The sequence below is a fragment of the Equus asinus genome, chromosome 14 (assembly GCF_041296235.1).
Source record: "Equus asinus isolate D_3611 breed Donkey chromosome 14, EquAss-T2T_v2, whole genome shotgun sequence".
Classification (NCBI taxonomy): Eukaryota; Metazoa; Chordata; class Mammalia; order Perissodactyla; family Equidae; genus Equus; species Equus asinus.
In genome coordinates this window covers 25,826,445-25,953,119 of record NC_091803.1, presented here as the reverse complement: position 1 = coordinate 25,953,119, position 126,675 = coordinate 25,826,445, and the positions used below count along the sequence as shown (strand labels likewise).

The 126,675-nt window shown below is 51.5% G+C and overlaps 4 protein-coding genes and 1 long non-coding RNA gene across 21 annotated transcripts; 1 reads left to right on the top strand and 4 right to left on the bottom strand.

The window, feature by feature from the left end:
- Window positions 1–16,857: 16,857 nt before the first annotated feature.
- On the top strand, window positions 16,858–65,018 carry SBK1 (SH3 domain binding kinase 1). Of its 4 annotated transcripts, none has more exons than XM_070484649.1 (4): window positions 16,858–17,691; window positions 58,703–58,935; window positions 60,373–60,575; window positions 61,360–65,018. In XM_070484649.1, exons 2-4 carry the CDS (start codon window positions 58,710–58,712, stop codon window positions 62,182–62,184), a joined length of 1,254 nt encoding a protein of 417 aa, XP_070340750.1. In that variant the 5' UTR covers window positions 16,858–17,691; window positions 58,703–58,709; the 3' UTR covers window positions 62,185–65,018. The 4 variants fall into 4 exon arrangements, with proteins under 4 accessions (XP_070340750.1, XP_044603150.1, XP_070340751.1 ...); XM_044747215.2 differs by lacking the exon at window positions 16,858–17,691 and adding an exon at window positions 30,459–42,097; XM_070484650.1 differs by lacking the exon at window positions 16,858–17,691 and adding an exon at window positions 42,150–43,134.
- Window positions 65,019–72,790: 7,772 nt separating this feature from the next.
- Window positions 72,791–91,405, bottom strand: LOC123277034 (uncharacterized). 2 transcript variants are annotated; one of them, XR_011494209.1, is made up of 4 exons: window positions 91,282–91,405; window positions 90,931–91,015; window positions 82,368–82,453; window positions 72,791–73,742 (listed from the first exon to the last, which is right to left on the bottom strand). It is a non-coding gene; the product is annotated as an uncharacterized lncRNA (long non-coding RNA). The 2 variants fall into 2 exon arrangements; XR_011494208.1 differs by lacking the exon at window positions 72,791–73,742 and having other exon boundaries at window positions 78,191–82,453.
- Window positions 91,406–95,353: 3,948 nt separating this feature from the next.
- On the bottom strand, window positions 95,354–101,165 carry LAT (linker for activation of T cells). 3 transcript variants are annotated; one of them, XM_070484648.1, is made up of 13 exons: window positions 100,898–101,165; window positions 100,275–100,377; window positions 100,050–100,077; window positions 99,906–99,940; window positions 99,561–99,648; window positions 99,365–99,429; window positions 99,245–99,274; window positions 99,099–99,162; window positions 98,926–99,026; window positions 97,212–97,274; window positions 96,948–97,010; window positions 96,773–96,856; window positions 95,354–96,620 (listed from the first exon to the last, which is right to left on the bottom strand). In XM_070484648.1, the coding sequence occupies exons 1-12, from the start codon at window positions 101,117–101,119 to the stop codon at window positions 96,780–96,782; spliced, it is 939 nt and encodes a 312-aa protein (XP_070340749.1). In that variant the 5' UTR covers window positions 101,120–101,165; the 3' UTR covers window positions 95,354–96,620; window positions 96,773–96,779. The 3 variants fall into 3 exon arrangements, 2 of the variants coding, with proteins under 2 accessions (XP_070340749.1, XP_070340748.1); XM_070484647.1 differs by lacking the exon at window positions 100,898–101,165 and adding an exon at window positions 100,673–100,725; XR_006513310.2 differs by lacking the exons at window positions 95,354–96,620; window positions 100,898–101,165 and adding an exon at window positions 100,673–100,725 and having other exon boundaries at window positions 96,948–97,274.
- Window positions 101,166–101,271: 106 nt separating this feature from the next.
- On the bottom strand, window positions 101,272–109,627 carry SPNS1 (SPNS lysolipid transporter 1, lysophospholipid). 11 transcript variants are annotated; one of them, XM_070484640.1, is made up of 13 exons: window positions 109,020–109,627; window positions 108,489–108,780; window positions 108,329–108,394; window positions 106,514–106,650; window positions 105,224–105,375; window positions 105,059–105,125; window positions 104,122–104,267; window positions 103,659–103,814; window positions 103,142–103,331; window positions 102,736–102,801; window positions 102,366–102,464; window positions 101,864–102,035; window positions 101,272–101,596 (listed from the first exon to the last, which is right to left on the bottom strand). In XM_070484640.1, exons 2-13 carry the CDS (start codon window positions 108,727–108,729, stop codon window positions 101,502–101,504), a joined length of 1,587 nt encoding a protein of 528 aa, XP_070340741.1. In that variant the 5' UTR covers window positions 108,730–108,780; window positions 109,020–109,627; the 3' UTR covers window positions 101,272–101,501. The 11 variants fall into 11 exon arrangements, with proteins under 11 accessions (XP_070340741.1, XP_070340740.1, XP_070340744.1 ...); XM_070484639.1 differs by having other exon boundaries at window positions 109,000–109,618; XM_070484643.1 differs by having other exon boundaries at window positions 108,489–108,693; window positions 109,000–109,547.
- A 5,246-nt stretch (window positions 109,628–114,873) lies between these two features.
- Window positions 114,874–124,339, bottom strand: NFATC2IP (nuclear factor of activated T cells 2 interacting protein). Its single transcript, XM_014838023.3, has 8 exons — window positions 123,867–124,339; window positions 123,135–123,201; window positions 121,012–121,129; window positions 120,225–120,305; window positions 119,945–120,131; window positions 118,497–118,641; window positions 118,259–118,368; window positions 114,874–117,047 (listed from the first exon to the last, which is right to left on the bottom strand). Exons 1-8 carry the CDS (start codon window positions 124,245–124,247, stop codon window positions 116,889–116,891), a joined length of 1,248 nt encoding a protein of 415 aa, XP_014693509.1. The 5' UTR covers window positions 124,248–124,339; the 3' UTR covers window positions 114,874–116,888.
- Window positions 124,340–126,675: the final 2,336 nt, after the last annotated feature.

Genomic DNA, 126,675 nt, shown 5'->3' with positions numbered 1-126,675 from the left:
TGCAGTGATCCTGGTAATGACCCTGTCTCCACCCCCAGTCGTCACTGTGACGAATGAAACCAGCCCACATCTTTCCAATACTGCTGGGGGCGGTACCACCCTCAGTGGAGAAACGCTGCTCCAAAGCAATAGGGATCCAGCTTTACTGAAGATTTCATAGGGATATGGAAGAGGAGACTTACATCACACATCCCACAGCAAACGATCTAAAACCTTCATTCACGCTTTCTGCTTTTTTCCACAATCCTTCATCAGCTGAACTGCTACTACATCATTTTTTCCTTAGCCCCTCATAATGCCTGGCTGTCTAGTTCGTCTCTTCTCCCTCCAGAATTTTCTTCCAAATCTCGTTTCTCTTTCTGCAGTTATACAGGGAGGCACCACAACATTGCCCTGGATGCTACCCCATATTTGCATATCCACCTTCGTCGTGAGTGCTCAGCAAAGCAAAGGGCCCTCACGTTACAGATCCCACCATCCTTAGAGGGTGATTAGCCACCATTGCTGGTTATCAGAACACACTTTGAAATCTCACCCCGAGTGCCATATCACCTGTGTTTGCTCTGGAGTATTTTGATGAATGAAGTTGCCTCCGTCTTGTTACACAGGAAGAATATAGATGATGCAGGGGACACCTATTTTCGTTTTCCTATCCTTTCTTCTGATAACCGCATTTTGCTATGAAGGATCACCTCTCTTCCACACTCAGTGCTTGAAGTTTGGGCGGGCTGACCCCACTCCTCAGTGTCATGGGTCAGCATGTGACCCAAGATAATATGCTTTTCATTCCTTTACTATCAAAACTAATGCTTTAAAAAATAATCGCATGCATATATGTATATAAATGTGCAGGAGTGTCTATAGGATAAATTCACAAAAGTAGAATTGCTGGGTCAAAGGGTCATGCCTTTGTATTTTTGATGGATTGTGCCAAATCGCCCTCTGTAGGAGCTGTGCATCCTACCAGCTATACAGAGAGGATCAGTTTCCACACAGACTAGCCAACAGGAGATATTGTCAAAATTCTGGATTTTTGCCAATCTGGGAGATGATATCACAATTTTGGGGGAAGTATCTGTTTGTGTACTTTGCCCCTCCTTGCTTATTGAGTTTTTGAGCTCTCTTGTCTATTTCTAGGAGTTCTTTATGTAATAGGGAGGTTAACTATTTGTGTGTTGACTTGCAAATACTTTTCCCAGATTGTGATTTGTCTGGGTATTTTAGATTTTTTTTTTCTTTGAGGAAGATTAGCCCTGAGCTAACATCTGCCACCAATCCTCTTTTTGCTGAGGAAGACTGGCCCTGAGCTAACATCCGTGCCCATCTTCCTCTACTTTATATGTGGGACGCCTACCACAGCATGGCTTGCCAAGCGGTGCCATGTCCGCACCCGGATCCAAACCGGCGAACGCCAGGCTGCCGAAGCAGAATGTGCAAACTTAACCACTGCGCCACCAGGCCTGCCCCCGTCATTTGTCTTTTGACTTTGCTTATGGCCTTACTTTTCCATGAAGTTTTTAATTTATTTTTTATAGTTGAATTAATCAATCTTTTATGGTTTCTGGATTTTGAGTCATACTTAACAAGGATGTGCGTACGCCAATGTTCAAAGGAATTTGCCCATGCTTTCTTCAAGTACTTTTATAGCTTTAAAAAAAACAATAACAGGTAAATCTTTGATCTACCTAGAGTTTATTTTGGTGTATAGTGGGAGGTATAAATCCAAGCTGTTCTTTGAGAGAGAAAAAGCCAAACCCAAACCGGGCACAGACTAAAGTGACTTAGTTTCCAGAAAGAGGCCGGACCAATTGCCAGGACCTGATGCATGGGACAAAAGAAGCGCCCAGAATGTGTGTGCTGTACATGGTGACAGATAAAATCTAGACTATTGGTGGTGAACATGATGCCATCTATACAGAAACTGAAATATAATAACGTACACCTGAAATTTACACAATGTTAAGAGCCAATGTGACGTCAATAAAATAATAAATAAATAAATAAAAGAAGTGCCCGGAACTAGCCAAGTTTAGACTCCAGGACAACTGAAGCCAATACCACGTCCCAGTAGGGTGACGGCAAGATGCAGAATCAGATGGCAAGCCCAAGTTCTCAGCCAGCAGAGGGACAAGGAAACCAGGAGAAGGGCCTGGCAAGCTGCTTCCATGCTCCAAACAAAGCCCGGCCACGGCCTGACCTCTGGGACATCCTATGGCTCCAGGCCTCCCAAGCCTCATGGTTGTCATTACCTTGACCCCTGCTAACCTGATACGTGGAGACAGGCAGGAGAGAGTCCTTGCCCTCGACGAGTTCTCATTCTTAAGGGAGAGTCACTGGTAGTCACCGCTAACCCTAAAAAAAACCAAAAGCGGAATAAAGGTCAAGGCACACGGAGCAATAAATTCTGACCAGCTGGGCTTCCTGTAGAAGGCGATGGTCTTTGAGCTGAGTCTGAAAGAATTGGTGAGCTCTGAACAGATGGAGGGGCTTTTTTTTATTGCAATAGCATTAATTGTGTAGATCGTCTTATGGAGAAGTGACATCTTTATGCTGCTGACTTTTCTTTCAAGAATAAATTTGCCGTTCCATTAGTTCAGTCTTCTTTTACATCATTGAGCAGCGTTTTAAAGTTTCCTTCATATAAATTTTATGCATTTCTTATGAAGTCTATTCTTAGGTAGTTTACCTTTTGTGTTGCTATTGTAAATGGGGTCACCACTTCCATTCTAAGTGGTGGTCGTTGGTACAAATAAGGAAGCTATTGATTTCCTTAGTTTAACTTGGACCCAGCCAACTAAGTGAATATTTTTATTGTTTGTTTTTCAACGGGTTCACTGGGTTTTCCAGATATAAAACTGTATCATCTGCAAATCATGTTAATTTTACCTCCCCTTTTTCATTTTCTAGAGATGACTGAATATTAAGGAGGACATTCCTCCTAATTTCGAGCTCTGCATGTTCAGTGAGGAGGATGAGGAGGGAAATTCGCATCTCCTGTAGACTTCATGGTCTTTACATAAGTCCTATCCTTTGCTGCCCCCTCTCCCTTTACATAGGAGGCTCTACCACTTTTCAAGTCCGAGGTCCAATGTCGCTCCCTCTGGGAAGCTCTCTTTGACCTCTCGTCTCAAGTCTGGTTGGCCTGTACTTCTCCACCATGAAGGTCACCCCAGTCCATTTCCCCCAATTGTGGGCGTCCGTGACTAGTCTGGGCCTTGACCAGGCTGGACATCTAAGAGGGAAGGAAGTGTGCTTATTTGGGGAGCACTTGTTTTCAGCCTGCCCGACATCCATCTCCCCTCAGTTTCCTTTGGAGGTTTTTCTCCTCTCATTAAATACAGTTAATAGGGATTGAAACCAAAGGTTTTCTCTCCTCTAGATTCCTCAAAAAATTAAAAATAGAGCTACCATACAATCCAGCGATCCCACTACTGGGTATTTATCCAAAGAGCTTGAAGTCAGCAATCCCAAAAGTCCTATGTACCCCAATGTTCACTGCAGCATTATTTACAATAGCCAAGACGTGGAAGCAACCTAAGTGCCCATCAACAGACGAATGGATAAAGAAGATGTGGTACAGATATACAATGGAATATTACTCAGCTGCAAAACAGAACAAAATCATTCCATTTGCAACAACATGGATGGACCTTGAGGGAATTACGTTAAGTGAAATAAGCCAGCGAGAGAAGGATAATCTGTATATGACTCCACTTATATGAGGAATTTAAAAATGTGGACTAAGAACAGTTTAGTGGACACCAGGGGAAAGGTGGGGTGGGGGTGGGCACAAAGGGTGAAGTGGTGCACCTACAACACAAATGACAAACATTAATGTACAACTGAAATTTCACAAGATTGTAACCTATCATTAACTCAACAACAAAAAAAAAGGTTTTCTCTCCTCTAGCCAACGGGAGGGGTGTATGGCCAAAACTAAGCCAGGTGGACCCCTCCCCTCAGGAATTTGAATATTGAGACAAAGAGATTGAAATGCAGATTGGGCAGGTACAGTGTCCACTCTATGTGACGAGTCCCCCTTCCTAGCTTCTGGAGCTACAGATCTCCAAGCCTCCTTGGAGGCTATTAACTCCACGAGCAGCTCATTTTCTTGCAAGAAATTCACCTTTGCTTAGGTTGGCCACAGCTGATGTTAGGGTGGCCTCCACTGCTGTAACAGACAACCTAAAATCTCAGTAGCTTAACACAGTAGAAGCTTATTTCTTGTTCATGTCGCAGTCTCAGTGAGATGGCGGCGGTGGGAGGGGGTAGGCTCTGCTCCACACAGTCATTCAGGGTCCCATGCCTTTTCCATCTTGGAACTCAACCCTCTTTTAGGTCCTTGGAGCCCTTTGTTAGGTCTTCCGCATCTGCTGGCATATAGAAAAAGAGAGAACGTGGAGGTTTCTGCTGGAGGTACTTTAGGAGAAACGCCTGGAAGTATCATAAATCACTTCCACCCCAAATCCGTTGGCCAGAACTTAGACATATGGCCCCAGCCAATTGCAAGGGAGACCAAGAAATGTAGTCTAGCTGTGGGCCAGAATGGAAAAAGAAACAGGTTTGCCACCATTGCTTGCCACCAACTAAAGTATATCTTGACTGATACACTCACCATTGTATTTCCAGCCCCTGACACAGAGTGTGCACTCAATACATTTTTATTGAATGAGCAGACAAATGAATCATATGTTATATTATTTAGTCTTCACATACCCTCCTCAGGCTCAGAATAGTTAAGTAACTTGTTGAAGGTCACCCAGATAGTAAGTGGCAGAGCCTAGGACTCAAAGCCAGGGTTCCTTCCATTGTCCCATGCTGCCACCCAAAAGTTCCATCTGTGTACTGATCCCTGAGCTGTACAGGGAAAGTGAAACTAATAAGAGCCAGTCCCTGGCCTGGAGGAGTTCACATGAAACAGAAAAGTTGAGGAGCAGCCCAAGTTTGCCAAGATTTAAAGACCAGCTCAGGACAACAACAGATGAGCTGGCACATACTTCAGTGCCAAATGCACTGCACAGACAAACGTGGAGAGCAGAGCGATGTACTTTGGGCTGAACCCAATGGTCTTGGAAATCCTCAGAGACCAAGCAGAGCTCAGACATCAAGGGAAGCTATGAGCACAAAAATTCTCCCAGGGACGCTTGTCAATCAGTGCAGTGCATCTGACAGTACGCAGTTTAGGTTGTAGTTCTCAGCCTAGCTGCTTACATGACTCACATTAAATGTCATGGATTGAAATTCTCAGTCCTTTTTTGTTTGTGTGAGAGAAAAGCAACTCAAATTGGCTTTAAGAAAACAGGAATATTTTCTGATTCATGTATATTAAAAGTCTAGGTGTAGGTGGCCTTCAGGCACAATCTGATCCAGGGGCTCCTACCATGTCCTCAGGACTTGATCTCTCTATCTCTTAGCTTTTGCTTTGCTCTTGGCCAGGTTCTCTCCTAGTGGTGTACTCTAGGACTATCATCTTCTCAGGAATAACTTTAAAGGAAAGAAAGATTTTCTTCCTGAATTGTTCTGGAAAGAGTCCTAGGACTTATAAGGTTGGCTTGGCTTGGGCCATCACTTTTGAGCTGAGTGGAACCTGATTTGAAGCGGATGGTACACATGCCTCACACACCAACCATATCTGCACTCTGTCACCCCTCTATTTCAAGGCCTTGTTGACTTCAGTTGAGGGAGGAGCAGAAAGGAAGGACTAGCAAAGGGACTTCGTCTCACAGACAGGGAGACCTCAGCCTGGCCCCTCCCCTTGGAGCAGTCAGGAATCTGCCCAACATAGCATGACTCGCCCTGTAGATGACCTCTAGTGGACAGGTCTGGATATCCCTTAGCACTCAGTGAATGAGGCCTTTGCTCCCCAGAAAGGGGCCAAAGAGATGCGGTGGGTCCCACGGCTGACAATAGTTGGTGGACTAGCTCCATCCTCCAGCCTGCTTGAAGGACCAGGATTTTCTGCTCAGTACCCCTGAGCAGCATGTACTTACCCACATGACTGACTCACTTTGAAAAACAGAGCCTGGCATAGGGTCCACCAGGATAGAACTGGTGGCTGGGCCTGGACTGACCAGGATGGAGGGTGGTTAGGAACTGTTTTGAATCCACATAGTCCAGAATTCAAGACCCTGTCACTGTCCAGGCACAGTTTGTGACAATAAAGGGAAACCTACTTGTGCTATTTTAAATAAAGCAATAGTATATGCATTGGTAATGCTTTCAGCAGCAAGTAACAAAGACTTGAAAATGCAGATTTATTTTTCTCGCTTACTAGTAAATAAGTCATATTGTGTTGACTCAGTTGCTCAATGGTGATGTGGCATCTCTGTGATTCTCTCAGCCTGGACTTCACAGTGGCAAGATGGCTGCTGCAGCTCCAGGCATTGTGCCCACATTCTAAGTAGGAAGCAGAGGAAAAGAGATGGTGCCAGTCACACCTGGGCCTCTTTTTTGGATAAAGTAAAAGCCTTCCTGTAAACCTTGAGCAGCCTCTGCTCCCATCTTATTGATCAGCACTGAGAAATGCAGCCTCCCTAAGCTGTAAGAGAGGCTGGGAAAGGAAACAATTAGCTTTTCTAGACTGGACAGTGGCGGTAGCAAGAGAGAAGGAACTGAGGAATGCCAAACAGGGTCTACCACAGGAAAGTTTATTGTAAATATGGCAGGATAATATTTTTGGGACATTAACCTATGTTCTTTTCAATTTCCTGATATTTCATTTTTCTTCCCTGCTGTCAAACCAAAATCTGTGCTTGTCATTTCAAGAGAGGAATGTGAGAGGGTGGAAAGCAGAAAAAAGCCATGAGTTTGGCTTTTGCGTCCCAACAGCTTAAGTCCTTATTGGAGAAACATAAACACAAAAAACAGGACTTGCTGCCTTCAGCTCAGGTGCAGCTGAAGTGCAGGGAAAAAGAGAGACGTGGAGGAGAGGTTCTGAGAAAAAGGGAGCGTCTGGGAAGTCTCTATAGACGAGGCCCTCAACCTTACTTCTTGTGGGGGAAGCAGTGAGGCTTCAGAGAGGTTTGAGAAGCCAAGGGCAGATGGGAAGAATGCTTCAGAGTTCCCTGGTTCCCAGCGGACACGGGAGCAGCAGAACCATCCCTAAGCCTTGAGGATGGTCCAGAAGAAGCCAAAAGAGCTGCATAGACAGAAATAAGGCGGCCTGTGTTAGCTGAAGGCCAGGAGCAGATGGCTGAGGGCTGATGCCTTGGGCACACCTGCATGGACAGAGGACTTCAGGACTGACACAGTCCACCATAGCTGGGCACTTCGAAAGCCACCCAGGAACTAGACACATTCACACAGTATGGGGGAAGTACCATCCCGGCTTGCAATAGAAATTACGCTGAGTTATGGAAAAAGTAAAGAAAGCTCTTCACGCACTGTTGAGTATGCGGGCTGAGGTCACAGTCTGTGGCAGAGACGGCTAGTTGCCTCCCCCAACATTCATTCTCCCCTTGCTTCTTAGGAATAAGCCCTTGCTTTTAGCTGGGCACTTTTCCCAGCCTCCCTTGCAGTGAGATATGACCATGTGACTAAGCGGTAGCCAATAAGATGTAAGCAAAACTGCTCCGTGGCACTTCCAGGAAGTTGCATTAAAAGGGTGGGACCCGCTCTTTGTCCCTTCTTCCTTGTTGCTGCCTGGAATAAGGCAGCTCCGGTAGCCATCCTGGTCCAAGAGATGACCTTGGAAATAGAAGGTGGGAGAGAAAGTGGAGCCTGAATCTCCTTGACATGGCTGTGCCATCTTGGACCGACGCCTCCAGACTTGTTTGACATGAATGGGAAACGCACTGTATTAGTCTGCTCAGGCAGCCACAACAGAGTGCCACAGCCCAGGTGGCTAAAATGACAGAAATGTAGTTTCTCACAATTTGGGAAGCTTGAAATCAGAGATCAAGGTGTCAGCAGGCCTCTCTCCTTGGCTTATAAATAGCTGCCTTCTCTGTCCTCACATGGTCTTCCCTCTGCGTGTCTCTGGTCCTAATCTCCTCTTCCTATAAGAACCCCAGTCCTATTGGATTAGGCACCACCCTAATGACCTCATTTTACCTTAAATTGCCTGTTTAAAGACACCATCTCCAAATACAGTGATATTCTGAGGTCCTGGGGTTAGGACCTAAATGTACGAATTGGGGAAGGGGGCTACCACTCCATAACCTACACTTGCCAGCAGGAGCCAGGCCCACCTTGCAGTGCAGCTCTGGGTAAATAAGCTCCCTGGCCTCTCCGAGCCTCAGTTTCCTCTTTTGCGAAGCAAGGGGCTTAACATGCTGATGGCTGCTATTGTGCATTTTGCTTCTCAAAGCTCCCTCTGGGGCTGCTTTTCAGCTAAATTTAGAGCCAATCTGTCCCCATCGTGGGCTTGGTGGAGCTGGAGAAGGGTGTGGGTGGACTCACAAAGTGATGGCTGCGGGCCGGCAGCCTCTCCTCTCCTGGCCTCCCTCTCCCGCTGTGAGGCTTGGGACTGGCTCAGGCCCTCCACTGACCACTGACTGTCCTCCCAGGATGCACTTGGACCAATTGTGGACAAGGCCTGTTCCCTTGGCCTGCATCTGTGCCCAGCCTGCTCTGGGCCTCAAAGAAGGAGAAAGAGTTATATTTGAGAAAAGTCAGTGCTAGGAACCTTCATTTTCCGGATGGAGAAACTGAGGCAAATCCCCATGCTTACACATGGGCCTTGAATCCCACCCCCTCCCACCTTCTTGACCACTTTTCTCTTCTACATTTTCAACCATTTTCAGCTGGATCCATCCCATTAACTTTTTAAAGAGTAAATAATTCACTGGTTTAGGGAAAAAAACCTAAAAACTAAAATAAAGTTACATTTGTCATCCCTATTCCCCATTTCCCCCACACCCCAACCCCTTTATGGTAATCACGTTTTAATTTTTCCCCAGTGTTTTTTTATGCAAATACAAAATATATTTTCATATTTCCCATTTCCCCCATGTCTTACACAGAAGATGACACTCGAAATATACTCTTCCTCCTGTTGCTTTTTTTCACTTAACAGTGTATCCTAGCAATCTTTCCATTACATGCATAGAAACTTTCTTCACTTGTTTATAGCAGCAAAATACTCCATTTTATGCATGTACCATAGTTTATTTAGTCACTGCCCTATTGATGGCCTCTTGGGCTACTTCCAGTCTTGTGAGAAAAAAGTCAACAGCAACAATCACCAACACGCACACACACACACACACACACGCACACACACATTTTCATCCATGTCAAGTAGCTCTATAGCATAAATTCCCAGAAGTGAGACTGCTGAGTCAAAGGACAGACACATTTGTAATTTCAATAGATAATGATAAATTGCCAATCCTAAGAACTGTACGAATTTGCACAACCTGTCAGAAACATACACAAGGGCCTATGTCTCTTCTGCCCCACAAGAGTCAAAAGAAAAATGACAAACTAGGGAAAAATATTTGCAACTCATATCACAAGTGAAGGACTCTTCTGCCTAATATATAGAATTCTTAAAATCAATAAGAAAAAGACCAATGAACCAATTGAAAAGTGGGTAAAAAGCATAAAAAAGACAGTCTCTAAAGAAAAACTTCCCCTAGCCCTATGAAAAGATGCCACGTTCACTCATAATAAGAGAACAGCACATCAAAGCATACTGAGAGGCTGTTTTCCACACATCAAAGAATGGCAAAGAAAATTCAAAAGTTCGATGTTTCATCAATATTTATACATTTTCAAAGTTCTCCCCTCTTAAAAACATAATAAATAACTCCCCTTTACCCTCTTCAGGCACTGCTTTATTTCTCTTCTCTTCTCCACAAGCAAACTTCTGGAAACAACTATCTAATGTCTCTGCCTCCATTTCCCACCTATTCAAAACACACTGCCAAGGCAGGGGTTCTCAGCTGGGGCGATTTCACCATCCAGGGGACATCTCTCATCTGATGGAAGGGCTGCTGGACACAGGAGAGGATTCTACTCCTTTTGTATGGGACCCCAAGGACAGACTTTGGGCTAGTGGGTGGAAGGCACAGAGAGCCCTTCCCACTGCCAGCAGCCATCTTGGGAAGCAGTGAGTTCCCCATCCCTGTCCTTCGCCTGGAATGCTTTCCCCCCAAGTATTAACATAACTTGCCACTCACCTCCTTCAGGTCTGTGTCACTCAAGTGTCACTTTATCAGTGAGGCTATCTGCAACCACCTTATCTAAAATTGCAAACCTCCCACTCTCTCTCTCTCCCTTGCTCCACTTCCATAGCATTTATCATTATATATTTTATTAATTTGTCTTGTTTATTATCTGCTCTCACCACTAGAATTTAAGCTCCATAAGGGCAGGGGTATTGATCTGTTTTGTTCATTCCTGAATCCCTTGTGTCTAAAACAGTGCCTGGCACATAGTAGGCGCTCAGCAAATACCTGTTGCCCAAATTCCTCCCAACTACCGTCAGAGGAGAGCGTTATCTTTATCCCCATTTCACAGCTGCAAAACTGAGGGACATAACGATGAAATAACTGGCCTGAGCAGCTTCCCTAGGTCTCCAATTCCAGGCCTTCTGTGTTCAGGCCCTGGGCCCTGAACTCCGCACTACACTGAAGTTACAAAATGCTTATTGCAGCATTGTCTGTAACAGGAGAAGCCTGGAAACAACCTAATTTCCCATCAGTAGAGGAGCAGTTAAATAAATTACAATACGAGCCATTCTGTAATAGCCTATCAAAGCAACCTATAAACGAATTAAGCAGATCTATATGTGCTTTCTTTGGAATAATCTCCAAGATATTGTTGAGTGAAAACAGCAAGATGAAGAATAGTGCATTGTATGTACTCTTATCTATAAAAAATAAACACAATAATCTAACATAGGTTGGATGTGCAGGAAACGTTCTGAATGGATCCTCTAGAAACTGTTGACAAGGGAAAGGGGAGCCTGGGGTCTCTAGTGGGAAGAAGCCTTTGCATTCCATTTTGTGTCGTTGGGATTTTAAATCATGTGTATGATTAACTTTTTTCCAGCAACGTAAATTTTCTGCATAATTTAAAATTCAAAGAAATCTACAGGGCTCTTATAAAAATTAGCAGTCCCCTAACCCCACCCCTCCGTACTCCAGGTCTCTTCCTCAAGGCAAGGAATTCAACTCTTTTAGCTTTTCCTATTGTTTGCCATTCTCTTTCTAAGCCAGGGTTTCGCAAACTTTAAGGAGCACGTGAATCACACGGATTCTTGTTAAAACACAGGGTCTGATTCAGCAGGTCAGGGGCCGCTTCCAAGATTCTGCATTTCTAATAAGCTCCCCAGGTAATGCTGATGCCGCTGGTCCACGGGTCATTCTTTAAGTGGCAAGATTCTAAATAACGTGCTAATACAACTATTTCTAGATTTTTCTGTTTTCGGTCTTACTTCCTAACGTGGAAAATGGAAATTTAGTTCTCGTGTACCCTTGCCCCCATCTCCCAAATGCATACATCTGTCTTAATCCTCCCAGTATAGTTATATTCTCTTTTTGGTTAAAATAATTTTTAGTATTTATATTATTCTGCCTTTGTAGATAATATTCACAGCTCAGCCGTATCTTACACCATAATTATATTTCCTTTCCTATTGTTTTCCCTGGAGTTAATAATTGCTTCATTTTCTCTTCATTTCACCTTCATTAACACATTCTCAAACCCTCCTAATGAAACTGGAAATTTCTTCCTGGTAGATTCATGCACATCGTAGAATCTACGTCTTAGCGCCTGTGTCCTCATGGTCCAGCGTAGACGGGCTGCTCCATACACTTCCTCAGTTAAAAAGACTGAAAACTGGACTAATAAACAGAGCTCATGGTAGGAAGCAGAACAGAGTGTTTAGAGCCCTAGCTATGAGTTAGGCCTTCGTGACTGCTAACCGTATCCTATTCTCCCTTCTTCCTTTTAGTCATACCCGCCCCCCTCCCGCCCTAGTTTTTAGCAATGTATACGGCCTGCAGAGAGAGACTGAATTTCCCAGTCTCCCTTGCAGCTAGGGGCCTGACTACTTGCTGACAGAATACTCGTGGAAGTGAGGAATGCCATTTCTGCATCATTCCATCTTTCCTCCTTCTCAAGGACTACAAAAACATGAATATGATGCTTATAAACCAGCTTCAACCAAGAGGACCACCTACCTCTGGACCGTTAGCTGAAGAGAAAGAAAATTCCACCTTGTGATAAAGAAAACTTGGACTAAAATTGATTTAAGACATAACTTTTTCCACGTGACATAATTCACAAGCTCCTTCTGGGAAGACACTGGCATTCCTGACAAAACGCTTAAGCAACACTCTGATAAACTTTAATTCAAGTAAGATTCTTCCAGGAAGCGAGCTTCCAATCCACGCAGCTGTCAGTCACTCAGGGTGCTAAGGATCTGGAATCAGACTTTTTCTTTTCCCGTGTCTGGCCGAACAAGGAATCTCTAACCATTCTCTTTCCTATAAAAAGGGAAGAGCTCTTCGAACTGACTTGGTCATAAGCCTCTTTCCTCATGGCAAACCTGAGATGAAACTTTGGGATATGCTCCTCATTAACCTGTCAGAAGATTTGTTTGAGCCACTGTCGTGTGAGGCCTCTTTGTTGCAGCAGCTTAGCTGCACCCTAATTAATAGAGAGAGACGGGCCATCTCCCACCCAACTCACTGGGCTGAGAATCCCCCACAGGTAGGACTGTTTCTCTCTGGGCCTGTCTGGGCCCCACATGCACTACACAGCACGTGGCCTGGAGTGTGCAGCCAGTGATGACTGAACTTGAAGTGGAAATGAGAGCTGGCTGTGTTCGTATGTGCATCCCCCTCAGACTATGAGAAATGTGGGTTCTATCCCAGAGGACCATTCAGGTCTTTAGTGAAGGACTTTGAAAAACACCAGCCATGCTCAGGCGTGCCAAAGGGGACACCTTTGGACACTTTGGCTTACATGGTTTTCCCTACAATCCCACAAGGTAGGAATTTAGAGTAAACCTGGGCAGCTTTTCCTGCCTACCATCCATGAGGGTAAAGAGGAATTGAGAAATGAATTAAAACAAGGGAGGGGCCCGGTGCAGACCAAGAATAGCAACATGCCAAGAACTCCGCCTTCTGCACATCTGAATCCAAAATGGAAAATAAGAGGGTGTGGGGAAATGTCCACAGAGGTCTGGGTGGCTAGGACAGGTGAGGCCTGGCAGTTACCATTCTCCACGTTCTGGTTCCTGGGTTCCAGAGAGCCACGGCATTAGGCTAGGAACCCAGCAGACAGCCCCTGTGGATGGTCCAAGCATTTCCAGCCAGGCAGGCATGGGCCCTGGGTCCATCGGGAAAGGCTGGGTTCTCGGGGAAGCAGGCAGTGCCTCTCCAAAGTGGAGACATCTCAAGCCTCTTCCTTTTCTGGGGGCTCATTGCATTCTGGAAACATTAAAAAATGTGAAGAACAGCATTATGAAGATCGTGGTGTATCTTAAATGTTTACTCTTCCCCTAAGTAACACTTTGAACACATACACACAAGTACAATGCAATATAGTTATTCCCTTCACAAGATAATGATGGGATTCATAAAAGCCATTGACCCAGGGGTACCCCCTGGGAGGTCTAGAGGGAGGATGTGGTTGGAGATGGAACACGCTCTTAATGTCCCATGAATGGTCTGGGTCTCAATCCCATCAGAGAAATTGTCATGCCTGAATGTGTAACTGCACATTCAGAATGAATGTGATCAGAATGTTTACACTTAAGGCTCTTCAAGCATGTGAGGCCTGGGCCAGATTCTCCTCTTGCCCGAGACAGGTCTGTGAGCCGGGCCTGAGCCCAGGAGGATGATGGAGCTGACCCTGAGTGCTAGGCAAGGGAAGGCTCGCCCAGGCCCCAAAACACCAGGGCCAAGGGCTGCAGGCCTGACTCCAGCCACCAAAAGATGGTGGGGCTGGCCCTGCTGGTGCGTTTCTGGCCCCTAGGTCTGGCACAGGGGACAGAAGGGGCCAGGAGGGGCCACCATCTCTCTTGGAGACGGGGCAAATGGCTCAGATTTAAGGGCTCAGACCCTCCTAGACACTTGCAGCAGAGTTTGGAGCTGCCTGGCAACTCTAGTCTTCTCTCCTCTGGCTGGAGACAGAAGAGGGTCGGGCTGGGAGAGGGGAAGGTAGTCTCAGGCCGCTGCAAACTGGGTCTGAGCCTCCACTCCCACTGCCAGCCCAGCCACCCAAGCAGGAGACAGACAGGGCTTCACAGCCACTGAGAATTAAAACCTATTGATTTTCCCCATTAGCTAGAGAACGCCATCAGAGTGCATTAAAACCAGGCAGAGCACCAGCATCATGAATAATTAACATCGGCAAATGACAACACCACAGGCCCCAGGGAGGGGGGAAGGGGCACCTGGAGGCCTGGGGCTCCCTGACCTCTTCTGACTCCCACCCTGGGGAGCCATAGTCTGAGCTGCCCTTCCCTCCCCTCCTCCTCCCTGAATCTCTACTCTTCCTCTTGTCCCCTCTCATTTCCCGTCCTTTCCTCAAAGAGACACTGAGTCTCCAAGGCAAGCAACCCCAGCTGACACGGGAGCAGGGAGGCCAGAACGCTGAGCTGAGAGTCAAGAGCACCTGGCTCAGGGCCAACCCCATGGTGGGTTCATGCCCTCTGCTTTGGCTGCCTGGGTTCCTGGGTTTGATCCCAGGCACAGACCTACACCACTCATCAGCCATGCTGTAGAGGCAACCCACATACAAAATAGAGGAAGATTGGCATGGATGTTAGCTCAGGGCAAATCTTCCTCTAGCCAAAAAAAAAAAAAAAAAAAAAAAAGAGCACTCAACTCTGGCCATGTATCACTGGTGGTCTCAGAGGAGTCAGCCCCTTTCGGGGCTCATTCCCTCCTCTGTGCAGGGTAGGGCTCAAATTCACTGGCCTCCAGCTAAGCCTCTAGCTCTGTGGTTCCAGAGAGGAACACAGCAGGTCCATAGCCCCCATCAGAACCTGGGACCCCTAGGTCATTCCTCCCAGCCCAGCCTACGGGGTGCCTTTGTACGAATCAGAAAAAAAGTTACCCATTTTGGATAGAACCAATTCAAAAGAGGCTCCCTTCTGGGTGGACCAATTAGATGCAAGCATGCCCTCTGAAGAGAACAATTAGAAAAAGGCAACCCTTTAGGTGGACTAATTTTAGAAAGGCACTTTTCAGGCTGACCAATAAGAAAAAGGCAACATTTTGGGTGAACCAATTAGAAAGAGGCGACACCAACCCCCAGGTTCTTGCAGTTCTTAAGGTGCAAGGCTTGGCAGAGCAGAGGTGGGGCTGGATATCAACCCCTACTCACCATCTGCCAAGATGCCCTGTGCAGTGCGAGCAGCCTAAACAACTGTACATGGGAGCCGTGTCCCTGGCCCCTACATTTTCTTGGCCAAGGAGGCCCAGATCTGTCTTTCCAACCAGAATAATTCAGTTCAACAAATTTAGATGTTTCCTTCCAAGTTTCTCTGTCCTCCACCCACCTCCTCAGCCCCTCAGCTGACCCAAATTCCCACTTCCATCCTCCCCCGACTCATCCTTCCCCGTGAGAGCCCTGGAAGGAGCAACTCCCGCACCTCTGACCAGGTCGCCTCCATCTTCTTCCTGCCTTGCAGGGCACCATCTATCCTTTCATGCCTCTGGGCCTTTGTATATACTCTGTTCTCTCTGCTGGTGATGCCCCACCTCTTGAGCCCCCTGGAAAACTCTATGCTTTCTCTAAGACTCATCTTAAAGACTTTCTCCTCTGCTCCTCACTCCCTTCCTCAAATGTGCCAGTTCTTGCCTCTGGGCCTTTGCACCTGCCAATCCCTCTTCCTAGACCATCCCCCCCAGATCTTCTGACTGGCTCCCCCTCCTCCTGCTAGCCACAGCTCACTGTCACCTCCTTGGGAGTTCTTTCCTGAACATCCTATCAAACCACCTCCCCATCAGCCTCTCTCACATCTCGCTGTTTTATTTTTTCATAGCACTTTTCACAATCTGAATTCATTTTTCCTTTATTTGTTGATGCTTCCAGGGTCACTGTGAATAGTCGTGCATGTTGTAAATTGCAGAGGAGGTAAGTGGGGCTGAAACTATAAGCTAGTGCTCAGAGCTGCAGCTGCCTGGAGGGAGCACCTTTTCCTAATTCACACACTGGCACCATGAGAGCAGTGCAACAGCCCTGTTGGCCTCCCACCATGACCTGCAAGCCCACCGAGACAGGAATATCATCTGCCCTCTCCACTGCTGTGTGCCCAGTGCCCAGCACAGTGCCTGACATGTAGCAGGTGCTCAAAACACATTTTTCAAGCAAACAAGTTCTACTCAGATTCTGTCACTCCTACCCTCTTCCTGCACTCCTCAGCAGAACACACCAGGGGCTGCGTGTGGTCCATCTCTGGGTCCCACAGAGGCTGCGTACAGTTCATCTGGGGTGGATCCCACAGGAAGCCAGCAACGGAACTGGACCCACAGTCTGGGATGGTAACTGTTTGTTAAGGGAATGTGGGGGCACTCAGTGAGTTGAAGGGTAGATGTGTGAGTGGAGGAATCCTGGGGGTGCTCCCTCGAGCTCAGAGCCCTGCCTGTCCCAAGGGCACTGCCCTGAGCCCCCAGTCCCACCTGGCTCCCTGGAAGTGCACATGGCAGGTTCAGGTGGCCTGGGTACTCTGACCGAGATCCAGGTGCCAAGTGCTGCACAGAGACACACAGTCAGGAGGTGGCATCTGAGGGTCCTGCGGAGGCAGGTCAGGCTCAGGCAGGGGCGGAACTGAGGCACCGCCCTTCCCTCTGCTCCCTGTGGCCACCCACCGGCCAGCCTCTCAGCTCTGGCAGGGAAGGAGTTAACCTCTCAGCTTCTCAGCATGAATGTGGAGCTATTAATACCCACAGCCAAGCCAGTCTGCCAGAGCAGCCACTGGAGTCGGAGGGAGCAGGGAGCAGAGGGAGCGATCTCCAGTCGGAGCCAGCGCTGGAGCCAGGGCTCCAGGGGCAAGAACTTTTCTCAGGGACAGTGTGGGTGCGGTGCCAGCCTCACCTGGTCCTCATTCACCTTTCAGCTTCAGGTCCCGACCCTCCCTCCTGGAGGCCACCCATGCCACACACCCCAGTGGAGGAGAACTAACTTTCTCAGGGGAACCACCTGCGTTGCCGTGCTAGCTGGACAGGAGGAGCGGACGCCTGGACAGACAGATGAACACATGGACAGGGCATCTGCGAGCCTGTCCTCCCAGTCTTGCCTCTGACAGGCAGCAGTAGAGTTGGCAGCAGAGGGGCCTAGGGCTCCACAAGGGGCAGCGAGGGGCCCTGCTGGACCGTTGTCCACCAGCGAGCCACCTCTGAGTCCCGGGGGCTGGCAGCTGCTTCCAAGGCCCAGTCCTGTGGCTGGAAGCCCTGTGGGTCAGGACAGTCCCCAGCAGACAGAGCCACAGGCTCTTCCACCCACCAAGGCGACGGGTAACCTGAGGGAAAAGGCACAGGTGGCAGGTAGGCAGGCGCGGGGCCCTGAGGCCAACAGGCTGCTGACCCTGGAGTGCTCTGGCTCAGGGACCCCTGCCCAGCCCAGGGACGATGTTGCTGAGGCTGCCACCGGCCACGCCTGCGCTGTCCTGGAGCTGCCTCCAGCCTGGCCCCTGGGCTGTGGAACAGAAGATGTGCCAGCCTTCTGCTTCGTCTGCTTTCACAGGGAGGAGGAGGAGGAGTTGCTGGAAGAGGTCCCACTACAGAGGTCAGTGCCCATGGGTGGGCAGCGGGTGGGCAGGGCAAGGGCGCACGGCTCAGACTTGGGGCCCCTTGGGGCCTGGGAGACCTGTGTCTGAGTCTCTCTATCTGTTCCCTGCCTAGCACCCACTGCCGCCTCCCTGTGTCTGACTCTCAGCTCTCTCACCTGGTTGTCACCACAGCCTCCTGCCTGTCTCTCTCATCCTGGCCCCACAGTGCCCTTCTTGCCCTCTCCCATTATGGTCAAGTCCCCCCTGCTCAGAGCCCTCCATAGCTCCCAGCTCCCACAGGATGAATTTGACACCCAGCTGAGCTTTCAAGGCCTGCTTGATTGGGCCGACCCCACCCACCTCACCTTGCCCTGCTCCCCTATATTCACTGCCCAAAGTTCCCTTCCCCTGCTTCCCCTCCATCCAGGCCTAGCTGCAATGCCTCCTCCTCTGGGAAGCCCTCCAGGAAGCCCCTGCTCCACCCCGAGCTGAGAGCCACTTTTCCTCCCTGCACTGGCACCTAATAGTGTTCAGTCTTTGTTGAATTAATAAGTGAAAATGTCTGAATGTGTATATGCTGGAGCATGTGTGTGTGTGTCTATATGTGTGTGTGTGTGTGTGAGAGAGAGAGAGAGAAAAGGGAGAGAGTGGGGAGCTGGGGAAATGGAGTTTCGTGTGACTGTGATTGGGCATTTGGGGGTGAGTGTGTGTGAGTGTGCATACACGTTTGTGGGAATGGATGTGAGTTCTATGAACGTGTGTGGGAGAGGGGCTGTGCACTGTGCCTGGGTGAGGGTGCATGTCCTAGGACCATTGTCCCTTTTGTCAGCTCTCCCCATCCCCACCAGCAGGGAAACCCAGGCTCCAGCCAAATACATTACCCAAGCTGTGACCGCAGGCTCTGGGAGTAGATGGGAAATCCGCCGGGGAGACAGGGTGACCTCTGCTCCAGCACAGCCCGCCCACGCCTCCATCATCGCCTGAGTCGGCACTGCCTCGGGTTGGGGGAAGGGCAGGCGCAGGGACAACCCAGGTGCCCCTCCAGGCCCCTTGCAGGAGGGCGGGGGGGTGGTCTCCTGCAGCCCAGGCCAGGTTCCTCTCTGAATGTCTCTGTTTCCTGGGTCTGTAATTTTCCCTCTGTGGGCCTCTGTCTCCTCATCTGTGAAATGGGAGGATGCTCCCTGCCATGGTTGTGGGGTCATCATTGCACAAGCAGTGACTGAGCACCCACGGAGTGCCAGGGCCTGAGCTGGGGGCTGGGGCCCCGGGCCCAGCCCTCACAGGGTCACAACTGCCAGGAGAGACAGACAGGCAGACAGATGCATTTGGCAGAGTGATGGCACCTTGATGGGCGTGGGTGTACTGTGCTCAGGTTGTCAGGAGGAAAGACTGAGCCCTTCTGCCCACAGGAGCCCTAGCAGACCCTGCGGGTCTGTTTTAGAGTGAGATCTTCTCCCAGGTTGGGCGTGAAGTTGAGGAAAAGGCACTACAGGCAGCGGGGATGGCAGGAGCAAAGGCTTGGTGGCATGAAAAAGAAACTGTGTGTGGATGGTAGAGCCGAGGCAGGGACGGCAGGGGCAGATGGCAAGGACCTTGACTGCTGAGCCAAGGACTTGATCCAGAGGCGGTGGGGTGAGCAGTGCAAAGGGCTCGAAGCAAGACAGGGCCAAGTTAGGAGACTCAGTGGGACGATAGGTGTAGAAGTGCTCCTGAACCCCAGAGCAATGGACTCCCAAGAGAGTCATTATTTTCATAGGAGCTCAAGATGCCTGTTGAATGAATGAATGAACGCATGAATGAGTGAATGAATGACTATAACATGGGGAGATAGGACATCAGAATCATCTGAGTCGACTGTTAAAAAATACACACTCTTGGGGGCCAGCCCCATGGCCGACTGGTTGAGTTCGCACACTCCGCTTCGGAGGCCCAGGGTTTCTCGGACATGGCACCGCTCATCAGGCCATGCTGAGGTGGCGTCCCACATGCCACAACTAGAAAGACCCACAACTAAAATTACACAACTATGTACCGGGGAGCTTTAGGGAGAAAAAGGAAGAATAAAATCTTTTTTAAAAAAATGCACACTCCCAGCACCCCCTGGGGCCTCTGCAGCCTCAGGTCTTAGATGGGTGGGCGTGGGATTTTAACCAGTCCTGCCAGGTGAGCAGCTTGAACAAACCAGCATTTGAGAAACCCCAGAATAGACAGGTGCAGTCCTAAGAGTCAGGCACCCATGGGATCCTGCTCTCCTCCCCGCCCTCCATCTCCCACCTCCAACTTTAGGGCCCCCCTACCCCCTGGGGGCTGCCCCTCTGCCTCCCGCCCTGGGAGTATGGTGGCTTGCATTTGCAGGAGCTGGTCTCCTTTCCAGCTGGTGGGTGCTGGCCCTTTAAGGCCTGGGGAGGAGACACCGCCAGGCTGGGCAGAGACAATGACCACAGGTGCCAGGTAGTGTAGCTAAAAATACTGAGTGATGTGGACACCAGGCTGTGGGAGCCAGGCAGTGCTGGCTGGGAAAGCTCTGAAGTGATTCTTTCCTACTGGAAGGGGGGCAGTGGGCAGTGAGGTCTGGTGGGGTCACCTTGGGGGCTTAGAGGAGACACCCCCCACCCCCACCCCTCTCAGCCATTCTCCAGCCTCTGGAAGTCGCCAGGATTACTCCCAATAGCCAATTACCACGTTTAGAAGCCCTGCGTCATGCTGACTCTGTTGCATCCTGCTTCTCTCTGACCCTGGGGAAGTCATTTCTTCTCTTCGGGCCTCTGTAAAATTAAAGTTGATTTTCTCGGCACTTATAAGGACAGAGAGGCAATGACGGGTGCAGGCAACTGGTTCACTCATTTGTGGATTCAGTAAACTTTCCCCGAAGCCTCCTGGATGTTGAGGCCACAGAGATAAACACGAGCCGGCACCCCTCTGGAGGAGCTTGCAGCCTAGTGAGGACAGGACACATACGCTCCAACTATTCCACGCAGCGCAGTGTGCTGTGATAGAGGTGTGAGCACCGTGCCCTTGGTTTCTGTTGTGGGAGGATGCAAGAATACATCTGCATTGGATGAAAACTTGTCAGCAAAAGTGTCACCCACAGTGTTGCTCACCAGCCACCTACACATCGTGCTTTGATGTATTAATTAAGGTGAGGCTAGCTTTTGTAACAAATAAGCCTAGAGATCGCAATGACTTGACGATAGAGCCTTATGTCCTGCTTATGCAAGGTCTAGAGGGGGTTGGGGTGTGGGGGAGACCCTGCTCCAGTTAGTCTTTCGGGGACCCAGGCTCCTCCCACCTGTGACTCTGTCATCACCTCAGGCCTCAGAGTCCACTGCTGGATCCTCTACAGCCGCTGACAGATGAAGAAGAGAACAGGGATTGCATGTAGGTTTTGATGAGCCAAAGCTGGAAGTGGCCTACTTCACTTCTCCCACGTGCATTGGCCAGAACAGCTAACTGCAGGAGAAACTGGGAAACGCAGCCCAGCTGTGACGACTTCATAGGGTTCTTGTGAAGATGAAATATTTGGTGCACATGAAAGCACCTGGCACATACTAAGTGTCCAGTGTGTTCATTCATTCATTCATTCTATCATTAATTCATTCCACAAATTTCATTGAGCTCCCTCAGTGGACCGGCACTAGAGACTGGACGGTGAAAATAACATCTCTGCTCTCACGGGGCTGACGCTGAATGGGAGATCTGAACAAAACACAAGGACACAAATAAACAAATATGTTCATAGATGTTCGAAACCCAAGTTAAAGATACAACCAGAGGGATGATGGGGGAGACGCTCCCTTGGCATAAAGTGAAGAGGAAAGGTAGGGATGTTTCATCAGAAACCTAAAGAATGAGAAGGAGCTGGGCAAGGTGGGGGCAGGAGCATTCCAGGCACAGAGAACAGAGAGTGTGAATGCTCAGGGGCAGGCTAGAGTGTGGGGAGTGCGAGGAAATATCAGGTCAGTGTGGCTAGAGCAGAGTGAATGATGGAGAGGGTGACATGAGTGATGGAGAAAATGACAGGGGTGATGGGGAGAGTGACATAGTGATGAGGAGAGTGATACAGTGATGGGGAGAGTGACAGGGATGATGGGGAGAGTGATGAGGTGATCAGGAGAGTGACATGGTGATGGGGAGAGTGACATGGTGATGAGGAGAGTGATACAGTGATGGGGAGAGTGATACAGTGATGGGGAGAGTGACATGGTGATGAGGAGAGTGATACAATGATGGGGAGAGTGACAGGGATGATGGGGAGAGTGATGAGGTGATCAAGAGAGTGACATGGTGATGGGGAGAGTGACATGGTGGATGGGAAGAGTAACAGGGGCAAGGGGGAGAGACAGGAACCCAGTAGATATGTAAGCCTTGTGGGCCATGGTGAGGAGAGTGGGGTTCATTCTGGATGAGATTGGGAAGCTTTCGGAGGCTTTTAAGTGAGGGAAGAGTTCTGATGTAATTGACATTTCAAAGATGTCTTGGGAAGAATCAATGGCAGCCGGGCCAGAGTGGACAGGTAGCAGTGTGGACATGGTGATGATGGAGGGAGTGTGGCAGCGGCCTGGACCAACTCAGGCCTCATAGATGGGGGAAGTAGATGCCTGTAGATATATTTAGGAGACGGAACTTGCTGATAGGTTAAAGGAAGAAGGGAATCGAGGTGAACCTGAGGTTTCTGGGTCGGATAAACGCATGGATGATGGGAAGGCTCAGGGGATGGAAGAGATGTGGTGAGAAATGTGAATTCTGCTTGAAAGCGCATGAGATGTCCAAGTGAAGATGTCAAGTGAGAATTTGGTACCAAGAGTCTGGAGCTCACGATGGGAGGCTGTTGCCTGGTGATAGAATATAGAGACATCAGCATAAAGATGGCATGAAAGCCATGTGCATGCAGTCGCAGGAAGCAAGAGAAGAGCATCCCAAGGAGGAGGGAGACAGTGGACAGCTAGCTTCACAGATGCCAAACAGGCAACGAAAACGAGGGTGGGTTTAGCGACACAGAAGTTGACAGTAACCTGGATAAGAACACTTCATGAAGAGGTGGAGACAAAAGCAGCTCCAAGTGGAGATTTCTGGTTAAAGGTGGGGGACTGAATGCACCTTTAACTTCTCTGTGTCCTGAAACCCCAATCAAAGGAAGCGAGGGGATCTTTCCAGTATGCACATTAGTTTTTTGCTGCTGCCCTAACAAATTACCACAAACTTAGTTGCTCAAGACCAAACAAATTTATTATCATACAGACTATATGTCAGAAATCCACCACAGGTCTCTCTGGGCTAAAATCAAGGTGTTGCAAGGGCTGCTCTAGGAAGAACTTTCTTTTCTTTTCTTTTTGAGGAAGATTGGTCCTGAGCTAACATCTGTTGCCAATCTTCCTCTTTTTTTTTCTCCCCAAAGCCCCAGTACATAGTTTTATATCCTAGTTGTAGGTCATTCTAGTTCTTCTATGTGGGATGCCACCACAGCATGGCTTGATGAGCAGTGTGTAGGTCCCTGCCCAGGATCCAAACCAGCAAACCCTGGGCCGCCAAAGTAGAGCATGCAAACTTAACCACTCGGCCATGGGGCTGACCCCTGGAAGAACTTTCTGGAAGCTCTAGGGAAGAATCCATTTCCCTGTCTTTTCCAGAAGGCACCTAAACTCCTTGGCTTGTGGCCCCTCCCTCCAGCAAGGCAGCATCTCTCTGGCCCTCCTTCTGTCATCGCATCGCATCTCTTTCTCTGACGACAGCTGGGAAAGGTTTTCTGCTTTCAGGGCTCCACGTGATTAGACTGGGCTCACCTGAACAATCCAGAATCATCTCCTCATCTCAAGACCCTTAACCTTAATCACATCCACAAAGTCCCTTTTCTCCATGTAAGGTAACGTACTTCTAGGTTCTGGGGATTGAGACGTGGACATTTTAGGGGGCCATTATTCTGCCTCCCACAGTATAAATCAGCAAGAACTAATAAATTGAAAAAGGAGACGACAGGAACAAAATTTTGGAAGCTGGAAAGAAAATACGTGGTAAGGGATTTAGCAGTCTAATGACAGTTGTCCCTCAAGTCCCAAACTGGGAGCGAGAAAAGTCCAAGAGCGCCACGGTTTACCCTAAAAAACCCCAAAGGTGCTGATGTTGATTGACGAAGCACCCCTGGAAATGGGAGTAAAGCTGGGGCCAAAAACAGTCGGATTGGTCTACGAAGAACTTTAATCCTCAGATTCCTTCTCCGCTCAGCTGGGCAACTGCCCCTCCCCCACCCCAACAAAGGCTGAAGGTTTACTGTCCAGAGAGGATGAAACACAGGGTCTCTGAACTGGAGGAGACCGCACGAGAGGAGGGGAGTTCCAGCCCCAACCAGAGGCATTATTTGAGCACCGCACCTGAGCGTGGGAAGCCCTGCCCCTGCCCCCACCGCCTGGGGCCTCCTCCCTCTTGGCTCCCAGAACAGTGAGGTTAGGACTGAACTCTCCAGGCACGACAGTCTGTACATCAGCCTCCGAATGTGTCAATGACAGTATTCTGTTACTGTTGTTGTTGTATTTCCTGTTTTAGTTTTCTTCTTCCTGCCTCTCTTCTATTTCCTCCAAATTTCTTTTCTTTCTGTTTGCGTTAGTTCTGTCTTTTAGAGTCTGACTAGCAAAGAAAAGAATACCTAAATAGGTTGGCATCAGAGATTTCCCAATCAGACATCTCACCCAGAACCCTCCATACTGAGCCCCTGAGTCAGACAGCACCCCCACCCCAGCACAGACCTGCTCAGCAGCTGGCTTTTATAAGTGCTATTTTGTGTTCTTTAACTAAGGCATGGTGAGAGTGAGATGCAAAGATCTTAAGTGGTCAGTGTAATGCGTGTTGTCAACAAATGTGTAACCCACACCTCAATCAAGATGTAGAATATTTCCACCTTCCCAGAAAGTTTCCTCCCCACCACACACACGCAAAGGCCCTATCCTTTCACTCTTTAAATCTCTTAAATATGAGCAGATAACCAGGGATCATCAACATTTGAGAAAAACCTCTAATATAAAAGGCAGAACAGAAACAGAAAGACAGAATTTGGAGGAAACAGAATATACAGGGAAAAGAAAACTTGAAAAAACGAAACTGCTATTACTACATCCAGAGACTTAGGGAAGTATATTGTAACTATGAAACAAAAACTAGGTGCTGTTTTGAACGGAAAAAACACTCCGAGAATGGAAAAAACAAAAATGTTCTTAGAAATTAAGAATATCCTAGCAGAAATGGAAAACTTACTTAAAAGGGTTAGAACAGGGGCCAGCAAACTATGGCCTGCAGGCCAAATCCAGCCTGCGGCCTGGTTTTGAAATATAGCTGTATTGAAACACGGCCGCATCCATTCATTTATGTGCTGTCTGTGGCTCCTTCACAGAGGCAGAGCTGAGGAGTTGTAATAGAGACCATATGGCCCACAAAGCCTCAAATATTTACCACTGGGACCTTTATATAAAAAATTTGCTGACCCCTGGCTTAGAAGATAAAGTTGAAGAAATTTCCCAAAAGGTAGAGCAAAAAGATAAAGATACACGCGTCAGTTTGAATGCATCCAGTGAACAGATGCCGAGCTGGAGTTAGGAGTGCAAGAAGTCCTAGGGGGCTGATGCCAGTGGAAAATAAAGGAGCAGGAAGCAGGACTGGGCAGGGAAGCTTTTGAGACAGTCATGTAGATCTGACACCTGTGAAAGGAACGAGAGAGGGAAATGGATCTGGGCAGAGAGAGCCTGAGCTTCACGCAGATCAAACAAGTCTTGGCCAACCCAGTGGGGCCCCCCAAGCAAGGACTGCCCCTTAGAGCGGCCCCACGTTAGGCAGAAATGGCCAGGCTCCAGTGTCCTTGCTGTGCCCGGTCATTGGCCGAGGCTGCCCAAGAAGACCTTGGTCTTGGCTCAAAGGCTGTGGCAGATCTCAATGCTGGAGGCTGTCAGCCAACTATACTCCTCACAGCTAAGTGACAGGGAGAACCCAGTGAGGCAGCTCCATGGCTGCCACGATGTGGAAATAAGAAAGAAAGAGGACCAGTGCAGGAATCTAACACCTGACAAAGGAGTTCCAGAAAGAACAGAGAAAACAGTGGAGAGGAAATAGTTGATGAAAAATTTCAAACATTTCTCAGAACCGAAGGACCTGAGTTTCCAGATTGAAAGGGCCCACTGAGTGTCCAACCACAGGGTAAAAAGAGACCCGCACCAAGGCCAGTCACCAGTAAATTTCAGCACACAAGGGCAAGAACATTCTACAAGATTGTGCCAAGGATTAAGAATCATAGTGGCATCAGACTTCTCAACAGCAATCCTGGAAATCCTCTCCAGAAGAGAAGGGAACAGTTTTCAAAGTGTGAAAGAAAATTCTTTTCGGCCTAGACCCTATATCCAGCCAAACCATTAATAAAGTGAGAATAGAAAAAAAGATCTTTTTAGATACAAGGGCTCAAAAATTTTACCTCCTAAGCACCCTTTCTTTAAAAAGCTACTGGAAGATGTGTTCCGCTAAAACAAGTGAGTAAACCTAGAAAGAATAGGACTGGGACCCAGCAAACAGGGGCGCCAACAGAAGAGAGAGCCGAAGGGCATCTCGCAGATTCCCACGGCACGCAGGCTCCCGCGTCTCCTCCTTTACCTCAGGTCCCTGTCCACTTCTAGACCCCTGCACAGGAAAGCTTCCTCACGGAGTTGGCTTCTTGTCCCCGCTCTGCCACCTCCCAGTTTCTCTTTGTTCTTACCATTACTTCCATTTTCCTTCTGTAAACATAATTTCTATTTTTATTCAAGTTAAACATGCCCATAGTTTAGAATCGAGAAACATGTGCAGGCCCCACTCCCATTTCCTGCTTCTCCCTAAGAACCGTTTCCCTTCTTTTAGTAATTTTCACCTCTGAAAATCCCAGGGCAGCATCTCTGGGCAGCAGGCCTGGAGGGCAGGTAGTTCACATTGGAATAAGTCAGAAATAGAGAAGATTTCTTCAAGGTGTTGAAATTGATAGAATATCTAATGTGTTTCAACTTTTCAGAGATTTACACAACAAGGAGAGAATGTGGGTTGAATTAGACATAAACACATAGAAAAATGAGCCCTCCCTTCCCCCAAAAAAGAGTTATTAAACCCAGGAAACAAAACTTTTGTGCAGAGGCAGCCCTGATGGCCTAGTGGTTAAAGTTTGGCACTTTCACTGCCTTGGCAGCCAGGGTTCGTTTCCCAGTCTCGGGACCACACCACCCGTCTGTCAGTTGCCATGCTGTGGCAGTGGGTCGCATAGAACAGCTGGAAGGACTTACAGCTAGGATATACAACCATGCACTGGGGCTTCGGAGAGGAAAAAGAAAAAAGAGGAAGATTAGCAACAGATGTGAGCTCAGGGCGAATCTTTCCCCGCAAAACAACAACAACACTTTTGTGCAGAAAAGGAAATTTTAAATTTTAAATCTCTGCTCTGCAAAAGATGCTGTTAAGAGAATAAGAAGACAAGCCATAGAGTGGGAGAAAAATATTTGCAGAAGACATCTGATCTGATATAGAACTGTTCATCTGATAAAGGACTGTTATCCAAAGTATACAAAGACCTCTTAAAGTCAACAATAAGAAAGTGAACAATCCAATTAAAAAATGGGCAAAAGATCTGAGCAGACACCTCACCAAAGATGATATACGGTTGGCAAATGAGCATATAAAAGATGCTCAACATTATACATCATTAGAGAACAGCAAATTAAAACAACGAGTTACCACTGTGCGCTTATTAGAATGGCTAAAATCCAAAACATTGACAACAACAAATGCTGGCGAGGACGTGGAGCAACAGGAACGCTCACTTATTGCTTGTGGGAATATGAAATGTTACCCCCACTTTGACGGACTGGCAGTTTCTTACAAAGCTGAACACAGTCTGATACGATCCGCAACAGAATTCCTCAGTATTTGCCCAAATGAGTTGAAAACTTATGTCCATACAAAAACCCGCACATGGATGTTTATAGCAGCTTTATTCATAACTGCCAAAAACTTGGAAGTATCCAAGATGTCCTTCATAGATGAAGGGATAAACAAACTGTGGTACATCCAGACAGTGGAATAATATTCAGTGATAAAAAGAAATGAGCTGTCAAGCCAAGAAAAGATGTCGAGGAACCTCGAATGCATATTGCTAAGTGAGAGAAACCAATCTGAAAATGCTACAGACTGTATGATTCGAACTCTATGACATTCTGGAAAAGGCAACACTATAGAGACAGTAAAAGGATGGGTGGTTGCCGGGGGGGGGGGCCTTGCGGGGAGGGAGGGAGGGAGGGATGAGTAGGGGGAGCACAGGGGGTTTTTAGGGCAGTGAGACTATTCTGTGTGATACTGTAATGACGGGTCCATGACACTAGGAATTTGTCAAAACCCATACACTGTACACCACAGAGTGAGCCCTTGTGTAAACTATGGACTTTAGTTAATAATAGTGTATAAATATTGGTTCATCAATTGTAACAAGTGTGCCACAAGACATTGATAACAAGGGACAATGGGGTGGGTTGTAGACGGGAACTCTCCGTACTTTCTACTCAACTGTTCTATAAACCTAAAACTGCCCTAAAAAATAAAGTCTATTATAAAAAAGGAGAAAAGGGAATGAAATCATAGTATTCCACACAAAGCTGTAAATAATTGTTCCACATATGTAAACCCTACCAATCTTCCCATCATTATGATGCAACTGTTTTGGAAGGGTGAGAGAAAGGAAGGAGGGAGGGGGATGGGAGGTAAGGGAGTGAAATCCGCATCTGCTGACGTGGGGAGTTGAAAGGAAGACTAAACTGGAAAAAAAGGAACCTAAACATGCAACGCAGGAAACACGGAGGTGGAAATTACTACTGGAGGGAAATGACTGTCCTTAGGAGGTGGGAAATGGGAGTGGGGATTGCCCGTGTTTCTTGATTCTAAACTATGGTCATGTTTAACTTGAATAATCTATATTTACAAAAGGAAAATAGAAAGCTATATTTACAGAAGGAAAGTGGAAATAACAAAAAGAACGAAAGAGAGGCTGGGAGCAGAAACAAGGAGCCAACCCCATCAGGCAGCTTTACTGTGAGGGAGGTCTGGGAAACGACGGAGATGCAGGGTGAAGGAGGGGGTGCCAGAGCCTGCACGCCTGTGGGAATGATCCTGGAAAAGAACAAGGATGGTAGAGTGGGGAGGGAGGGGAGTCCCGAAGTAACAAGGTCCCCAGGCAGGGTTGGCCTCAGGAGCTGGGCCTCCCACCACTGAAGCAGTTGGGAAGAAGGGAGGAGTGAGGAGCTGGGTGGGTCTGTGCTTTGATGGCAGGAGGCAATGGAACTGCATCTGATCCATCTGTTTTCTCAGTGAAGTGGGAGCCACGGTTTGAGGAGAGAGGAGAAGGTGGGAAAAGAGTTATCCAAGATCTTGCCACTCAGAGTGCATGCCCAGACCAGCAGCACTGGCACCACCAGAATCGCAGGTCTCCCCGAGATCCATAAGGGATTGTAGGCCAACTGAAGTTTGAGAAGCACTGCTCAGAAGGGTAAAAGCAACTGGCAGGCATAAGCGGGGTTGGGGTAGGGGGACGATGAGTGCCCCTTTGAGACGGTGAATTAGAAGGGAAGCTACCAGCCTGGTGTGGCACGCTCCAAGCAATGTTGGCTTGCTCAGGGCAGGCAGAAAGCAGGTGATGGTTGGTGTTTTGCCAAGCAGGCCCTACAGCAGGAGAAGTGGACACAGGAGGGGGGTTTCCAGGGGGGCTGCTCTGGTGATGGTAGTGGCAGAAGGGGGCTGATGGGCAGTGAGAAAGTGATGGGGCAGTGGACTGGTGGTCTCGATGAGGTCAAAGAGCTGTTGCATGTGGGTACCAGAGGAAGTGATGAAGAGGACGGAAGAGGGAAACATAGAGAGGTGACCAAAATAGAGACCTCAGAGGAGATGGGGTGTGAGATAATTATGAGGTCTTGGGTGTGAGCCTGGGAGAGGAGGTCATGACATGGGGAATTTTGAAAATTCCCCAGTAGATAATAGTGTGCAGCAGAGTTTGAGAACCACAGACGTACACAGACAGACCCAGGCTCTGACAGAAAGAGACAAACAGGGGAGCAACAAGAAGGCACCGGGGCTGGCACAGGGAAAGGGGCCTTGAGTGGAGCAGCTGCGTAGGGGGCGTAGGTGAGCAGAATATGGAGATGTCGTGGTCTTTCTCGGGAGAACTAGATAGTAAACGGGTGTGTGAGAGGGCGAGGACAAGAGAAAGAGGGAGACGAGAACCAAGCACCTGGCAGTCCCACGGCCCGTCCTGCACTGCGGCGAGCCGGCCACTAGAGGGAGTGCTGCGCTCACACATGCGGGGACCGGCCCAGCCCGCGGCCAGGGGTGCGGCTTCAGCTTCTTTTTTTGACAGCTGCTATGTTCAAAGTTCAGATTTTGCAGCTACACTGCCCTGAGTTTAACTCCAGCTCCCATTACTTCCGGGCTGTGTGACCTTGGCCAGGTTACCGGACCGCTCTGTGACCCAGTTTCGTCAGCGGTAAAATGGGCACAGCGATAGTTCTGACCTGAGATGGTTCGGAGGATGAATGAGGTCAGCCTGGGAAACGCAGCGCCACACTGGGGAATGGCTAAGCCGACGTACGTGACGGTGGCGGAGGTTTAGCCACTGCCTCTGTCTCTGCTTCTCCTGCAGCCCCTCGGCCCAGCCCAGATCCGGGGCAAGTGATGGAGGTCGACTTCTGGACTTCCGGGGTAGGGGAAGAGCAGAGCCTGCTGGGGGGCGGCGTGGGGAGGCTGGGCGGGGGTCTCTAGGGGAGAGACAAGGAGGAACCCAGACACCTCCCCTTCCTGCTCAGTCCTGCTGGTTCTCCTGTCTTGGAGCAAACCTCACCCTGTGGCTCATTTCCGGCCACGGTCTCACCTTCCCTTCAGGGTACCCAAGGGACCAGCGGCCTCCCTTGCCCGGCAACCACACCATCCCTGGAGCAATGTCACTGCCTGGCGCCCAAGAGGCTCAGAGGGGGTGCTCCTTCTCAGCCATTCTCCCAACTGCCCCTCATTCACCTCCTGCCCAGACCAGCCAAGAGCTTCCCAGGTTTGCAGAGACCCCAGGTGTGGAGGCTGCTGTGGGCAGAAGGCCCACAGAAGCAGGCCCTCTGTCCTATCCTTGGTCCTACAGAGGGTGTAGCCTGCCTTGATTTTTTAAAAATGATTTGCCAATATTTAAAACATCAGGGCACTACATCCTAAGATCCAGATTTCCCACTTCTCTTGAAAACTTGGAAGCTCTTAGAGCCTGAGTCCACATTCCCACACGATAGCAGTGAGCCACAGGGGAGAGGAGGCCACCATTCAGATGGGTCAGGGCTCTCCTGTTTACCCCTGGCCCCGCCCAGGCCATGTCCCCTATTCACAGTCCCTCCCTGGCCCCCGTGAGCATCTGACTGCAACGCTGTGAAGGGAGAACTGTGCCTAAGAGGGTTCGTGTCAACATTTCCATGTCGCAGCCACCGGCCCGAGGCAGGCAGGAATGCAGAGGTGGAGGGGCGGGGGTGCCCCAGAAATGAGACCAGACCCTCAGGAGCCAGGAGTCTGGGGACCCGAGAGCTGCTCGGTGTCCTGACCTGTTCATGGAACTTCATGGTGCAAGTGCACAGGGCAGACTGCACACACGCACACACACGCACACCCAGCCCTGTTGTCCAATCTGTCAGCAATCCTGCCTCTTCTCCCCACCCCTACTCCTACTGCCCTGTCCAGTTGCTGTCCTCTCCCATCGGGCCAGGTGTAGGTGCAGGAGCCTCCTCACTTCCACTCTTGCCATCCACATCTATCTGCCCCATAGCAGCCAGAGGGAGCCTGTTAAAACCTAAGACATGCCTCGTCGGTCCTCTCTGCTCAAAACCCTCTGGTGACTCCCACCTCACTCAGAGTCAAAGCCAAAGCCTTAAAGTGGCCCTCAATGAACTGTCCTCATTACCACTCACCTCCTTCCAGGCTCCATTGTTCTTGAGCATCCCAAGCACACTCTGGCCTCAGGGCCTTTGCGCTGGCTCTTCCCTCTGTCTGGCCCACTGTACCCCCTACACATCTGCATGGCTCCCCCCTCACTTCCTTGGAGTTTTTGCTCAAACGTAACCTTCTCTGTGAGGACCGCCTGTATACCCTGTCCCCTCCCTGCTTCATTTCTTCCCTCACAGGAATCCCTTGAAGCAGAATCATTTACTTATGTGCCTTGTTTGTTGTCTTCTCCCCTCGCCAAAATGGATGAGGGCAGGGATTTTTCTCTATTTTGTTCATTGCCAACAGTACCTCGCACATAGGAGGCACTCAATGAATAGTTGGTAATTGAATGAATGAATGAACAAATATGTGGATGAGGGCAGGCACAGTACCCAGTGTGCAGAGTGGCTGTGAGGACGCAGTCAGATCATGTGTGTCATGCAGGGTGTGACCAGTGCAGTCTCACAGGGCCCCAAACTTGCAGTTTTGTGCTCTCTGGTTGGCATCTTGAAATTCTTAATAATTTCATCTCTGAATTTGTAAGTGAAGTCTAATGGGACGATGGAGGGTGCACCATGAGCAATCCCACCCTCCCACATTCCCTGGATGGGTTCTCAGCCACCCACCCCTTGCCCCCACTCAGTCCCCACTGCTGTCTGTTATCCCCTGGCAGGGGCCTGAGTACAGGAAGGTTTGGTATTGGGCATGCTGTGGGGTGGCCCCGGGCACCTGTGAGGGTCTGCACTGGCCCCATGAGTATCCCGGTGCCCAAGGCAGCACGACTTTAAATAGCAAATAAAAAACACTGTGACAGGCTGAGCGCCCTGGATAGAAAGGAGAAACTTTTTTCTGCGCTCTGAACAAGGGGCCCCCATTCTGTAGCTGGCCCTGGTGTCAAGTGCGCACACCTCCCAAATGTTAGGTGCTCTGTCCACAGGCACTCTTGCGGTTGTCATTCAGGACTCCACGACTAGAGAGAAACAGGGCCCAAGCAAGAGAAAGCCCCCAGGCCCCTGGGGCAGCTGCTGACCTTACAGGTGACTGACCCAGGCCTGGAAGAGAACGGTCCCCACCCTCCCCAGGGCCCTGCCGCCAGGTCTGCACTGTGCAGCAGGCTGAGGCTGAGCTGGGGCCAGCCCTTCCTCCCTGGCCTCAGCCACCTCCTCTGTGAGCTGGATGAGAACCCTGCAGGTCCTGCTCTGGCAGCAGCCATGGTGTGAACATACTCTGCAAACTTAAATGTGGGGGTAAGTGCGGGTGGCAGTCATGGTTCCCGACCTGTCACGGGGATTGTCAGGGTTGCTCTGAAGGGTCCCTGGGTCAGGGCTCAATTTCTGTCCCCAACCCCTGAAATGTTCAAAGGGAGTCTACCTTTATCCCCAAGGGATGGGTGACAGGAGACCAGACATCAGTGATGACTTTCGACCCAGACATCAATAGCATACATGGCCCTGGTGAGGGTGTAAGACCCTGATGGTAACTTCAGACCAGCCCCAGGGGTGGCTGCAGACGCTGAGGGTTACTACAGGTCTCAGTAGTGGCCTCAGTGGCCTCAGTCCCCAGTTGTAACCACAGATCTTGGTCACACTGGGGAAGTACCAGGTATTTCATTCCCCTCCCTCCATCCTGCCTAAGCCCCCATCTCTCCCCAGCCACTAGAATTTGAGCCATTCTCCAGGATCCACTTAATTAGCCAAGCTCGTTAACTCCCACGGGCTTCTCCTTCCCACCTAATTAACTGACTTAATTAGGGCTTGCAGGCCCAGCTCCACCCAGCCCCCTCTTGCTCCTACCTCTGCCCACCTCCTCCAGGCCCCTGGCTCAACCAGGCCGGGAATGGAGGAAGGTGTGGCCTGGGCCCCTCCAGCACCCAGGCCTCCACCCTGTGTCCCTCCTCCCCAGTCCCAGGACACCAGGACAGTGCCCTTCCCAGACAGCAGCCCACAGGCAGGAGTGGAAATCAAGATAGAGAGAGGAATGGAAATGGGATAAATGGAATCAGGCGAGAGGAGGAGATGAGGATGGCATGGGATGGATGGGCTGGGCCAGGGGTGGCTAGGAGCCTGGACTCTGCAGCCTGCCTGGGTTCCAGTCCCAGCTATTGTGTGAGCTGCAGCAAACTCCTCCTCTCTCTCTATCTCAGATATAGAATGATGGCCCCCACCTCGTAAGGTTGTTGTGAGGTTTAAATAAGGCAATATGTGTAAAATGCTTAGAACCCTGCCTGGCACAAATCTGTGCTTGTTAAATAAGTGGGCGAGGATGAACAGAGCCTCCCCGAGGGCGAGGGGCAGGATGAGGGGAGGGGACAGCTGGGGGTGCTGTCCCTAGGGGTCAGGGAGACACCCACACAGGCTCTAGGGTGCTAGGAATGGACTGGGCCTGGGAACTGCACCAGAGGCTGCCCACTGAGAGGGACCATTGGCCTGGGAGAAGTTAAGGGAATAAGTAGCAAGAAGGACCCAGGATGGTGTGTCCCCGTCCTACTCTAGGGGGTGGAGGAGGCTGGCCTTGTTAGTTCAGGCCCTCTACTCCCTGTGCCTCAGTTTCTCCATCTGGGGGAAGGCGTGAGCCTTGTGGAAGTGCCTGGCACATACTAGATACCCAATAAACGTCTAGAGACTCATCCCTGAGAAGGGAAGTGATGTGAAAAGCTTTTTGGGGTAGGTGCTCTGCTGCCCTTAACCTCCCCTGGGACCAAAGCAAAGAAAGCGGGCTGTGCTGGCAGCAGGCAGGATGCAGGTTAGACACAGGGCAGGGCTTCCCGGAGTTGAAAGAGGACAAGATCTTGAAGGTGGGAAGGAGGAAAAGTGTGTCTGAGTTGCTGGGCAGGCTCCAGGGGAAGGATGGGTGTTGATGCCACAACTGAGTGGGAGGGGTGGGATGCGGCCTGAACACCGGGGCCATCCCTTACTTACTTAGCTCTGCTCCTCTTCCCAATCTCAGTGTAGCAGCCATTACTTCCTCCAGGAAGCCCTCCCGACTTTATCGCTCCTTTGTACCCTGGTGTCAGTCAGAATTTTACATGGATTGGTGTGATCAGCGTCATGTCTCCCCTCACTAGCCCGGAAGCTCCTGAGGGCGAGGAGTGTCTGTTTAGCACCCCCTTTTGTTCTAGTGCCCTCATACAGTAGGTTCCCATCAACACGTGTGAATGCATGCGTGCATGAATGAATGAATGCACGAATGCATGCCTTGGCCAGGAACCCAGAGATTCCTGAAGCTTAGAGAGAAAGGGGCCCCATGTGGCAGCCCAGGCAGCTACCTCGCATGCCCAGCTATGAACCCCCCAGCTCCTCACATGGCCCCAAGAACAACCACCCTTAGGAGGTGGGAGCTGGACACTAAGGATTCGAAACTCCTCCTCCTGGAGAGCTGAGCTCCCCCTTGGACAACCTGGGATGCTGAGGGAATAGTGATTATGCAGGACAGAGGGGAAAACCTTTCATTTCTCCCTGCATTTTATACACTTTAGAAACTCACACTTACACGTAGTGTAAAGAGCTTGGGGTTGTATGTGACAGAGACCCAAGTCAAACTGACTTAAGCACAAAGGGGACTTTATTGGGTTACATACCTGAAAAGTCCAGAGCCTTCAGGCATGGCTAGATCCAGGGGTTCAAAGGATGGCAGCAGAATCCTCACTTTCTCCATCTCTTGGCTCTGCTGTCTGCTGCGTTGTCTTCACTCTCCAGGAGGAGGTTCTCCCTGATGGTAGCAACTCGAGGCTTGCATCCCACCCTCTTTCAGTGCAATGGAAAGGGAGTTCTATCCTATTGGCCTGGGTGGGGCATAGACCCATCTCAGAAACAATCACTATGGCCAGGGGCCTGGAATACACTGATTGGTGGGGGCTGGGCCACAAGCCCACCCCTAGAGCCAAACAGACGAGCCCCACCATCAGAACTCCTAATGAATAGGGAAGGGTATGTCAAGAAATGTGGGTCCCCAGAGGAAAACTGGGGTTCTGTTGCTAAAGGTTGGGGGACAGATGATGGTGGATAACAGAATCCTACTCCACTTAAAATAGTTGGCCATCATGCCAGACGTGGTCCCTTGTTTAAGCGCTAGTCATTGTGGCAGACACTGTCGGTTCCCCACCCGTATCTCCCTGGGCCCCTTCCCAGCATCCTCATCTCCTTTCCTGAGGGCCTCCTCTGCCCTAGCCTGCTCTGCCCACATCCACAGCACTGTCCGGCCCCCAGGAGCTCTCACCAATGACTGACAGGCACTGGGGTACGATGCATGTTCTGTAAACATAGATGCGTGTTCTACACTGTCCTGAGAGCTCCCCTGTGCGCTCACCTCCAGCTGACCGCAGTGGTAACCTGCTTAATAACACACCCCGTGTCGCTGCCCGGCCAGTTTGCTCCCCACCCCCCTACCTGGGATCGCCTATGAAATAAACTACTTGCTCTTGAATCCCTGTTTCAGGGTCGGTTTTTGGGAAACCCAAACTAGGACATCATTAAAACCAGACCCCTAGGGATGTGTGCTAGACAGCACTTGTTTCCTTCCAAATGCTATGTTCTGGGGGAGCTGGCTTTGGTGACCCACCCCTGAAGAAGGAGCTGGGACTGGAGCAGCTCTGAGTAGCCTTGCCTCTGTTCTGAGGGTTCCAGAGGAAATTCCCTGCCCCCTGCAATCTGCACGGGAGGAGAGGGGGCAGACCTATCAGATCCTCACTCCACAACTCCCCAGAGAAACAGCGGCATCCCGGCCTAGGGAGGACAGGCTTTCAGAAGCAGCGGGAGCGGGAGCTATGGGGGCAGGCTGCTGTTTCTCAGAGTGTCAGACAAGAGGTCACTTTAGATAGTTCTTGGACCTGGCTTTAAAAAACAGAATCACACGGTGAAAAAATTATTTCTTTTCTTTTTTTTTTGAAAATTCCATTTAAAAACACTTCCACTGAGTAATTTTTAATTTTTTTAAAGTGAAAGAAAATATAGAAAAGTGTAAACCTGTGCATATCCACAGCTAGAATCAATGTTAACATCTTATCATATTTGTGCCAGATATTTTTAATAAGAAGAAAAAAACATGACGGATAGAGATGAATTCCCATTATCTGCCACCACCCCAGTCCCATTTCCTGGATTCCACCCCCAAGGGCAGCCACTCGCATGATTTTAGAGATATTCTTCTCATATCAGCTGGCACGCTCTCAGCTGCAAGGAATAGAATTCCCTTCAAAGCAGTTCCAAGTACAACTCAGCAGCCCTGCAATATCACAAAGAGGCAGAGGCCCCCCTCTCCACCCTGCCCACACACTGCACTTCCCGTCATCAGTGACATCCTGCTGGCCGCAGTCGTGGAGTTGTATTTTGACACAGGAGGTAGGAAGCTCGTCAGGACTCTTGCTGGAGCACTGTGTTTCTCACTTTAGAATATATCCTCCAAAACGTATTGAGAGATTCAAAGATCCATCGCCTCCAGCTGCCGTATATCCTGGGCCGCCCTGCCATCTTCTTTCTGATCCATCTTGGGTTCTGGCGTAACCCTTGGTTTTCCTCATCACCAATAACTTGACCTGTGTCTCTCAGTAGCCCTGGATGCTCCCATTCCTGGGTATGAGCAGCTTCTGTCATTTTGCCCGAAACGTCATCATCTTCAGCATCCTAACCCTGATCGGCTCTCTGAACTACTCGGTTACCAATGCCACTGGCGTCCCTGATCATGCCGCACGAGTGGGCATCAGCAGCAATGTCTTTGGGATGATGGTGGCCACCTTGGGGAGGGGGTTCTTCCTGTAGAACAAGACCACCATAATGCAGATCAACAAGCCAGGAATGCCCCCTCTCTTTCATGACTGGAGGCATAGCCAATAACGAGCATTATAGAAAATAGAACACACTGGGGAAATGCCACCATTTTTCCCCAGCATGGACACTGTCAACATGGCCAAAACAATATCTTCACAGAGCGCTTTCAGTACAACTGGTAGAGTTACCCAAACTCATACAGTTTGAAACGTTATAATACGTAGATGCCAGAGGACAGGGACTCTTTTGCTATTCCTTCCCATTGCCCCCAACAGTAGCAGAAACTTCTGACACATCACTGAATATAAAATGCAGCCAAAGGGAAGGTGTCTAACAATCAGAAGTCCTGGGGTTGCTGGCCTCACATGCTTCCTTGTGCAGGGAGCAGCAACTGACTGTCCAGGAGCATCAGGACATGCCAGCGTGGTGGGCTCTGGGCGGAGGAAATCTGAATGGAGATCTGTTTTCTGATGTTCCTTCCGTGTCATTAAGGAAGTCATAGCCAAGGTTTATCTTTGTGTTCTGCTATCCAAGTCACGCCCATCAAGACCCTCTCTGGAAAGGCAGCATTGCTGTGGATACAAAACTTTGAGCTGGCAAGAGTGGATTATCCCCGGGCGTCTAGGAAAAAGGCCTGAAGCATAACAAACAGCTGCCATAGTTCCTCTCTTCAGATCTGTTGTGCTCGTTTAGTCCTCTGAGAAGTAGGCCAAGATGGGGTCAGAAGCACAAACAATTTCTTGGGGGAAACACTTGGGAGGGAAAAATCAGGAGGGAGCAGAGGAGGCTGGGAGAATCATCAGAATGCAATAGATCCAATGTTGGGAAGAGGAAAGAAGGACGGAAGGCAGGATAGGAAGACTCTTAGGCTGCAGTGCAATGTTAATAAAGTTTCAACAAAGCCGATGGCAGGTCCTCGATCCCAAGTGCGCATCAGAGAAGCCGGGTATCTCCAAGGAACTGGGTGCTTTAGAGTCTCTGCTGCGCTCAGTCATTGGCTGAGATGGGCTGGGGGGAAGCAAAGCGGAGCCTCCTCTGTGGACCCGCGAGAGACTCTACAGCTGCTGCCCTGGGCAGTCACTGTCCCTACAGTCAGAGATCTGGGTGGTGCGTTCCCACGGCCGCCACATCCCACCCCTCGTGCTGCACAGCTCTTCCGTGGATGCTGTGAGCCTCTTTTTCTAAGTGGAAACTTCAAAGAAGGAGGTTACTGGAACAAACTACAGCTCCCCTCCCCCTTGCTGCACTTGATCTCGGGACCATAAGTGGTACTCATCCTTTCCCCCTCCACTATCCATTCTCAATTATCCACACCCTCAACCATCACCTTGGCAGGTCTGGATGGGTCACCTGGTGGTGGGACCCAACCCTTCAGACTTGAGGGGGGGGTCTAAACTCTTGGTTATCATAACCAATAGATCACTCCAATGGATCACTGGGTTCCACATGTATTCCTCCCTGTTCCCACTTTGTAAAAGCAGCTCTGCCTTCTTCTAGTAATTGATCAGGATACTTCTAGTAACATCAAGGTACTTCTAATAACTTCTAGTAACTGATCAGGGTCAGTTACTACTGCCAGAACAGTGACTCCTCTTTTTGCCTCCTGATCCCAGAACACAGGGAGTCCAAAGTGCCCTGGCAGTCCCCATGGCTTAAATTTTAAAGGGACCCTTGCTTGCTGTCCCCCCTGGTAAGAGTGTGCCCACTTTGTGGACTAGGACTTCCCACCCTGTACAGCTCAAGGTGGGGGGGATTTGATTACCCACCCTGCATTTTGGCAAACCTTTTCCAATCACACTGTGGGCAATCAAATCCCAGATGAGGAACTAGGGAAGGTTTCTTTCGAGCTGGGCTTGAACTGTATTACTCCTGATAACATGGCTGGGAGCATTTCAAGGCCTCATTCTACCCTTAACACTAGCTAGGCCTCAGTTTCCTCATCTGTAAAAAGAGGAAAGTGCTTTCTAAATTCTAACGTTCTGAGACTCATTTGTTAGACACAGGAAGACATTCCTATCCCTCTTCCTCCTTCTCTGATTTCCCTCTACTGCTGCCCAATAACTCAAACCCCGCCATTACTTTTTTGGGGGCAATAAAGCCTTCCTTGGAGAGGATTAGAACAAAATTAGGGTGAAGTTGGAAACTTGGGAACATCAGCAGGACAGGGAGGGGTGAGAGAGAAAAGGTAGGCATAGAGGAGGTATCTTGGAGGATAACTTGTTTAGAGAACAAAGAAGAGGGGAGAGATGTTCTAGAGGAAACAGAGGCACAGACGAAAGAGAAAGCAGATGTTCTAGGAACAGTGGCCGACGTCAAGGCTGAATGGAGAGGGGCCTCAATAGAGGAGAGGTAGGAGGCCCCAAAGGCTAAGGGCTCAGAATGCCAGGATTAGTAGGTTAGAGTTTTACTCTGGAGGGAAGGGGACCTCGTTGATCATTTTATGGAAGGGAGCAACCCAATCCACTCTGTATTTTACAGAGCTGATGGTCACATAGGACTTGGATTCTGGAAAAAAAAAAAGAGTCTAGATAGAGGCAGGAGGGAGACAAGTTAGGAACTCAGGCAATATTTTCGCCAGCAGAGGTTAAAAACTGATGGCCCATGGGCCACAAAGAATGTTTCATCTGGCCCATTCAGTATTTCCAAATTTGGGGGAATTCGTTTCAAACATTTAAAAGTTGGAAGATTTTTATGTCAGAATATAGATTTCCTGCTTCTCTTGAAAAATCATCTATCGATGCAGGGCCCACAATGCTCCAGGTTACCTCATCTCCACCACTCCCTATGGACTTACCCCTGACCCCAGTCACTAATTTATGTGATCTATAGGTACTTGAGTTTGCAATCCCTGGTTCTAAAAGTTCTAGAAACAGGGTGGTTGGGAAAAGTGTGCTGGGTGGAGAAGACAGCCTGAACAAAGAGAAGAAATAAGGAAGGTGCAGAGTGTGTTGGGGTCTTTCTCGTCAAGGAAAGTGTGGCTGGGGCTGCATGGATGAGGCTGAGAAAGAGACAGAATCAGAGCTGGGAGGATGAGCTGTCCCTATCTCATCTCTATCCTTATTCACCCCACTTCCAGGCCACCAACGACCAGTTATCAGACAATGCTCATTTACATGGGGGGTGGGGGCTGGGGCGTCGGGAGCTTGCTCATGCTGCTCCCTCTGCCTGGAATCCCCTTTCCTTCCTTCTCTCTGGTGAGCACTGTGCATCCCAGCTGCATCCCATGACTTGTCACTGCCTGTTTACATCAGAGGTGGCAAACTCCACCTGGGCTGGACATGGCCCCCAAGGCCCCATTTTTTAACCTCTTCCCTGAGTAGACTGTTAGTCCCCTGAAGTCTTGCTCAAAATAGGATGGATGGAAGGATGGGCGGACAGACGGGAGGGTCAGATGGATGAATGAATGCATATCTGATTGCACAGCTTGGATGTTTCCCTCCTTGAAATAGACACAGGCTCTGCCCCACAAGAATAGAATGGGACAGTCTGGGGCATTCTGGTCCCGCAGGGGCCAGGATGCTGGACCTGGTGACCCTCTCAGACTCCCTCGAGTCCTCTCTAACCTCGTTCTCGGCCTCTCCTGGGCTCTGACCTACAAAAGACGGGTGGGAGGATAGAAAGGGAGACCACGGGCGCTAGGACCCAGCGCGGCCGAAAGGCGGGGCGGGGGCGCCGCGCGCTGCTCCCTCCGCGCGGGGACAATGTGCGCCCCGCGGCGCGCGGCAGCAGGAGGGCGCGGCAGGAGGGAGAGAGCGCGCGGGGCCCAGTGCGCGTGCGCGAGGGCGCGTGCCAAGCGGGGCGGACAAAGGGGCGGGCGGCGGCGCGCGAGCCGGAGGGCGGAGCCGCGGGCCGGGCGGGCAGGTGCGCGCGGGCCGGAGGGCGGAGCCGCGATGCCGCGATGGAGCGCAGCCGGGGCGGGCGCCGGGGCCGGGGCCCGAGCACTAGGCGGAGCGCGAACCGGAGCCGCAGCCAGAACCCGGACCGGGCCGGGGTCCGGGACCGCAGGGCCCGGCTGCTCGTAGCGGCGGCGACGGAGCCCCCCAGCGGCTGAAGGGCTTCCTCCCAGCTCCCGCCGGTGGCCGGGACTCAGCAAGCCCCCCGAGGCTGGAAAGCGCGGGGATACCCCCCCCACCAGGGCCCAGAGACCCCCCCCAGGAAAGCGGGGTGCCCCTCCAGATCCAACACACAGCGACTTCCCAGCCGGAGAAAGCGGAGACTTCCTCCGTATTCAAAAGACAGCGACCTCCCTACGGTACCGCGAAGACTCCCCCCTCTTCAGTCTTGGCCCCCCTAAGACCTAGAACGCAGTGACACCCCCCCGTCCGGGATTGCGGGGACCCCCTCTCAAGATCCTGGTCATTACAACTCCACACCTCAAGACACGAAGACCCAGCTCAGAACGCCACTAGAACCCCCTATTCCGGTACACAGAACTCCCAAATCTAGGGACCCGAAGACACCAAGAGATATCCCTCACCAGCAAGAGGCCTCGGCCCACCCCCCCCGACCCCATCCCCGCTCAAAGCTCCAGGACCGGGGCGACTGAACCGGTCGCGGCGCCCTTCTCATCCCAGCCCATGGTCGAGGCGCCCTGAGCCCCCCCACCCCGGGCCGGGCTGACGAAAACCGAGACGGCGCCCAGGCCCCCTGCCGCGGCGTCCCCGCGGCCCCAGCCCAGGTAAGCCGGGCCCAGGTAAGGGGCAGCAGGTGAGTGGCCGCCGAGGTCCCTAGACCTGCAGGTGGGGAAGGAAGTATTGGGTGCGCATTGCCCCCTCCCCAGCGTCGCCATGGAGCCGAGGCTGAAGGACGTCTCTTTGTGTCTCGCTTGGAGGAGCCGCCCCCTCCTCCTCTCCCTTTCCCCACCCCCCACCCTAGCCCTGGGGTTTGGGCGCAGCTCCCTGGCCCCAAGGGGAATGGTGGCAGAGCTGCTTGCGCCACAGAGGGGGCGAAGAGTGTGGAGAGTCCTCCCCCCCAAAACTGTGACTCTGGAGCTGTTGGACCTTCAGTCCTTGGAGTATATATACCCCTCCCCCCAAGGCCAGGCTGAGTTCTCAAGTGAAGTTCCCCCTGGGAGGAGAAGATTCTGGGGTGTCCGAAGGTGAGGGGCCCGCAGTGTGTGGCCAAAGGGTGATGGCTGGGGCTTGGGTGTGTGTCTTTGTCTGTGAGAGAGGGCAGGGAAGGGGTGTGTTTGAGAGAATGGGTTGGAATCCCTTATTTTCTCTGTGACTTCGCTGCTCCCACCCAGGCCGCAGTAGGGGTCTTGACCCAGGCCATACTTTGTGCTCCCTGAAGGACAGGGAGGGAGCAATCCCTTAACAAAGTGAGGCCCTGGTTTCTGGGGAGGGGAGGTAGTCTGGATAAAGAAGCCATTTCAGGTCAGGGCACCTTTCTGTCCCCATGTGCCCCAGGAGCAAAGCGTTCCCTTCTCCTCTTGATCTCAAGAACACCCAGGGCCAAACCTCAGGTTGGGTCAGTGTGTTCTGGACAACCATTCTTGGTTCTCGCTCTAGCTTTCTAGGCTGTATACAAAGCAGTACCCTAGCCTGGCCCTCAGTGAGGTCCTGAACCCCAGGCCCTACAGCTCATGGGAAGAGGCCCAGAGGATGTTGTACCATGAAATTCTGGATCAGAGATCCTGACAAGAGGCTGGACCATTCCAAGGGAACATACCCTGGGCAAGCAGTGATGCTGAGGAAGGCAGGACTCTGGGTACAGGTAACCCCACCAGGAGTTCCTTTGTTTATTTATTCATTCAGCAAACCTTTAGCTAGTGTCTGTGATATGCCAGAATTCAGGGTCCTTTCTCCCACTTCATCCCGATCTCCTTTCCTGATCTTTCCTGTTCCTCAGACCCCTGGGCTTTTCTTAGTTTGCCCAGGCCACGCTTGGTTGGACCAGTTGAGGTGAGCCTGCTTAGCTCCCAGCTGACCAGTTCTGACCCCACACCTGAAGCACCTGCTGCAGACTTGGAGGCCATGAGCCTGGGCAGCCAGTTTCTCTTCTCCCCCTTCCCAAACCAAGTGCCTGCACCACGCCTGCTGCTGGCATCGACCCAAGGGGAAGAGGTGACCAGCAGGAGAAGAGGTTGGGGCGCTTCAGGCCAGACCTCTGGCGGCCCCTCCTGCAAATTCAAGGACAGTTGAGGCAGCCCCGTCAGCACAGGCTGTGGGAGAGCCAGCTGCCTTGAAGACTGGATGACCTTGGGCAAGTGTGTGGCAATTCCCAGAGATGACAGAATGAGCCACACTCTGTGGCCGGTGGGTGGATGTAGGTCACAGTTGGGCCTCGAGAAGTATCCAGGTGTGTCCTCTCCATCTCTGGAGGAGTTCATTTCCCCTGGTGGGTTCCCAGGAGCCCAGGGCCTTGTCCTATGACCCACAGGCAAGGGAGTGGAGTGAGAGGCTAAAGAGTGGAGATTTGAGTCACTGTGACTAGGGAATACCATCAAGAGGCCAGAGCAGGGCAGGGAGAAAGACCTCCCATCTTCACTGACCTGCAGTGGCTCTCCAGTGAGTCTGGAATGAAGCACAGAGCCCTTTGCAGCATGGTCTTAACCCACCTCCCAAGCTTCGTCTCCTACTTCTCACTCCTCATCCTCTACTTCTGGCTTATCTCCTCCATGTCCCCTAACTCCCTCCCTCCATCAGGTGCTGGTCCTCCGACCTGAAAAGCCCCACAACAGGATGGCTCAGGAGCAGCACTCCGCCTCCACCTCCCCTTTTGCTCTGACCTGGGCTGGCACAGGGTGGAGAGCTGAACTAGAGTGGTTGACGGGTTGGTGGCTTGGAGACAGTGGCACGTGTCTGCATGTGCTCTGAGAGTTTGTCTCCACATCTTAACCCTGAGCTCCAGGAGGCGCGACCCGGTTTGTCTCGTCCACACTGCCTCGCCTTTGTCTACCTGGGGTCCAGCATAGTGTACAGCACACGTTGTAACAGTACAGCTTCTAGATGCATTTTGTTGATCCAAACACTGTTTTTTCTCATGTTTGCATTTTTTGCCAGTGCTAAAAAAATACCATTTCCCATACAAATACTGATTTTTGGATCCTCTTGAAAAATATGATGATGTGGTCCCCCCCTAGGCCAGAGCCAGAGAATGACCAGCTTCTTTAGATAGGGCAGTCACCCTGCAGCTCAGCCCAGGCCCCACCTGGCCTGTTCCCTCATTTATGTGGCTTGCAGGCCATCCTGTCAGCAGCTAGCTTTGCAGGCCCAGGGTGGAGGCCACAAAATGTTTGCTCAGCGGGTAACCTTCCGCTATGTGTGTTTTGTGCACAAGGGCTTTCCCTGCCTTCCCCGGGGCCAAGTTAGGACCTGCACAGAGCAGTATCCCTGAGGGGTCTTTAGGGCGAGGTGGGGACGCAAGCCTGAATTCTTCCAGCCAGAGCATCTCCAGCCTGGTCCCAATTTTCACTCTCGCCCTGTCTTGTGCCCCCTCACCTATGCTAGAAGGATTCAGACGCCAACAACCTGTCTTAACTGTCCCACTCTCCCAGGAGCAAAAGTCCAAGTTTCTAGGCCAAGGTCTTGCTAAGGACTCTTGGGGGAGGACTGTTCTCTGGGCCTCAGTTTACCCATATGTCAGAGAGGAATTGGACTAGAGGTTCTCTCAGCTATAAGCTTTCCCCTCGTTCTAACTTTCTAGGACTGAGTCCGAGCTGCTGTAAGTTTTGATCAAGCCGGAGAGGTGGGCCCTAGACGCAGGAGTCACTCAAAAATACTGACATCCCCCAAACATTAATGAAACCAATAAGTCTTGCCAAGTAGCAGCTGGACCCCAGCCACTGGGCATTGCCCAGGTAGTGAGTGTGCCACCTTCCTGGGTGAAGGTCTGCAGTAGCCAGAGGTCAAAGGAGGCAGCAGAGCACCATGGTTCAGAGCACAGGCTCTGGAGTATGCCTGGGTGTGAATCCCATTTAGCTGCTATGTGACCTTGGATGAGTCACTTAACCTCTCTGAGCTTCAGTTTACTGATGGGAAAACAAGTATAACATCTACCTTGGGTCATCAGGGGATTAGTGAGTTAAAGCATGGAAAGGGCCTAGGACAGGGTCTGGCATGTGAAAAGTGCTCAGTAACCACTGGCTCCTGTTAAAAGGGGCGTTGGCAAGTGGGTGGCAAAGCATTGGTGGTAAGGCCTCCTTGGTTTTCCTATAGCCAGTCTAGGGGGGCCATGGGGCTTCTGTCCCCACGAAAGGGGAAGTAGATGTCTGAGAGGCAGTACTGTGCGGTGCATAAGAGTGTGGAGCATTCCCTGCTACGGATGAGGGTGAGGTGGGATTCAAGCCTGAGAGTCTGTGAGGACCCTTCCAGAACCCTGGCCTGGTCCTGTGGCTCTGCCCAGGGATGAGGTCTAGGCCTGGCTGTTGTTCTATAGTTGAGGCCCTCTTCCTTCCCAGCTCTGCTTTCTAGGTGAGACACCTCTGGCTTCTGCATGAGGGAGTCCCCGAGGCTTTCTGCCCCAGGCAGATGGGCCTCAGGCCAGAGTCAGGGCCAGCATCTCCAACAGACCCACTCTCTCCCTTACTCCCCTGGTCCCTTCCAGGTCTCAGGAAGCAGGGGCAGCTAGGCCTGGAGGGGCCAGTTAAACCCCTCCCCTCTCCTGTCCACTCCCCCTCCCCTCCCCCTGCCATAGCTTAGCCACAGTCTGGAGAGGGGATGGGTCTGGACTCCAGCTCAGCCTCTGCTCCGGGAGCCGTGTAATATCAGGGTTGGAAGGAAGCAGTGGAACATTTTTCAATGTCAAGTGCTCCATGCCAGGCACTGGGCATCATTTTCTCATTGAGTGCTGAGAATAGCACCACATTAACCCAGAGCAGGGATTTGAGTCCAGCTCTGTGAGCCACCAAAGGTTTGTGTGAAACTGGCATCAAACTGTCTGGGTTTGAATCCCACCTCTACCATTCACTAGCTGCATGACCTTGGACAAGGCAGTTGTCCTCTGGGCCTCAGTTTCTTCTGATATAGAAGGAGGATGATAACAGCTCCTACTTCCTAGAGTTGTGGTGAGGACTTGACGAACCCATTATAGACAAGACACTTGTAGCAGCACCTGCTGAAGTGTGTGCTCTTCTTACTTCTGCCATACGCTGCCAGGGATGCAAACGAGCTGGTCCAGGCCAGAGGAAGCCGCTGTGACTCCCCGCTGTACCAGCCCTCCTTCCCTGTGACTGCAGCCAGTCATGGGAGAGGCAGAGAATGTTCCAGCTGCCTCCAGGTGTTGGGGTGGCCCTGAGGGGCAGGAGTTGGAGCTGGACAGGACAGAACTGCCTTCTCCTGATCAGGCCCTGAGAGGCTGCACAAATCCCCATCCCCCAGGACAACTCCCCCGTCTGTTGGGCCCCCCACCATAGCAGGAAGTCTTCCCGCTCTCTCAAGCCAGGGCCCATAGGCCTGCAGGGAGATCCTCCCATCCTGAGAGTTCACGGGCCTGCCAGCCCTGACCCCAGGCATTTCCAGGAGGGGCAGGGGGCCGGCAATGAACATGGATTAGTGGTAAAAAATACAACCCCTAGACCCTGGTGTGTGACTTTGGGCAAGGTGCATGACGTCTCTGTGCCTCAGATCCCTCATCTACAAAAAGGTTGATGGTACTAGGACCTACCTTGTATGGTCATAGGATTAAGTGAATGAATGTTTGTAAAGTACTATGAATGGCATCGAGTACCCACTAAGGGTTTGCTGTTAATATTAGTCTTCAAAAGCCCTGAGCAGAAAGGGAATGTTAGCCCCAATTTTACAGGTTAAAAAACGGAGGCTCGGATGAAGGTCTCTAGTCAAGGTTCCATATCTAGGATTCAGGGAAGATTCTGACCACTTTTCCGTTATTCACATGCAGTTCACAGAGCAAGGCCAGCCAGGAGGACCCGACAGGACCTAACCTGGGCTCCAGCTGCGGTCCCTGATATGGCGCTCGGCTTCCCTGCCCCCACACCTCTGCTGACATGGGGCCGTGACTGGCGAGAGCTGTAGCACGGAGGGTCTTCTAAGGAAGCCTCTAAGGCTTCCCTCAGTCCTTCCTCCCTCAGCCTCGCCCCAAGGACAGTGGTGGATGCTGCAGGGGGCTGGGCCCCAAGACTCTGGGTGCGAGCTGGGTCAGGTCCACACTGGCTCCCTCCAACTCTCAGGGCCTGCCACTCAGGTTGGCCTTAGGAAGGGTTTGCTCAGGTTCAGGGTTTGGAGTGCATCTCACTCAGAGTGAAAGCCAGGTCCTCGCTGTGGCCTCTGAGGCCCTGCTCACCACCCCGCTCCTCACCTCTCCCCTCCTCTCCTGCCTGTCGCCCCTTATCCACCACTCTGCAGCCGTGCTGGCCTCCTCACTGATCCCTGAGCATACCAAGCACAGTCCCCCTGTGCCTCCGCCAAGAAGGCACTTCCACCACAGTGTCCACATGCTTGCAGCTTGCTCAGTAGGGCCTCTCCTGCCTGGCTACTCATCTACAGTTTCGTTCCCCACCCCCGGCATCTTGTCACCTCTCCCTACTAACCTTTGTTATCATCTGCCTCCGAACCAGAACGTAAGCTCCTTGAGGGCAGGGCCGCTTATTTGGTTCATGAACATATTCAGACCCAAGAACAGTGCTAAGCCCATAGCAGGAGCTCAGCAAATATTTACTGAATGTTCTGGAGCCAGACAGGTATCTCTTAAGCCACTTCCCAGCTGTGTGACACTGGACATGTCACTTAATCTTTCCTTCTCTGAGTCTCAGTTTCCTGACCTGTAAGGAATATAATGGGAGTAGTAATAGCAGCTTCTCCTAAGATGGTTGTGAGGTTTAAAGGAGTCAATATATATAAATTACTTATACTTTAAATGGTTCATCCATGTTGGATATTATTAACAGTACTTTAGGGGCCCGCCCCATGGCTGAGTGGTTAAGTTCGTGCGCTCTGTTTCGGTGGTCCAGGGTTTCACTGGTTCGGATCCTGGGCCCGGACATGGCACTGCTCATCAGGCCATGCTGAAGCAGCGTCCCACATGCCACAACTAGAAGGAGCCACAACTAAAAAACTATGCAACTATATACTGGGGGGCTTGGGGAGAAAAACCGGGGGGGAAATAAAGAGATTGGCAAGAGTAGTTAGCTTGGGTGCCAATCTTTTAAAAAAAAACAAAGCACAATACCTGCACATTATGATCCCCACTTTGCTGACGAGGAGATGGAGGCACAGAGAGAGTGACTTACCCAAAGCTTCCTGTCTAGAAATGGTATTGAATCAGCTCCAGGCTCCTAAGATGGGCTACACTCCCTGTTCATCCCTCTGGGAAGAGGTGAGGGCTGGAGCTAGAGAAGGTCTCACCTCTCCCGTGGCCACCACCTGTCTACTGGTGGACGCCCAGACAAGATGCCTGGCCCACTCAGCCAGTGGTGGGTAGCTACCGTGCTCCCCACCCTCCACTCCTGTTGATACCCCTGAGTGCTGGGCTACCCGCCTTACCCAGGCAACCAGGCTCATGCCTCCTCTCAGCCCACAGGGGCTGCCCCAGGCACTGGGCCCACCAATAGGCTGGGAAGAATGAGGCCCAGGGCTCCCACCTCCCCACAGGGCCTGGCTGGGGATGGCAAAAAGAGGCTGGAGAGCCTGTGCCAGCTCCGGGCACCAGCTGCAGGCAGACAGCATCACAGCCTATTAATAACTACCAAAGATGTGCCCCGGGCAAGGGGCAGACTGTGCCAACTGGAAGGGGAGGCCAAGGCAGGCGCCAGAGCCAGAAGGGGAGCCTAGCAGCAAGGGGAACCCCAGGCTGCCCCTGGTGGGGAGGGCAGTGGGAAGTATGTTGTTTCCAGTTCCTGCTGCTTGAGTGTGGAAAAGTCCCAGCTCTTCCTTTCAGTCTCCTCACCTGGGAAATCTGGGAGCTGGATCAGAGGATCTCCAAAGACCCCTGGCTCAAGCAGGTTCAAGGGGTGAGAATGTAGCAGAGACAACAGAACCCCCACTTCCGGCATAGAAAACCAAGGCACAGTGAGAGTACAGCTTTACCAAGATGGTGCAGAGTCCACGATGGAACCGTGGTTCCACGCCCCTCTGTCCAGCAAATCCTTACTGAGCGTCTGCTCTGTGCCAGATACTTTAAGAAGTGACCGTTTAATTCTTACAGAATCCCACCATCTTAAGTGGGCATTCTCAGCCCCATTTTATTGATGGGCAAACCGAGGCTTAGGCTGCCCAAGGGCACACAGCAAGAAGGGATGGAGCCGGAATTTGCACCATAAGGGGAAGACAAGGAAGAGATGTGAGAATATTCTCCTCCTCCTCTTGAACCAGAATAGAATGTTTGGTAGAGTCTGTATTTGTGTCAAAGGACCAGGGGGAAGGAGAGACCTTATCTGGAGTCTCTTCTGGGCTCCCCAGGCCCTGGCCCACTGATGTTGTATATAGAAGTGGTGCCTAGGAACATTTTTCAGGGAAGAGGATAGTGAGGCTTCAGTGACCCATGAAGGGATAAGAACCACTGGATAGCTCATTTCATAGATTAGAAAACTGAAGCGGTGTGGGGGTGGGAGGAGGTGCTGGCCAGGGGTCCCTGGGGACCAGCAGCAGAGGCCAGAGCTTTTCCAAGTACCTCACAGGCCTCTTTCTGGGGTCAGAGGGCCCAGTTCTGAGTCCCCCACTCCCTGGCAACAAATAGGAGGGCCCACATGTGAAAAGACTTCTGCACTGGGGTAAACAAATGTGAGGGTCAGGGACACCTTCCAGGGAAGGCGTTGAGCAGCAGAGAGCCAGACTGGGGCACCTGCCTTGGGGACATAAAGGGAGGGCTCCTTCGGGGATGGGTGTAAAGGGGGCTCCCAGATGCCCCCACCTTCCCGAGCATGGGCTGGCCTGCTGTGAGAATTCACAGCAACCAAGCTGGGCCACTCCTCCTCTGGCCCCCAGGGTGCTGACACTGGGTGGGTGGGCATGACCTCCCTTCACAATTTCCTTGGCATTGTCTGGACCCCCAACACACACCTGGTTCCTTTTACTCCCCAGACCTAACAGGATTGTACCTAGTGAAAAGTTTAATTCCTGCCCTGCCTCTGTTCCCTCAGTTCTCACTCCTCTCCCTAGACATTCATTTGTTGATTCATTCACCAAATATTTATTAAGTGCCTACTGTGTTCCAGGCACTGTGCCAGTTGTTGGGGATAGAGCAGTGAACAAGACCAGCCTGACAAAGTCCCTGCCTTCCTGGTGCTTAAGTTCTAGTGGGGAAGAGAGACAGACACAATAGATATCACAAGTCAGTGAATTATATAATGTGTCAGAAAGTGATACACACTACTGGGAAACAAAATAGAGTGGGGAGTGCAGAAGGGTAGTCCTAGTTGAGAAGGTGTCATTTGAGCAGAACTTGGAGCCATGTGGATATCTGGGGGCAGAGGGAACAGCCCCCAGGCAGGGAGCTGGCCTGTTCTGGAAACAGCAGGGAGACCAGTGTGTCTGGAGCAGAAGGAGGGAGGAGACAGGTCTTGGGGGTTAATTGAGGGCTGTTAAGGACTTTGGAATGAGATGGGAGCCAGTGGAGGGTGCTAAGCTTGGGAGTAACTGATCCAGTTGGGTTTTGAGAGCTCCCTGGCCACTGTGTCAAGAATAGATTGTTGGGGAGGGACGGGGGACCAGTTAGGAAGTTACTGCAGTAGCTGGGAAATGATGATGGCTCAGACCAGTAGGAGAGAATGTTGAGGGTAGTCAGGCACCTTTATTAATGTCTGGTGTTGATTCCAGAGTTACTTTATGCAAATACAAGCAAATGAGAAACCTATTCTTATTTTCCCCCATTTCAAAGTAGCTTACTAAACAAAGTGATACAGAGGCCCACAAAAGACAAGGGAGCTGGAGGCAGCTGCTGAGTTCCACCAAGAAGCAGCCCTCTCCTGTGTGGCTGGGGGAAGGCCAGTGGCACAGCCCTCTCGGGGACATCAAAACTGCAGAAATTCAAAATGCACTCACCCTTTAACCTGGCAGCCCTTCTAGAACTGACCACACAGACACACCTACACACTGTAAAATGACTTATATACAAGGCTACTCATTGTAGAGAGGAGCAAAAGGCTGGACACAACCCAAGTGTCTACCAGTAGGGGTTTAGTTAAATAAATGGCAGTATATCCATATGTACCTTTCCAGCCCTGGGTGCCTGGGTTCCAGCTCTGCGGCGGTTCCTCCATCCTGGCTGCCCAGCCTCCTCAGGCGTCCCCTAGCTTGCACTTAGTGCTGGGCTGGCCTGGGTGCTGTCCACGCTTGTGGTGCTGAAGACAATGGGGCCAGAGGAGGCCTGGGCTGCAAACCAGAGACCAAGAGTAGAGAAGGGGCGATAGAGCAGGGGAAGTTCAAGTTTCAGTCCCTGGCTCTGCCCCTCACCAGCTGAGTGAACTTGAACAAGTTGCTTAACCCCCTGAGCCTCCGCATCCTTATCGTAAAATGGGGTTGCTATGAAGATTGAATGGCAGCAGCAAGGTAAAGCATTGGCATATTGAGAAAATAAGTGATAATTTTTACTATATCACTTTAGAGACAGTAAAGCATGGTAGTTAAGCTTTTGGACACTGGAGTGATAATGCCTGGATATGAATCCTGGCTCTGGCACTTACTGGATGGTCTTTATCAAGTAACACAACTGCTCTGTGTCTCAGTTTCCTCACCTGTAAATTGAGGTGAATAATAGTCCTTATGTTGTAGGAGTTTGTGAGGACTAGATGAGTTAACTTCTATGAGGCACTCAGCACATGACAGGGGTGCCCTAAGCGTTAGCTGTTTTTGTCATCATTCTCATCACAGAACCCTACCCTCTCTGTTCACAGTGACCAGTGTCACTCATAGCCACTGCCATCTCTGCTGTGCTTGGGGCCAGGGCAGTTGAAGAGGGATAGCACCTTGTCCTGCAGACACCCTGGCTTCCAGCCCAGCCCTGCCACTGACTTCTTACGTGATTTTAAACAATTGCTGTTCTCTTCTGGCCATCAGCCTCTGCATCTATAAAATGGGGCTAATGATAAAGCACACAGGCCCCTAGGAAAATAGCTATGTGCCTGCAGGGTCACATTCAGGAAAGCCAAGATATAAAAAGGTACAACTTCCCAAATACGTAAAGAATCATTCACCCACCATTTGTCACACCCTGGCTAAGTGCTAGGAATAGCAAGATGATTAAGGCATGGGGCTTGCTTTCAAGGAGCTCTTGGGTTTCTTGCTGGATTGCTGATCCCCTTCAAGGCTCACTCAGGTGTCACCTCCTCTAGGAAGCCACCCTGATCCCCACTGTCAGTGCCCTCCTAGGAAATGCTGGAGTACTGATTATTGCCTTCCTGTCCTCATGGTTATCTGAGTCCTTATTTTCTCTGCCTCCCTAACTTGTAGGCTCATACCCTCTATCTGATGCATCGTTCTAACCAGCTTGCCCCATGCCAGCACCCAGCACAGTGCCTGGACTCGAGTCAATATGCTTGTCTGGAATCTTTAGGTTGCAAGTTACATAAACTCAACTCAAACCAGCTTAAGCCGAAAAGAAAATGTATTGATTCATGAAACAATCATTCAGGAGTATAATTGGCTTGAGGCATGCTTGGATCCAGGTGCTCAGAGTCTTCTGAAATCGCTCCGTCTCCTAGCACTGCTTATCTCCCTGTCGCCTCATTCCCAGCAGGCTCTCCCCTGATGGTGGCAGAACCCGCATGCAGCAGCTCCAGGCCTGTGTCCTCCAGCTTTGCAGCCCAGGGTCAGAAGGTACCTCTTTTCTGGTAGCAGAAGCACAAGTCCAGGGTTTTGTTAAGGTTACTCTTGGGATTTGCCTATGCTAAGGGCATGGCATGGGTCCAGTGACCTGAGGGAGGGGACTGGGGCATGGGGACAGAGAACCTTAGAATCCCAGAGTGAGAATAAGAAAGCCTTGGCTGACTTGGTCTCACCTTGCCCCGTACTGATTCCCCAACAGATGGGCTTGGAGTCTCTGCTTCCCTACCCCTGTCACAGGAAGGTGCTTGCTCCCTGCTGCGACTGTGAGAACGCTCTCTTTCTGAATTGCTCTCTGCCTGCATCTGCCTCCAGGAGCCGTGCAGGACACAGTGCATAAGAGCATGGGCTCTGGAGCCTGATAGCCTGAGTTCAAATCCCAGCTCTGCTAATTATTAGCTCTTAGGCAAGTTACTCAGCCCATCTGTGCCTCAGTATCCCTTTCTGTAAAATGAGGACAATAATCGTAGCACCCAGCTCCCAAACTTGTTGTGATTGTTAAATGATTTAGTCCACAATGTTGACACAGCTGAATGCTAAATGCTCAATAAACAGTTGCCAGCATTATTATTCTCCAACAAGACAGGAGAAGAGCAGGTCCCCTTCTCATTACAGGCTGGTCACCCTCCACCTACTCCTATAACTGGACTCTTGTCACTTGGTTGCCAGTATTATCACCATCCAGGTCACCTTCTCTGGCCACACTCCAGGCAGCTGGATACACCGAGGTTCAAATCTTAGCTCTTTGGCCTACTTGCTACAAAGCCCTTGAGTTAGGGTGGTACTGGCTGCTATAACAAATAGGCCCCTATATCTGAGAACCCTAACCCAACAGATGTTTCCTTCAGCTTCCCATGAAATGCAGAGCGGGTAACCCTCACCAGTGGGAGGCATCCCACACCCACAAGACACGGGCTCCTCCTATCTGGGAGCTCCCCACTCTTCTAGGCTCTCTGAGTCCTCCACATCAAGCCAACACACAGAAGAGAGTGGAGAGAAACTCTCCTCATTCTTAAAAGCCCCCGCCTAGCAGTGACACCCCTCATTTCTGCTCATATTCCACTGGGGAGGCTGGTCACACGGCCATCCCTGGATGCAAGGGAGGCAGAAATTGCTTGCTGACAGCTGCCCTCCAGCAACAGCTCTGTACTAGAGGAGGAAACAGCTTTTTGGTGGGCATTTGGCTCTCTGTGCCACAATCATAGTAAGCCATCTACCTCCTGGGCCTCTGTCCTTCATCTGTAAAACAGGAAGCTCCACTCAACTGTGGCACTGGTTGCACACCTCCATACATTCACTACAATCATTGAATTATACACTTACTGAGGGTGAGTTTTGTGGTATGTAAGTTATACCTCAGTTCAGCTGTCTTTCAAAAAACAGGAAGCATCTTATTCCCTTCTCAGGGTACTTGTGAGGACTCAGTGAGTGAAATTTTGCCAAGCTGGCACTGTGTGTGTGTGTGGCACTGGGTAGTTTTCATAAGGGTGGTACCCAGCTCAAGCCACCTGCCAACAGGAAGTGGTGGGTGGTTCAGTCTTTCTTCTTGCTTGGGAAACCCTCCCCCGAACACTGTGGCCCTCCCAGCCCACAGGCCAGAGCCTTTGTGGTCAGAACCATGAGGGCTGCCACAAAGACTAGGTGACACCCTTCTGCCTTCAGCATCACAGATGGGAAATCAAGGGCCTCCCTCGGGGCCAGTGAGGACACACAGCTGAGGTGCAAGTCATGTGGGTCCCCTGGGGCAGCACAGTCAGCCTGAGTGTGGACAGATGCAGTACAACTACGTGGGGTGAATGGAGGTCAGCCAGGGGCCCCCACCACCTGGCGCTGGGAAGCTCACAGCCATCAAGTCCACAGCTGCTCATTCAAGTGGAAGCAATGACGAGAGTGATCAAGTTCCCACTGATGCCAGACGTAAATACCTTCAGCCCCTCAGTGGTCAGATGTGTCTTACTTCACTCCGGGCTCGAGCCCTCACCTGAACAAAGAAGCTGGCGTCCCCACTGCACGGAGGATTCAGCAAGTTCTACGTGTGAAGCGCCCGGACCTGTGCCTGGCATCCAGTCAGCTATCCACAGGAGCTGAATGAAGGCATGCGCATGCTTGGTGGATGCTCTGCCCTCTGCTGGGCCTCAGTTTCCCCACTTGGATACTGAGGAATCTGGATGAGATGTTCCAGCATCCTGACTTGGGAAAACACAGTGGTTAAGAGCACAGCTTTGGAGCCAGTCCCAGCACTAGCTGTGTGACCTTGCGCGAGTTATTTAGTCCTGCGCCTCACTCTCCTCACCCCTAAAGTGGGGATAAGAATCGTGCCATCTCAGAGAGTCGCGAGGGCGAGCTGCGTCACCCTTAGAACGGGCCTGGCACGTCGTAAGGACAATTTAAGGGTTAGCTGCTGCTGCTGCTGCTATTATTTTTACTATTATTTCTTCATCATATGGATGTGGAAGCTGAGACCCAGGGAAGTGATGTGACTTGCTCAAGGTCACTCAGCTAAAAAGTGGTGCCCGTCAGGATGAAGGCCAGGCCTGCGGGGCCCCAGGCCTGTGCCGCTTCCATCACTCCCCCCTGCACTCTTAAGTCACATGCGTTGTAACTGGGTCAGAGGCAGCGTGTACCTGGGGGGGGTGACACAGCAGCGGAGATGGGCATGCAGATTAATTCCTTGTCTCCTGCTGACACCTGGCAGAGAACAGGCCTGAAGGGAGAGGGAAGCTGGGAAGGAGGGAGGGGGTGATAGGGAGGACCCCAAAACTGGACCCTAGGAACCAAGGGAAGGGATGAGGGAGAATATTTGATGTAGCCACAACCCCAGGGGAGTTCTTGGCCTGTTGATGGGGACAGACAGGGACACAGCTGAGACCACCCCAAGATATTCAACAGAGGCCCTAAGAGAGAGACAGACAGACCTTGTTTGAATCCTGGGACCCCACAGAAAAAGGAATTGGTGCCTGGGCCACAGGGAAGGCTTCCTGGAGGAGTGGAACCTGAGGATAATGAGACACAGGCGATGGGGTATGGGACGGGGGAGGTGAAGGCAGGCAGCAGGAATGGTGGGGGAGACTGGAGAGGGGGCATTAAGCTGTGGAGAGGCAGTGAAGGGCAGTGGTCAGAGCACGGGCTGAAGCTGGAGGTGAGGAGCAAGTGTGGGGCCCCAACCCACCCGCACTGTGGCTGTGCCCCTGACCCAGCCTAGTGCCTGCGCAGGACAACACTGAGGCCAAAGCAGCAGGGACAGGCCAGGCACCCAAGAGTCCCTGGGGGAGGGAGGAGAGGGAAGAAGGACTTCTAGCAACTTGCACCTGCCATTCAAGCTCTCAGAGGATGCAGAAACAGCCCAAAGTGACCTGGCAGGGCCAGAGCCTGAAGTGGGAGCACTGCACACATGTGGCCCGCCTACCTCAGCAGCCTTCAGGGAGTCCACACACATCAGGAGAGCAGCCCAGCATCTTTCCCCAGCGGGCAGAGGGAAGAGTTCAAGGCAACGAGGGGCCCAGTGCTGTCCAGCCCGGGACCACAAGAGACTTGTGGAGCAAAGACCACATAGAGACTTGGTGACTGGTGCTGTGGCAGGGTTGGGTTCAACACACTGAGGGTGGCAAAGAGAGGGGAAGCAGGACTGGTTCTCTGTGGCCTGGCACCATGCCTCCCTCTGGGGGTCTGTGGAATGGGCTAGTCCAGGCTACAGACTAGATGCTCTGAGGGCATGCGTGTGGCATTTCAGACTCTTGGCACACATTCAGACCGAATAAACTAGGGGAGGAGAGGCAGTAGCTTGGGGGAAGGTCCTATCAGAATAGGGCTTGTTCATGAATGGAGGGGAAGGGGGCTGAATGGGGAGCAGGATCCTGAGGAAGCAGAAGAGGTGGAGCCAAAGCTGGGGAGGGAAGGAGGTGCCCAGCTCCCCAGCCAGCTTGGAGGACGTGCAGATGGAGCTCCTTGTGGGGCTGGGTGGGAGGCCAGGAAGTTCCTTCCTGATGTTCCTCCTCTCTGTGTGAAGTGGGAGGCTGGGTCGTGCCAAGAGGGAAGGGGAAGGCAGAGGAGGAGAAGAAAGTTTGGGCCTGGAAGGAGAGCAGCTGAGCCAGGGTGAGGGAGCTGGGCTCACGGAGAGTTCACCCCTGTTCCCAGCCTCCAGCCATGCTCAGTAAGAGGGAACGCAGATGGTACCATGAGAACACATCCCGCCTGACAGAGAGTGCTTACTGTGTGCCAGCCACCAAGCACTTAACGTCTATAACTCACTTCATCCTCAGAAAGCCGTAGGGACCAGGTACTATTACAGTATATCTTTTCTACAGATGAGGAAACTGAGGCACAGAGAGATGAAGTAACTTGCCCAGGGACCTCCAGCTAGTAAGTCATAGTGCTGGGATTCAGACCCAGGCCATCTGGCTCCAAGTCTGTGCTGCTCTCGGAAAGCCATGGTTGAATGGCAGGGGTGGAGCTGAGGGACAGGCTGGGGATGCTGAGTGCCAGGCAGTACGCCTGGGACTGGAGGTAGAGGGCAGTGAGGTGAGGGCAGTGGAGGTGCACCAGGGGGCAGGCTTCCCGGGGCTGGAGGCAGCTTACGGAGGCTTCTCCTGCGGTGCATGCACAGACGTGTGCAGGTGTGCACCTGCTCCTGGAAGCTCAGCTCCCCAGCCCGCCCCCTGCCCCCCATCGCGTCAGACAGAAATGCAGGCCCCAGATGGGCGTTCACTGTCACCCAGGCCTGGCTCTCCCCACTGCAGCTCTCTGCACCCCCAACACCATCTGGAAACAAACTCAGTACCCCTGAGGGGTGGGTGTATCCAGGAAGCCCACCCCAACTTGGGTGGACACTGCAGGGGTCAGTCAGGCCGGGAACGTGGAGGGTGGGACAGGTGCTGTGTCTCGGGGCGCTGGGCGGGCCCTGGGAGCACAGCTGTAGCTGTGTGTGCCTGAGCAGCTGCCATGGGGGAGGGATTACAAGGCTGAGATGGGTGTGTGGCCATATCTGCACCTTCCTGCCAGAGTTTTGTCTGAGACCCCAAGGCTGAGGTATCTGATACTGCGACCCCTGCCTCAGACACCCCCCACTCCTGCCTTATTTTCTCTATAGCCCATATCACCTTTATCATAGTATATAATTCATGTGTCCACTGTGCTTAGGTCCATCTCCTCTCTATAACGTAGGTCCCATGAGAGGGATATTCTTGTCCATCTGTTCAGTGCTGTGTCCCCAGGGCTCTGAACAGCACCTGGCAAACAGCTCGTGCTGATCCATACTTGTGAATGCGCGCACTCAGTATATGGCACGTCTTTGTGTCAGTATCATGCCTGACACTGTGTCTGGATGATGGCATGAGACAGGCTGGCAGTACCCAAGTCAGAGGATGGGGGGCAGTGACCGTGTCCAGGGAGTGCTGGCTCAAGCCTGACCCTGAAGTTTTGGGAAATGGTGATGCAGCAAAGATGCTTGTCGCCCCCTCGTGGTCATCTTGGGGCTGGCATCTGGGCCCAGCCCAGGGATCCTGGGCACCGGGAGGGAGGAGGAGGCCCTGGCCTAAAGTCGTACTTCATGCCACACTCCCCTACAATAGGGAGAAGATGAGTGTGGGCTGCCCAGAGCCCGAGCCACCCCACTCCCTGCCCTGCTGTGGGCCAGGGACTGCCCCTGGGCTGGGAGCAGGCGTGCCCCTTCTCACTGAAGACATGCAGGCGCTGACCCTCCGCACGCTGGCTGCTAGCGACGTCACCAAGCACTATGAACTCGTCCGAGAGCTGGGCAAGGGCACCTATGGAAAGGTCGACCTAGTGGCCTACAAGGGCACAGGTGAGTGTCTGCAGGGGCGCTGGTTTTAAGGCTGGGGTGGGGTCTTGGCTGGGGCTCTGGGGCACTCTCTGCCAGGGCCAGGAGGCGAGCAGGGAGGAGCTGACAGCGGCCCAGGTAGAGTGGATGCAGCCTGACGTGGCCCAGGGAGGAGAGCAGCAGGCAGACGGGACAAGGGAGGAATGTGAGGCAGAGTGCCCAGACTAAAGGGTGGGCTGCTTTGGGGCCACTGAGGTGCTTTGGGACAGCCAAGGGGATGTACACTGGGACATGTGGAGCTCAGGGGGAGAGGTCAGGGCTGGCAGTGGTGTTTGGGGAATCACTGCCATGTCGGCAATAGCTGACCCCAAAGAGATGGGCAGAACTGAGGCCGGGTCCTTGGGAACAGGGCACCATGCTTAAGGAGGGGTGGGAGATGACCCTGTGAGGTCACTGTGGCCATCTCTCTTTCTCAGATGAGGACACTGAGACCCAGAGAGATTCAGTTACTCAACCAAGGTCAACAGAGGGTTTGAGCTAGGACGACACCCAGTCGTCAGCTCCAGAATCTTGTTTAACCCCTGAGCCTGATGCCATCCCCACACTGTAGGCTCCCAGCAGTGCCCACTCAGCAGTCAGGGGCGCAGCTGCTCACACCTGGGGTAGGGGACTCTGTGCCAACTGAGGGCAGCAGGAGGAGCGCTGGACATGGGGTCACCTGAGCTTTGCTTCTTGCTTGCTGTGTGACCTTGGGTAAGTGACAACCTCTCTGTGCCTTAGGTTTCCTCCTCTGTAAAATAGGGCAGCATTAGTGCCCACCTGATAGGGTCATTATGAGGAGTGAGTTGTGAATGTGAAGTGCTGAAGGCAGGACTGTTATGTGTGAGTGCTCTGTGAACACACACACATCTGTATGTCACCTACCTGTGCACACAGGTGGGTACAGATGCCTGCCCACGCAGAGTTCAGGGCATGTGCCTTGCAGACCCTCACCTCTCAGTGTCTACTTCAGTCTGATTCATTCATCCATTTCACAAACACTCGTTGAGCACCTACCATGCGCTGGACTCTGTTGTAGGCACTGGAGATGCAGCAGTGAGCAAGACAAAGGATCCTGTGCTCCCGGAGCTGCCTTCTAGCTGGGGAGACAGACAAGCGACATAAAGCATAGAGTGTGTCTGGAAAAAAACGGGAGAGGGTGGAGAAGGCAGCAGGCCCTCCTCACTGAGGGCTGCAGGCTGGGTGCAGAAGACTCAGGTTGGCCCCTGACTTGCTGCATGGCCTTTGGCAAGTCCCGTCCCCTCACTGGGTCTCAGTTTCCCACATGTCAGACGGGGACAGTTGCACCCACTGGGGGTCCCATTGTGGCGAGGACAGGCTGTGCAGACAGGCAGGGGTATGTATCAGGTGCAGGAGCGCAGGGAGCAGGGGTCCTCACCACCCTGGCTGTTGCCCCGTCAGGCACAAAAATGGCACTGAAGTTCGTGAACAAGAGCAAAACCAAGCTGAAGAACTTCCTGCGGGAGGTGAGCATCACCAACAGCCTCTCCTCCAGCCCCTTCATCATCAAGGTCTTCGACGTGGTGTTTGAGACCGAGGACTGCTACGTCTTCGCCCAGGAGTACGCACCCGCCGGAGACCTGTTTGACATCATTCCTCCTCAGGTACTTGGGGTGGCGGCTGAGGGAGGGGAGATGGTTTTCCAGGCCCCTAGACTGTGAGTCAGGCCACTCATTTAATCAACAAGTATTGACTGAGTACCTACTGTATGCCAGTCACTGTTTGGAGGGAATACACGGTGAACAAGACAGGTCCTGCTCTCGCCCCGCCATGCCAGAAGCCAGATAATAGACCGAGATAAGCACCCGGGAGGAAACAGCCAGGGTGACAGGAGGAAGTCCCACAGCGCCTCCTCTGCAGCTGCGTAGGAACGGGTGGGGGCAGAAGAGGGGGGCGGCAGGGCCACCAGAGGCTTCCCAGAGGAGGTGCCCTGGAGTGAGGAGAGTGCGGGGGTGGGCGAGGGGGGTTCCAGTGCCAGGCCTGAATCTGCTCTGCCGCTTACTTGATAAGCGATAAGGCCTCTCAGAGCCGCAACGTCCCTGTGCGGGAAATGGGTCTAACAGTAGCCGCTGGGAGGAGTTGAGACAGCGCGGGATAGGGCGCTTAACACAGCACCTGGCCCATCGGTTCTTGCAGTTACTGGGGAAAAGGGTGAGGGATGAAAAGCGCCCCGCTAGCGAGGGAGCCGGAGCTGCGCGGGTGGGATGGCGGAGGGCAGCTGCTGCTCGCACCGGGGCCGGGGCCCCAGGAGGAAGGCGAGGCCCAGGCCGAGGCGGGGACGAGAGCTCCGGGAGTGGGTGCAGGGCAGCCCTGGAAGTTGAGCCCCGAGCCCGGGCGAGGGCGGGGGACCGGGCGTCCCTGAGCGCCCTCTCCCGGCCCGGCCGCCAGGTGGGGCTCCCCGAGGACACCGTGAAGCGCTGCGTGCAGCAGCTGGGCCTGGCGCTGGACTTCATGCACGGACGGCAGCTGGTGCACCGCGACATCAAGCCCGAGAACGTGCTGCTGTTCGACCGCGAGTGCCGCCGCGTTAAGCTGGCCGACTTCGGCATGACGCGCCGCGTGGGCTGCCGCGTGAAGCGCGTCAGCGGCACCATCCCCTACACGGCGCCCGAGGTGTGCCAGGCGGGCCGCGCCGACGGCTTCGCCGTGGACACGGGCGTGGACGTGTGGGCCTTTGGCGTGCTCATCTTCTGCGTGCTCACCGGCAACTTCCCCTGGGAGGCGGCCTCGGGCGCCGACGCCTTCTTCGAGGAGTTCGTGCGCTGGCAGCGGGGCCGCCTGCCGGGGCTGCCGTCGCAGTGGCGCCGCTTCACCGAGCCGGCGCTGCGCATGTTCCAGCGGCTCTTGGCTCTCGAGCCCGAGCGCCGCGGGCCGGCCAAGGAGGTCTTCCGCTTCCTCAAGCACGAGCTCACGTCCGAGCTGCGGCGCAGGCCCTCGCACCGCGCGCGCAAGCCCGCCGCCGGGGACCGTCTGCCGGCCGCCGGGCCGCTGCGCCTCGAGGCGCCCGCGCCGCTTAAGCGGACGGTGCTGACCGAGAGCGGCAGCGGCTCCCGGGCCGCGGCCCCCGCCGTCGGGCCCGTGCCCGTGCCCGTCCCCGTCCCCGTGCCCGACGCCGACCTGGCGCCCCCTGGGCCCCCGGGCAGGACCGACGGCCGCCCGGACAAGAGCAAAGGGCAGGTGGTGCTGGCCACGGCCATCGAGATCTGCGTCTGAGCCGCCCCCGCCGCCCTCGGGCCGGGGCGCCGTGCACGCAGCCAGGCCGGGCGCGGGGAGCCGCGCTGGGCCCGCTCCAAGCCGGGGTGGCGGCCGCGGCCAAACCGAGCAGCCCTCGTGAGCAGCGCCCTCCCCCAACCCGGCGGCGGCGGCGGCGGCGGCGGCGGCGGGAGGGAGTAGTGGTAGACTAGGCTGGACCGCCGGCCCAGGCGCCTGGTCGGCGGCGGGCTGGTGAAATAGCCACCAAAAGACCTCTTGCCCGGCCTGTGGAGCAGGGGCTTGGCCCAGAGGAGCCAAGCCCCACAGACCTGAGGATTCAGAGGCCCCCCTGATACCTAGGAGCTTGCGGGCAGACTACCTGACATCTCCCTGAACCCTGAACCCTTACTAGTTGCTCCTAGCCTTTTGCACCCCCTGGCAGATCACCCCGCAGCCCCGCCCCCGGTCCTGCCCTCCTGGCACCCCACCCCGCCCCCCACTCCACCCTGGGCACAGAAGGGAACTGAAGTATTGGGGCAGAGAAGGGGCTTAGGGCCTGAGGCACTGGCTGGGAGGAGGGCGAGGTGCTGAGGGCAGGGGTGTTGCTCAGCTGCGTCCTGCCCCTTTCCTAGGAGGCTGGAGGGGAGAGGCCAAGCCCCCTGCAAAATGTAGCAGATGTCTGGGTGTTGCAGAAGAGTGTGCAGGCACAGGCCCCCGAGAATCCAGTGACCCCCACAGCCCATTCCCCTGATGAGGACACTGAGCCTGCCAGGAGGCAACTTGCCTGGGGCCACACAGCTGCTGAGAGGTGGGGCTCTAGTAGCGTCCCCCTGCTCCCCAGGGATTGTCACCCCCCCAGACAGCTCCCCACAGAGGGGCCCCCAGGGCAGGAGCCTCAGCTGCACTGCATCCCTAGGGCGGGGGAGTGAGTGCAGAGCCCAGGGATGGCCCAGCTTCCCCTTATGGCCGCACCTTTTCCAGACCCAGGAGACCTCTCAGGTCCTCACCACCTCGGCCCCGACACAGGGGCTTCTGGCAGGCAGGGAGGTGATCTGTGCCAGGAGTTCCTCCTGGGTTTCTGCTGGAGTCGAACATGTCAGCCTCAGGCTGACCCCACCCCCTGCCTCCCAAGTTTCTGGCACTGGAGTGTGCTGCTGTGGGTGTGAGAACGGGGGCGTGGGAATGTGAGGGGTGAATGTGTGATAGGTGTGTGTGTGTGGTGTGAGCGCGAGTAGAGTGCACGTGTGTGCGTGGAGCCTTGTGTGTTGTGACTGCATCCAGACACCTCCGCAACTCTGCCCGGCCCCAGGATTCTCTCCAGGCGGCTGCCAGAGGGCGTCCAGGCCTGCATTTCACCACACCCCTCAGGGAACCCGGCAGGGAGGCACCTGCAGGTTGGTTCAGGCTCTTAGGCAGCAACACAGACTCACCCAGCGCCCCCTCATGACCCCTGCCCTCTCTGTGGAGGCCTGGGACCCCGCAATAACCTCAGCATGGGTGAGGCTGCTCCCTCTGCCTGGCAGTGCCCCATCCACCATCCCAGGCCACATCTGTCAGGGTCCCTCCTGGGGTTCTAGGCCATTTGAGGGTGCTCCCTGATAGGCCAGGCTGACTAGAGGGGGCCCTGACCACTCTCTGGCCCGGAGCCCCCACCTCTCTACTCGCCTCTCATTCCCACCGCGCAAAAGGGCTATAGGTCCCCCTGCCCTGCCCGGGCCCAGTTTACAAACTGTGCGGTTGTCCCAGAGCCTGGACCCCTCTCCTTGGAGTGCCCTCCCCTCTGGAGACCCCCCTCCCCAGGGGCATTGGGGCTCTTCACACGCCAGGTAAGTAGCAAACCCCTCCTCCCACCAAGGGCCAAGTCTCTGCGAAGGCCCCCCATCACTGCCCCAGGCTCCCCTGGAGCTCATCCTGAGCCCATCTGGGCGCCTCTCCCAGACGCGACTTCTTTTGCCTTAGGCCTCTCGACATCCTATCTCTCCTGCAATAACAAGGAAGCGAGATTCCAAGTAGACATCCCTGGCCGCGCACCCTCTCTCTCTGTCTCTGTTAAGACCCTGTGTGGGAGTTTCTCCCTTGTCGTAGTAGCTAGGATGTTAGAATTGGGAAGGGCCCGTAGTTCTGTAGTCCAGCCCCTGTTGTCAGAGGCACAGAGGAGCAGCGACGGCCAACTAGAAGCAGGTCTGCTCCTTCGCTGTCTGGGCCCACTGCTGCTGCCTCACCTCTGCTGGTCGGGTTGGGACCCTTTGCCCCTTAGGAGAGGTGTTGGTCACAGAAGTTTACCTCAGTTTATGTCACTGTCGAAGAAACAAGAAATAAATAGCAAAAAATTAATAACACTGTAAACATGAAGACTTAGACGATAAAAATCTCACACAGAAAAACTCCCCCTTTGTGATTCTCTGTGAAGGTGTGTGTGTGTGTGTGTGACGTTGTGTGTGTGTCCCACCCCGGGCAGGCCGGGTCATCCCCAACCTCTGTTCCAGCCCTGTGCTCTCCACACTGCCCCCTGTCCTTTGGTGCTTCCCAGAGGCCCCGCTGAGCTGGCCTGTGGGGTATAGGGAGCCCCCTGGGCAGGAGGCATGGCCACAGGTTAACTAGAGGGTCTCCCACCGGGCCCACCGATGCTCCCTGAGCCCACGCTGTGGCCGGTAGGACAGCCCTGGTGGCTGGCATCAGAGTCCAAGCCCGGTTCAGGGCTTGGCTGGAATCCCAGCCCCTCGTGTATTGCCACCATTCCCCACCATGTGTTTGTAAATACTCTGGCACCCTTTGGCCCTGAGAAGGTTTTTAAATGTGTTATTTACTTCTCTAATGACAATTGCTATAAAATAAACAAAAGTTTAGAAAAATTACCACTGGGTGGCTGTCTTGTCTCAGCTACAGGGTAGGAAGGTGGGCACACAGAATCACTCTAGAAACTGAAAACTTGACGGATGTTCTAAAGTGGGATCTGCGGAGTCTAAGGGCAGCTACTCCAGGCCTCCTGTGACCTCTCAGGCCTAGAGTAGGCCCAGGCCAGGGCTTGAGTGTAAAGGGAATAAGGAACCAGGTTCTGGGGGATGGGGCAGGGAGTTGTCCCTGGCCTAGAGGCCAGCGTCAGCTTGGAGCCCTTCAGAGTGGGCAGGAAATAGAAGCAGAAGCCCAGAGGAACAGAGTATGCCGATTCATGCAGTCACCAGTCAGGAAATATTTACCGAGCACATTCTGTGTACCGGGCTTCCTACTAGGGACCAGAGGGACAGCAGTGAGCAGGACAGATGAGGCCCCTGTCCTCGGGCAGCTAGCAATCTAATGATGGAGAGAGACATTACCCATATACAAGGCCAGGTGCTGGGGAAGGATACAACTGGGAAGCTCATCAGGTTTGGAGGAGCTGGGAGCTCCCCAAAGATGGAGACCGGAGGATTCAGAGTTCCCTTGGCATCGGGGCATATCCGGGTAGGAAGAGGCTGCAGACTGAGGCAACACGCAGAGAGGAAGTTCTAAAGCAGTGGGTGGCTGTAGGGAGTGTCATGATTCAACATTCATTCAGCAAACATTTGTTAATTACCTACTTGTGTCAACAGAACAATTCTGTTGGCTCTGCCTTCAAATACAGGTCTACCCAGACCCTGAGCACTCTCACCCCTGCGCAGTCATCCCTCGCCTGGCTTACTGCAGTGGCTCCTGGCTGCTCACCCGGCTCCCTCTCCTGAGCCTCTTCAGGCTTCTCAGTACTGCAGCCAGAGTGAGTCTTCTCACAGATAAGATCTCTCACTCGGTTCGAAACCCTGCACCAGCTCCCTATTCTACCACATCAAAGCTAGAGTCCTTACAGTGGCCTCCAAGGTCCCGGCCTCATCGTCTGGCCTTGCCTGCACTGCCTTCAGGCCACACTGGCCTCTAGGAGAGCCGAGCATGCTCTTCCCTCAGGGCCTGTACCCTCGTCTTGGACTGTCCCAGGTCTCCCTTGAACCCCGTCCCTTTCCCCTTCAGGTCCCTGCTCAGATGTCAGCAGACCAGAGAACGCTCCTGGAGCAGACTCCTCGACCCTGCTTCCTTGTCCACTGAGCCCTCATCACCACTCGCAGTACCGTGTACGTGTGAGTTCTCATCTCTCCCCACCACGCTGTAGGTTCCAGAACAGATCGGTGTTTGGCAAACTGCTACTCCCCTCCCCACCCCCCATACCTAGTACAGGGCCAGGCACATGACAGGCACTCCATAACGATGTTTCGAATGAATGAATGCCCAATGCTGTTTAGGGGCTGAGGACACAGCAATAAACAAGGCAATCCCCATCCCCTGCAGCTTACTTTCTAAAGAAGAAAACAGACATCAAATAGGTTATATAATTAACTATGAAATGGACGGCAGAAAGTAAAAAAAGAGTGAGAAAAAAATAAGAAAAGAAGAAGAAAAAAATTCCACCCAGACTAGATCAGAGGGGGAAGCACTCCTATCCAAGAATTTGATGGAAACTGTCATTTGGAAATGTCCGCCACTTGCCTGCAATGATAAGGGTGGATACCTAGGGGCAGCAATCCCTTTACTTAACAGAACACTTTAGTGAATTGTTAAGGGGTGGAGGGGAAATCTACAAACGCAAACTATCCCTGGTTCCCCCTTGGTGCACAGGTATCAGCTCTTCATAACTCCCAATGTGTCAGAGAAGGTCAGCACGCACCGCTAGGGGGCCTTGGCTTTCCGCTGTTGTTGCTTCTGCCTGCGGCTCAACATGGCCGTCGAACTCATGCATCCTCCGAGGTGATAAAGCCATCGTCCTGCCAGGCCACAGGGGCTTGACCAGAAAGATTTCCAGCCTCCCCCACACACGTTTTAGAACCAGACTAACCTCTTTAACCCCCTAGGTCCCTCCCTTTAGTCTGGGTCATCTCCCCTTGACCATAGCGAGTTCTTTCTCGAGGGCACTTAGTGTCCTTTTCTGCCCATGGTCTTCAGTCTAGACTGACTCAGTCCATCAAAAAGGTTCCTATAACACTGGACTTCAGAAGAGAAGGGACTGTATTCTTGATTCCTTTTTTCCCCAAGACACTCCTTGAGCCCTATGCAAATTTCCCAACTCCTCACAAGTGACAGCTAAGCATGCCAAGATAAGGGTGTTGGAAGGGGCAACCTCAAAGGTCCCATGATACCCTTCCCACAGGGTGAAAGATGTCTAATCAAGTTACACCACCAAGGGAGAGTGTCCTCAAATGGCATCTCTTTCTCTCAAACCATAAAGCCCTTCCCACCCATCTAGCGCCTGGTTCAGGGTGGAAATGTGGGCATAAGAAAAATAATTTAGAGATATTTACTGGCAGCTGAGGGGAGGAGAATGTTCACCACCCAGCCTTGGGTTATTGGAGCTTTGGGGCAATGCAGGGATGCAGGGTTTTCCATTTGGAGCCAAAGGAGGGCAGAAATAGGCTGGTGGCTCCAGAGGCCATGAGCATACAGGGACAGCCAAGAAGGAGGCTATCTAATTAACCTTCCGTGTTGTATACTTGAAATTTGCTAAGAAAGTATATCTCAAGCGTTCTCACCACACACAAAAAAATTCTAGCCATGTAAGGTGATGGATATATTAATTAGCTTGATTGTGGTGATCATGTCATGATACACACATATATAAAAACATCAAGTTGTACACCTTAAATGTATACAATTTTTATTTGTCAGTTATACCCTCAAGAAAGCTAAGAAGAGGGGCTGGCCCCGTGGCCGAGTGGTTAAGTTCTCGTGCTCCACTCCAGCGGCCCAGGGTTTTGCAGGTTTGGATCCTGGGTGTGGACCTAGCACCACTCAAGCCATGCCGAGGTGGCGTCCCACATGCCACAACTGGAAGGACCCACAACTAAAATATACAACTAAGTACTGGCGGGTTTTGGGGAGAAGGAAAAAATAATCTTAAAAAAAAAAAAAAGCTAAGGGGGCTGGCCCCGTGGCCGAGTGGTTAAGTTCGCACGCTCCGCTGCAGGCGGCCCAGTGTTTCGTTGGTTCGAATCCTGGGCGCGGACATGGCACTGCTCATCAAACCACGCTGAGGCAGCGTCCCACATGCCACAACTAGAAGGACCCACAACGAAGAATATACAACTATGTACCAGGGGGCTTTGGGGAGAAAAAGGAAAAAAATAAAATCTTTAAAAAAAAAAAAAAAAGCTAAGAAGAAAACACAAAGAAGTAGGCTGGGCACGGCCTCACTCGAGACAGTGAGCCCCAATCTGGGAATCCTCAGAGAGATTGTGAAAGACTTGGTTGTCCTTAGCATGTGGTAAGGGGGCTCAAGTCATTCTGTTCCGATGTTAAACGTACACGGAGGGTGACAGCAGAAGGTGGAGGATTTGGGGCTATATTTACAGTTGTGATAAGGACCATGGGATGCTAAGAATAATAGAAGACGTAGTGAATGTCTGCTAGTTTTGGCTGTTCAGCACCCACTGTCTCCCCTTTCTTTAGGTGACAACGCCCCCACTTTCCCTTCCATGTTGTTGATCCATGTGGTTCAGGTGGGGCTGACTCCACCCTTTGGCTCCATAGGGTGGCCACATGAGCCATGTCTGGTCAACCAGCACATTCCATCCCCTGAGCCATAGCATATGGCTCCAGCATGGACATAGAACCCGAACTAGGCAGCTGCTGGCCTTTTTCTACACCCATTAGGGGAAAAAGTGTTCTCTTCTTATGAGAGTTGCTAAGCTTGTGGGATGTAAGCCTGGACCGGCTGATGGCCATCTTTGCCACCACTTGGGGAGATTCTGGCCAAGCATGAAACCTACACAAAGTGACTGAAGCAGGGCCAAGAGATGGAGTCTGATGACATTATCTGAGCACAGGCCATGACTGAAATCAGATCTAAATGGGTTTTTCAGTTACATAAGTCAAAATAGTCTCACAAATCCATTTAAGTTTGGTGTCTGTTGCTTGCCAGTAAAGGAATTCTGACTGGTACCCAGAGAAATCTAATCTGTAAGACCCCTGAAGCCACCAGGATCTATGGGGCCCCGCCCTATAGCAGCTCCTGACCAACACAAGTGACCTCGATCCCTAGAAGCCACTGAGCCCTGCTGGGACTAGATGCTCACTTCTGAGACTGAGATTACGTGTGTATTCCTCTGGGCCCATCTGGTCCCAAATGACAGAAAACCCAGCCAAGACTGGCTGATTTGAAAAAGAAAAGTCCGAAAGTAGAACTAACTTCAGAGGCTTCAACTTTGACACTAGGACAGGTTTCTCTCTCATCTGCTCTGCTTCCTCTGGGTAGACTTATTCCTGGACTTCCTCCTCTCTCCTTGTGGTGTAGGACAGCTGCCAGCCGCCCCGACTCGCATCCTCTGTCTGAGGCGCAGCAGAAGGAAGCGAGAGTCCCTTTCTCGGCCGTCCTGTCCCGCTTGGCGCTTGCGCTGCGCTTGCTTGCTTCTGATGGGACGCTGTGCCTATCGCTGATTCAATCACCACGGCCAGGGCAATACGGTTCTCTGATTGGCTGAAGCCTTACCACATGCTCCACCCCTGAGCTGGGGGCGGAGCCCCACCTAAAGTAGTTGAACGACAGAGGGTATTCTCCAGTGGAAAATCAGGTTAGCGTGTGGCAGATTCTTCGTTAGGCCCCCACACTTTCACCTTCCCGGTACCCATGCCCTTTGGCAGGTGATTTTGCAGTGCCCTCCCACCGCGGGCGGGAGGACGGCCCCTTTTCTTGAGTCTGGGATCAAACATATGACTTGCGGCGGTCAGTGGGATGATAGCCCGTGGGATGCAATCAGAGGCTGGAAACAGGGCTTGCACACTGGTGCTTGCTGTCTCTGACCTTCCGCCATTGCCAGGAACCCACGTTTGTCTCTTCTTCCTGTACTAGGGGATAACTGCCTTTATATTTTTCCTTGATTTTCTTTATTCCTTTTCTACATACATATGTATTTTTAAGAACTGGAGCATATTGCAGTAGACATCTTCTTTAAGAATGGCCCCTACTCTTCCACTGGCAGGGCCAGGGGTCTACTGCCCTGTTCATACGGTAACTGATCATGTTCGGAGTGGACTCAAGCTGTCTCAAATTGGGTCAATTGGAGCCTGTCTCCTAGAGGTTTAGAACTGAGATTGAGAAGCCAGCCAATATTCACTTAAATCAAAAATATGAGAACTTGGAAGTTGTGGGGCAGCTACGTTTAGTCATGAGCCTAGAGAAGTGGAGAAAGTCATTGTGTTAGCTGTAGCGATGCTGGCTGCTGTTTCAGATAGACCCCACATCTCTGTGGCTTAACATCACAGAAGGTCGTCACTTCACATAACAGTCTCTCTTCCATGTGGTGATTCAGAAACTTCTGCCTTACGGCTCTGCTCCCCCTGGGGCCTCAACTGACGGATGGCAAACAATACAGAGAGAAGGGTGATCTACTCTCAACCATCTTAGTCCCAGAAGTAGGACACACCCTCCACTCACATTCCACTGGCAAGAACTAGTGATGGCCACACCTAACTGCAAGAGAGGCTGGGAAATATGTACCCAAGAAGAAAAGGAACCAGATTTCTTTGTCACAGTAGGACTGCAGACAGAGAGAGAGAGAGAGAGAGAGAGAGAGGAAACTGACAGAGAAAAGGAGAGAGGAAAAGTAAGAGATGATCATGAAGGTAACTGGCTATGTACGTGCCAATTTTCTGGTTCTAAATTCCTGTGCACATGAAGCCGGCTTCATGTACTTGGATTTCGTGATATATTCTAAGCCCCTATAATATATCTACTTTTTGCTTTAAATCAATTTGGAGTGGTTTTCTGTCACAACCAAATGGAACCTAAGACACCTGTTTAACGTTTTGTGTCTTGCTTTTTTTCCTCACTCAACGTTGTCTCATAAACATTTTCTAAGTGGCTGTAGAGGCCTCCTCATAACCGTCATTTTAATGGTGTGTTAGTGTCCTCCTGAGTGGATGTCCCTTAATTTACTTAACCACTTTCCTACTGTTAATTACTTGAGTTACTTCTAATTTCTCACTATTACAAATGACCTTGCATCGAAATTCTTCATAATTTTGCCTTTCTTTGGATTAGCTCTTTAGGATAAATTCCCAGAAGTACAATTTCTAGGTCAATTGGCACGAATATGTTTATGGTTCTTGACAGATGTTGCCAAATTGCTTTTCACAGAGTTGTACCTACCTCTTTGGAGGGCAATCGGGCAATTGTATTTTAAAATGCATAATTCATGCAAAAATCCTGGGCCTTATGGAATACCAGGGAACTGAGGGAGGCTTAGGTCCCTGGAATATGAGGGTCATGTGCCTGTATATTGGTCCTGCTGTCCTGGGAGGATTCAGAGATGCCCCCTGCAGCCATTCTCTCTCCGGGGTCCCCAGTCTCATCTTTTTCTAGTCTCAGAAGATGCCGCAACTTTCTCTGCCTTCATCAGCTTCCCCTCCCACGCCTGGGGCAAACAATCTAAAGTGACTTCCCTTGAGTGACCTTGGAGGTGCACTGCTGGTTCCCTTCCTGGGATGGCAATGGGGCAAGAGGAGTTTCTTTCTTAATAGCTCACCCATGGGGTCTGTTATGGTCCTGACCCCAGGACCCAGCCATGGAGCTCCATGAAGATCCTGGAGGATCCTTCAAGGACTCAGAGGGGTCTCAGAGCTCTGCTGACTGAGGCCAGAAGTTTGTCACAGCAGTTCCTAACTTGGCTGCTTAAGAATACTTAAGGATAGGGCTGGCCAGGTGGTGCAGTGGTTAAGTTCTCATGTTCTGCTTCAGTGGCCCGGGGTTTGCCAGTTTGGATCCCAGATGTGGACATGGCACCGCTTGTCAGGCCATGCTGTGGAAGGTGTCCCACATATCAAGTAGAGGAAGATGAGCACAGATGTTAGCTCAGAGCCAGTCTTCCTCAGCAAAAAAGAGGAGGATTGGCAGCGGATGTTAGCTCAGGGCTAATCTTCCTCAAAAAAAAAAAAAGAATACTTAAGGATAGAGGAACAAGGTAAGTGACACCATGAGGAAGAATCTGGCAAATCCAGAATGTTTGGTATTCTAGAAGACAACTGACCTGGTCTCTTCAAAAAGCAGACATTGTGGAGCAAGGAAATGTGGGGGCTCTTCTACCGGTTCTTCTACCACTGTTTCTCAAACCTGAGCATGAACAAGAATCACCTGGCTGGTTAAAACACAGATTGCTGGGCCCTGCCTCCAGAGTTTGCAGCTGGAGGTCCAGCGTGGGGCCGTAGCAGTCGCCTTTCTAACAGGTTCCAGGTGCTGCTGATGCTGTGGTCCCAAACCTCACTGTGAATAACTGTTCTAGACTACAGGAGACTAAGAAGACGTAACAACCAACTGCAGTGTACAAACTTTACCGGGGCCTGATTTGGAAAATAAACATCTATAAAACGCATTTGGGGAATAATTGGGTTAATTTGAATGTGGATTCAGTACTGAAGATAGTAGAGAATCACTATTTTTTTCTTTTTTCTTTTTCTTTATTGTGGTAACATTGGTTTCTAACATTATATAAATTTCAGGTATACATTGTTACATATTTAGAATTCTTTGTAGATTACATCATGTTCACCACCCAGAGACCAGTTACAACCCATCCCCACACACATGAGCCTAATCACCCCTTTCACCCTCCCCCCCTTCTCCTCTAGTAACCCCCAATCCAATCTCTGTCTCTATGCGTTTGTTTGTCGTCGTTTTTATCTTCTACTTATGAGTGAGATCGTACGGTATTTGACTTTCTCCCTCTGACATATTTCACTTAGCATAATACCCTCAAGTCCCATCCATGTTGTCACAAATGGCCGTATTTCATCATTTCTTATTGCTGGGTAGTAGTCCATTGTGTATAAATCCCACATCTTCTTTATCCTTTCGTCCCTTGATGGGCACCTGGGTTGCTTCCAAGTCTTGTCTATTGTGAATAATACTGTGATGAACATAGGGGTGCGTGTATCTTTGTGCATTCGTTAGAGAATCACTATTAATTTCTTGGGTATGATGATGGGATGGGGCTCTAGAGGAAGATGTCCTTATTTTTAGCAGATTCATGCTAAAGTATTTAGGGGTTAAGTGTCACAATGTCTACAACTAATTTTCAAATGTTTCAGCAAAATACATGCACACAGACAAAGCAATATGGCAAAATGGTAATTACTGAATCAGGGGATTGCTATGTGAGTGATCATTATATCATTCTTTCGGCTCTTCTATGTTTGAAAATTTTAAAAATAAAAAGCAGAGAAGGGGGTGGGGAGAAATTGGACTAGCGCAGCTGCAGCATCATTGAGTAAGGGGAGCCTCAGTGGGATGAAGATGGTCCGCCCTTGGTAGCCCATCAGGAGCTTGGATTCTCTCTGGAGCGCAGGAGGGAGCCCTTGAAGGTTGAAGCAGGGTGTGACATGATCTGATTTTTTTTTTTAATTTATAGCTTTAAAAAAGATGTTTTCTTTTTGAGGCTTGGCAAAATGGATGACATAGAAAATGGCTCATGGCCAAGCACCAGAGAGCTGCCAATGTCTGCACCAGGAAGGCATAATTATCAAATTATAAACCAGAAGCCGCCTCACGTGTTAGCGTTCTGAATAAGCCTGGATTCTTCGGTTCCCAAAAGCTGTGTGAAAATAAAAACTCATAATCATTTACAGATAATAACACAGACGCTGAGGCGCCACCCAGACAAATTAAATCAGATTCCTCGCACCAGGATCTGTTCAATGATCCTCAGGTGATCCGTCCTTGCAGCCCGGCTGAGCCTGCAGTCCTGGAGTGACAAATGCCAGCAGACTGGTGACCACTCGGCTGCCAGAGTCCCTGAGAACCAGGCTGGCCCTCAGTGCATATGAGAGCACTAAACTGCAAGGACAAGTCAACACACCCTGGACCTCTCCCAAGCACGGACAGATGCTGGCTCTGGAGGACCAAGGTCAAGGAGACCCGCCCTCCTGGGATTTCAGGACCTCTCACTTTCTCTTTTCTTTTTCACTTAATTGACTTCTCTGATTATATCAATGATCCATATGCATTACAAAGAATTAAAATAATATATAAAAGTATAAGAAAGTCAAGTCACCTGGAATCCCACTGCCCCAAAGTAGCCGCCATTTTGCTTGGTGACCACCCTTCAGGGACTCCCTTCTGATTCCTTCGAGCTAGACCCCCGCACAAACACATAGAGATGTCTACCAGTGGGGTCACAATACATGGGCTCTGTTTACACTGGGCAGTCTTTGCTTTGCTTCAGGCTTACTTCCCACCCTTGTCTCTCCCTGACTCCACCCCTCCCCAGGGAACCACAGCTTACAAGGCGACGTGCTGCCTCTCCTGCCTCTGTCTCACGTGATCACACGCAAGCACGTATAAGCGTAGAAAAGGGATTGCTTTTTGTTTTACAAAACTGGAATCCATCATTCACACTTCTCTCCATTTGTTTTACTTTCTTCGAATGGGAACACTTTATGGAATCCCACCAGGGCAACGGGGAGAGATCTAATTCACCGTCTCGCGGCTGCATAGCATTCTATGGTGTGGATGCTTCACAGTTCCTTCAACCATCTCCTCTTGGGTGGATGTTCACCTTTTTCTACTTTTAGCTGTTGCAAACTCTGCTACAATAATCATCCTTTAAAAACTTATTGGAGCAGAAAAAAACCTGAAGAACAATCGCTGAAAACTTCCTAAATTTTGATGAAAAACATTAATCTGTCCCTCCAATGATCTTGGCTAACATTATTATGACACGTAAACTCTCCTCTGAGCTAAGCCATTTAGTAAATGATGATCACCTTTTCTTTCTGACAACTTTTTGTTTTCTTAGTGTTAGGTGATGAGGATTTTTAGGCTGCTTAATTTTAAAATGGCTTATGATGAGGATTCTTTAGGCTGGTTAGTTTTAAAACTACAGATGAGATTCAGGCTCCAAGGAGTGGAATTTGTTTGCCCCTTTGTTGGGAAATATTTACATTTCTAAGGGAAACCTCTATCTATGAAGATGCCTCCCTCTCTGTGCCAGGAAGAAGGGGGAATGGTCTTATCTCTAGAAGCTCTTAATGGGGAAGGCAAGAACTTAAGTTGGTTGCTGTCTGGCAATCTCATGTAACTGGTTTAGGGTGGTGGCGTCTAACCTTTCTAACCTTTACTTAATCCGATTTGATTCTTGTCTAAAAGTCATGGGATCACCCAATGACCAGACCCCACCTGCACTGATACCATTTTAACTTTTTTTCATGTTCTTTCCTTTGTCTTGTAAAGAGATGACTCACATACCTATGCCTTAAATTTAGCCCTAACCCTCAACTCGGGGCAGCAGCAGGAGCTCTGACTGCCCGTGGGTCCTGTCCCCACGCACCAGCTCTGCCTGCCCATGGGTCCTGTCCCCATGCCAGCGGGGGCAGCAGCAGCGGCTCTGCCTGCCCATGGGCTCTGTCCCCACGCCAGCGGGGGCAGCAGAAGCGGCGGCAGCAGAAGCTCTGACTGCCCATGGGTCCTGTCCCCATGCTATTCTATAATATTCTCTAAATAAAAGAGCACTACTGCCAGATCTTAAGAGTCTAAGAAATCTTTCTTTCGACTCCTCGGCTCACCGACCCCGCATCATTAGGGATTTTGTTTTTTCATCTGCTTAGAATAATCTATGTATGTATTATTAATTCAACCCCGAACCCTCCACCAGCTGTTTAAATCATGTCTCGAGATGCTCAGTTGGATTCAGTGGTTCTCAAATTTACCCTTCTTAGGAAATCTCTGCTAGAGCCCCTGCCTGCTCCAGGATGAACCAACTGCTCTCAGGCCTCGTGCACAGCGTCATCCTAGGGTCTTTCTCGTGTCATCATTTCTCGAGAAGTCCTTTCCTCTCTTTTCTATGTTGGCGCTCCTATTCCAGAATCGAATTATGTTCCTTCTACTTCGTTTTCTCTCTTGTTTTGGTGGGGCACGTTCTCCTGTGGTTGCCCAAGAAAAGGTGCAGCAGAAGTCAATTTTTTGAGATCTGGCAAAGCAATTCTTATGGCATGTTGCCAGACTGCTTTGTTAACGGCAGCGTCTCCACCAGCGGTATCTGAGAGGATGCTCCCGCCCAACCCTACCGGCACCTTCATCTCTGCCTGCCTGATGGGTGTAAAGTGCTAGCTCACTGGGACTCTAATTTGCCCTTGCCCGCTTACCAGTGAGGGTGAACATCTTTAGTTTATGTATTTCCCGTTTGGATTTGCTCCTCTGAATTGTCTCTTCATATCCTTTGCCATTTTTCTTTGAGCTGTTTGTCTTTTTGCTGTCAATCTGTAAGGACAGGCATGGACCGTTCATCTGCCATATTTGCAAATACAAATCACCCTTTAATTCTGCTTACAGTATCTTCCCATAATTTTTTCCTCTGATTTCAACACAGATTCATTTAAAAGACTTTTGGTGGCTGCTGGGCTGCTTTTCTTGGTTTAAAAATTTTCCCCAATCTCTAGATTGTAAGTATAGTTCCCTAAATTTTCTTCAAAGACTTTTTTTTTTTAACTTTTTTTTTTTTTTAAGATTTTTTTTTTATTTTTTCCTTTTTCTCCCCAAAGTCCCCCGGTACATAGTTGTGTATTCTTCGTTGTGGGTTCTTCTAGTTGTGGCATGTGAGACGCTGCCTCAGCGTGGTCTGACGAGCAGTGCCATGTCCGCGCCCAGGATTCGAACCAACGAAACACTGGGCCGCCTGCAGCGGAGCGCGCAAACTTAACCACTCGGCCACGGGGCCAGCCCCTCTTCAAAGACTTTTATTAAGCCTTTAATTCATCTGTAATTTAACTTTGCCTATGGTATGAGGTATTGATCCAACTTTATTTCTTTATTTTTCCCAAGTGGCTAGCCAGCTGTGCTGGCCCCATTACTCAGCACACTGTCCCGTCCTGACCGAGCTGGAGGCCACTCCGGTCGGGATTTGAGTCCCCACAGATGACAGGATCCATTTCTGGCCTCTCTAGTTAGTTGTCCTGGTTGCAGATTTTTGACTTTTTCCATGTGAAATTTAATATAGCCTTATCTAACTGTTTAAAATCCCCACTGGTATTTTAATTGGAATCGCATCTGAGAACGTTCATGCTTTTCTGACGTTTTGAATCATCCTGTTCTTTCATGCCAGCTCTTTCTCTCTGTCCTTCAACCATTTTGTTCTTCATAGAAGTCCTGCACTTTCCCTCTTAAATTATCTCCTAATAACATAAACATGGATGAAATATTTCCCTCCATTTCTAGCCGATGATCTCTTATCTTATCTCTTCTTTTTCAATAGTGAGCATTTCTTTTCTTTTCTTGTCCTGACATATTTAATAGAACCTCCAAAACACTGTTTCGTTTTGATTCTAAGGGAAATGGCTTTAGTATTTAGAATGATGTTTGCTATTAGGTTTGGGCAAAGAACTTTTATCATACTTAAGCAGTTTATTCCTTTTTTTTAGTATTTTTAGGAAAAGCTGTTAAATTTTTTCAGCTGACTTTTCAACCTCAATCGATATGATCGCGTTTTCTCTCTCCTTTTGTGTGATGTGAAGAATTGTGTTGCTCAATTACTTGACACTGAACCTGTGTTGCATTCCTGAAAGAAGCGCTATTTGTTCAAAGTATGTTATTCTTCGGATATACAATTGTTTTCCATTTGTTAGCATTTTATTTAGAATGTTTGCATCCGCATCATTGAGAGATTGGTCTACGATTTACTGGCTTGCCTTGTGGTTTTAGTTCTTGTAATTTGTTTGTTGGTTCACTGTGTTCATCAGGTTTTTGTATTAAGGTCATGCTACCTTCATAAAATAAACTGGAGAGTTTCCATCTTTTTCTATGACCTAGAGTAGTTTAAGTAGCATTGGAATTACCTTTATTTTCTATCAATTTAAACATCTGAAGATTAGCTAAATTCATCTTTGAAATCATCAGGGCCTGGTGTCTTTACAATCTTATACATACAAAAAAGGTATGCAAGATAAATATAATTAGGAGACACAGAAGCAAGACCCAGGAGCCAAGTGAAGGCGCAGTTATAACTTCCTTGTCTTGTCACCAAGTCTGAGCTTGGCTGAGAGGGCGACACCCACTGCCTTCTCCTGCCGGCCGTTGTGGAGCAGGCCAGACTGCCGAGCAGGTTACTTAGGAGGAGGTAAGACCGTGCAGTGCGATTTGTGGTTTTCTCTCCTTCTCTCTTCTTTCTTTGTAATAACAATGTGACCACATTTAAACTCCTGCCGTTTTACTGACTGGGTGAAGCTATGTAGGCAATAGACAGACAGACTCTGGATGGGGAAGGACAGACTAGGGTTTGAAACCCAGCTCTGCCTTAGGTGACTTGGCCACCTGTGCCGGGCTGGTTCCTCAGCTGTAAAATAGATCTGAGCGAGGTTTAAATAAGATGAAGACGGCGCAGTCTGCAGATATTCCGCAAATGTGTCTCCTCCCCGTCCCCTCCCCACTTCACCCCTAACAGAAGAAGGCTGCACTATGTCGTGTGGCGAGGGGAGCCACTGCAGGTCTGTGAGGAGGGGAGTCACCAAGATCTAATGAAGCACGATAGGAAGGGCTTCGTGCCGGGAGGGGATTTAACTAGCTGGGACTACGAACCTCGGTCTTTCTGACCCCAGGCTTCTCAAGCACAGGGTCTGTCCTACCCCCACTAGAATATGGGAGACACTCCCAGCTCTGCAGAGCCCACGGTGCCACCAGCTTCTTGGGAGGGACATGTGTCACCTCTTGTGCCCCAGTGCCTTCCGTATCTGCCCCCGCATGAGTCACTCGCCAGAGCGGAGTGAAAGAACCCACCTTCTGGAGGAGTTCTTTGTGTGAGAGCATCTCAGGCTCTGTCTTAGTCACCACTTCTCTTGGTTCCCACCCTTCCCCCGACTGCCAGAGCCTCCGCATCCACAGCCAGAGCGGCCTGTGCCACCCCCAGTGGGCCCAGGCCCCGAGTGTAGCGGGGGCTTGGTAGTGGGGCTGGTGAGGCCAAGTCCTGAGATGTGGGCAGGGTGGCTGGGGGCACCAGGCTCTCCAACCACCATTGGCTCCCCTCAACCTAAATGAGAGCAACGAGCTTGCCAGGGAAATAGTCTCGGTACTAATAACGGCCGACGCTTCTGGAGCGCAGACTTCAGCCGGGCCCTGCTCTAAGTCCTCTGCACCGATTAAGATATTTAATGCTCATTAAAGCCCATTAATTATCCCTATGTTATAGATGAGGTAACTGAGGCTCAGAGAGGGGAAGTGACTTGCTCAAGGTCACAGAGCCAGTAAAGGACAGAGCAGGGAGTTCAACCCAGGCAGTCTGCGGCCTGAGTCCACGCACAGACTCACTACACAGTGCAGCCTCCTCGCCCTGCTGGCCTCCCCATGCCTTCCCCTCCATGGTTGGTATTCCAGCACCGACACTGTCCCAAGGGCCGGGCAAGGCTGGGTCCCCGCCCTGGGCCTCCTCCTGCCCCTTGAGCCCAGCCCAGCCAGAGCCCCTGAGAACAGTGAGCAGGGGCCCCCGTCACACAGGAGAGCTCTTGACCAGGCACCATGGGCTCCCCCAGGCCCACGAGCCTCCAGGACTTTGTAAGTGGTTTCCTTTGTTTGGAACACCCTCCCACTTCTCTCCACTGGACCAATCCCCTCTTCTGCCCAACTCAAGGGCAGCAGCACCTCGCCTGGAAAGTCGTCTAGGATGTGCCCCCATAGAAGCCTACACTTTGCCTAGTGAGTCCCAAATTTGCCATTTGCTTGGTGTGACCTTAGGCAAATTACTGAATCTCTCTAAGCCTCAAGTTTACTCATCTACAAAATGGGGCCAATCATATCTCAAGGGGTTGTTGCGAGGATGAAGATAAGCTGGGCACCGTGCTTACAGCAGGGACTGGCCCACAGTAAATACTCACTAAATGGGCTCATTTTAGAGCACTGATTTGTGAACACTGAGTTGTAAGCATTTGTGTCTGTCTCTCCCACTGGACCAAGCAGTCTGCAAAAGTGGAAACGGTGTCCTGTTTCCATGCTCGTCCCAGAGCCCAGCACAGGGCCTGCCCTGGTGGACGTCTCCACACACATCCTATTGATTGGATGACCCACCAAGGGTCCAGCTCCCTGCAGGTGAGCAGCGGCTGAGGGCTGGAGCCCAGTCTCACTGAGTGCGGCCTGGGCTCGGCCTGGACAGGGCTGCCCCTCCCTGGATGTGTGACCTTCGGCAAGTCACTTCCATTAACCTGTCTGCAACTCAGTACCCTCGATGGCTAAGTGGTGATAACAATAGCCCTTTCTCCAACGGCACTTACGAGGATTAATTGAACTGATATTTATCAGGCACTTAAGACAGGGCTGGCCCACAGTCAATGCTGTAAGAGTGTGGTTGAAATGCAAATAAGCCGCTGCAATCCCTTCAAGTGTCAGCCTTCCTGTCAACATTTGGCCAGTGCTCTCTTCCTGCTGTGGTCACCTCAGGGTCGTGAACAAGGTGCTTGTGCACGGAGCAAGTAGGACTGTCTACAGAACCCAGGAGGAGAAGAAACAGGATAAGTGTATTTTTTGACCAAACATAATTTTCTTGACTCTTTCTCCTCACCGCCTCTGACAATATAATTGAGACACGTTCAGGGAAATTCAGTCCAAACTGGAAATTTTTAGTCAGTTGAAGACTTGAGTCCCAGCCATTTTATGACGGTGGTCATGGTGTTCTTCCCCATCACTTGCCTCTGGGTGGGCCCACAGGGCCGGTGAGGGGTGGGTGGGAGCCCACTAAAGTGACTGGGCAACAGGGGAGAGGAGAACAGGTTTGGACGGAGCTGGGGCTGGCTGATGCTTCGGCCCGCCCCCCTCCCACCTGCCCCGGTGGCAAAGAGCAAGCAGGAGCGCTGCGGTTTCCCCGCAGCTTCAAGGCTTTCTTCTTCATGTCTGCTGTTGCTGAGGTTTCTCAAGTCTCCCGCTCGGTGCCTGGTTGGGCATCAGCCCTCAGCTACAAGGTCGCATCACCTCTGAGAAGAATGAGCCTCGCTGTTGGCAAGCACATCAGGCATTCCTCCTAGCTACCTTCTGTGTCCCCTTTGGAGCCTGCAGAAACTTCTGGAAGGCCTCTTCACTAATGCACAGGCCATGGGATACCCCCTCTCCCTTCCCCAGAAATGCCCTCCCATCCCCTCTCTGCTCTGTCCCTTTCATGCTCGTGGGTAGGTTTGTTGGATAAAATACAGGACATCGAGTTAAATTTGAAGTTCAGACAACCAACAAATAATATTTTTGTATAAGTATGTCCCAAATATTGCATCCTGTGTTTTCGTTTGCCAGAACAACTCATGGGGTTGGATTTGTCTGTGAGGACCTGGCCCAGCAAATCCAGCTTGGGAGAGGGTCGTTGGTCTCCTTTTCCCTCAAAGACCCCAAACTCCTTGGGACCCTTTTTCTGCTTTCCTTCTCTGCCCTCTGCCCTCCCCACCAACTCCATCCTTGCCCCTGGACTGGCCCCAAAGAGAGGTAGGGAGGAAAAGCCCCACCCGCTCCTCACCGTCTCAAACTCTCCCTGGCGGGCCCATTCCAGCTCGAGCACATTTTCTCTCTTGCTGGCAGGAGAAACAGTCCTCCCACTTGGCCTGCCCTCCCTGGTCCCTCTGTCTCACACCTGGCGCAGTCCCTGAACCAGCAGTTTGGGCTCTCCCTCTCCCTGCCCAGCTGCTTTTGTGGCAGGTGGTGGAAAACAGAACACATTGTTTGATGTCTCAAATTACTAGGCCACCACAAGTCAACCCTCCACGCCACCCTGCTGTGCACACATCCTCTCCTTTGAGTCCTGCTACAACCTGCCCATTTGACAGGTAAGAACACTGAGGCTCAGAGAGACCAGGGCCCTGTCCCAGGTCGCACCACTGGTGAGCAGTTGGCTGGAGGTCTCTTTCGAGGGCCTTGGGGCTGCCCAGAGCAGGCCCTGCCTCCTTGGAGACGGATTCCCTGCAGCGACTCAGCTGGCCCCGTAGGGAGGGGCTGAGTGCTGAGGCTCCAGGTCCCTCAGTCTGTGAGGTCTTTTCACACAGCAGCTGGGGCTGCAGCCTCCGCCCGGTGAAGCCTCGTCCCACCCCCCACAGCTGGGGCTGCATGTGACATTTCCTCTCTCAAGATCAGCCACAGGCCGGAGAGGGAAGAAGGGGAGGCCCCTCCCACCCATGGGAACTCGGAGAAGTCCACCTGCTTCAGTTGGCCAGGCCCATCCATGGCTCAGGAACGGGGGAGGCCCCTTTCGGAACTAGTTGCCGCTCACCAAAGGCCGGGGCGAGTCATCTCGTGGCTCCAAGTCGCAGTTTCCTCATCCAAAAATAAAGTCAGCAATACTTTCTATATCACAACCTTGAAGAAAGGATGAAAATGGCCTTAAATAATAAACATAAATGGTTAACACTGAGTGTGTACTGTATGCTGTCCTCGGCACAATACATTACATTGACCCTCCTCATACAATGGCCTCCTCATAGGCCAGCCAGCCTATGAGGTAGGCACTATCATCATCCCCACTTTACAGATGGGGGAACTGAGGCAGAGACATGAACTCACTGCTCAAGGTCACAGGACTGCTGGAGTCAGTGTTCTAACAGAGGGCGCAAGGGTCCGCACTGTCAACTACTACAGCTCCTGTGTGACACACAGCACAGACACGCTCAGCACACCTCCAGACCAGGGGCACCCCCGAATGGCCACGGATAGACAGACAGCAAACGGACCAGAGCTTCCAGAAGAGGTGGAGGACTTCAGCGTGGGCCATGGCACCATTTCAGATTAGTAAAAAAATACAGATTCTTCCACAAATGGCATTGGGACAAGGTTGAGCCATCTGAAAAAAATAATAAGGCTACTCCATACCTCACACAATCTGCCAGCATAAATTACATTAAGATTTTAAATGAAAACAATAAAACAGCAAGAAGGCTAAAATAAATGTCAGAATTTTTTTTAATCTCAGAGTGGGAAAGACCTATCTATGACACAAAACCCAGAAGTCATAAAAATAAAAGATCGATAAACTCAACTATGTAAAAATAAGAAACTTTTCATGGCAAAAGCTCATGATAAACAACAAAAAACACGGCAAACGACAAGCGTCACAGGTGGCCCACTTTGTGAAGATTCGTCAAGCTGTACGCTTATGATTCGACACTTTACTGTGTATCTTATACTTCAGAAAGTTTTTTTTAAAAGAGACAAGTGACAAACTGGGAAAATATATTTGCTCCTCGTATCGCAGATGAAGAGTTAATTTTCCTAATTAACTCTTAAAAGGTTTTCTAGAAATAAATAAGAAAAAGATTTTACTCAAAAAAAAATGGCAATAGACAGAAACAGGTCACAGAAAAGAAAATACAAATGACTATTAAACACATGAGAAGATGCTCATCTTTTCTCATAATAAGAAATGCAAATTAAAACTGCAGTTCAGTGACAAGTTTTGCCTGACAGTTTGGTCAAAGATTAAAGAGTTCAATAGCACTCTGAGTTGGCAAGGATGTGGGGAGACAGGCACCGTCAGATATTGCTTGTGGGGGTGTCAGCTGGCCCTTGCTCCGAAGGGGAATTTGGAATGTCTATCAAAATCACACACGCTTGTTCACTTTGACCAAATGACTCCAATCCACGGACTCGTCACACAGAGATGCCCCCGCAGGGGCTAAATGACTTACATATAAGATTGTTCGCGGCAACTTGTTTTTTTTGGTAAACTAAACTACTGGAAGCAATCCAAATGTCCATCGCTAGAGAACTAGTTAAGGTACATCTATATAAGGGCAAACTATGCAGCTGTGAAAAAGAATGAACGAGGTTTTGGGGTGCAATACAGAACAATCTCCAAGCTGCATCGTTACACAAAAAAAGCAAGATACAAACAGCATACAGAATTATATCTTTTATGTAAAAAAGGTGGGGCGGAGAATATGGATATGCATGTGTTTGCTTATATACGCATAAAAACTCCCTGCTAACACCAGCTGTGCCTTGGGACAAAAACTTGGTGGTGGGGATGAGATGGCAGGGAGATTTCCCCCTGTATACCCTTTGGTACCTTTGGGATTTTGAAGCACAGGAATGTAATGCCTATTTTTAAAAACATATTAAGTTTTAATTTTAAAACTTTGAAAAGAGGGGCCGGCCCAGTGGCGCAGCTGTTAAGTTCGCACGTTGCGCTTTAGCAGCCTGGGGTTCGCCAGTTCGGATTCCGGGTGTGGACATGGCACCACTCATCAAGTCATGTGGTGGCAGGCGTCCCACATATAAAAGAGAGGAAGATGGGCACCGATGTTAGCTCAGGGCTAATCTTCCTCAAAAGAAAAATACATACAAAAAAAACTTTGAAAATAAAATAAAATGGGGCAGGCTCTGTGCAGCTTTAGCCAGTTGTTGCCACATGGGAATGCAGACCGAGCATTGCCAGATCGTTCCTGTGTTCAAGAGAAGCTGGAACTGGAATTTCTATCTGGAAATAACCTGTGTTCTTAGGTCGGCAACCTTGGGGAGCCTGCAGCTGCCCTCTTATTACTGGCTTCTTTCTGAATTAAGAACTCTGTATTTGGGGCCGGCCCCGTGGCTGAGTGGTTGAGGTCGCGCTCTGCTTCAGCAGCCCAGGGTTTCACCGGTTCAAATCCTGGGTGCGGACACAGCACCGTTCATCAGGCCATGCTGAGGCAGCGTCCCAAATGCCACCGCTAGAATGACCAGAAACTAAAAATATACAACTATGTACTGGGGGGCTTTGGGAGAAAAAGGAAAAATAAAAAAAGTCTTTAAAAAAAAAAAAGAACTCTGTATTTGAGGTCACAACGTGTTCAGGTAAAAGAATGCATGTCCTAGCCCCCTCCTGCAGTCAAGAGTGGCCTGTGAAATACAGGCTGTGGTCTCCCTGAGCGGAGATGCATAAAATCTCTCTAGTGGGGGCTTTAAGTTGGTGGAAGAAGGGTTCATTTTGCCCCCTCCCTATCCCCCACTGCCCCACCAAGTCCCTTCTTCCTCTTCTTCCTGCCAGAACACAGACGTGAGCACCAGCAGCCATCTTGTGATCAAGAGCTGAGGATGGCGAAGCAGAAATATCAAAGGCAGCTGGGTCCTTGGTGGTGCTGTGAAGCTGGCACACCTCCCTGGACTGGGCACTAGGGTTGAAGGCACACCATTCATATGGTGGACATTGCAGATTTATATGTGATTTATATGTGTATTGTGACCAGTTTCTGGAATATAGAAGTGGAATGTCTTATTTGAACAAAATGAACATATTACAACAATTTTCCTGAAGGTGGAAAAAAAGCCTTTGTCAACGGGGCATCCTTTTCTAATTTGCACCAAGACCCAGCTGCCTTCCTCTAGTCCTTTTTTTTTTTTTTAACACCCAAAAGAATTTAATTCTGATACAGCTACTAATTTTTTTAAAATTAAATAGAAAAAACCCCATCCTAAAATTCCTATGGAATCTCAAGGGACCCCCCAATAGCCAAAACTGCCTTGAAAAAGAAGAAAGTTAGAAGATTCACATTTCCTGAGTTCAAAACTTATTACAACGCTACAGCAGTGAAAACAGTGTGGTACTGGTATAAAGACAGACATACAGACCAATGGAATAGAATAGAGAGCCCCAAAATGAGCCTTCACACATATGGTCAAATGATCTTTGACAAGGGTGCCAAGACCACTCAATGGGGAAAGGACAATCTTTTCAACAAATGGGGCTGGGAAAATCAGATGTCCACGTGCCAAAGAATGAAGTTGGACCCTCACCTAACACTGTATACGAAACAACTCAAAATGGATTAAAGACCTAAATTTAGGACATAAAACTGTAAAACTCCAGAAAAAAAAACAGGGGAAAAGCTTCATGACGTTGGGTTTGATAATGATTTCTTAAATATGACACCAAAGGCCCAGCAACAAGAGCAAAAATAGATAAATGAAGCTACTAAAACTTCAAAGTTTCTGTGCATCCGAGGACACAACAGAATGAAAAGGCAATCTGGAGAACGGGAAGGGACATTTGCAAGTCATGTGTCTGATAAGGGGTTAATATCCAGAACATGTAAACAACTTCTATAACTCAACACAATGGCAACGAAAACAAGTAACCAGAGTTAAAAATGGGCCAAGGATTTGAAAATACATTTCTCCAAAGACAATATACAAATGGCCAACATGAATGTGAAAAGATGCTCAGTACAACTAACCATTAGGAAAATGCAAATCAAAACCACAATGAGATACTACCTCACACCCATTAAGATGGCTACTGTCAAATAACAGAAAGTAACAAGAGCTGATGAGGATGTGGAGAAATTAGAACCCTTGTACACTGTTGGTGGGAATATAAAATGGTGCAGCCACTATGGAAAACAGTATGGCAGTTCTTCAAAGTTTAAAACAGAATTACCATAGGATCCAGCAATTCCACCTTGGGTATATACCCAAAAGAACTGAAAGCAGAATCTCAAAGATATATTTGCACATGCATGTTAATAGCAGCATTATTCACTATAGCCAAGAGGTGGAAGCAACCCAAGTGCCCATCGACAGATGAATGGATAAAGGAAATATATATATACAAGGGAATATTATTCAGCCTTTAAAAGGAAGGAAATTCTGACACACGCTACAACATGGATGAACTTTGAGGACATTATGCTAAGTGAAATAAGCCAGTCATAAAAAGACAAATGTTGTATGATTCCACTTTTATGAGGCACCTAAGGTAGTCAAACGCACAGAAACAGAAAGTAGAACGGTCGTTGCAAGAGGCTGGGGGGAGAGTGGAATGGGGAGTTGTTGTTTAATGGGTATAGAGTTTTAGTTTTGCAAGATGAAAACACTCTGGAGATGTGTTGCACAACAATGTGAATATACCCAACACGATTCAACTTACACTTAGAAATGATTAAGATGGTGAATTTTCTGATGTGTTTTTTCTTTACTGCAATACAAAAAAAAAAAAAAAAAAACCACGGCAGTGGGCCACGAGTTTGCAGTCTCTCTTTGAGACAGTGCTTCCCCACGGGTGGGCATATACCAAGTGTTAGGACTGCAAGGAGCGTGAGGAACTTGTCATGTAGGGACTCACATGCTTGTCTTAAGCTTTCTTTTAGTTCATTCATTCAACAGTCCTTACCGAGCACTGACTGTGCCAAGCTCTATTCTAGGCCTCGGAGTGCCAGGGATGGACAGGGAGCTCACAATCTAGAGGGGGACAGACAGTGAACACCAAAAGATCAGCATTAGGATGCCAATTCAATGGGGTAACAGGATACAGGGGCACCGGCAGGGAGAGCAGACTACAGGGAGCAGACAGGGAGGGCTCCGAGGAGGGGAGATTTCTTCTGAGATCTGAACGACAGAAGAAGCCATGCGAGGACATGGAGAAGAGCTCCAGGCAGAGGGACAGCAAGTGTGAAGACCCAGAGGCAGAAATGAGCCTGGCCTGTCTCGGGTGGAGACAAACAGAAAGGCCAGCGTGACTGACTCGGGCAGCAAGTGGCAGAGGAATGGCTGAAACACTGCCAGCAGCCCCGTGTACAGATTAAAAGCAGTCTTTTATCAGTATAAACTTGTTTTGTGATTCAAATGTATCATTATCTTTTATGACAAAAAATAAAGTCTAACAAACTGTTTTGTCCTAGAGAAAGGCTGGGTCGACAGAAGCCCCTCAAGTCTCATTTTTGCCTCAACACATTCAATGTCTGCTGAACCCCTGAATTAGCTCCTTAGAGTGATTTAAAAGCTACTGATCTGCTCGGGCCCCATCACCCCACAGCATATGGGTGTACTGAGGCCCAGAGTGGGGCCGGGGTGCCAAGCAAGGCCAGGGCCGAGCAGGAGCGAGGCCTGGGGGTAAGGGGCGCCTGGCTCCCAGGTCGGGGGGCAGAGGGAGGCCTGGGAGAAGGGAGGTTCCACAGCCCATGGCCCTTCCTTACGTGGGAGAAGCCACAATTGTGGGGCAGGGAGAGCCCCAGCCTCCACTTCGCTTATGGGAAGAACCCCACCACCACCACCAGGCAGCCTGGGCATGGGCATAGGGCCCGGGTTAGGCCAAGGGCATGGTGCAGATGACCAAAGAGGGAGGGATAGTTGGGGGTCAAGCTAGTGGCCTGCCGGCAGGGCTGGGGGTATTTGGGCACAGTGGCAGCAGCAGCCATCTTCTCAGCAGGACAACCCCCTCACTTCCTGCTGGTTTTCCAAGCCTGCTTCAGCCCTCTCCCGTGATCCTCTGGGCCTGGCTCGCCCTCCAGTGAATCTCTTTGAATCAAACAGCCCCACTTAGTTTGTGTCGCTTGCTGCCGGGAACTCTGAAGGCTCCAGAGGGTCTTCCAGGCTCCAGAGCCTCCACAGTCACTCCTGCAGCCCCTATGATGACAGCCAGGGTCCCAGCTCTGCCACAGACTGGCCATGTGGTCTTGGGCAGGCAATTGTGGGCTCTGCCACGCTGGGATGGGGACATGGCAGAGACAGAAAAGGGCTCTCAGTCCCTCTGGGTTTCCTAAAATTTAACTCTGAATCCACATGCAGGACTTTTACCATATCCATAACTGCCTGTATCCAATCTTCTTACTATTTTTCTTTAAAAGTACTTCCTTTTTAAGCTTAAATTCCTTTAATAGGCAATTACATGTCACACTCCTAAATGGAAAGCCAGTGTTGCTTGCCCTAAATAAAAGGAAATCTTAAAAAACTAATTCAACCAAATCAAAACAAATTATTAAATTCTTCTCAGGGCACTGAGCTTGAGGCCCTCCCTCTGTAAAAAGGCAGGTTAGCAAGGGACTAAGGGCATGAAACAGCAGCACCCAAAAGAGCTTTTCTCCATCACCATCATCAGCATTGAGAAGAAAATGACTTTCTCTCCCAGGGTTTAAGATGAGTTAATGCTGCCTCTGTTTAAAATGGGCACGCGTATGCGCACCCAGACTTTGGCAACGACCAATCTAATTCAGAGTCCTGTCACTTCGAGTCCTGTTCCTAGCTGTGTGACCTTGAGTAAGTCACTCAACTTCTCTGTACCTCCATTTCCCCATCAATAAAATAGAGCTAATAACCATACCCATTTCATAGGGGCGTTGTGAGGATTAAAGCAATGAATGGGACAGGACAGGACCTGTCACAGAGTAAGCACTGCCAAGTGTCTGTTAAATGAATAAACCCACCATAGTACAGAGGGGACCACTGAGGTGTGGGGAGGGGAAAGGATGGGCTCAAGAGCACCCAGGAGTCCCCTCTTCTCAGCCCTTCACCAGCCTCCCCCTCAGACACCTTGGCACGTGCCCTCCCTGCTGTCCCTCATTCGCCAGGTCTTTCTGAGCCCCTGCCCTGGCCAGGCCACTTGGCTTAGTTCTTGCACCAACCCTGTGAGGGAGGCGGGTTCATCAGGCGCAGTCCACAGAGGGTGGGCTGAGGCCCGAGGGGGTGACACGATTCCCCTGTCTGTCTCTGCGTGTACTGGGGCTGGGAGGAAGACGCAGTGGATTCTGGGCTCCCCCCACCCCCATCCAGCCCCAGCCCTCCCCACGCATTATCTCTAGGTCGCAGCAGCTGAGCCTCCCAGTATCTCTCTGATCCCCCAAATTTCCGGTTCCCCAAAGACAACTCAGGATGTGGGGAGGGAGGGGCAGGGAGAGGAGGAGGGAGACAGAATGACAGAGAGATCACAGAGAGAGACAGAGAGCCACAGAGAGCCACGAGAGACATTATCCAAGACAGAGACATGTACAAAGAGACAAAGAGAGACGGGGAAGAGAGACAGAAGAGAGACAGCACTTCCAAGACAGAGAGGGAAAAATAGATTGGGGCGGATGAGACAGAAACAGCCAGAGACAGAGTCAGAAAGGGAGGGGTGCCCCAGAGACACACAGAGACAAAGGGAGACAGGAGGGAGAGGAAACTGAGAGAGAGGCAGAACTGAAAGCAGCAAGTGGGGCAGGGAGGGAGGGAGGGAGCCAGAGTCAGGGTTTGGCAGGACCTGGAAACAGAAAGAAAATTGGGGAGACAGAGAGCCAGGTAGGAGAGGGTGAGAAATGCTCAGAGACTCCCCAATGCACAAGGAGGCAGACAACGACAGGGACCCTGAGCGTGCAGGAGGAGAGGCCTGCGGGAGGATAACAGGAGCCCCACATCCCCCTCTTTCTCAGAACTCAGGTGCCCTCCCAGGCCCCACGGAGCCACAGATGAGCTAAGCATCCACCCCTTGGGCTCAAGCAGCCCTTGTGACCTCAGGAAGAGAGAAGGCTCAGGCCCAGCCCTGGAGCCACGCTCAGCCCCAGAGCCGGCAGGCCCAGTTTCAAGTCTGGGAGGGGAGTGTGCTCTGAGTGGCCTCAGCTGCCCGTGCCACCCAGGGCCAGAGGTGGACAGAGAGGCCTGAGGAGGGACTTGGTGGGCAAGGAAGGAGGCATGGGGAGGAGGAGTTGCCTTGGACTGCTCAGGGAGAGAAAGCCAGCACCCTGCTTGGTCTGGCCACTTGCCCTCTCTGAGCCTCAGTTTCCTCATTTGTAAAAGGGTGATAATGACAAGTTACTCACAGTTAGAGTAAGAACCAAATATGTGTGAAGCATGTGGCACCACACAAGGCATATGTAGGTGCCTGAAGGTGGGCCTTGTTGAAGGTTGATACTCCACAGCATCCTGTCTAGATGAGTCAGGGCCCTTTCATTTGCAAAGGACAGAAACCCAGCTGGAGCTGAGCCAAGTGAAGGAAGGGTGTTATTAACTCCTGTAACTGAACAGATCATGGATGGATCCAGTTTCAGGAACAAATGGATCCAGGACCTCAACCCACGTTTTCAGGAACCTTTCTCCCTCACCTCAGCATTGCTCACCTCCGTGCTGCCTTCTCTCTCATGGGTGCCCTCCACATGGTGGTCCCTAGAAGCTCCAGGCCCACATCCTCCCTGCTGAGTGATCCTGGAAGAGAGAGAGAGCCTTATTCCCAAGAGTTCTAGCAAAAGTTCCTGTGCAAAGCAGAATTTACTCTCTGTGGAATTTCTCTTTTGGTTTGCCTCTTTGTTTTCTCCTTTGGCATCAGTTTTTAATCAGTAGATAGCCTCTGTCCCCCACCCCAAAGTAGGCTGCACTTCCATAAGTAACGTTGGAATTTTCTGGGTGACCTTAAGCAGATTACTTAACCTCTCTGAGTCTGTTTCCTTTTCTACAAAAGGGGCTCTTTCTACCTTATATACAGGGGTGTTATGAGACTCAATGAAATAACCAGGGTGGAATAAGCAGATCTCAACAGCCATCCTCCCTTTTACCAGCAAAGCCCCTAGTTTTCTTTGCGTGCCTTCCCCATTCCCACTTCCTCAGAGTTGGGGAGCATATGACACAGCCCTCAGTCAGCACATGGCATTCTCCCGGCCAGTGGTCAGTTCAGAGAGTCATGTGTCCTAAGGTAGGGCTTAGACTAAGTTTAGGGCTTTTGCTGGAGACGTTGGGATGTTTTGGCCACCTCCCACCCATTCCTGGGGATGGGAACCCGGGGATGGGAACCCGGGGATGGGAACCTGGGAGGACATGGTCCCTGGAGCTGCTAGGACCATCACGTGAAAAAACAGGGAGAGACTGTGAAAAGGGAGTGAACAGAGAAAGGAGAGCTGAAGAGAAACGAAAAGTTGGTGATAGTATTTAGGCCTCTGGCTCCAGTCAAGCCTGAACATTTCCAACCTTCTCAGCAACAAGGGGTCCTACTCTTTCACTTTCAGGGACGTCTTTTGGGGCTAGTGATCCCAGAATGAGAAAGTTTTAAAACTTCAGTCCCACGTGCTCACAGGTCCCCAGAGCCCGGACATGTAGAGGTAGAGTTGGGACTAAAACGTAAGTCTCCTCACTCACCCACCAGTGCTCTTGCCACCAGATGCCGCCTTCATTTTGGATAGAGAGCCCCTCAGCTCTCAGACCAATAACACCAAACAAATAAAGCAACAGTAAGGAAAACCCAGAGAGTGTTCCCTGAGGGGCTTGAGGAGGAAGATGGGACACTAGGAAGGCACTGGGGCCAGACCTGTGTGCGCAGGACAGATGGGTCACCTGCCATAGGATGCTCGTCCAGGTGTCTCTGAGGGGCAGGTAGAAGAGACGGAGAGGGAGGAAAAAAGTGAGTCTGGAAGTTTCTCATATTGGTTACAAGGGGCTCATCCCCCGCCAGGCTGACCTGATTGTGGTTGGGATTTGGTGAAAACGATAGCAGCCATGGTTATCCATTAAGAATCTTTTTGCTGCAAGTGTCAGAAAGCCTGGCTGAAATTGACCTAAGAAAAAAACAAAAATATTTTTGATTGCTCATCAAGGAGTGATGGCTTCATGCACATTGGATCTGGGTGCTGAGGCTATCAGGACTCAATTCTTCTATTTTCCCTTTCTATCGACTCTGCTTTCCTCTCTGGTGCCTTCCTTCTCTGGCAGCCTCTCTCCAAGTGGAAGCCTGCAAAACTCCAAGCCTATGTCTTATGGGCTTGGCACCCCATGGATAAAGCCCTGCTCTTTCCAATTAGTTCCACCAAAGTCTCAGGAATGTGTCTCATTGGTCTGAACTGGATCATGTGTCCCTGTATCCACCAATCACTGTGGCCAGAGAGTGAGGTATAATGATCGGCCAATCCTAGGTCACAGGCACAGCTAAGCAGTCAGTCCCGCCTCAGCCTCAGAAACATTTCCAAAGCAAATCTGAATGGCGTCATTGGAAGGAGGAGGAATGGATGCCAGGAAGGCAAAAAGAAAAGATGTCCTTTGTGGATGTTAAAAGGTGGCCTGCAAAATGCTAAAAACATTCTTTCAAAGGTTCTGAAGTCAAATAAATTTGGGAAAACGTAAGTTAGGCAAAGAGAAACAAAGACATTTATCATGGTTGTCTAAGAGCCGCTAACTGGTGGATGCGCATTTGACTCTGCAAGGGGGCGTTAGAGAATGCCCCTTTTCCCAAACTCTCCCGACCACAGAATTCCTTCTTGAGAAGCTTCTCCAGGACGCACGGGCCACACAGTGCATTGTGGGAAAGCTGCACTGAACACCACAGAGAGCCAGGCTCTGGTAGCAGGCTCTGGTAGCAGGCACTGTGGCCGCCCTGGCATGTTTCAGTGCACACTGGCCTGCACGGCTGCCACCACCCGCCTTCCTTTGCTCAGGACTTGTTCTGGCCACTGGAGCCCCGTGCCCATGTGACTGGCAGGCCAGAAGTTCTGGAGAATTAACATCCCCCAGGAGAAGCCTCAGCCAGTGACCCCAGCTCCCTCCCAGGCCAGATGGCTGCCAGCAGGCCTGGCAGGGCCGCACCCCATTGCCCGCAGTGGTAACTGGCTGTATGAGACACCCTTTGCTGGCTGCCTTCTCTTTCCTGTCTCACTCCCCTACTCCCCTGCCAGTGTTTTCTGGGACCACCTCCCAGATGAACTACTTGCACTGGGACCCTCGAGGACTGCTTCTGAGAGAACCCAGATCAAGAGAGCTGTTACCTCCCAATGGCTTTTAGAAGCACCCAGACGTCTACCCAAGCAATTCCAGAAACACTCTCTCACTGACCACTAAATCTACCTTTTGTCCAACAACAGACTTCAAGAAAAAATTTATTTCTGCTCCCCAGCTTCCATCTGCAGAGATTCTCCTCACTGACCACCCCAGTGCGCTAAGAAACTCCAGACACAGCCCTGTGGACTTCGTCACATTGATTCTGCTCTGTCTGTCCTGCCTGGCTCATCGATCGGTGGAAGTAAAGCCACATCCTCTTGCCTGGTCCGAGAAACACAAATGGGAAAGTGCTTAGTGCCTCAGGGAATGCCCCCACCCCGACCCCACTATCCACCAAGGCAAGGACCAGAGACACCTTGGACTTCCCCATGTCTCACAGTCCACAGCCAACCTATCGCCCTGTCCCTTGCTTCTGCCTCCCAAACATCTGCTCATTCTGCCACCTCTTTCCATTGTCCGTGCCCCGTCTTCGGCCAGTCCACCACCATGGCTCATGTGGATTATTCCAACAGCCTCCTCACTATTCCCACCTCACAGCCTTTGCATGTGCTGCTCCTAAGGCCTGCAGCAGCATGTGCAACTCCCTTGCTTGGCACGGACAGACCAGCAACTCTCAGCCTCCTGTTTACTGTCTCCTAAAGCCGCCCCACCCTCCTGCCCCCATCCATTCCCTCCTTGGGCCTTGGTCTCTTCTTCTTACGAAACCATTCACATATGCAAAAGCTTAAAAGAACTACACATCTACTACTTGTGTACCCTGCTTAACAAGACACTACCCGTATCCCTGAGGTCTTCCTGAACTCCTCCCAATTAGTCCTCCCCCCCGCCCCCACTCACCACTCTCCTGAATCCAGCACTCCTCATTCCTTTGCCTACACCTTGATACCCTTACATATGTACATATTCCTGAACAATAGCTACAGTTTTTTCATGTTTTGCAATTTATGTAAATAAAACAACTTTTCTTTCTCTCACTCCACAAGCTGTTGGTGATATTTATCCGTGCTGATAGGTGTTGATGCCCTTCACGCGTTTTTCCCTGCTGGTGAGCATCTGGGCCGGCTAGACGGCAGCTCCCTGCCCCTTCTCCTGATGCGGGCTGGCTGTTGTTTCCAGCCATCGCGACGCTGGCCTGAGCCTCTTGCGCCCACTCCCTTAGCCTGTGTGCTAGTTGTCAGGGTTTACATCCGGGAACTTGCTAGGTAAAGGGACGCCATCTTCAGCTTTACTGATGTTGCCAGATTGTTCTCCAAGGTGGTTATACCAACGTGCCTTTTTGGTAAACTGTTCTCTGTCCCTCAGAGACACAAAGGTGCCTCTGCCTCTTTCTATTTCCTCCAAATAATATGACTCAACTCCACCTGTCGATGCCCAGCTTGTCCGATCTCCTCCCCAGACCTGCCTCCCCCACTTCTCCAACTGGGCGTCTTACGAGCTCCCCGGTTTGGGGCAGCCAGTGCTGTGCACAACACCTGGAGTAAGAGACTGGCGGCGGTGACCCTGGAGGTGACAGAGCTAATCCCAGATTTGCCACTTTGGCTGTGTGCCTTTGGGCAAATCACTGCTCCTCTCTGAGCCTGTTTCATCACCTGTGAAATAGGGATGCCCACAGCAACCACAACAGGGGAATGACGGAGACTCAATGACACAAGCACAGACGTGCAGCAGGCACTCCCTAGAGAAGCTGGTGCTATCACCTCTGGAGCCCACAGAGGATGCCAACAACTTTGTGTATCACTCAAGACTACTTTGGCTGTATGTGACAGAAACCCCAGGTCAAGCAGGTTGAAGAAAACTGGTAATTTATTGGCCGGTGTAACTGGGAAGTCTGAAGGGGTGTCCTGGTTAAGGTGTGACTGGATCCGGGAGTTGTGACATCCCCAGGAGACAGGCCTGGTCCGTCTATGGGCCGTTCTCTCCTCCACGCTGGCTTCATCCTCAGGCAGGCTCTCCAAGTGGCGGCACTGGGACTACATTATTCCAGCGTAACAACTGCATGAACAGAAAGAGCTTCTCCTTTCACCACTTCCTGCCCAAGTCGCAGGGCTGGTCCTCACTGACCCAGGTTAGGCCACATGTCCACACCGGGGCCGATCAGTGACCAGAGTATCCACCAGAAGCTGCTACTCCAAGTGTGCTTCTCCGCACAGCAGTAGCAGAAGCACCTGGGAGCTCCTTAGAAACGCAGACTCTGAGGCCACACTCCAGACCTACTGAATCAGAAGCCACGTTTGAGCAGGACCTCAGCTGAGTCAGCCACACATCAAAGTCTGAACCGTGAAGCCCTGCACACTGACTTTTTGAGTTGCTTAGACAATTTCTAAGTTCTGTTTTATTGAGAACCATAAAAGGTAAGAATTAAGAAAGCCCTCTGAGGTCAAGTCCACCCCCTTGTTTTAAAGATGGAGAAGCTGGGGGCCAGCGGGGAGCAGTCTTGCTCTAGACTTTCACTGGGCACCCAGTGCTACCCGACGCCCCGCTCTCTTCGGCACAGCCATTGTCTGCCATCTCTGTGGGCTGTCTCACGGGGAGATGCGTCTGAGACGCAGAAGTGCCGGCCTGGGTCGGACTCGTCTCGTTCAGAAGGTGATGTGTCCCCGCCATCGTTCACACAGTCACTCACGGAGTACCTTGTCAGGACTGGCGGGAGCACATGTATCTGTGGAAGACGGAGACCCACCGACACACACACACACACACACACACACACAGACACTCACACGCGACCCTCAGGCACAGCCCGCCCTCAGCCCGACTCCAACCCACTGGGCTTCCCTGAAGCCAGAAGCACTACAGACCATACCAGCCTTTATTCTATGACCGAGTAGGGCTGGGCCCAGGGGAGTTCATTCTCAGGCTGCGTCAGAAGGTGCAGAGTGTTGGGGGCAAACAGACTGGACCCCAAAGTGACAATAAGTTAGGGGGGAAATTCTCAGGCTGTTATCAGGCTGGAGGCAGGACAGGGTGCCAAGTAGGGCCCCCCAGAGCCACTGCCAGCTGCCCAGCTCAGCTCTCCCAGGCAAGGCTGGTTCCAGGACAGGCACACCTCACACTGAAACACAAGAGGGCAGGGAGAGAGGGAGGGGTTATGGGGTAAGGGTCCCCAGAGTCAAAGAGGACAGGGCTGAGGTAGCGGGCAAGGCTGGGGGAGGAGGGTGGGAGCCCACAGGCCCAGGGCAGGGCTGGGCTGGGCAGGACTCTCACCAGGCCCTCAGTTAAGCTCCTGCAGATTCTCATAATCTGGAGCTCCCTCTTCCTCATCCTCCACGCGCTGGGCTTTCCGGGTGGCTGTGAGAGCAGGGGAAGTTGGTCTCAGCTTATAAACCATCTCCCCCAGGCAGCTCCCCCAGCCTCTGCCCCCACCTCCCCCAGCACACACCAGGCTCAGTCCTCGCCGTGGGCTGCAGCTCCTGGGACACGTTCACATACTCCCGGCTCCCATCTGTGGGGGCAGGTCAGAAGGAGAGACGGCCACACTGAAAGGAGCAGGACAACACCCAGGCAGAGGGCGAGGGAGCTGTAGAAGAGGTTGTGGGCACCCCCAGGGGTGGGGCCCAGACACACTGAGAGTGGGGGTGGGGAGTGAGGGTGAGGGAGAGAAGGTGGACCCTCAGAGGGCACCAGGGGGACACCAGCCACTCACCCAGAGACGCATCTGCACTCTCCTCACTCTCAGGAACGTTCACATAATCTTCACCCGACTCCACTACAGGAAAACCATCGGAGACCCCCAGCACCGTTACCCAGAGCCCTCAAGCATGGATTCCCAGGGCCCCTGAGGGCAGACACCCAGAGGCTCCCAACTGTGGACACCAAAGACTTTCAACATAACCAGCCTAAGACTCCCACACACGGACACCTAGAGCCCATCACCAGAGTCGGCCCCCAAGGGATGCAGGGACGGGGCTCCAGACCAGCGATGCCAGCAGCTGGACGAGGGCAAAGGCCATGTACTGGAGACAAGTAGGGCAACTTGACTAGAACTGATTGGAAGGAATGGAATTGTGGGAAAGAGGAGACCAGAAGACAGACCCCAGCCTGCCCCGCAGTTAGGGAGCAGGGACGGGGAGCAGCTCGGAGCGGCGGGGCTGGTGGCACATGTGGAGGGGTAGATGACACTCAGGGTGGGCTGGGTCAGAGGTGCCGCCAGCTCAGCTGGCCCCTCTTCCCGAGCCAGGCCAGCCCTGCCCCCCACTCCTGTCTTACTCCCTTCAGAACACCTATTGTCTTCGACAGTATCGTGCTCTTTTACGTGCTGACTTGTTTCTCCACGAGGCCATGCACGAGGCAGGCTCTGGAGCCAGACTATCCAGGTTCAAATCCAGCGCCAGCACTAACTGTGTAACCTCAGACAAGCTACCTAACTCTCAAGGTCTGTTTTCTTAACTGTAAAATAGGGCGAGTAACAGTCCCCCCCTCCAAGGGCTGTTTTGAGGATTAAAGCAGTGAATACTAAAACAGGGCCTGTCATACAGTATGCGCTGCCATCATACAGACGGGACAACTGAGGCACAGGAAGGGAAGGGACAGGCTCAACAGCACCTGGGCATTGTGACATTTAATAAGTTAGTACATGGAAAACTCTTAGCAAGGCATGGAGCAGGCCCTCAACAAACCCTAGCTCTTTTATCATGACTCCAGCCCATTAGCTGTTGTATCAGAGGCCCCAGTGAATATGACAAATGAATGAGTGAGTGAAGGAAGGAACGAACGAAAAGAAGCACTTGGACAAATGATCTGGAGCCCAGGAGAGAGGCGGCAAGTTGGGAATATGGACGGCAAATGAAGCCAGGGTGTAGAAGGCATGGCCCAGAGCGAGGATAGAGGGAGAGGAGAGTAAGAGAGCCCTGATGATCAGCAGACATTGAGGAAGCCTGCTCACAGGCAGGAGGCGACCAAAGCAAAGGGGGAAAAGCAGCTCAAAGGAAACGGAAGCAATGCAGGAGGCAGAGGAAAACTCCCAAAACAACCCAAAAAAGACAAGGCATAATCAATACCCTTAGAGATGTACCAGAGGATACTAGCTCCATGAACAGGAGGCTATAAAAAAGGAATAGTCAGAGATCAAGAAAGAGCTTTTCTTTTTTGAGAGAGAAAGAAAAAGAATGGAGTCAAAAGAAGAAGAAAGTCAAGGAAATCTCACCGACAATAAAAGGAAAAGACAAAAAGGAAAGAGAAGAGAAAAAGTAAGAAAATGAGAAGATTGGAGCAGGAAGTCCACTATCTGAAGGACAAGAGTTCTAGAGAGAGGAGAGAACACGGAGGGGTAGCGAGCAGCAAAGAAATAACAGGAGAGAGAGGAGCGGAGGGGCTGCGGCGCGGAGGCGCTGGAGAGTGGCCAGAAACGGCCGACTCACTGGAGAAGGCGCTGTCCCGGAGGCCGGGGTTGTTGGACACGGGAGCTGGTGGGACGACGGTGCTGGCGGTGGTGGTCGGGGCAGGGTCAGGAAGCACAACCCTGTGGGGAGGTCAAGGGGAAGGTGAGCGAGGACCCCCGGCCTCAGCCCCCTCCTCCCGCCTGGCCACTCACAAGTAGCCCTCGTTGTGATAGTCCTCCTCATCCTCGTCGTCCTCCGCGTCCTCACAGACCGGCTCTGGGGGTAACGACACAGGGGTCAGCAAAGCCCAGAGCAGGCCTCGGCCTCCCCCAAGCGAGGGCACCCGGCCCAGACGCACCCTCATTCTCATAGCTCGCCACACTGTTGGCTGCAAAGAGAGAGTGAGGGAGACTGTGTCAGCTCAGGCAGGGCCTAGCCTCTGCGCAGCCCCAGCCCCCAGGCCCCGCTCCATGCTTACCACCATCCGAGCCTTGCCGGGAAGATGGCATGTGGTGGGAGCCCCCGGGGGGCTGCGGGGATCTCCTGGAAGTCAAAGGTTAGAGGTCATGCTGGGGTGGGGCTCTGGGACAACAGGGGTTATAAGAGGGAAAGAGGCCCCAATCCAAGGAGGTGAGGAGTAAAGCGGGGAATCTGGAGAAGAAGGGGCTACTTACGGGATGGGGAGCAGGTCTGGCTGGCTCAGGGGTGGAAATGAGGTAACAGGCGGGTAGGAAGTGGCTGGTGGCCATGGGACGAGTGTTGCTGAGGACACAGGACCAAGTTGAAGGAATGACTCCAGACATCACGCCCCTACCTTCGTTGAGGCCTCAGGGGCAGGCTAACCCCTGAAACCCCCATGCCCTGGACAGGCCTAAGGGCACCCATCTCCCTCCCCATCCCCAGCTCAGGTCAAGGCCATGTGGACACCACAGGGGGAATCTGAACAAAGGCACACGCTCTCTCACACTCCAGGGGACCCTCTCTCCTACCCTCAAGGGAGGGACCCTCCGTGTACTCACGAGGCCGTTTGATCACGATGCTGCTTGGGGTCAAGCTAGCAGGAGAGACACAGCTGGAGAAACGGCCAGGAGAGGCCCAGCCAGCCTCCCAGCCCAGCCCCACACGGGTATTGAGAGAGACGCATGGTCAATGGGGCGACTCACCTATCAGTGGCAGCACTGTCATATGAGCCTGGGGGAAGAGAGGGCTGGTGAGGCAGGAAAAGGGAATGAAGAGGGTTGAGGGTGATGGCGTCGGGTGCTCTCAGCGTCTCCGTGCGCAGGACAGAATTAGGGAAGGTTAAAGACGGAGTAAGGGGTTGGGGGGGCAGGGTAAGGACCCCTGTCAGTGTGTCCAAACATTGGGTCACCCCACAAGCTCCCACTCACCTGGCAGCTCTCGGCAGCGCACACACAGTGCCATCAGCAACACGGCCAAGAGAGGCAGCAGCAGGGGGCCCAGCACGGAGGGGATCAGGATGGCCGCCTCCATCTGCAGGAGAGAGCTTGGACCAGGCCTGGCTGCTCGCCACAGGCCCCTCAGGGGCAGAACTGGTGCAGGGCGAGGAGTGGGCCGGCAGGGTGCAGGGCCCAGCAGGTACCAGGCTGGAGCTGGGTAGGGGGCAGCTGTGCCCTGCTTGGGGGCCCTGGATCGCCCCCCCTTGCTAGGCTGACTGGGGGTCAGGACTGGCTCTGGAAGATCCTCGATCCCAGGGCAGTCAAGCCAAGGCCTGGGCTGGAGTCTGGGGCACCAGCCACCCTGCGTGGACCCTGCACCCCAGCCCTACCTGCCCCTCTGTTCGACACCCGGCTCTCCTCCGCACCCGCCTGCAGCAGGAAGCTGTGGTGAGCGCCGGGTGAGGGCAGGAAATCATCCGGCTCCTCAGCCGGCTTCACCCGCCCCCTTCCCACCCCCACCTAGCCAGTGGGGAGGGGGAGGAAGAGGCCCAAGGAGCCGCCCCCAGGCCCTCAAGAAGGGTCTACTGGCCTCCAGGACAAGTGGCAACTCATACCAGCAGGAGGAGGGGAGACTGGCAGGCCAGCAGCCGGAGCCTCCACAGCCACGGCCCAAGGAGGCAGCAGGGAGGGAGGCTCTGCCACTGGGAATCCAGAGAGGCACAGAGCACTGGCCACCCCCACCCCTCCTTTGGCTGACCTGCCAAGACGGGCAGGCTCTGGGGGAAACGTGAGCATGACTCATGGTCACACCAAGCCAGCTCACTCCACCCTCTCATTCACGCAGCCCCGAAGGGCCAGGATTTGCCCAAGGCCCCACAGGAGTGACCCAACAGCCCCCGGGAGCCCTTGGACCCTGGGGCCAGAGATGGGCATCCCCTGCAGGCCAGACGTCAGAAGTCACTAGCACCCAGAGAGACTCAACAGGCACTTGGGGTCTGGCTACAAATTTTATTTAGTTACAAATAGCACCGAGCCCCTGGGGCTGCTCCAGTGGAGGGGGACCACCCTCCCAGACCCCCACCACCCCTCACTTGGCTACCCGTGTAGTGTGTGGGAGCTGGAACACGGCCCAAGGCTCCTCCCAGAAGCTGGGCCAGGCTGAGGGTTTGGGCCCGGCACCTCATGGGGTAGGTGTGCAGGTGGGTGAGTGACAGCCCCTCAGATGAGCACACTGGACACAGGGACCCGGGTGGAGCGGCCTCGCTGGGGCACCACGATACGGTCATCTGCGGGCCCTGCCTCACGTAGCAGACCTGCCAGGAAGGGGTCAGAGCCAGGGCTGGATGCACAGATAGACTCAAAGCCAGGGAGGAGACCGAGAGGCAGTGGGCACTGGACAAGGCAGCAGAGCCACCAGGGCTGTGGACACACGGGCGTCAGCTTGTTGGACAGGCAGACGTGAAGCTGGATGAGGGGAGGGCTATGGACTGAGGGATGACACACACACAGGACTGGACAGACGGATGGATGGACAAGCAGGGCAAGGAGCTGTGGATAGACAGAGGGAAGGCCCAACTGACCCTGCACATGCAAGTGGGCTCGCTGACGGTCACCCTCAATGAAGATGGCAGTGCCCAGGAAGGCTGCACCACCCAGCGCCCCGACGAAGGCGCACAGCATGAGCGAGAACTGCAGGGCCCGGAACTCGGACAAGAAGGAGGGTGGCCAGCGCCGTCGGAGGCGGTCGGAGATCTGCCAGAGACAGGAGAGGAAAGCCAGGAGACAGAGTCAGCGGCGTGGGGAGAGTCCCCGAACTCCAGAAGAACACAGACTGGAGCCAGGAAGGGCAGGAGGGCTGGACTGCCAGGTGAGCTCCGTGGCCTCACTGTGGGACTCTGCCAGGACAAAATCCTTCCTGTCCAGTTAAGGATCCAAGGTGAAGGGGGACTGGCACAGAGGGCGCAGACGCCTAACTGGGGTCTTCCAACGTGGCCCAAGCTCAGGCCGGTGGCTACCAGCTGGTGCTGGGAACACAGGGTCCCCTGATCCCCACCCCAGGCCAAGCCAAGGGGCAGTACTCACCAGGCCAATGAGGTAGGGGCTCCCAGCATCACCCAGCAGGTGGGACAGCACAATCTGGAAGGCCTCGGCGGTAGAACGTCGTGTGGGGATCACCACGTACTGGGGGGAGGAGGGGCAGGAGGCAGAGGCTGAGGACAGGGCGAAGGCTCAGCCTGGGCTGAGGTCAGAGGTGAACCCCAGCTCAGACGTGTGACTGGGGTGCAGGGCAGGCCAAGACTACAAGCCCATCGGGGGCTGGACTCTGAAGTCAGTCTGGGGCTGGTTTTGAAAATGAAATAAAGGCCACAATTCAAGGGAAGTGAGACCTCCTGCCCCCACTCCCTGTTCTCATCAGCCTCTGGGCTAACCCTGGAGTGGCCCAGCTACTCACCAGCAGAATGTCAGCCACAATGGCCCAGTTCATGGACAGCAGTGTCTCTCCAACAAAGATGAAAATCTGGGGGATGGGGGAGTCTTCATCACAAGAAGACCAAACACATGGATGGTTTACCATGTACCAGGCTCATCTGTTAACTCATTTAATCCTCACAACACCTCTATGAGACAGATACTACTATTATTCCCATTTTACAGATGATGAAACCGAGCACAGAGAGGTTAAGTGACTTGCCCAATGCACACAGCTAGGAAGGGCCAGAGCTGAGATGCAAAACCAGGCATTCCTGCTCCAGAGTCAGCTCTGAACCACTATGCTGGTTGACCCCAGTCCTGCCCCAGTGCCGTGTTCCTCCATCTTGGATCCACGACACCCCCCTTGATACCTGCTGGCTACTCACATAGGTGGCCACGATGCTACCACGGGCACAGGCAAGAGAGAGGAAGAGGAAGGGTGCGGAGCCCAGGAGGCCAGCAGCACAGACGAGTGGGTCAGCCCGGGGGTTGGAGCGGCGGAGGCGGCGGCTGACCTCCACACCCAGGCCCACACCCAGGACCCCAGTCAGGCAGGTGACGAGCCCGAAGATGAGGCTGGGGGGAGGGGTGTGGATGGGGGTTGGACCCTCTGCCTGCAAAGCCCCCTAGCCTCACCCCCACAGCCTGGAGAGGAAGCTGGTGCATCCCAGCCCCCCTCACAACCCAGGTCCATCTAGGCACAGACCCCATGGTTCACAGAGCTCCCAGATGAAGGCATCACCCTATCACCTGCTTCCCAGACCAGGAAACGGAGACTCGGGGAGAGGAAGCAGCTTCTGGAGCTGGGGTTCAAACTCTCCCCGCCTGAGCCTGAGCTGCAGACTCTCTCCACTCCATCCCCTGCCACCTGCAGGCCACCCAGCCCAACCTCAATCTGGGTACCTGTCAGAGGAAGAGCAGGAGTCTCCAGGAAGGCAGGGTGGGGTCTCCCCCAAGACCACACGGGAACGCAGCAAGAACGCAGGAGCCCAGAGAGCCAGGGAGCCCGTGACAAAGGCCACAGCAGTGAAGCCCAGGGAAGACAGGATGAAACTAGGGCTGCACACAGGTGGGAGGGAGGAGTCAGACTCCACTGAGGTGTCAGGGTAGGAGATCTCTGTTCACCCTTCCTGGCTTATTTTAATAGGGTCAGGGCCCTGGCTGTGGAGGCTGTCCTGGCTCCCAGGATCTGGGCCTGTAATTCAAGCTGCTGCCACAAGGAGGCAGTGGTGACTGAATTCCAGGCTGAGGGGTAGGGCCAGCTGACAAAAAAGTAAATGAAGACCACACCCATGTAAATCTCAAACTAGATGTCAGGCTTCCCCTGGGGGCCCCAGATGTTGGGCCAGGATGGAACTAAACTCACTTTCTTGCCAGAGCCCTCAGATCCGCCCACCACGAGGTGGGGTTTAAGGGTGGTGAGTCCAAGTGGCGCTCCACAGCCCCTCTTGGCGGCTCCCGTACTACCAGGAACAGCAGCAGAACAGCCACCACTCCTAGACCTGGTGTCACCTAGGGGAAGAGTGGGCTTCAGGACACACACAGGCAGGGACACACTCAACCCTGGGGCTGGGAGAAAGTGAGAGGGTGGTAAGGCAACTCAGGCCCCAAGACCTCAAACACCTGGGTAAGTGTCTGCTCAAGGAAGCTGAACCTGCAACTGGGGAAAGAGGCAAATGCCACTAGGGGCCCATGTCTGCAAGCCTAGCTGCTCCCTCTTTGCTAACAGTACTCTAATCTTCTTTGGGGAAACCACTCCCCCTTTTTTCAATCCACCTAGCGCAAACAGGGCAGGGCTTGGCCAAGAACAGTAGTGTTAACCTCCCAGCCTCCATGATTGATTCAGTGGCAGGCATGTGACCCATGTTCATTTAATCAGACGCCATCCAGACTATTGCCCAAGTATTCAGGGTGCCAGTGTTTCTAAATGGGAAGATAAACACGTGGAGCTTTCCTTTGCTTGAGAATGAAGTTAACACAGAAGAGAGTAGAGCTGAGAAAAGGATGATCCTGTGAAGTGTGGGAGTCCTGGATCCAGCTTTACCTGAAGCCCATCCTGGGACTTTCCATTATGAGAGCCAAGACAGTCCCATTTTGGGGCTTACAGTTTTACAATGGGCTTCTGTCACCTGCAACCAAGAGTTGTGGCTTGGTTGCATTTGACATGGCTTCATGGTGAAGGCATCCAGGCTTCCTGAAGGCTTGAAAGAGTGAGTGCTGCCTCAAAAGGGGAATGTCTGAAGGTAGGAGAGGGGCATCAGTGATAATGCTGCTGACCCTCCACAGGCCGTGACTGGACTCACCCTCAGAGCCCAGTGCCAGTCACCAGCCACATCCTTCACTTTGGAACCTGCAATATAACCCAGCCCACTGGGGGAAGGGGGTGGGAGAGGAGAGGAGACAGCTGGTCAGCCGTGTCCCCCACGCCAGGCCCTTCTGCCTCCCTACCAGGCCCCAGGTCCACTCACCTGCCCACTGGGATGGCGAAGTAGAAGACGCTGAGCATCCGACTCCGCTGGTCCGCCACGAAGAGGTCAGCGATGAGAGTGGGTGCGATGGTGGAGTAACTGGCCTCCCCGACCCCCACTAGGCCCCGGGTCAGGAGAAGCAGCCAGAATCGCTGAGGAAGGAGACATGGGGGAGGTGGCACCCCACCCTGCAGCCAGCCTCCCAGCCTACCTCACCAGCCGGCTCTGGAGAGGCAGCAGGGACGGCGGGAGAGAACTGGGTTTTAGAATCAGACAGACCTGAGCTTGAATCCTGGCTCCACTACTTACTAGCTGTGACTTTGGGAAAGCAACTTAACCTCTCTGAGCCTCAGTTTCCTCATCTGCAAAAGGTGGATAATAACAACTTGTTCACATAACTATTGTGAGGATGGGACAAGAAAAAGTACCCAGTAGGTACAAAAATAAATCTTAACTTCTATCTTGCCCACCCCACCCAAGATACCCCAAGGGGGCATGATGATCTTAGGTAGGGGGGTTATTTGTCTAACAGACACTTGAAGCTAAAACAGGGTACCATCACCCACAGAGAGTACGCAGTACCTGGGACTGGGCTGAGGACAGAGTCCTGGGGCAGAGAGTGAGAACAGACAAAGGAGATTTCAAAGGAGCAAAGAAGCAACAACCCGGAGGCAGGAGGAAAACCAGAAGAGTGGCATCACAGATGTTAGAAGAGGGTTTCCGGAAGAAAGAAGTGGGTCAATAGAGCCAGAGCCTCCCAGGAGATATAGCGCGAGCAGGACTACAAAGTAGGAGCTACACTTAGCAACCAAGAGGTCATTGTTGACTTTGGCAATGGAGTGGTGGCGGCAGGTCAGCCAGCAGCGCTCAAGGTGGGAGCAGGAGAAGAGGAAGTGCAGGCAGAGTGAGAGCCTCTCTCTGGGTGCCCTCACCCAGACCGGAGCTAGGTTAAGGGGGCCTTTCGGGAAGTCTGACTAGGAAGGAGGGGAGGGAAGGAGGGCAATCCAGGTAATGTCTTCTCCATGGTAGAGAAATGTGAGTGTTTAGGTGTAGAGTGGAAAGTCAATGGTCAGGGAGAGAGGGGATGATGGACAGAAGAAGGTTCTGGAAGAAAAGGGGAGAGGACGGGGTGGGCGGATTAACTCAGGCAAGCAGCAGGTATAAGATGGCATAGACCAAGGCAACTGAAGAAGTTCCCCAGGCCCAGTCTGAAAGGATTCCCAGGAGCAGCAGCAAAGATTGACGGGGGAGGGAGGAGGGACAGGAAGAAGGAACCAGCACGGGGCCTACCTCTCTGGGGATGAAGGACGACCCCAGTGTCACCAGGGACCAGAAGGCAATGCCCCCGCACATGAGGTACTTCCGATTGTACCTGTCACCCAGGTAGCCAAACACAGGCGCCAACACCATGTAACTGGAGATGAACACTGGGGGGAAGCAGAGAGTCACGGCCCAGCCCAGCACACCTACCCTCCAACCCCCACTCCAGCGTAGGGAGGGAGAGCGGGGGCAGCAATAACCACAGAAGAACAGATCCCCAGCCTTCTCCTCACCAAGAGCTCATACCCGCCGCATATCCCAACCCTGAAACCGCCAGAGCTCCCAGCCCCATCTTCCATGTTGTTCAGACCTTCCACTGTAGAATGGATGGCCCAGCTGACTTGTCACTTTCTCCTATCGAGCCGAGAACAAAATCCAAACTCCACACCAGGGAGTTCGGTCATCTAGTCCCTCCCTACCTCTCCAACCTCCTGTTCAACCACTTTCCCTTCTCCGTACCCCAACGGCCCAAGTGCCAACCTCAATACCATCTTAGGGTTTTTACAGCTGCTGTCCTCTCCATCTGGAACATTCTATCCTCTACCCTGAACTTCACAGAGCTTAGCTCCTTGAGGTTCCAGCTCAGACACCTTCCCAACCACCACACATCCAGTCCCTCTCTTTTCTTTTTTTTTACTCTTTTCTTTTACATAACCACTTATTCTTATAGAAAATCATCTCATCATTAGTTTAGGTTTTTATGAACTGTTCCCCTCATGCACAGAATGTTGACTTCATGAAGACAAGGACCTTGCCTGTATTAGCCATGACTGCGTTTCCATCACTAACACATGGCCTAGCACAAAACAGGTGCTCAATAAACACGTGTGGAATGAAAAAATGAGTAAGGCTGTTGAGAAAAACTCGCTTCTTCTCTAAGTAACTCTTTAGAGCTTTGCAGACCTTGACTTATGATCTCATTCTCATTTCTCCAAAAACTTTGCCTTAAATACGTCCAGCTCCTTATTGGCCTGGAGTGGAGTAAAGAATACTGCAAGATCTGGTTTCAAATTCCTGTTCTGATTCTAACTTGTTGTGTGACGCTGGGCAAGTCTTAACTCATCTCCAAGCCTCAGTTTCCTTATAAAAATGTAGATGATATTATCTGCTTCCTCTATAAAATAAGAATAATAACACCTATTTCTTGACTGATGGAAGGATTAGAAGACAATGGGCATAAAAGGTCTTGGGCAAGTTCTGTAGACGTTATCGCCACCTCCTCTGGGGCCTGGCACAGTGCAGGTGCTCAGAAACATTCAAGAAATGAGGGAAGAAGGGAGGAAGGAAAAGAGGATTTGGTCCTGGCTTTGCTTCTCCCACAAATCCCAAAGTCCTGAACAAGTAAAGCTCATCTCTCCCAATTCCAGACGCCCTCTCTCGCCATCATTTATGGGGTGCCTACCATGTCCCCAACACTGCACTGTGAACTTCACAGGCATTATCGCATTTAATCCTCACATCAGCCCCATGAGGTCATCAGGGTTATTACCAGTTCCATCTCACCCACAAGGAAACTGAGGCTTATAGAGGCTGAGGGTCTTGCCTACCATCACACTGTAAGTGGAAAGCTGAGATTGCAACCCAGGTCTGTTTTAACTATTACTCGAAACTAACTCCTCTTTAAATGTGGTGTCCCACCTAAACAGAACAGCCCCAGAGCCATCTCCTCCCCTAGCTCTGGCCACTGTACCTCCACTAAGAGGCCCCAGGCAGCCAGCATGGGGCCCCAACTAGGGTAGAAAAGGCAGAAGAGCCGCTGTGTGCCCAGGCAGAGTCTGCACTCACCGGTCTGGATGAGGCCCGAGCTACTGTCTCCAATGTTGAAGAACTGCTCGATGTCTGGAAGGACGCCTGGGAAACAGACTCAGGATGGGCTCCGCCAGGTAGCCTCACCTTCAGGACCCCGCTCCCTCCCCTCGTCTAACCTCCTCCCAGAAGTCGGTACCAGCCACGGTGAAGCGGTCCATGTAATTGAGGAGGTTGATGTAGCACAGCACGGCCACTATGAGAGCCGAGCGGCCCGAAGACAAGCCCGTGATGCGCTGCAGCCCCTCCCGGTCCGGGACCTCGGGATCCTCGGACTTCGGGTTCCCCGGGGCCCCCGGTAACCCAGGGGTGCCGGGAACCAGCCCGTCGTCCGTGTCATCCGCCTGGCTGAGGAAGGGCGCGGTGTCGGACCCGGACATGGTCCTAGGGGGCCGCGCCCACCCGCGCTCCGGTCCCACCGACGATTCCACCTGCGAGGGGAGGAGACTGCAGAAAGGAGGATGGGGGGAACCCAGACGAGGTGCGCCCAGAGACCGACAGGAGCTGCCCCGAAGCACAGAGCACGGCTAGGATGGAAGCCGGGCCCGGTCATTCCTCCCCGTCCCGGCAGACACAGCGCGCGGAGGGGACGGGAGCGGGCCGAGGAGGGCGTCCCCCCCACCCCCGCCCAGGTGGAAGCCATCCCTCACCCCGGGTAGAAGCCCCCTACACTCGCTGTCACTCAGCCCCGGCACTGCATCGCGGCCGCCGCCATCTTGCCCTAGAGCCGGTCATGTGACGCCGGAGCGCGGTGCAGACCGCCCCGGTGCGCGCCCGCGACCGTGACCGCCGCCGACTACGGAAGCCGCCGCGGGCTCGCTGGTCGCCACGGTAACCGGGAGCGGTCCCAGGCCCGGCGTCCCGCCGAGCCCGCCAGCCTAGAGGCTGCCCCGCTGCGTGGTGAGGTCGTTCCGCCCACTGATCCTCGGCTTCCTCATCTGCAACCCCCACTTGGCAGACTTCTGACCAAGCGAGGTCAGACGAGGTAAAGGATTCTTGAAAAGTTCTGGAAATGGTAAATGTCTCCGGAAATGCCAGCGAACGGCTCTCGCTATCGGTGATGATTCTCTCTTCCTCGGTGCCTGGTTTGGGCTCCGTACATGCCCAGTGAGTGTTGAGTGAATGGATGTCGAGCAGCGGCCCCCAGCCCCGCCTCTCGCACCGCCGGGTCCCTGTGGCTCGGATTCCCTGTAAAGCCCTGGGCTTTCCCCGTGGACGGTGAAGGAAGCGTCCCCCGACGCCACCCGCCCATCCGGAGCAGGTTTCCTCACCTCCACCGGGGCCGAGGCCCGTGCGCCCTCTGGTGGTCTCATTTGGGGCAGGCAGGGGCTCGAGGCCTAGAGAGACTCCTCGCTGCACGGCTGGAGGCAGAGAAAGACCACGGAGCCCGGGCTCGGAAGGACAGCTGGGGTCGTTCTTCACTGCCTGCCCGAGTCTCCAAGCTGCAGCTAACACACGCACACACTAAGTAAAATTAGTCTAGTTCTACGCAAATGCAGCTTCAAGACCCCTCTTCCAACCGGACCTCTAAGCCCCTCTACTGAAATTCTTGAGTTTCATGGGGAGAGCATGGGGTCCCCAAGACACCTTATCAGAAACTATTTTGAGTCATGAATACCCCTCTTAGCGTTGCCCCAGGAGATACTTCATGTTTCTCAACCTTAAGTCTGGTCTCCCCAAGGGTTTTAGGGAAAGAGATGGAGACAAACTTCAGATTGTAGTCACTGAATTTCCTGAAAAAAAAATCAGGGGCCAGCCCAGTGGCACGGTGGTTAAGTTCGCACATCCGTTTCAGCAGCAGGGGGTTCGCAAGTTCAGCTCCCGGCTGCAGACCTACGCACTGCTTGTTGAACCATGCTGTGGCAGGCGTCCCACATATAAAGTAGAGGAAGATGGGCATGGATGTTAGCTCAGGGCCAGTCTTCCTCAGCAAAAAAGAGGAGGATTGGCAGCAGATGTTAGCTCAGGGCTAATCTTCCTCAAAAAAAAAAAGTATATATATATATATATATGTATATATATTGAGCATCTACTATGTGCCTGGCATTGCACCAGGTGTCAGGCAAAAACAGATTTCGTCCCTGCACTTATGGAGCTTATCTGGAGGAGACATATCCATACATACATAAACTGCACCTGTGAAATGAAAAGGCAAGCCACAGATGGGAAGAAAATATGTGCAAAGCATGTATCTGACAAAGGACTTATATCCAGATGTATAAAGAACTCTTAAAATGCAATAAACAGTGGAATCTAAAAAACAAACTCATAGGAAAAAAAATCAGACTTGTGGTTACCAGAGGCAGAGGCAGGAGGAGGGGGAATCGGAGGAAGGCGGTCAGAAGGTACAAACTTCCAGTTATACGATAAATAAGTACTAGGGATGTAACGTACAACCTGATGACTGCAGGGAACGCTGCTGTGCGGTATATAGGAGAGTTGTGGAAAGTAAATCCTAAGAGTGCCCATCACAAGGACATTTTTTTCCTTTATTCTTTGTTTTGTATCTATAAGAGAAGATGGATGTTAGCTGAACCTATTGTGGTAATTGTTTCAGAATATATGTAAATCAAGCCATCACGCTGTATGCCTTAAACTTACACAGAGATGTATGTCGATTATTTGTGAATCAAACTGGAAAAAAATTTGTCCAAGTCAAAAGAAAAACTCAAAAAGACAAAAACAGTTTTTTACATGGGCAAAAGATTTAAACAGACATTTCACAAAAGAAGATATATGAATGGTCAACAAGTATATGACACCATTGGTCTTTATGGAAAATAGAAATTAAAACCACAATAAGATACTACTAGAGTAGCTAAAAAAAAAAAAAGCCATGATAATACCAAGTACTGGAAACGATATGGAGCAACTAGAACCTTCATGCCATGCTTGTGGGAATGCAAATAGTGCAGCTACTTGGGAAAATAGTTTGGCAGTTTATTTAAAAATTAAACATATACTTCCCATATAGCCCAGCAACTCCACTCCTAGGTATCTATCAACGAAAAATGAAAACACCTCCAAACAAAAACCTGTATGTAGGGGCCAGCCCCGTGGTACAGTGGTTACGTGCACTCGTTCCGCTTCGGCAGCCCGGGGTTTGTCGGTTCCGATCCGGGGTGCGGACATGGTACCACTTGGCACGCCATGCTGTGGTAGGCGTCCCACATATAAAGTGGAGGAAGATGGGCATGGATGTTAGCTCAGGGCCAGTCTCCCTCAGCAAAAAGAGGAGGATTGGCGGCAGATGTTAGCTCAGGGCTAATCTCAAAAAAACAAAAAAACCCCACCTGTATGAAAATGTTCATAGAAACATTATTCATAATAGGCAAAAAATGAAAAAAACCCACATGTCCGTCAACAGGTGAGTTGTATGTACAATGGAATACTACTCAGTGATACACACAACATGGATAAATCTCAAAAAACATTGTTCTAAGTTAAAGAAGCTAGACACAAAAGCCTGCACACTGTATTATTCCATTTATGTGAAAATTCAGAAAAGGCAAAACTAAAGTGACAGCAAATGAGTGGTTGCCTGGGGTCAGGGGGAGGAGGAGTGCATACATTTGCACAACTGTACGTCTTCTAAACCTCATTGAGCTGGGTACTTAAAATGGGTGCATGTTTAGCCATGTAAATTAAACAACAATAAATTTTTTTAAAAAAAAAACCCTGTAGTCCAAACACAATATCACTGGACATTAATGAAAATAAAATTTTGTAGTTATAAAGGTAAATATTTCAATGCTAATTAGTTTTGCCAAATGGGAAAAAATATTTGGCTCCCCTCTGAGTACAGGTGCTTTTTAATTTGATGGATCTCTCAATTAAAATTCCTTTAAGGTCAGATAAATAAATATGTACAGATAATTGGTTTAAACTGGACCCCAACTTTTGCTCTATTTGCTTTGGAAATTGTGATTCATGAAATGTAAATACATGTGGAATTTCTTGAAAAAAAAGTTTACCTATGACAAGTGCCACAAAAAAGTCCAGCATATGAGTGTTAGAAGGACCTGATAACAGGGGCATTTGACCTGGTCAGGGAGGTTGAGAGCTTCTCTGAGGAAGTGGCCCTTGAGTTCAGATGTGGGGAGGGGTAATCACTGACTATGCCCGGGAGGAAAGAAAGAAAGCATGTGGAAAGCATGTGCAAAGGCCCTGCCACAGAATGAAGCATAATGAACACAAGGATCTGAAAGAAGGGCAGTGTGCAGAGCACTGAGAGAAGGAGGCCTGCTGGGGAGCAGGCAGAGGCCAGGCTGGGCAGGGCCTAGGCCATGTTAAGGATCTCCTTCATATTAGAATCAGATTTGTGTTTGAGATCACTCTGGCTGCAGTGTAGACAGATTGGAGGGGGCCAGAGGAGCAGCAGAGCAACCTGGTAGGTGGCTATGGCACTAGACTAGGCTTGAGGCAGTGATGGCTCGCACCAGGATGGGATGGAGTGAGAGAAGTCTACAGCTTTGAGAACCGCTTGGGGCAGTTAAGTTGGCTGGTGATGGAGTGCAAATGGGGACAAACTGGTGTCAAGAGTGAAACTTTAGGTTTCTGGCACATGCAATGAGATGGATTCTTTGAGACAAGAAACTTATTTATTCATTCAACAAACATTTGCTAGGTAACTATGATGTGTCAGACACCAAGCTAGGGATCTTTGAGAAGACCAAGACATAGACCAATGGGTCTAAGGGTGTACTGAGCTGGACCCCTGTTCCAGGCTGAGGTGGGATACACAAGAGGACATGGCCAATCCTATGGGGGCTTTATGGGGGGAATTGACCCCTAAGTTGGAGGGAATGGCTGGGGTGGGGAGATGGGAGGCTTTAAAAGTGAGGCTACGGGAAAAAGTCACAGTGTCTTGCCACTAGAAGTGTGGTCAGCAGTGTCGCAAAACTAGCGAGCTTGTTAGAATGGCAGCGACTCAGGCCCCACCCCTGAGAGGCTGAATCCGCATCTGCCTTTCCCCCAGCTCCACAGCTGACTCTTGTGCACATGAAAGTGTGAGCACTGGTCTCCTTAAGAATTCGAAGTCAGATGTCAGGCCCACCTGGTTTTACACCTGGCTGTGCATTTGGTGGCTGTGTGACAGTCTGGGGCAAGTTAATTAATCTTTCTAAGATTCTGCTTGTCTTCTGTATAATGGGAATAACACCACCACCAATCTCATAGGATTGCTCTGAGGACAAATGAAATTACGAAAATTGCCAAGCTTGGTATGTGGCACTGAGTAAGGGCTCATTAAAGTTTTAAAGTTTTCTAATCAGGAGAGTTTTAGAAAGATCACTGACAAGTGATCAATCTCTGATCAAGAGAATGAACAATCTCTCTCATCATAGAAGAAGTGCAAATTCTTTTACAATGAGTAGTCTTTTTCATATCCTTCCCAGATTAAGTGCTGGGGAAGATAAGAGGAAACTGGAACCTTCTAGCACTTGCTAATGTACTTATAAAGAGGGCCAGCCACTTGGATCAGCAGTCCTTCAGTACTCAAGAGAAACTGGGTAGCTGCATATTTCAACAGCTCGTGATTCCACTCCTGGACATAAACCGAAGGAAGTCTCACCCAGCGCCCAACAGGATCCAAGAGGGTTGCTGCAGTTGTAGGCAATAGCAACATCCTGCGGCTAGAGCTGGGTTTGGTGACCAGGGACAGAAATCCTCTAATAGCAGTGATTTCAACAAGACAGAAGTTCCTCTTTCCCGTGAAAGCCCAAAGGTCAGTGGGGCTGGTAAGATGCTGCAGGGAGGCTGACACGCAGGCTCCTTCTCTCCGTGTCCTGCCCTGCGTGGCCTCCTTCCCCAGGGTCACCTCTTGTCAGTAAGGTTGCTCCATTTCCAGTCAGCAGCAGAAGAAAGCAAAGGCGAGGGACACACACCGCCCCCTTATGGACACATCCTGGAGGCCACATCCCTCTTCCCCCTGCACCCCATGAGCCTAAATTGGCACTTGGCTACGCCTGGTGACAAGGAAGGCTGGGAGGTACTGTCTTCCTTCTCAAGTCTCTGTGCTTGGCTGAAAACCAGGGCTTCTATTACCCTGGAAGGAAGAAGAATGGATGCAAGGGGACAACTACTGGTCTCAGTCACAGGGGCCATAGTGGGGGTCCCACAAGGGCCGCAAAGATGGAAATCCTCAAGTATACACAAACTGAATGTATTATCTTTTATTCTGTTGTGACTGAATACATAATTTTAATATGTTCAAACTTTTTTTTTTTTTTTTTGAGGAAGATTAGCCCTGAGCTAACTGCTGCCAATCCTCTTTTTGCTGAGGAAGGCTGGCCTTGAGCTAACATCCATGCCCATCTTCCTCTACTTTATATGTGGGATGCCTACCACAGCATGGCATGCCAAGCAGTGTCATGTCCGCACCCAGGATCCAAACTGGCGAATCCCGGGCTGCTGAAGCGGAACGTGAGCACTTAACCGCTGCACCACCAGGCCAGCCCCCTAATGTGTTCAAACTTATTAATGGACATAAAAGATCTGAAAAAAATGAGAGCTATACCATAACATGGATTATTTAAATGTTATAAAGCTTTATTATGTGTATTTTTCCCACATTACAAGTTCAAAGGAATGCCATATTTCAACAAAAAAATTTTTAGGAAGGTGATAAACTTTTGCCAAAATTATACCACGTATCAGTGGGAAATGGTTTTATTAGTAGACAGCACTGAGAAAACTGGCTCATTATAGGGTGAAAATAAAACTTGGATCTCATATACAAAGGTGAATTTCCAATAGTTTAAAATATTTAATATTTAGCAGCCAGTACAGCCTGGCATCCACCGATGAGAACAAATGTTTGACCATGCAGAAGAGATGCCAGCCAGTGCACATACCAGCTTGTACGGGCTGGACTTCAGCCCTATTTAGTGATCTATATGTGAAAGGGAAAACTAGTAAGCTAACAGAAGAAACTGTAAAACATCTTAACTACTTTTAAGTAAGAAATCAAAACATAACAGATGATATGACAAAATAGTTAATTCATTTACATTAAAATTAAGAACTTCTGTTCAGTGAAGGACACCCCTAGATATACAAATACAAGTGCTATTCTTTATTTGCAACCACCCAGAGATACACAAGTGACTCTTGAAAATAAACAAAAAAAGACAGAAGGCTCCCATGAGAAAATAAGCAAAGAGAAATGAGCAGTGCACAGCAAGGGAAACCAGAAAGGCTACAGGTATATGAAAAATTCCCCAAATCGGATGAATGTACATGAAAACACAGTGCCATTTTACACTCATCAGACTGCCAAAAATTAGGAAGTTGGGCAATGACGGGTGCTGGTGAGGATAAGGAGAAATGGGAAGCCTCAAGTGGGAAGGTCAGTGACCAAGCTAAACAAAACTTTGGTAGAACCAGAGAGAAATTAACCTGTCTGACCCGTAATCAAACCCATCTTAGGTACCTCTGCTGGAGAACTTTCCACACAAGCACGGAAGGGGACACATGAAAGGATGTTTGTTGTGGCCTTGTCTACGTGCTGAGGAGCTAGAGGCACCCAGGTGTCCAGCACGTAGCAAACATGAGTAAAATGCAGTTGACACCCACTGTGGAATACCAGAGAGCAGCTCAAAGCAATGAAGCAGGCGGAGAATGAGCAACACATGTTGAGTGAAAAAGGATACAACGCAAGATCTCTAGCACAAGGCCGCAGATATAAAAAGTATATTCACACATACAACACCGCGTTTTACAAGGATACATTCATATTCAAAGACATGTAATCACCACATTAGAATGGGTGCTTATGGGAGAGGATGGCATGAAGAAAGCAGAAAAAGTCATAAAACCAGAGAAGCCTGGAGTGGACTATAATCCTGAGATCCAAAACCAAAAGGCTCAGTGTGCTCAATTATGCCTTTAATAACATGTGTGCATCAGTAGGTGGTTATAAAGGGTCCTGGGAGGAGGAAGACAGCCAAGCCTGAGAATCCACTACAACCTTCAAAAGAGTAACCAACTGTCAGCCTCTGCGGAAGCTAACGTGTGTGTGGGTTTGATCCTTTATTTTTCTGCAAGCCAAGGAACCACACCTGTGTATGTGCTTCAAGCAAACTTCACTCCCAACCCCCAAATGACATTAAGGCCACTGCTGCTCCGAAACATGGTATAATCGCAGGCCTGGAATCCCATACCCAACACTTACTTATTTTAACTCACTCTTTAAATATGAGCAGTTTCATAAAATAGACATCTTCACAAAGGAAAGGGTGATGGTGGAGGTGAAAGGACGGGGGTGAGGGATACATTCTCCACGTCCCAGGCGGCTGCAGAGCTCAGCACACGTGGATGAGCCACAGTGCACCCAGGGCAGCAACAACGACCACACAACCAACCAGCTAACTAACGGCTTCAAACCACGGTCAACGGGAAGGGGGTCAAAGAGCATTCCTTGATTTTGCTTCAGCTTAAAGAGAAGTTCTACCTCAGCTTCAGCTAGGCCTTATGGAGCCAAAAAGGGGCAGCTGTTCTCCCCAAGTGCAGGCTGGGCCTCCAAACAGGGAGTGGGGTTTCAGCCCCAGACCTCAATGAGGTCCCCAGATTCCATGCCCAGATCAGCCGGAAGCTCCTTGCCTGAAAGCTTTGTCCCATCAAAGAAGAAGGAGAGCTTGTGGCCGGAGAGTCCCATGGCCTCCTCGTAGCGGGACATGAGGGTCCTAAGAGGAGAATCCTGGATGGAGAGGACAAAATGGATGTAAGAATTTGAAAAGAGGGGCTGGGGAGAACTTGTAGGGATGGATAGAGGACTTGGGACAAGGAGGACAAGAGGACAAGTCAAGTCAGAGCCCAGGAGGGAAGGCAAGCAGATGAAGAAACCAGCACAGCTGGGTTCCTCTCTACGGAACGGGGCTCTGGAGCCCAAGGCTTAGGAGCGTGGGCTCTGGGTTAGGCAGGTTCTCCGAAACCTGGTCTTGTCACCTACCAATGGAGGCGTGTAGCACGATAAAGACAGCCCAGACTCCAGAGTGAGAATGCTCCCAGCTGGGGGCCAGATCTCCCACTGTACTGGATGTGACCTTAGGCAAGTGTCATGGGTTGATTATGTCCCCCAAAAAGATACCTGTGGTCCTAATTCCTAGTAAATGTGAATGTGACCTTATCTGGAAGTCGGGCCTTTGGAGATGCAATCAGGTTAAGATGAGGTGATACCTGATTAGGGTGGGTGCTAATGCAATTTGACTGGTGTCCTTGTAAGAGAAAACAGAGACACACAGGGAGAAGGTCGTGTGACAAAAGAGGCAGACTGGAGTGACAGCAGCTGCAAGCCAAGGAATGCCAAGGATTCCCAGCCACCACCATAAGCTTGGAAGAAGCAAGGAAGGATTTTACCCAGAGTCTCAGAAGGAGCATGACCCTGATTTCAGACTTCTAACCTCCTGAACTGTGAGAGAAATTGATCTGAGTCACCCAGTGTGTGGCATGCTGTTCCAGTAGCCCAAGGAAACTAATTCAGCAAGTGACTCCACCTCCCTAGACCTCGGCTTCCTTGTTTGTTAAATGAGGGTAACGACAGAGCGTTCCCATGTAAGGTTATTGTGAAATTCAAGAATACCTTGCATGTGAAGTAATCATCCTTAGCACAGGGACTGTCACTTAGAAGGGTGGCTTTAACTGTTATTTTGATGGGTTTTATTGGTTACTGCCCAAGGGTCCTTTGCACTTTAACTGGAAGGAGGAGTTAGGAGACTAGAGCAGAGGTTCCCAGCAGAAGGGGAGGGAAGAATCATGGGCTTCCCACTATCAGGATGGGCAGGAACCCAAGACCACGGAGGGGACTGTCCCCACCGAGTCAGGATTAGGAGGAGTCCATCCTCCATTAACTGACAAGAGAGATGGCGGAGAACAGGCTGAGGGGCCTGGAGAGCCATCCCTCCCACTCACTCGAGACAGCGAGACTTCCAGCATCTGATGTTTCTCCTTCCCCTGCACCCGCAGCTGGAGCATCTGGGACGTCTCTGCAGCCTCTGGAGAACTTGCTAGCACCACACAGTCTATGGGAGGCAGAATCAGGAAGCCAGGCCTGAGTGGCAGTTGGAAGCAGGGCCCCTCCAGGCCTTTCCCCTTAGCCCTCCCTGGGGCAAAGCCTCCTCGAGGCTCCGCCTCCCTGCCTTCCTCTCACCAATGATGTCAGCCACTCCAAGCTTTAGGGTCCTGGGGGTAGCAGTAGGGGACAGCTCTGTCTCTCCGAAGAGCAAGAGGATCCTGCTTGGGGACACCCCGAGATGGGCAGCCATGTGGTCCACCACACTCTGTAGGGGCTCCGACTGGGGAGGGGGACAAGAAGCAAAGGAGGCCTTCCTGCCTTGCTGTGCCCACCCCACTCCACCCCCAACCCAAGTTTCTGGCCTTTGCTACTCGCTGAGCTTCTCAGCTGTGAGTGTCATCCTATTTACCTGGCAAAGTACAGAATAAAATCATGTCAATACAAGGTTCAGGAAAGTAACACAAAAAAATGAAACAAGGGCCGGCCCCATGGCCGAGTGGTTAAGTTTGCGCTCTCTGCTTCAGCAGCCCAGGGTTTTGCCAGTTCGGATCCTGGGCGCAGACATGGCACCACTTGTCAGGCCATGTTGAAGCAGAATCCCACATGCCACAACTAGAAAGACCCACAAGTAAAATATACAACTATGTACTGGGGGGAGGATTTGGGGAGAAAAAGCAAAAAAAAAAAAAGACATGAAGCAGCCACGGGACAGAAGAAAAAAAGGGAGTGGTGGGGACTGCGGCAAACTGGAGCTCATATGCCCCATCTAAACAGGCCAGCTGTTCTGCAGCTCCAGTGGATTGGCACCACGTGGGAATCCGGGCCAGTGTGACTACACCTTCGTATTTAAGAGAGGCCAGACATCAGGACCTTTGTATGAAATTACCCATTGCAAAGCTTGGCAATGAACTCATACATTTTAAAAGCACTGTATGGGGCAAGAGAAGAAGATGAACTAAAAAAAAGAAGATGCACACAACCAGAGGCACATGCAACTATGTACTGGGGGCTTTGGGGAGAAGAAGAAGAAGGAAAAAAAAAAAGAAGATGCACTGTTGATAAGACCATGAGCTGCCAGTTTGCAACCTCTGGCTTAGTTGCTTGCCCAGTGTATGGTTACCACTCAATAAATGGTCATTTCTGTTATCATTCTTGTTCTGGAATCGGGGTCATCCCTCCAAAAATGGTAGTCTGTACCAGGAAGGTGGGGGAGCTCAGAATGACTGAGGGACATGTGTGTGTCTAATCCAGTAAGGGCAAGCGCAAGAGGGCAGTGCACAGTCCAAGGGAAGGAAGGAGGGAGGGACGTGCCCTGGAGAGGGGCTGCCAAGCGAAGCTTCTTAGGATGCTTCCACGGAGGCTTGAAGAATAGGCGGGAAGATTGCCAGAAAGAGAGGGGAGAGTGAAGAAAAGACAATTCAGACAAGGGGGACAGTCAGCGCAAAGGCACAGAGGCCTGTAAAGCCTGGCAGCTCCAGAGAGCAGAATGGGCAAAGGAAGGCACAGTCCCCTCTGCCGGCACACCACTGTCTCACTCAGGCAGCTCCTGGGGCCCTTCTCCCACAGGCCCTTCAGGCACTCACCATCCTGACGGGCAATCTGACCAGGTCAGCCCGGCACCGGATTTTGAGCGGGAGGAGTCGGGGGCTCTCTGGGAGAATGGGCCCCTCCACTAGGACCACCTCGTCCTCTTGGCTCAGGTGGTCCTGGCCCTGGCACTGCTTGGGACTCAGGCAGGAGCGGAGATCTTGGAGGCGCTTGTTCACCTCCCTTCAGTGCAGAAAGGACTTTGGGTCAGCCAGGGTTGGCCACTCCACCCAAGTGCCCCACTCCACCCAATCAGAGCCCCCCTGCCCTTGGCACCTTAACTTCTGGAGTGCCTGAGTGTGCTTTCTGCTTTTGGTCCTTGGCAGAGGTGGGGGCAAAGGAGAGGTATCCTGAGCCCTGCAGAGAGAAGAGACTGGTGGGATGGAGGAAGAGAAGAAACTCCAGGCCCCACCTTTCCTCATGGGCTCTGGACCCCTGGGAACCAAAATGGAGAATCAAGAGGGAGCATGTTCTAGTGACATCTACCTTACTGGAAGACAGGGGGAGGTAAGGACAGGGAAAACCTGAGTCATCATTTTTATATTTATGTGACCCAAATATCAGGGAGGGAAATGCCTAACTTTTAAGGTAAGTCAGTCACTTTCCAGGTGAATGTCTGATAACATCCAGCAGACACTGAGCACTCACCACCTGCCCAGGGTTAACTCTTAATTGACTCAAAAACTCTCGGACACAGGTACCACTATTACCCCCATCTTCAGAAGAGGAAAATGAAGCACAGAGAGGATAGGTAAGAGGCAGGTGGCCGGCTCTGAGCCACAAGGGCTATCTCCAGGGCTGCACCCTTCACCCCTGCATTATTACCGTCTCAGACGCAGGGACGAAACACTCCACTCCAAGGGGTGGTCCTGAAGGGTCTGCTGTCATCCTCTGATGTAGGCCACCTCCTCTCCCCAGAGCTGCATTCTTCACCTTGGCCTCAAGACTCCTTCCGTCCCTTCTCCTTACCCTTTCAAGACCCATCCAAGGGTCCTGCCTGCCTCAGCCTAACACTCCAAGTCCCCTTCTGCTCCCAGGGCCCCAGTGCCTCCGCCTCACTCACAGCAACTCCTTCTTTTTCTTTTCTTCTTCATTCTTATTCCTCAGCTTCTTCTTCCAAGGAGAATCTGGAAATGGGGGATCTTCAGCATGCGAACTGCTAGAATCTGCCATATCCGCCTCTGGGGACAGAGGAAGAGAAAGTGGAAAGAGGGGGGCCAAGAGAGGGGAGCAGGAGGCCGAGGAGACATAAGTCACGGGCTTCAGAAGGTCCTGAGAAAGGAGGAGACTGCAGGGCCCCCAGACACACACAGGACCACACAATAACACTGGGGAAGTGCTCAACAGGCATGAGTCAAAAGAGAAATGCCTAACTCAGAGAAAGGACGAGCTGGAATCGGACAGAACCAGAGAGTGTCTGAGCCTCGAGCTAAGGCATGAGACAGTGCAGTGAGGGTGGACAACTGGAAAGTGGCCTGCAGGGCTCATTTCACTTTTCTGATTACATGCACCCCATAAATAAAAAATACTGAGCACACAACCTGGGAAACAAGTATTTACATACATACTACTATAGAGTAAATAAAACACACGTACTACTTCCTATACATGGACATACAATTACGTATGTGATGAAACATACGTTAAAACAGATGTTGTCAAAGGATGATTTTTTTTTAAATGTTTCTATTTTCTTTCTATACTCAATTAGGTGGGCATAGACAGACTATGTCAGTCTAGCAGGCAAGGGGTATAGGGAGGTAACGAGGTAAACAGAGAAATACAGTCCTCTAAGCCCATGTTTCTCAAATTTCATCCATGTGAGTGTCATTATCACATTTTTCCATATCTGTGTTATTTGTTTAACATCTTTCTTTAAATCATTCATTTAAACTTAAATTTCTTATAAAAGGAAAAGAAGTATTATTCTAGAACACAGAAGCTCTTTCCCATTTGCTTGCCACCAATAAAAGATCGTCATGAACCATAAAAATAAATACCGTGAGAACAAAACAATGGCAATTAATCCTAGATCAGCGGGTCTCAACCAGAGGTAATTCTGCCTCCCAGGGGACATGTGGCAATGTCTGGAGACTATTTTGGCTGTCACGATGAGGCGGGGAGGGGATTGGGCCATGATACTGGCTTCTAGCAGGTAGCAGTCAGGATGCTGCTGAACATCCCACAATGCACAAGACAGCCCCACACAACTAAGAAGTGTCCAGTCCAAAAGTCAATGGTGCTGAAGGTGAGAAATCTTGTCCTACTTAAATATGGCAGCTGCCAGAGGCCTGAGATTCTGCATTTCTGACACGCTCCCAGAGGGTACCCAACACTACTGAGCGCACATTTTGAGAAGCAAGGACAGAGGTACCTTTTATATACCATTTGTCCGTACCACGTACTGTCCTAAACCACATACAAAGCCCATGAGAGGGCTCTCTATATATTCTCTTTAATTAATTCTCACCAAAATCCTTTGACATAAGTCCACTATTATCCTCAATTTCCTGATGAGGAATTTGAAGCGTTATGAGATTAACTTGCCCAAGGTCACATAGCGAAGCGACTAAGGGTAGAGCTGGGATTCAAACCCAGGCCAGCTGGTCCCTAAATCAGCTCTTAATCACCCTACCATACTCTCTCATGCTACAGAAGTCTTGCTCCAAGGTCTGCATTTGCCTACTGGATTACTTCCTTATTAGACTTGATTCTCATTCACTGTCCTTGAGCGGTTTGCAAAAAGCACATCACTAGGGGAGGATAAAAGCTAGGCAGCCCTGCTAAGATGCAAAGAATGTCCTGCTGACTCCAGAGTGTTCCCAAGGAACTTGCTGCAGATGTAACAAGATGTTACAGATTCTCGACACCTCCCCCTCCCCTACCCCCAGGATTACAGAAGCAGAATCTCTGGGGATGGTGCCTGGAAATCTGTACATCAGCACACTCTTATGCTTATAATTTGGGAGATGTGTGGTTCAACAGCACTTCCTGTGCCTTCTGGTTAAAAATCCAGCTCCTTTCAGGCCTGGAGCTTTTTTCTGACTAGGAAGCCGGAGTCACCTCTCCCATACCCTTCCCCTGAGCCTCAGGAAACAAACTAACTGCAGAGATGTCAACGCCAGGAAGTCTCCTCGGATAGGCCAGCGCTGGGATGGGCACCTCTTCCTGGAAGCCCTCCCTTACCTTCCTCAGCCCCTGGGGGACAGAGTTTTAGGAGGTGATCTGGAATGAGGTGGAGGCTGCTCTTCACCTGTAATGACAAAAGTGGATCAGTCCTAAATCCTCCCTCCACTGAAAGGGAAAATGGGATGATTCTTCCCTCACACCCAGGCCTCCTCCAGCTCCCAAGTCCTGCCTAAGGATACAGACACCACAGACCTCTCCTAGAGACTCAGGAGTCCAGCTTCCCCAGGATCCAAAATCGGACTATCCTTACTCCTACATCGCCTTTCCCTAAGGCACTCTGAGGATGCTAGTTTAGTTCTTTTCACTAGGTTGCTAGCCATCTCACTATCTTAGAATCCTAGGAAATCCCAGTCCCCCAGCTCACTCTACCACCTGGGGACCCCAGTCCTCTCTGAACTTCCATAGACTCCAGGCCCCAATACCTTAGCTTGCTGGATTCTTAGCAATGGGCCACATCATCAAAACCCAACATGCCCCAAACCCCAATGCTAGGTCCTCCCAGCCCCTTAGCCCCTCTATGCCTCCGACACTCCAGCTCCTGGGAATCCCAAACTTCAAACCTCTTCATCTCCCCAGTCTGCAGAAACTCCAGGAACCCTGCATCTCTCTGCCTCCAAGGCCCTAGCCCCTGCTTCCGTTTAGTCCCGCAAGACCACCCTCCGAACTCTACCCTCAGCACTCCCTAAACCCAGCCCTTCCGCGCTCGCCCTCCCGGGAACGCGGCTGCACCTTTCCGGAGTACACTGGAACTACCGGTGCCTCCCCAGGATCCAGCAGTAGCCGCCGCCGCCGCCTGACCGGGGCCCGCGGGGCTCCAGCCGGCTGTGCGCCAGCCCCTTCGCTGTCACTGTCGCTGTCGTCCCGGGGCGCGGCCGGCACGGGGGGCTCCGAGAGCGGGGACTCCACCGGGTCCGCAGCGCTGGACGCCGTTGCGACCTCCAGAACATCCTCATCGCTGTCGCTGACCAAGTCCACAAGCACCGAGTCCAGGGTGCGCCGGGCTGGAGACCGCTGGGCGCGAGGACGCCGGTCCCGGCCGCCGCAGGATCCCCGAGCCCTTCGACTGCCGCCCCGGGACCCCCGGCCCCGTTTCCTCACCGGCTCCGCCATGGCACGCCAACGGCCACCACAGTGGCCCGTCCCCAGCCAATTCGCCCGGCCCCCTCCAGCGACTTCCGCTCTTCATTGGGCAAACCGCCCGTTAGTCAGCACGTGTCCCCGCCCACACTCTCTGGATCCGCCTCCTGCCTTTTCACTGGTCGCGGCATCTGCCAATCACGCATCTACCACTGAAACCAAGGCGCCAAAGATTCCAATCAGCCTCGGCGCAATGAGCGTAGGTTTCGATTCGGCCCGGCTCCCCCATTGGCCAAGCTGCTTCTCTTCCTGATCAGCCTTCTTCCAGGCCCGCCCACTAAAGAGAGCCGTTTGCCTGGTTGGTGGAGGAGCGGGGGATCCTGGGAATTGTAGTCCTCAAGCGGTCGGCTATAGAGGAGGAGGCAGGAGGATTGGGGATTGCTTTTTAGAAACCAGGGAATTAGGCCTCAGACCTCCTGGGTATCCCCCTTATTGTTTCCTCCAATCATGTTGTGAGCTGAGTATTTCCACTGAACGCCACCCCCCCTCACACACGCCCCTCCTCACGTGCAAAATCCTCACAGTACACACCCCAGACCAACACTTCAACACTACCCAACTCTCCGAATTACCTCCAACAGCATACATACCCCCCTCACAGCAGACGTCCCGACAGACACACTTCACCACAATGTCAACACAACATACACCTAAGCACTACACGCCTCACAAACAACACCTGGAAGGGCAAATACAAATGAAAAACAAGAGGCTTAATTCTCCCTGCTGAAAATAAGGGACGTGACTTCTCCCTGCTCTCCTTTCTTTCAGACTGTCTTTCGCGGTCCTTTTCAAATGTGTGTAAAGCTTTATAATGGCTAAATCTGCCTCTTGCCAGTCTCATAACCCAGGAACTCTGGGACCTTGTAGCCATCTTTTTGAAATGCAAACATCAAGGGAGATAGCTGCCAATTTCCCAGTTCCTGGGGGAGAACAACAGCCTAACTTTGGTGGGGGTCTTGCTGCTGACAAGAGATTCTCACATACTGAAGTATATGGGGCAACTATTCGGGTTCAAAACTTATTTGGCTTGAGGGGCCAGCCCTGTGCCCAAGTGGTTAAGTTTGCGCGCTCCGCTTTGGTGGCCCAGGGTTTCGCTGGTTTGGATCCTGGGCGCAGGAATGGCACCGCTCATCAGGCCATGTTGAGGCAGCATCCCATACGCCACAACTAGAAGGACCCACAACTAGAATACACAACTATGCACCGGGGGGATTTGGGGAGAAAAAGCAGAAAGGAAAAAAAAAGAAGATTGGCAACAGTTGTTAGCTCAGGTGCCAATCTTTAAAAAAAAAAAAAAAACTTATTTGGCTTGAACTAAAAACCCTGACTTTTGGCCTATCAAACATACATTGTACATCTGCTTAACCATTAAAGTAAAGGATGCACTCTCTTAAGATAAGAATGCATACTTCCCCTCCTACGCCTGTTGGTAATGCCAGGATTAGTCCCTTCCTGACATGTCCGTCATGTTGACCTGCTAATTTGCAACTGGATACCTCTTCGAAATTTTTATGAAAATGTATGCTGGGTGTGTTTAATGTATGTTCTTTGTTCTAAAAAGATATAAGACTGTACTGAAACCCACACTTCTCCGGAAAGCCTTCGACGGCCTGCCTGGGTTATAATCCTCACTCTGGCTCATAATAAACTCACCCCAATTCTGATTTGTAGGTTGGTTATAGCTTATCTGCGTCAACAATGCAAAATACAAAACTACCTCCTGTCATAAAGAAAGTGAGAAGTTTGTTTCTCCCCAGATAAAAGTCAGTTACCATGATATGACAAAGCTGGGATGAACTATGCGTGACCAAAGGTGTTGTCAAGTCCTCTTACTTGAGGCCTAGTTATTGTTTTTCTTGAAAACAAGACACGGGTTTTGAAAATTTATCTTGAAAACAGGATAAGTGGTCGTACTTGCTTGGCTGTATGAAAAGCTGAGATTTCCTTCTGCCTTTGCAATCTCTTGGCAGACTGCCTGTGATGTACATCACATTCTAGTTTAGTGCTTATCCAATAATAAAACTGTAGGGGGCTGGCCCGGTGGTGCAGCAGTTAAGTGCGCACCTTCTACTTCAGCAGCCCGGGGTTCGCCGGCTGGGATCCCAGGTGCGGACATGGCACCGCTTGGCACGCCATGCTATGGCAGGCATCCCACATATACAGTAGAGGAAGATGGGCACGGATGTTAGCTCAGGGCCAGTCTTCCTCAGCAAAAAGAGGACGATTGGCAGTAGATGTTAGCTCAGGGCTAATCTTCCTCCAAAAAAAAAATAATAATAGTAATAATAATAAAACTGTGGGGCTGGCCATGTGGCCGAATGGTTAAGTTCGCGTGCTCCACTTTGGCAGCCCAGGGTTTCACCAGTTCGGATCCCAGCACGGACACGGCACCACTCAT

Excerpts from the sequence above, each read along its gene's own strand:
- SBK1 (XM_070484649.1), top strand. The coding sequence starts at position 58,710 with ATGAGTGTGGGCTGCCCAGAGCCCGAGCCACCCCACTCCCTGCCCTGC. Across the intron at positions 58,936-60,372 it reads AGTGGCCTACAAGGGCACAG|GCACAAAAATGGCACTGAAG; the intron begins GTGAGTGTCTGC and ends TTGCCCCGTCAG. Across the intron at positions 60,576-61,359 it reads TTGACATCATTCCTCCTCAG|GTGGGGCTCCCCGAGGACAC; the intron begins GTACTTGGGGTG and ends CCCGGCCGCCAG.
- NFATC2IP (XM_014838023.3), bottom strand. The coding sequence starts at position 124,247 with ATGGCGGAGCCGGTGAGGAAACGGGGCCGGGGGTCCCGGGGCGGCAGT. Across the intron at positions 121,130-123,134 it reads TCCCCCAGGGGCTGAGGAAG|AGGCGGATATGGCAGATTCT; the intron begins GTAAGGGAGGGC and ends CTCTGTCCCCAG. Across the intron at positions 118,369-118,496 it reads TGGAGTGGCTGACATCATTG|ACTGTGTGGTGCTAGCAAGT; the intron begins GTGAGAGGAAGG and ends TGCCTCCCATAG.
- LAT (XM_070484648.1), bottom strand. The coding sequence starts at position 101,119 with ATGAGAGGGTGGAGTGAGCTGGCTTGGTGTGACCATGAGTCATGCTCA. Across the intron at positions 100,378-100,897 it reads AGTCTCCCCTCCTCCTGCTG|ATGGAGGCGGCCATCCTGAT; the intron begins GTATGAGTTGCC and ends TCTCTCCTGCAG. Across the intron at positions 99,941-100,049 it reads GACAGTGCTGCCACTGATAG|CTTGACCCCAAGCAGCATCG; the intron begins GTGAGTCGCCCC and ends CTCTCCTGCTAG.
- SPNS1 (XM_070484635.1), bottom strand. The coding sequence starts at position 108,729 with ATGTCCGGGTCCGACACCGCGCCCTTCCTCAGCCAGGCGGATGACACG. Across the intron at positions 106,651-108,328 it reads CTCGGGCCTCATCCAGACCG|TGTTCATCTCCAGTTACATG; the intron begins GTGAGTGCAGAC and ends GCTTCCCCCCAG. Across the intron at positions 105,126-105,223 it reads TTCGCCATCCCAGTGGGCAG|TGGGCTGGGTTATATTGCAG; the intron begins GTGAGTGGACCT and ends CCCTTCCCCCAG.